We start from the raw sequence: 144,179 nt of genomic DNA, 5'->3' as shown, positions 1-144,179 counted from the left end.
ACAATTTGTTGAAATAAATTAGGCTCCTAAGCTGCTCTAATTTTTTATTCTATATAGACATAAGTTCTTTAAGCATTTATTTTAGGAGATAAAACCAGAAATTGGAGAAAAGTGGCTGTTTTAGTGTGCTATTAACTCATGGAGTGCATGTGATTGAAAGCTGTGGTAGACATGCTGAAGTGATGTTTATTTGACTTTCTCCAATTTCATCAGAGATATATCTAAATGTGCCAAGGTTGCATGACCAAGCAACTGGTAATTTCAGGCAATTAGCTACTTGTTTGGGCTTAAAGATAATCAACATTCATTTTGACTTTTTTTTCTCTAAAATGTTCAGTTGAAATTTCATTCAATTACTTACTTCACACAAAGTGAAGTGGAGAATTGAAGCAATTATCTACATGATTCAAACAAAAAAAATGACTTCTTTGACCTCAATTATAGTACCTGTATATTTTAAGCAAACTGTGAATTTTGCTTGAAAACTGGAAAAAATGTTAGTGTTAAATATTTACAAATATTACATTTATTCAGAAAACTGCTTAAATCTTCAAATTATCCTTTGGTTTATATGGTCTGAAACTAGTGATAACTAATGAAATGAGGGATTCACTGATTTTTGAGAAGATAGATATTGTTTGAAAATAAGTATGAATTTAAAGAATTTGTTTTGAGAACAAACTTATTAAGAAAAAGGGAAACATGACAGGTTCAAGATGTCTCTTTTTTTACTGTGAAGATTTTTTCTAAACGTGTTTGATAATGAAAATGAGACTCTAAAATTAGCATTTGCAGTGGAAGCAAGACAAACAATGTGTAGCCTATTAATAAGGAGCTACAAACAGGGTTGGTTGAATAATTAGATGACCCCTTCCACATTGCAAATATGCATTTTTATTCCAAAGTCAGTTAATTGAAACTATGAACAGAAATGAAGCAACGATATTCTTTTATAGCTAAAAGTGCTTGCAATAGAAAGTCCAACATAATGAAAGTTTTATCATTATTTAGAAAAGCAGGAATCCAGGAAGGCAAATCTACCCTGATAGTGGACTATGGCACAAGTTGTAGATTCAGTGAATTTTGAATTTTGGAATTGAACATGTATTTAAACCAGAAGAAACAGACCATAGGACTATTTGAATTTTGGCCACATGTGATCAAACAAACCAATGGTAAAATGGCTATCCATTGGAATAATTGGAATAATTAAGCATTTATAAAATACCCTTCATCATCAACTCCCTCCCCCACAAAGTAATGGTAGGTATTGTCTTTTATAATTCTCAAAAGTACTCTATACAATACATATAATTACTTAAATAAGTTTAGAAATTGAAAAAATGAAAGCTAAGACAACAAAAGTGACTAAAGTTATGCAGAATATGGTACAAAGCATCATTTTCATACAAGTCTCTCAGAAACAACATCATCCCACTACTTGCTTATGAGAAAAGGGGTATTGAGAAGTTTTATCAAAGGAATTATTAATTGGTGGATGCTACCATTTAAAAATAAATTTATTATTTTGTGATGGCTTATTTTGGAATCTGATTTGGCTCATTGGCAGTGGGAAAGTCTTTAAAGATTTTGGACTTAACTTTGTATAGTTATAGAAAAAATATGAAAATCCACAAATATTGTCCTTGATGTTTTCGTATTTTTATAGCTGTAATTGGATCAGTATCTTTTTGTTTTTAAGGTAGTAAAGGAAATAAACACATATAAAGACTTATGTAATCAATGAAAGTACATATATGATAAAAGGATCCTCTTTGATTAAAGTTATTTGGAGAGGAACTAAGATATTTTGTCACGTTGCATGATAGATACATACAACGGCAACAAAGAGTAGACATAGGTTTGTACTCATTTTAGATTTGTTTTTATGTGTATGAGTGTTTGCTTGCATGCATGCATATATTCATCTTGTGTGTTATTTGTGTCTGTGGTAGCCAGAGGAGGACTTCAGATCCCCTGAAACTGAAATTATGGAAGGTTGTGTGTCACTATGTGGGTAATGCAAGGAAAACTCAGGTCTTCTGTAAGAGTAACAAATGTTCTTAATTGTCGAGCCATCTCTTCTGCCCTGAGCCTTGCAATTTTGTAGTTTACACTTTACTTAGGTAATCAAATAACAGTCAAGTAATTTCATAGTAAATATATACAGACTAGAAGTGTTATGAAGAAATATATGTGATACTAAAGGAACAAAAAGGCAGACAAATTCTAGCTAGTTTGTCAGTATGAAGACTTAAGAGGCAAGTTGAAATAGCCTATCACAGAAACACAGGAGTTATTAGCAGTAGATACAGAATGAAAGAGTGAGATGGTAGTATTGGTGGAATAATACAAAATACCAAAGAAAATTATCAGAAGATAATTCTAGAATGGGATGCAGACAGCAGTTCCTACAAAAACTTGTATGATTCTGAGTTTAGATTTGGTCTTGAATGTGATAAATTACATTTGATTTTTTTAAGCTAGAAGGTAACATATCTATCTATATCCAACCAAATGTAAGTATTAAGAAAGCTATCTTACCCTTATTCAAAATCCAATCTAAAACTTTAATTCTAAAATCCTATCTTTAATATTCCTGTATTCTGCCAAAAATAGTTCATTCTCCATACTGACAGCATGTAGTCTGTTTTCTTTCAATATTACTAAAACATGAGTCTCTCATCTATATGAAACCGTGAACTTCTGAAAGTCAGGAAATATCTCAGTCTCCTTTCTAAACTATCTGGAAGAGTACAACATCTGTGAGAAACCAGAGAAATTAAAAGAGAAACACCTTAGCAAATTTGTAAGCTAGAATCACAGCTCAGATCAAGAAAGAAAAATCAAGAAGTCCACTTGGAAGCCCTCAAAATAGTCTAGGTGAGAAATGATGAATGAGTGAGCTAGCAGCAGTGGAGAGGAGACTAGAGCAAACAGTGGAGAAATTCATTCATTTGTGAATTTTCCTTTGCTAGTAGCCATTAATATTTCCTATGGGTCAGAGACCTATCTAAGTGCTGAAGGTACACAATCCAACAAGACAAATACTGTTTTTTTTTTTTTTCTCAAAGCACTTGGGAATGGTGTTACTTGTTGGTGCTAAGCACTGATTATGTAACTCCTACAATATGTGTTGTTTGTGTTAGTCATTATTGATAAGTGGTACAAATATAAAACTCAGGGTACCTTCCAAGTACTTAGTTAATCTAGATGAAGGGAAAGAATTAGGAAAGGTATTTGTAGGAAAAGAAGATTTCGTGTTGGACATCCATATATGAGAAAGAATTATCTGAACAAATTCTGAGACCATAGAAAAGGGGTAGTATGGATAAAAACATTAAATATAAAACACTGCAAACTGAGGATAAAGTTATATGCAAAGCCTCAGACCATTTAAAGCATTTGGATTTATATTTGAAATATTGAAGACCAACTGATTTTTTAAAAAAGAAAACTACAAATAAGTTGGCTTTATTTACACAGAACTGATGATTTAACTAATATATGTGAAAGTTGAAAAAGATGGAGGAATTAAAGACAACAGTGTTTCTAGTGCAAAGGATTATGACTAAGATGATGACATTAACAGAAGTGAGCACAAAGGCCAATACTGGAAAAAAATTTTTTTTGAGCTGAGGATCAAACCCAGGGCCTTGCGCTTGCTAGGCGAGTGATCTACCACTGAGCTAAATCCCCAACCCCCAATAGTGAAATTCTTATGACAGACAAATTGATTAATTTATTTTGTGACATATTGAATTAAGGTGAATGTGATGCTTCTAAGATGTTTAGCAGACATCCAGAAAGCATTCTTTTTTAAATGATATATTTATTTATTTATTTATTTATTTATTTATTTATAATTTAATTTTACCTATCAGCCATGGGTTCCCCTGTCCTCCCCCCTCCCACCCCTGCCCCAGCCTTTCCCCTCTCCCACCCCCATTCCCATCTCCTGCAAGGCAAAGATTCCCCTGGGGATTCAGCTCAACCTGATAGATTCAATCCAGGCAGGTCCAGTCCCCTCCTCCCTTCACCCAGGCTGAGCAAAGTGTCCCTGCATAAGCCCCAGGTTCCAAAGAGCCAGCTCCTGCACTAAGGACAGGTCCAGGTCCCACTGCCTGGGTGCCTCCCAAACAGTTCAAGCTATTCAATTGTCTCACTTATCCAGAGGGCCTGATCCAGTTGGGGGCTCCACAGCCATTGGTTCATAATTCATGTGTTTCCATTAGTTTGGCTATTTGTCCCTGTGCTTTTTCCAATCTTGGTCTGAACAATTCTCAATAACACAATCCCTCCTCTTTCTCGACAATTGGACTCCTGGAGCTCCACCTGGGGCATGGCCATGGATCTCTGTATCCACTTCCATCAGTCAATGGATGAGATTTCTAGCACAACAGTTAGGGTGTTTGGCCATCTGATCACCAGACTAGGTCAGTTCGGGCCTTCTCTCGACCATTACCAGTAGTCTATTGTGGAGGTATCAATGTGGATTTCTGGGGACCTCTCTAGCACTTTGCTTCTTCCTATTCTCATGTGGTCTTCAGAAAGCATTCTTAGAACTCAAGTGTGTGGTCTGACTGGGAGTACTGACAAGGATCATTGGTAGGAAAAAAGGCAGTTGAAGTTGTAGGGAGAAGATGACAGATACTAAGATACAGAGAAGGTGTGTGTGTGTGTGTGTGTGTGTGTGTGTGTGTGTGTGTGTGAAAGGAAGATAATGCCTATGTTTGAGAGCTGCTTGGAGAAAGAGTCATCATTAAAGACTTAGGATGGGTCAGAAAGTTAGGAAGGAGCATGAGGATGAAGGAATTACTGAACTAGAGACTAAGATTAAGTATAGCAAAATGTAACTGGTTTTAGTCTTTTGGATACAGTTTTAAATGGATTACCATGCTGCTGATGCATATTTTGTTTTGTTTTACATTTTGCGATGATTTCTTACTGTACATTCAGGGTGGCATCAAACTCATGGGTTTAAGTGATCTTCCAGCCTCACCTTTCTAAGAAGCTCTGATTATTTACTTAGGTATTACTGGGGGATTGAACCGAGGCTCTCATGCATGCTGCCTAAACGTTCTACCACCAAACTACATACTCAGACCCTATTTTTATTTATTTATTTCATTATTATTATGTGTTTTAATTTTATACATCAGCCATGGTTTCCCCTGTCCTCCCCCCTCCCGCCCCCACCCCCACCTTCCCTCAACCCCCTCCCCTCCATTCCCATGTCCTCCAGGACCAAGACACCCCTGGGGATTCATTTAAACCTGGTGGATTCAGTACAGGCAGGTCCTGCCCCTCCTTCCAGACTGAGCATGTGTCCCTGTGTAAGCCCAAGTTTCCAAACAGCCAGCTCATGCACCAAGGACAGATTCCGGTCCCACAGCCTGGATGCCTCCCAAACAGATCAAGCTATTCAGTTATCTCACTTATCCAGAGGACCTGATCCAGCTGGGGGCTCCACAGCCTTTGGTTCATAATTCACATGCTTTCATTCCATTGGCTATTTGTCCCTGTGCTTTTTGCAATCTTGGATTCAACAATTCACATTCTTGCAGTCCCTCCTCTTTCTCGACAGTTGGACACCTGGAGCTCCACCTGGGGCCTGGCTGAGGATCTCTGCATCCACTTCCATCATTTATTGGATGAGAGTTCCAAGACAACTGTTAGGGTGTTTAGTCATCTGATCACCAGACTAGGTCAGATCAGGCTTTCTCTCAACCATTGCCAGCAGTCTACAGAGGATATATCATTGTGCATTTCTGGGGACCTCTCAAGCTCAGACCCTATTTTTAATGCTTGGGTATTTAGCCCAGGTCCTGATGTTATCACTGAACACACCAACAAAAACATTTATAGTTTTTTTTTCTAATGAAATCTGTAATCATTGGTTATCTAAACTCTTTCTAAAGTCAGTTCACCTCTAGATTCATATTTAATTTATTTTGTTGAAAAATTATCTGACCATTCAGTCTTGATCAAGCAGATTATCTCAATTGAGCAACAAATATTGCTATTTTTTGAGACAGTCTCTCTATGTAGCCCTTTCTTTCCTGGAACTTTCTGTAAAGACTGGTCTGGCCTCAAACTCACAGAGATCTGCCTGGCTTTGCCTCCCAACTGCTGAGATTGAAGGCATGCACCACCATGCCAAGATTTAATACTGATAATTTTAATAATCTAATTATTTAAATAATTAAATGTGCTTAGAAAAACACAAGAATAACACAGAGCAGGTGATCTATCAAAATAAAATGGTCAAATTGCTGTACAAATGCAGAATTGATGGTATTTAAATCCATAGTTTTCAGAAACATTTTTTTAAGCATGCAACAGTACACATACTTTTTCCCCTTTCTCCAAGGCAAATAAATATTTTTACTCTATTTAAATTAGTCGACTTTATAACAACTGAGGACCTTCACATATGTCCTTTCCTTTTGCTAGGACATCCTTATCTTCGATTAGCTCTCATTTCTCTCCTCCACTGACACTTCAGAACAAACATGTTTCATGACAGCTACATTTTCTTTTCACTTTCAGCCCTTTATTCCCTCACTCAGACTGTCAATCACATTACATCCTGTTATGCTGTTTTCTTTATGTTGGTTTTTCTGTTTATTTATTACTTTCTTTTATTTTAATAAATTTCTCCCTTCACTTTTCTTCTTTCCAATCCTCCCACAACCCACCCTTGACTACTTTCCTTCAAATTGGTGGACCTTTTACCATTAATTGTTATTGTATGCATATATGTATGTGTTTGTATATGCATATATAATCTGCTCAGTCCATGTAATGTTGATTGTATGTGTATTTCAGGCCTGGCCATTTGGTACTGGACAACTAGTTAGTGTGGTTTTCCCTGGGGAAGGCTACCTCCCTGACTCCCAGATTTTGTCAGTTGCCTTTGTGTGGGCTTGAGGCCTCACGAGCTTTTTTCCTTGTCCTCTTTGCCATCACAGTCATTCATGACATCCTTCCCAGCCCACATTTGGACAGTCATGTTGGTATGATTTTATAGGTGTAGCTTCTGAGATCATCATGAAACAGGATATCACAGAAAACACTCCAATCCTTTGGCTCTTAAAAAAAATGTCCCCTGAGCCTTAGGTGTGTGAGTGTTTTGTAGATGTAACCATCGGCACTGGGATTTACAACTCTGAATTTTTATTGGTTATGGTTTTTTGTAGTTGTCTCCATCTGTTGCAAAGTAGAGTTTCCTTGATGAGAGCTGAAGACTACACTTATCTGTGGGCTCAAGTACATATATTTATAGATTGTTGTTAGAGATTATGCTGGTTTAGTACATTAGTGGTTGTGGATTCTCCTCTGAAAATTCTGAATTCACCAATATTGAGTAGTTATCTAGGTTTCTAGTACCAGACATGGTTTCCCTCTTGAACAGGTCTTTAGTCGAACCACCAAGTATGAGTTCCACCAACGCACCTTTGGGGTTACTGTGCCATGCTAGTCATGGATATGGTTCATAGGCATAATAGCTGGATAGGACTGTTGGTTGTCTCCTTCCTTTGGAAGCTTGCATGGTGCCTTCTTGTACCCTAAAAGCTAGTCCCCAGGGAGGGGATGGACATTCAAGTCAGTTTCAGCTCAGGGGTCTCTGAGCCCTATTTCTGAAATGCAATAGTGTTGTCAGCAATAGGCACTTATTTCTGGGAGTTTGGGGGAAAGGGCTGTAAACAAGCAGTAGGCTGTATGTTTTGGGAGTCTTTTGGATAGCCTAGCCAACAACTCAAATAAAGGCTTCTCCTGTCTGTTATTGGTGGTTTGGTTACGTGACCTCCACCTTGTGGAAGGAGCACTGTCAGCCCAGACGAGAAAGGGTCATTAAAACTATATATGCATATTTATGCATGGAATAACTTGTATTATAGGAGAAATGACAAGAAGGGAAAGCAAATGGATGCAGGATAAAATTTAACAAACGTATCTTCTTTTGACTTGTGGCTTCTATGGGAAGAACAGATGATTCTGGATCAAATGTTGCCATGTAAAATTTCCTGTATACACTAGTGATGCTGACATATATTTGTAGTCAAATATTGCTGGCAGGAGGGTAGCTAAGGACTTTCCTTAATATATTGTCAGCCTTTGGTAACAACAGTTCCAGCACTTGCCCTCATCACAAATATGGCATAGGAAAGAAAGCATTCCCAAGATTCTGAGAGAGAAGATTCAGAGCAGGGAAGAGAGATGCAGGATTGGGTGTTGTTAGTTTTGGCATGATCACACCAAGCTCTTTGCAGCACTGTTTTTTGCCCCATATTGATAACTCAGGCTCAATTGGGGAAAGTGCCAGAAATATAGAATAAGTTTTATATTCTTTATGTAAGCCATACTTGCTCTTTTTGTTTAGTTCTTGGGCAGACTAAAGCAAGAAACATTTGTAAATAGTTTAGCTAGAAATAATTCTTCTTGCCAATATTGAAAAAAATAAAACTTGCCAGAGTCTGTATTGGTGATGATACAAAGTTCATTTCTATAATGGTTATAAAGTCAGATTGATTAAATATTTTCTGGCACTTCAATTTTTATCTCAGAAAACAAGACAGGATTATTTATCATGATGAATGGATATTTCTAAAGCAGGATACTTATTCAAGAAAAGAAGATGCACCATATATAATAGACCTAATTATGCTTTACCTATTATACATGGAAGTATAAAATACAGATTATTTTAGAAATTCAAGCAGAAAAGCAAAACTAATCTGCTTTTAAAATTGGAGGCATATTAGCTTCTATGCTAGATGGAGATAATCTAATCTAAACAGAGTCTCTTGCCTCTAGTAAGTGTTCAAGTGTTGGTTCTAATCAAATTGAGATCAATAGTGCACTGTTCCTTTTCTATACAACACACTAAATAAATGTATGACAGTAATTCAGGTCTGAGTAAATAGCCATATTAGAGGAAGACAATTAGGATGGATAAGTATCATTATTTGAGATGTTAGCATGAATGCAAACACTGAATAGATAAATTTTGAAGGCTCCCCTCACCAATCTAGTCATTTGTGTATGGTTTATAAAATAACAAGAGCCTGAATCTGTCAGAATAAGAATGACAGAGCCTCAGTATTCTAGGAAGAAAAACTGTGGCTGAGTAAATGGATGAGCTTGTCGATTGCCTATAACAGATGGTAGTCAGGGGTGAGCTTATGTAGCCTAATACTCTGAAGACCCCTGCTTATTTTCTGATGATAGGCTTAATATTTTTACTGAATAAATGTGTTGTATTAACTGTTTTAGGCTACTGGACCTTATTATTGCCGCTCAAAATGATTTACTATAGATAATATGTTAGCCACCATACTTTCAGAGGCTTGCATGAATGTATCCTCAAATTTTATGTATTTTTATACATGCCCATCATTGCTATTCTTTCTGTAGCCTAGTTACTGCCCATTCTTCAATAAGTATAGAAGAATATTTGGACTCCATAGTACTATCATAGCCACATGATAGAAATTCTTTACTGTAGGACATTGGTAGAATAGGAAAATTATGATATGTAAGTAGGTAGTGTATCAGTTATTTGTTTATTGAAATCAAGATATCATATTTAAAACTCAAACCCCTATTCCTTTTACTAAATCATGCTCTTGGTCAACAAAGAAATGTTTTGCTATAAATTTTATGAACATTGTTTATCATATAATATGTTCTGAATACATTACATGCTTTATTAAGCACACTCATGCTATCACTCCCACTTAATACAATATTATAAGGAGAACAGCAGAGAATATGTTTATTACTTAAAAAAATCAGAATAGGAAGTCATTCAAAGCCCTGATATGCCAAAGGCCATGAGAGGTGAGTAGCTTGAGTTTCACAATTTCCAGTAAATTAGAGTGTCTACTCTGGAATAACTTTAACTTCAGAAATTAAAAAAAAAAGACACCCAGAAAAGGAGGTTGAAATGTATATGTGATAGTGCCAGTTAATATGTGGTAATTATTGATAGATGGCCCTTAAATCAGAGGAAGGACAGGGAACCAGAAAAGTGGTCAAGGTAATAAAGGGCAACAGAGACATAGAGTTGGGGACTGGGCCTGGTAAGGATACAGTTAGTAAGAAGATAATTCAAGGAATAAATAGAAAGGGGGAATTCTCGAGGGGCAGCAGGATATAAGTGTGTCAAGAAGGAGTATGAAAGGGCAGAACGAGCTGAAATCAAGAATATATATATATATATATATATATATATATTATGTGTGTGTAAATGTGTTAATAAATAATTCTACCACTTCTACTACTCATTTGCTTTCCAAAAAAACAGATGTAATTTAGAATAAGCAATTGGATAATCGGCAATGGCATGAAGCCACCTGGTTGGGAAGTGTGCTAGTTACTAAACAGACTAGTCTTATGGCTGTCATTTCTATTTGAAGATGTTTAAATAACTTCTATTTGAAGATGTTTGAAGTACTACTAATTTTGGAAAATACTTCCATCGCAAATTAGTGCTAATGTTACAGTGTAATTATGTGACAATAAAAAAGTTTATAGCAGACCCAAATGGTCATAAGAAACTATAAAAATCAGATTCGGCCGGCCCTGTGGGAAGGCTCCCCTTTTCCAAGACTGCGGGCAGACCTTGCAGTCACCATGCCCTGCCCCCACACCCATTTGCCCGTGACCCCAGCCACTTACTGAGACTCAGAGACCAGCCCCAAGCTTTCTTCCTGCCCTGGAACTCCCACCTGGACCAGAGGTGAGTGCCTGGAGTAACACCCAGAGAGGCCTGCACCTGGGTCACAGCCCAGGGCACCAGCCACTCCAGGGAAGACCTGCCCAAGTAGACCCTAAGTTCTGGCCATAGGGCAGGACCCCCCCTCCATCCCCACCTGGAAGGTTCCCCCTCTCCAAGACCCTCCAGTGGACCCCACAACCTCCACTCTCTGCCCCCATACCCATCTGCCGGAGACCCCAGCCACTTCCGGAGATTTAGAACTCAGCCCCCAGCTTCCATCTTGCCTCGGAACTCTCATCTGGACCAGAGATCCCCCAGTTACCATCCGGGACAGAACTCCTATCTGGACCAGAGCTTCCATCCTGCCCCAGAACTCCCATCTGGACAAGAGGAGCTCCCATCTGGACAAGATAAGGAGACCCCAGGGACTTCCTGAGACTTCGAGTCCAGCCCCCTGCTCCTATCCTGCCAGCTCTCTCATCTGGACCAAAGCTCCCATCTGGCCCAGAGCTTCCATCCGGACCAGAGAGAGGCTCCCTAAATTTGTCAGCTCTGTCTGGACCAAGTACACTGATAAGACCAAGAACCAACCCACGAGGACATGGGCAGATGTCAAGGCAGAAGTACATACAACAAAATAAAGAGCAATACAGCATCACCAGAACCTAGCCGTTCTCCAACAGCTAGGCCTGAACATCACAGAATGGAAGAAGCAGAAGAAAACAACCTTATAAGTAACATCATGAAGATGCTAGAGCCTTATATAGAAGAAATAAAAAATAAAGTGGAGGAACAGACAAACAAAAAATGGGAAGAACGCTATAAAAACCTAGAGGAAAGGACAAATAAAGCAGAAGAAAACAATAAGTCCCTGAAAGAAGATCATGATAAGGCAACAAAACAGATGAGGGAAACAGTCCAAGACCTGAAGAGGGAAATAGAAAAAAATGAAGAAGACACTAGCAGAAGGAATGCTGGAAATAGAAAATCTGAGTAAACGAACAGGAACTTCAGAGGCAAGTATAACCAACAGAATGCAAGAGATGGAAGAGAGGATCTCTGGGGTTGAAGATACAATAGAAGAAATAGATTCATTAGTCAAAGAAAACACTAAAACCAACAAAGTCATGACCCAAAATGTCCAAGATATTTGGGACACCATGAAAAGACCAATCCTATGAATAATAAGGATAGAGTAAGGAGAAGAATACCAACTCAAAGGTACAGAAAATATATTTAACAAGATCATAGAGAAAACCTTCCCAACTTAAAGAAGGATATGCCTATGAAAATACAAGAAGCCTATAGAACACCAAACAGACTAGACCCCCCAAAAAAGTACCCTCGCCACATAATAATTAAACAACTAAACGTACAGAATGAAGAAAGTATATTAAGGGCAGCAAAGGAAAAAGGCCAAGTGATTTATAAAGGCAAACCCATCAGAATAACACTCGATTTCTCAATGGACACTTTGAAAGCCAGAAGGACCTGGACAGATATAATGCAGACACTAAGAGACCACGGATGCCAGCCTAGACTAATATACCCAGCAAAACATTCAATCATCATAGATGGAGTGAACAAGACAAAACCAGATTTAAACAATACTTATCCACAAACCCAGCCCTACAGAAAGCACTGTACCTAAGGAAGGCAGATATACCCATGAAAACACAGGCAATAGATAACACCACAGCAGTAAAACCCAAAGAAGAGAAGTAAACACACACTACCACAAAAAATAAAAATAATAACAGGAACGAACAATCACTGGTCATTAATATCCCTTAATATAACTTCTTCTCAACAAGCCATGGCACTTTCTCTAAAATCAACCACATACTTGGCCACAAAACAAATCTCAACACATAGAAAACAATTGGAAAAACCTCCTGTGTTCCATCGGACCACCATGGTTTAAAGTTAGATGTCAACAACAACAACAAAAAAAACTACAGAAATCCTACAATCTCATGGAAACTTAATAATGCTCAACTGAATCACCAATGGGTTAAGGAAGAAATAAAGAAAGAACTTAAAGACTTCCTAGAGATCAACGAAATTGAATACAATATACCCAAACTTATGGGACACAATGAAAGCAGTGCTAAGAGGGAAATTCATAGCACTAAATGCCCAGGTAAAGAACTTGGAGAAATCTCACACTAGTGACTTGACAGCACACCTGAAAGCTCTTGGACAGGAAGATACAAAGTCTCCCAGGAGGAACAGACACCAGGAAATTATCAAATTGAGAGCTGAAATCAATAAAATAGAAATAAAGAGAACAATACAAAGGATTAATGAAACAAAGAGTTGGTTCTTTGAGAAGATCAACAAGATAGACAAGCCCATATTCAAACTAACGAAAAGACAGAGAGCATCCAAATTAACAAAATCAGAAATGAAAAGGGGGATATAACAACAGACATTGAGGAAATCCAGAGAATCATCAGGTCATACTTTAAAAACCTCTACTCCACAAAACTGGAAAATCTAAAAGAAATGGATAATTATCTGGATAGGTATCACATACCTAAGTTAAATCAAGACCAGATAAACCATTTAAATTGTCCAATAAACCCCTAAGGAAATAGAATCAGTCATTAAAAGTCTCTTAACCAAGAAAAGCCCAGGACCAGATGGTTTCACTGAAGAATTCTACCAGATCTTCAAAGAAGACTTAATACCAATACTCTTTAAATTGTTCCACACAATAGAAGCAGAAGGTATATTACCAAACTCCTATGAGGCTAGAATTACCCTGATTCCTAAACCAAACAATGATGTAACAAAGAAAGAGAACTACAGAACGATCTCTCTCATGAACACTGATGCAAAAATACTCAATAAAATACTGGCAAACAGACTCCAAGAACACATCAAAACAATTATCCACCATGATCAAGTAGGCTTCATCCCAGGGATGCAAGGGTGGTTCAACATACAAAAGTCCGTCAATGTAATACACCATATAAACAAACTCAAGGAAAAAAAACCACATGATCATCTTAGTAGACGTAGAAAAGGCATTTGACAAAATCCAACACCCCTTTATGATAAAGGTCTTGGAGCGATCAGGAATACAGGGAACATACCTAAACATAATAAAGGCAATCTACAGCAAGCAAATAGACAACATCAAATTAAATAGAGAGAAACTCAAAGCAATATCACTAAAATCAGGAACAAGGCAAGGCTGTCCCCTCTCCCCATACTTACTCAATATAGTATTTGAAGTTCTAGCCAGAGCTATAAGACAACATAAGGACATTAAGGGGATACAAATTGGAAAGGAAGAAGTCAAGCTTTCCCTATTTGCAGATATCATGAAAGTATATATGAGTGACCCCAAAAATTCAACCAAGGAACTGATACAGCTTATAAACACCTTCAGCAACATAGCAAGATACAAGGTCAACTAAAAAAAATCAGTAGCTCTCCAATATACAATAGAAAACAGGCTGGGAAGGAAATCAGAGATACATCACCTTTTACAATAGCCACAAATGATATAAAATACCTTGGGGTTACTGTAACTAAGTATGTGAAGGACCTATATGACAAGAACTTTAAGTCCCAGAAAAAAGAAATTGAAGAAGATGTCAGAAAATGGAAAGATCTCCCATGCTCATGGATAGGCATGATTAACATAGTAAAAATGGCGATCTTACCAAAAGCAATCTACAGATTCAACAAAATCCCCATCAAATTACCAACACAATTCTTCACAGATCTGGAAAGAATAATAGTCAACTTAATATGGAAAAACAAAAAACCAGGATAGCCAAAAGAATTCTGTACAATAAAACAACCTCTGGAGGCATCATGATCCCCAACCTAGCTCTTCTATAGAGCTACTGTAATAAAAACAGCTTGGTACTGGCATAAAAACCGACATGTGGACCAATGGAATCAAATTGAAGACCCTGACATTAACCCACACACCTATGAACTTATAATTTTTGACAAAGAAGTCAAAACTGTACAATGGAAAAAAGAAAGCATCTTCAACAAATGGTGCTGGCATAACTGGATGTCAATGTGTAGAAGGCTGCAAATAGATCCCTATGTTTCACTGTGCACAAAACTTAAGTCCAAGTGGATCAAAGACCTCAACATAAGTCCAGTTACTCTGAACCTGATAGAAGAGAAAGTAGGAAGTAGTCTTGAATGCATTGGCACCAGAGAGCACTTTCTTAATATAACACCAGTAGCACAGATACTGAGAGAAACAAACAATCAATGGGACCTGTTGAAACTGAGAAACTTTTGTAGAGCAAAGGACAGGGTCAACAAGACAAAGCAACAGCCTACAGAATGGGAAAAGTTCTTCACCAACCCCACAACTGACAGAGGGCTGATATCCAGAATATATAAAGAACTCAAGAAATTAGACATCAAAATGCCCAACAGTTAATTAAGAAATGGGCTATAGAACTAAAGAGAGAATTCTCAACAGAGGATGTTCAAATGGCTGAAAGACATTTAAGGAATTGCTCAACATCCCTAATTATCCAGGAAATGCAAATCAAAACGACTCTAAGATACCAACTTTCACCTGTTAGAATGGCTAAGATCAAAAACACAGAAGACAGCTTGTGCTGGAGAGGATGTGGAGCAAGGGGAACTCTCCTGCACTGCTGGTGGGAATGCAAGCTTGTACAGCCACTTTGGGAAATTGGGAATCCATCTCCCCCAAGACCCAGCTGTAGCACTCTTGGGCATATTCCCAAGGTATGCTCAATCATACCACAAGGGCATTTGCTCAGCTATGTCCATATCAGCATTGTTTGTAATAGCCAGAAGCTGGAAACAATGTAGATGCCCTTCAACTGAAGAATGGATGAAGAAAATATGGTACATATACACAATGGAGTACTACTCAGCAGAGAAAAACAATGACATCATGAGGTTTGCAGGCAAATGGATGGATCTAGAAAAAATCATCCTGAGTAAGGTAACCCAGACTCAGAAAGACAAACACGGTATGTACACACTCATAGGAGGATACTAGATGTAAAACAAAGATGACTAGACTGCTACACAACTCCAGGGAGGCTATCTAGAAAACAGGACCCTAGGGAAGACACAGGGATTGCCCAGTGACAAAGAAATGGATGATGTAATTAGAGTTTTCCTGCCTGGCCCACAGTCAGGACAAATCTCTCTCACTGCCAGGCCCATAGACGCTCAGAACCAACCAAGTAAACACACAAAAACTTATATTGCTTACAAACTGTATGGCCATGGCAGGCTCCTTGTTATCTTCTTCTTCTATCTTAAATTAACCCATTTCTGTTAGTCTATACTTTGCCACATGGCTTGTGGCTTACCGGTGTCTTTTCATGTTGCTTCTCATGGCAGCGGCTGGCAGTGTCTCTCCCCAGGCTTCCACTTCCCAGAATTCTCTTCTCTCTTGTCCCGCCTATACTTCCTGCCTGGCCACTGGCCAAACAGCATTTTATTCATACAGAGCGATATCCACAGCACTTCCCCTTTTCTTTTTTTTTTTTAAAGGAAGGTTTTAACTTTGCATAATAAAATTACATATAACAAAACAATTATCAAGCAAGAATTATAGTTACAATATCTAGTCTATTTGTTTTGGCATAATTAAACAAAATATTTTTTATCTATCCTATATTTGTGAGTCTAAGGTTTTTATATCTAAGTTATCTTTTATTATAACTGAGGAAATTACAACTATCTAGTCTTCAACCACATCAAAGACCTCAGAGAACTGGGAGAAGGATGCAAGTATCTTTCGGGAGTCTTGCAAGGTAGACAGAGACAGCTGGCAGCCTGGACAGTTACCTAATGTTCCTTTGTAATGTTGGGGCATTTGTCTTCAGCCCACAGGGCTAGAGTCTCTCAGTCATTTCTCTCAGTGTACTGTAGAATTTCTGGCAGTTTCTTCTGTGAAGCAGGTACCTGAAGGACCATTTTGTCAAACAAAGTTTAGTGGTCACCTTTCTATGGGTCCTGCATGTCCAGTTGATTAAGCAGTCCTGGCAAGAACAGTTTCTTGCCCAAATGGGTATTTTTGCCAAGGTGAAGATATGATATGTAGTGTCTTCAATGCCCATCCTCCTCTCTGAAGTAAATCAGTGTTGTCAGGAGCAGACATGTCTCACTGTCCAAAAAGTCTAAATTTTAAAAATATTTTAAATGCCATATTCTGTAGGTCTTTGAAGTATTTGAAGATTACCTATCTATCTGAAATATCTCTATGTATACCTAGAAGACTTAACTAACATGGCTACGAGTATGATTATCATAGATGATTTATTATTAATCTATTTTTAATTAGCCATTACAATTTTAAATGAGCTATATAAACATAATACCTTAAATATAATCACATAATACCTTAAATATAATCACAGTATAACAAAATTAACTTTAAGTATGTATCAATAGACTAAAATCTATACCAATGTAAAACATTTTAAACAAGTTGTTGCTCTTTAGAAGTAAGTTTCTCAATCTACCCTTTTTTCCTATTATATCTATATCATATCCCCTTTTCTTCTTTAGAAAGAGATTGCATTTATAATCAACTTGCTTTAAATAAAAATACTGTTTTTTTTCTGTCCCACACCAGAGTGCTCTTCTGATTTGGGACACAAAAATCTCCTAACCTTTTCTTTTAGCAATATGTTTGGGTTTAGAGAAGGAGTGAGCCAATTCCATCTCCGAATCCAGCTTGATAATTTTGGGAAATTGGGCATAGTTTCTCTTACTACTTCCTGCTGGAGGGGGGCACTGTATCTTATGGGGACACAAAGAAAATTTTAGGATTATGGAGTAGTCCATGAGGGTAAACCTCTGAGCCAGTTGCCTTGAAACCATTGTGGATGTTGGATCATCTGGGCCTCATTTCTGCCACACTGTAGGTCAGACACACATGCCAGGAACCCGTCATAGTAGTTCAAACCAGCAGGCTTCCTCTAACTTGAGAGAGACAACTAGGAAGCTGTTTTTAGCTCTGTTTTAGAATCTTTTTTCTTAGGTTTTAGTTGGAAACTCTTGTCAACATGTTGGCGCACCATTTGTAGTTAGAGTTTTCCTGCCTGGCCCACAGTCAGGACAAATCTCTCTCACCCTCCAGGCCCATAGACGCTCAGAGTCAACCAAGTAAACACACAGAAACTTATATTGCTTACAAACTGTATGGCCATGGCAGGCTTCTTGTTATCTACTTCTTCTATCTTAAATTAACCCATTTCTTTTAGTCTATACTTTGAGACATGGCTTGTGGCTTACTGGTGTCTTTTCATGTTGCTTCTCATGGCAGCAGCTGGCAGTGTCTCCCTCCAGCCTTCCACTTTCCAGAATTCTCTTCTCTTTTGTCCTGCTTATACTTCCTGCCTGGCTGCTGGCAAAACAGCATTTTATTTATACAGAGTGATATCCACAGCAGGATGAGATGTACATGAACAACCTGAATGACAGTGGGAGTAATGAAGGGCAAGGTTTGAGGGAAAGAAAGCATAGGGGAGCAGGAGATCCCAGCTGGATCAAGAACAGAAAGGTAGAACAAGGAATAACAGACCATGGTAAATGATGACCACATGAGAACAGGAATAGGCAGAGTGCTGGAGAGATCCCCAGAAATCCACAATGATATATCCTCTGTAGTCTGCTGGTAATGGTCGAGAGAAAGCCTGATCTGACCTAGTCTGGTCATCAGATAGCCAAACACCCTAATGGTCGTGCTGGAACTCTCATCCAATAACTGATGGAAGTGGATGCAGAGATCCTAGGCCAGGCCCCAGGTGGAGCTCCGTGTGTCCAATTGTAGAGAAAGAAGAGGGACTGTAAGAGTGTGAATTGCTGAGACCAAGATTGGAAAAGCACAGTGATAAATAGACAAACTAATGGAAACACATGAATTATGAACCAAAGTCTGTGGAACCCCCAACTGGATCAAGCCCTCTGGATAAGTGGGGCAATTGAATAGCTTGAACTGTTTGGGAGGCATCCAGGCTGTGGGACCAGGACCTGTCCTTAGTGCAGGAGCTGGCTGTTTGGAACCTTGGGCTTACACAGGGACATTTTGCTCAGCCTGGAAGGAGGGGACTGGACCTGCCTGTACTGAATCCACCAGATTTAAATGAATCCTCAGGGGAGTCTTGGCCCTGGAGGAGATGGGAATGGAGGGGAGGGGCTGGGGGAAGGTGGGGGCGGGAGGGGGGAGGACAGGGGAACCCATGGCTGATGTGTAAAATTAAAACACAAATATAATAAATAACAAAAAAAGAAACTAAAAATCAGTGCAGAAAAAGCAGTATTATCTTGTATATTTACCAGCATTAGTGCTAATTGTATTTACAAAATATTGTATATTGATATTGCATTTCAAAGAAATGGTTTTCACATATATATATATATATATATATATATATATATATATATGTACATATATTTGCCACATTTCTTTGAGTGCAAAGAAAATAAGTCTAAGGGAACTCAAAGACTCATTCTCATTTCTCTTACATAAAATTAAAGGAAAGCCAGTAAAGTGTTTAGGACGGTAAGTAATTCCTCTATTACTTATTAAAGCAGTTGAAAGAATAAGTGGGTACATCCAAATAAAATATATAGGTTAAAATATGTAAATTTGCATATATTTATTTATTCATTACTATATCTATCAAAATCTTTTAGGTGGAGTGGATATCTCCAGGAAATAGCATGTCAGAGCAGTCACTCCAGCCTTCGATTTTCAGGTGCTCTGTACAATTGCAGGGAGTATGTTGCTTGTGTTGTTGCATAGAAACTCTGGAAGGACAGTGACTCAGTATGCTAGTGGGAGGGAAAGATCAGGTGACAGAACAGGCTATTGCTAAAAAGGAGTGGAAGTGTGCTTATACAATGAGGACATAAACACCTCCGCCCATAGCTGTGGTTGCAAGAGCTAGTTTGGTTGCAAACATCTTCACCCATTGAAATCTTCTGCTTGGACTTCAGAATACTTTCTTGCAAACTCTTTTTCTTTTTACTCACTACTCCATCATCAACACTCTCCACATTACCTTCTAGTATTTTTTTGTTTTGAAACACAGCCTACTATGCAGTCTAGGCTAGCCTTGAATTCACAATCCTGTCTCAGCCTCCCAATTACTAGAATAACAGGTTTATGTCGCTACATCTGGCTTTTATTAAGTTATTAGTCATACTTTGTGTATCTGGGTGTGTATATCCTTTTTGTTTATGTACTAGAGAGTCTTATATGACAGGCTTATTAAAGAATACTTTTTATGTACTAAAATGCCTACAGTAATGTAACTAAAACATGTAATCGAACATGAAAATGAACATTTCATCACTCCACCAAACTTCAGGCCTTTGAGTAAGTACCTTCTCCTTTAGTTTCCAGCCACCACTTAGCCTCTTTCTTCTTCTGAATTTGCTCTTTTCCAAGACATCATCCATAATTTAGAGGGTGAAGCTTTTCCGGTGTGAATTTGTTTTTCATGTGAAAAGAACAAATTTGTAATTTGCCATTATTTGTTCCCATTTAGTTACAGCCTTTTAATTGTTGACTAGTATTCATTTGAATTAATGTTCCACACATTGTTGATCTGTTTTCCACTTAAAGGTCTCATTGGGGATTTCCAGTTTAGGGGATTATTGGAAAAGCTGCTAAACAAACAAACAAACAAACAAACAAACAAACAAAAACTTTCACATACACCCAAAGGTCATAATTTAAACCTGCAACCCAAGTTATTCTGGAGGCTAAGGCAGGAGGATCCTAAATTCAAGGTTGGTCTGGGCCCCACAGCATACTCATAATGGACTGGGAAATTTAGTGAGACGTTTAAAAATACTGAATGGGGCACAGATGCAGCTCAGTGATAGAGCACTGATCTAGCATGCATGGGACACCAAGTGCAATCTCCAGCACCAGAAAACAAAGTAAGACAAAAGCAAGTGAAAGCCTCTAAACACTCACATACTGCTTCCTGTGGGAACAGACATTTTAATTCCCCTGAGTGAATGTGCTGGAGTGGGCTGCTAAGTCATATAAGTGTATGTTTAACACTTTAGGAAATAGGCAGCCACATTTCCAAATTGGCCATGCCACTAACAGTTCCAGGAACACTTTAAGAGAATTCTGTTTATTCTCATACTCTTCAGAACTTTTTATTGCTAGAGTTCTCTTGGTGGTTTGGTTTTCAGTTACTCTAGAAAGTGTGTAGTGGTATCTTATTGTGGGTTTAATGAAGATTTCCATAATTGCTAATAACGTTTAATATTTCCTTATTTATTTTCCCCTTATCAGTGTATCATCTTCTGTAGAGGGATTGTCAAATGTTTAAACATAAAAATGGCATAAATTTCAAGTTATTTTCTCCTCCTGGGTCCGTCCTTTTCTTTCTCTTAATAATATTATAAAGTTTATTAAAGTCTAACTCTTCATGAATTCACTGCCAATTCTAATATTTTTGCTTAACCAAATATCATATTTTTCTCTGTACCATTTCTTCTAAAAAATTTATAGATATTAAATTGTACACATACATTTTTAATTTGTTTTAGTTATTCTTTGTATATTTGCAAATAATGGATCCAAGTTCTTTGTCTTCCACATGGATATCCAATTTTATAACATAATTTATCAAAATGTCTTCATTAAATTGCCATTTTCACTTTGTTTAATGTCACTGACTGTGTATGTATTCTGCTCCTTTACTCTATCATTAATATTTCTTGACCTAAATGGTACAATCTGGTGACTAATCCATCCTTACAAAATCTTGAAGTTTCACAGTACAAACCTTTCAACTTTTGATTTTTCTACATTTACATTAGTATGTGTCACTTATATAAAATAATATATTTTATTTCATCTCCATTTATATATATCCTATTGAGTCTGTATGTATTCTTATGTCTCTCTCTCTCTCTCTGCTCTTATGTCTCTCTCTGCTCACTTTTCCTACTCATACTATCCTGTTCTACTCAAATAGTCCTCTTACTAACTTAATGTCCTTTTCTAGGTTCCATATATGAGAGAAATTATACATACATGCATATATATATATATATATATATATATATATATATATTAGTAAGTTCCTTTATTATGAGTGCATAACTTGGCTATAATGAATAGTGCATAACAGACATGGATGCTGCAGGTATCACTAGTTTGATTCTTCAGAGACATAACCTGGAGTGGTAGAAAAGGATCACAATGTAGTTCTAATTTTATGAACCTGTTTAATGATTTCTATAGTGCTTATACTAATTTGTACTCATACAAGTAGTATATAGGGTCCACATTTTCAGCATCCTTGCCAGTATGTGTTATTTGATATTTTTATTATAACCATTCTAACTAAGGTGACATGGAATCTCAGTGTAGTTTTCATTCATTTTTCATAGATGTCTAGAAATGTTGGACATTTTTTAATGTATTTACTGGCTGTGAACTTCTTTTAAGAACTTTGGGTTCCTTTTATTATTATTTATTTTTTCCATTATTGATTGTATTAAATGTTCCTTTGGTGTTTACTTTTTTGAGTTCTTTACTTTTGATATGAATACTCTGGCAGATGAATAACTGGTAAAGATCTCCTCCCATTCAGTAGCCCTCATCCATTCATTCCCATTTGCTAGTTCTTGTTACTATTTCCCAAGAATCTATAGTCTCATTCACAAAGTCCCTGGCTACGTTTTTAGCTTGAAATATTTTTTTTTTGTTTTCTTTTCAAGTAGTTTCAAAGTCTATGGTTTCATATTAAGGACTTTATGATCCATTTTGAATTGACTTTTGTGCAAGTTGAGAGATGTGCATATGCAGTTTCCAGAACCATTTATTGAGGAGGCTTTCTTTTTTCCCCAGTGACTATTTCAGGAATCTTTGTCAAAAAGCAGGTGGCTGTAGCTGTATGGGTTTATTTCTCTATTCTCTATTCTATTTTATTGGACTGTGTGCCTCTTTTGTTCTACTACTTTAATGTTTTTATCATTTGACTATTCAGGACATTTTATATAAACAAAAATATACTATGTACTCTTTGTGTACATTTTATTTCACTTAGTATAATATTTTCAATTTTCTCTAATATTATGTCATGAGTTAGTAGATTATTTCTTTTATGGCTACATAATATCACACTAAATGTAAATCTAATCTTTAGTGCCATGTTTTGCTTGTTATAAGCTGTTGACTTTATAGGATGGAAGTTGTCTTTATATTCCCTTATTATTCTTTTCACATCTAAAAAATTTGTAATGATAGCCTCTATTTCACTTTTTGATATTTGCAATTTGTATCTTGTATTTTTTGGCAAAGATTTTTATTGTTCTCCTATTTGATTCATCTTTGCAAAGAGGTGAGAGTTTTATTAATATTCTTTGTTTTCTATTTTGAATTAAATTCATTGAGGGCCCAATTTTCTCTTTCCTGCTTTTTACTTCATTTTGAATTTCTTCTGTCTTTGCTTTTGTAAGGTAAAGTTTTCAATTGGTGACTTGAGATATTACTTCTCTAATCAAAGCATTTAATATTGTCAATTTCATTCCAAGGACTTCTTTTGATGAATTCCTCAAGTTGTAATGTATTTCTTTTCTATGTAAAAATGTATTGATTTTGAGGTAGTGAGGACTGAATTTCAATCTTGAACATTCTATGTAAGCAGTTTCCCACTGAATTATGTCCTTCATCGTACTCTCTTTTGTATTCAATTCAACTATTTTAAAAACACCGTTGTAACCTTCCTTTTAATTGATTGCTTAGTAAGAACTTTTTAACTTTCAATATGTGGGATTTTGCAGATATCTTTCAAGCACTGGTTTTAAATTTAATTCCACTGTTATTTTATAGCATACTTTATATTAGTTCAAACATTGAAAAGGCTAAAATTTGGTTTTGTGACCTAGGATTGTTTCTATATTTGTGAATGTCCCATGAACACTTGAACAGCACATGCATTCTTTTGGTTGAACTATTCCATAAATGTCAATCAGATCAAGTTGATTAAGAGAGTTATTTAGATCTGTATCCTTAATAATTTGGGGTCTTTTTCTTCACGTCAAGAGAGGAATGTTGAAGTCTATTTGGATTTGGAATGAAGTTAAGTAGTAGAATGGTTGTCTATCCATGAGATTTGATTCACATGGCCACCAAAAAAAAAAAAAAAGAATGCTATGATTTTGTTGCTTATTTATATTTTTATCTAAGTGGTTGTTGTTAGGAAGCAAAAACGTTTCCACTTTTCAGTACAGTAAAATAAATTGTAACTCTAATTTATATCTTCTAAAAAGTGAATTTGAAAAAAGATAGCTGAGGGAGTATTAATTTATTATGATACCATACTGGTATTCTTTCATATAAGGCTAGTTATCTATTCTAGCTGAAAATTATATTTCAATGTAAATATTTTACTTTGTAAAGAAAAAAGGCCACTTAATCTGTAAATTTAGTTTTATTTCTAATCTAGTTCATCATCTTATTTTCCTATGATAAACAATGAAGTGTTAAATGATAGGTATTAAATTCAATTTCAATAACTACTATAAGAAGACTTTTACTTAAATTATTTTCACCAAATGAATTAAAATTTATGAGACAAGAAATACTACTGTTGTAGTTTTGCTGTAGAGTAGGTTTTCATTTTTGTCCTATTAAATTTCTATTCAAATAGACAAGTTAAATGTGTGTACAGCAGAGAAATTAGACAGGAGCTCTGTTGCCTTTGTGTGTTTTCAAAATAGGGTACATTTTTTGAGGAATATTATAAGACTATATTTTGTAATATTAACCTTAAAGGCATCTCAGAATTGGAATTTAAGTCAACTCAAAGGTGCTAGGGATGTGGCTTAGTGGTATAGTATGTCCATATTTTATGAAAGGCTTTGGGGTTATGAAAGGCAGCACACACACACACACACACACACACACACACAGCCAAATGAGTGCAGAATTACTAAATATCCATGTGCCTCTGTATTCATAGTTCCTGTGCACAAATTCTTTACAAAATCTTGAAAATATATGTGCTTGTACTAAATATGTGGGATTTTTTTCTCTTTGTACTTACTAAGAAACACATAGCATATGTATTTATGTAGCATTTACATTGCATGAAGTTTTATAAATATTTCAGACATGATTTAAAGTACATAGATCATATATACATTTTGTGCAAATACAATACCATTTTATATAAGGAAGCTCAGTATGTATTTAAGGAAGGTCCCGCATTAAAACTACCATGGCTACTAAGAGACACATGTATTTGGTTTTATAAATTAAAAATTTAATTTTCATCTCTTTTTACTTACTTACTTATTTATTTGTTTATTTATTTATTTATTTATAGCACAAAATCTTGCTACATAGCCTAGGCTGACTTTAAACATGGGATCCTCTTCTTTCAGTTTACCAAATGCTAGGATTACAAGTATGCCCTCCCTGACCATACTTTTAAGACAAGGTCTCATTATATCCCTGGCTGGTCTTGAACTAGCTACAGTTATTCTGTCTTGGCTTTCCAAGTGCTGGAATTGTATGTATATGGCGCACTGATTAATTCAGTACTTAGTTTGAAAAGTCTTGTTTTGCCTAAAGACTCTCATAGGCCTTTTGGGGACTGTGAATACCTTTGTGTTGCTCAAGTTATGCTAACATATATTTTCCTTTCATTTGATATTCTAGATCAGTGGTTCTTAACCTGTGGGTCTTGACCATTGAAAAGCACATATTCCAAATGTTCTTAGCAACTGAGATACCACTCATTAGCAGAATTACTGTTATGAAGTATCAACAAAAATAATTTTATGGTTAGGGGTAACCACAACTACATGAGGAACTGTACTAAAGGGTCACAGCTTTAGGAAGGTTGAGAACCACAGTATAAAGCTTGGAAATGAAAACAACTTCTACCTTTGATTTCCCAGGAACTTGACATTATATCAATGTTAGGCCTCCTTTAACATATTCTGATAAGGAAAAAAAAGCGTGTGTGTGTGTGTGTGTGTGTGTGTGTGTGTGTGTGTGTGTGTGTGTGTGTGTATACTTAGTGAAGCAAGGCTTGGACTCAAAATTGAGTGCCTTTCAAGGAGCTATCCAGGGTGCTAAACTATATTTCCCTGAAGTTGTCCTAACACTGGCCAAAAAGAAAATCCCTCTAATCTTGCTCTATATTTCAACCTGCTATCTCTGACACATTGGCCATAAATAACCTATCTATTACCTACCCAGTCTGTTACTACTCTGAATATATACATATGTGTATGTTTGTATTTATCTTCTGTAGACACATTCAATTTTGCCCAATTTCCCAGTTGAGTTGCTAACCAGGCCATCAGGGAAAAAAGAGACACCTTTATTATGTTCAGTAACGTATAGTAATATAAGGTGCCAACAATTTATACAATGCAGTCTCAAAGTGCATCTATGGTGTTTGCTCTTATAAAATATTTTATTTATAACATCCTTTGTAGTTTAAATTTGCACTCATTTTACAAATTCCTATTAGTTTTAGCTCTGAGTTATAAAGACCTGAAATTTGATTGAATAATCTATGCTTTTGGGACCAAAATTTTTTCTAGAGTGTCTTTCTAACTTTGACTAATTATTACTTAGAACAACAGTTCTTAGATTCTACTCTATTTGCTGTATCAAAATCACCATATATATCTTGACAGAATTGAAAAATCTCAGTCCTCAACCTAGATTTTCTGAACCAGAAACACTGGGGATGTATTCAGTAATCTGTGTTTTGATGAGGTTTGCAAATGATCCTGACACATATTTACCAATCACTTAGAATAACATGTTAATAAGTCTGAAATTATATGGTTCAGTCTAATTTAAGTTTTATTTATAAACCTACTGAGCAGTGATTAGAATTCTCTTCAATTAAAAATGCTGATTTGTGTGTGTGTATGTGTGAATGCGTGTGTGTGCATGCACATGTGTGTCAAAAAGAGAGAGAGACAGAGACAGAGATACAGAGAGTGACTGAGATAGAGATAGAGAAAGGAAAGGAAAGGAGAGGAGAGGAGAGGAGACGAGGGGAGGGGAGAGGAAGGGAGGAGAGAAGAGAGAGAGACTGTGTAGCCCAGTTCGGTATGTAGCTCACAGTCCTTCTGCCCTTGTTTGTTGAGTGCTGAGATTTTAGGTAAGTGCTTCAACAATGAGCCTCAGTGATGAGAATTTTTTTCGTTCGAGACAGGGACTCACTTTGTAGGCTTGCAACTTTCTATGTAGACCAGGATGGCCTCAAACCTACAGAGATCTGGCTGCCTCTGCCTCCCAAGTGCTAGGATTAAAATAAAAGTGTGTATAACCAGGCTACTAGTGAGAATTCTAATAATGATATTTTTCTTTAGGTGATAATAATTTTGTAAATTGTATGTAAAAGACAATCAGAATTGGGATAAGTTGGTAGATATAAACGTTTATAATTTTCATTGTATTGTTACAGATTTAGGAGATATGCTTGCACAAGGTTACATAGTTACTCCCATATTCTTAATCAAAGAATGGTTAATGCTTAGAATTTTCCCCAGTAAAGGTCAAGATTTCGAAGAGACTTAAATTGCAAACAGTAAGTTTAGAAAGAGACACTGACTGAATAATCTGCCAGGTTTCTTTACTCAACTTCAGTAAACAATGCTGTAAAGGATATTGCATCCAGATTAGCTTTATATCTGATGTGATTGCATTGACTTATAAAAATGTATCTATTTTTTGAAATATGGCTTGCTATCATTTTCATTTATATCATACTAGAAATTCATTTCCTGTTCAGTAGATCAATCATTCTAACATTTGATCAACCTACTACCAGGAGACTTAGAAAATAACAATATAAACATATATTGTGTTCTGACTTAAAGAGATTTAGAAATAAAGAGAAAACAGATTATATATAATATAGAATTTCATTGTAAAAATACCACTATTAGAATGAAGTGAGGATGAATTTTTAGCTAAATCACATAATATAAGTACCTTTCTTAAAAGTCTTATGAGAATGAGGGTTACCATTCTGCTATTCTTCCCTGACTTCAGTAATGCAAATGAATTTCACTTTCTACATAATATGTCCTTTAGGAACTGTTGAAAGGTGAAATGTTATTAAATTGTTATCTTATTTATAACTTACTTATTGTTTAATGTCATTCATTCTATAATAAAGACAATAGTGAGCTTGCATTTTACTAGTAAGTGTGAGTCCCTTTCCTTTTTGCAATTTGATTTTTAGAGACCCAATATTAGCATATTTAAAGTAAAGGTTCTCAGCTGGGCAGTGGTGGCTCAAGCCTTTAATCCCAGCAGAGGCAGAGGCAGGTGGAGCTCCGTGAGTTTGAGGCCAGCCTGGTCTACAAAGCGAGTTCCAGGAAAGGCACAAAGCTACACAGAGAAACCCTGTCTCAAAAAACAAAAAAAACAAAAAAAAAAAAAAAAGGTTCTCTGAAACTGCTAAGGTACGATTTAAAGATAACTGAGTACTTAAAATTTCCATTTTTCTAGATACAAATCTCATGTGTTTATTTCTAAATATTTGTTTAGGATATTTCTAAAATAAGATATTTGAATATTTTCTACTATCATTTTAGTGATCTGTATATATATGCATTATTTTCTAATTATTTACATTAAAATCTTTGTAGAAATAGTCAGAGAATAATGCAAGGTTATGTGGCTCTTTCTATAATCAGTCACCAAATATTACCTTGTATATGTCAAAAGTTTAGAAATTAGAACCACAGTGATCTGTGGGTGGTCTGTGAGCTGGTGATCAAAGACCATCGCTTCATATTTCACACACACCCAGGAGTAAGGCCAAGATGGGTCAGTCAACCATTTTTTTTTTTTTTTCACTTAAATTACGTGACCACCCCCTTTCACCTCTGACCTAGGTCATCCAATGTATGCCATTTGTCGGAGTAGAAGAGTCGGTGTGGAGGTTTAAGTGTACCCTATCCCTAGTTTTGCAAATACTCTGAAAATGCACTAAAATGCTGGTAGAGCCTGTATTGTCAACTTTCAAGATAACAATTTTTAATTAAGAACTAGATATAGCGTATTAAAATCCTATAACCACTAAAATATTATCAATCATTTTTAAAATTCCAATGCTATACTAACTGAAAATCCAGAATGCAGACAAGTAGACAATTTCAGAATAAAAACTTCTTGAAGACTAAAAGTAACCCCCTCTTAAATATACTTTGCAGAAGACTGAACAGCTCAAGTCTTCACTGACACTTGCTTTTTTATGCTCAAATAAAATGCTTTATAATTTCACCAACATTTCAAATACCTTTTGTGCTAATAAAAATGAGGTTTCATGAGCCCTGTTTACTATTAATTAAAACCACACAACACATCTCTGCCATGGTCAGCACAGATCAAATAATTATTAAGCTTCAAGGAGTTAAGTCTTGATCAGTTTCATATCAGCCCAGTTTTAACACAATGTAAAGTTAGAGTACAGAAATGTTTCCATCAATCCATCACATTTATTGGATACCACTTATGTATCATGAATGTAAATCTTAATATATTAATTCACTGTACCAAAAAACTCAAGAGAGAGATTAAGGAGTAATTAAAGATATGGAAAATACAGAAGAAAGGTGACTAGATTTTCTGTAGGAGACAAGTACAAGGACTTTATGGACAGAGGAACTGAATAACAGATGTGATTTAGAGAGCATCAGAGTGGGCAAGATCAGACTTCAATTAGACCTGTTTTCATTTAAGGTTTCCCATTTTTAATACTGTGGTGATATTGTGTTTCCCAATATATTGTGCACCCTAATAAACTTATCTGGGGTCAGAGAACAGAACAGCCACTAGATAAACATAGAGGCCAGAAAATGGTGGCACAAACACCTTTAATCCTAGCATTCTGGAGGCAGAGATCCATCTGGATCTCTGTGAGTTCAAAGCCACACTGGAAACAGCCAGGCATGGTGTCACACACCTTTAATCCCAGGAAGTGATGGCAGAAAGCAGAAAGGTATATAAGGTGTGAGGACCAGGAATTAGAGCCAGGGCAAACTTTTAGGCTTCTAGCAGCAGTTCTGCTGAGATCCATTTGGATGAGGACACAGAGGCTTCAAGTTTGAGGAAATAGGATCGGCTGAGGAACTGGCGAGGTGAGGTTAGCTATGGCTGGTTCTGTTTCTCTGATCTTCCAGTGTTCACCCCAATACCTGGCTCTAGGTTTGTTTTTATTAATAAGATCTTCTAACAATTCATGCTACAAAATACCTGTGTTATCATACAGAAAAATTGTTGAACTTTTACAAGGCTCTGTTTTTTTTTTGTCAAAAATACAGAAAAAAGAAATTTTATTTGTTTGTTTAAGACCAGGTTTTGTTATGTAGGCCTCACTGCTCTGGCACTTGCTGGCCTTAAACTGAAGTGGTCCCCTCCCTCAGCCTCCTGAGTGCTACAAAATATATCTTTGAAAATTGTTATGAAACTGGGTGAACTTGTGAAAATATTATGCCTGTAGAATAGTAACTTTTAACAGATGGGAGTTGTTAGTATTGGTTGTTTTTAAAACTAAATTGCAGGAAGCTGAGGCAGGAGGATCATTGCCAATGGGAGGACAGCCTGTGTTATACTAAATTTAAGCTAGCCTAGGCTTCAGAGTGATTCTAAGACTTTTTTCAAAAGATAATAAAATAAAAATAAAGAAAGAAAATAAAATGTAAAAGAGGAAAGAAAAATACTAAACCACATAAGGATGTCCGAGAAAGGAAAGAGACAATACACAATACACATGCGTAGATTTTACTAGAGTATGTGACCATGAATAGTGAACTTTACTATGAAGGTGGAAAACGGAGGCTGATAACAAAGCATTTACATTCAGAGCTAAGAGGTTTGATAAGATGGAGAATCTTTCAAGAACTTTGATCACTGTATTGATATGCAAGAGCTAGCTTAAGCTTACATTCAGAAAGGTTAGTTAAGGAGTCAGGGACTGAGCACTGAAGTCTCAGTGGTTGGAGATTATAAAGATGAAGAACAAAACAGACAAGAAATCAGTATGTAGGAGGAAAATGTACACAATTTTTTTTTCTTTTTCTTTTTTTTGGAGGCCAAGGGGAGAAAATATTTAAAAGAATAGGGAAGGCATAAAATGAACCAAATGATAGTAAGTAGAAGTTGTTGAGGTTAGAAACTATGTTTTGCTGATGGGAATAATCCAGTAGAAAGGGAAAAATAGGTGACATGGAAGAGAGGAGAATTCTAGAACTGAGCTGGTAAGCAATAGGAAAATGAGACGCAGAGCTCAACGGAATTGGACTTCATTAAGAACACTTTTTGCCAACATAAATTGACACACATACACACAAACACACATTTTCAAGATTTGTAGCCTTATGAAATTCTTATTTTCAAAGGTATCACTTTTGCAGAGCGATATTCCTAAAGCTTTGGATTTTAACCATAGTTTAAGGGCATTATTAGTAGTTCTTATTTGAATTCACTGCCAACCTCTGTAACCTCTTTGCTTTCTTAGTACTCCACAGCAGATGGTAAAATAAATGGAACGCACAGTTCAGTATTCTTTAGTAGCACAGCACAACAGCTCTAAATGTAGAAGGGGCAAGGAGGTGGTGTGTGTATAAGCATCATGTTAGAAACCTCTCCAAGGTACCGAGCTGGTTTTGCTGCTACAGCAAACGCTTTCAAGACTCTAGGTGTCAAAAAGTGAAATAACTTTTTTTTTAACTCTAAGTATTAAAATGTTTTGCTGACGGTTTTGATCATCTACTCCATGTATAAGATGGAACTTAATTTATCTGTTAAATAACTAGAGCCAAGGACAGCACATAGAGTAGCAAAGGAGTAAAGCACAGCATGAAGATCGAAACATTCTTCTCTCTCTCTCTCTCTCTCTCTCTCTCTCTCTCTCTCTCTCCTTCTTTCCCTCTCTCCCTCTCTCTATCGCTGTGTGTCTCTCTGAGTCTGTCTCTCTATCTCTGGGTCTGTCTGTCTGTCTCTCTCTGTCACACACACACACACACACACACACACACACACACACACACACATTCTCAGGGAGGTGGGGAGGGGTTGGAGTTAGATACCTTGCCTTTGTTACTATGGGTAGAATCTGCTTAGTGGTGTGTATGTAAGCATTGTGTACTCACAAGAGACTGAACCATTGTGAGTTCATTCCTACTGGGAGGGCGACTCTCAGGAACATCTTAAGTGAGACAAACTGGGTGGAGTGGGAGGGTGGGGAGCACAGGTATACTGATTTCTTTCTTTTTCTTTCTTTCTTCCTTCCTTCCTTCCTTCCTTCCTTCCTTCCTTCCTTCCTTCCTTCCTTCCTTCCTTCCTTCTTTCTTTCTTTCTTTCTTTTTTAAATGCATTATTTGCTGCCTCTAGCTTCTAGGTGGCTGATCTAATAGTCTAAAATCCCCGCCCTAATAGTATTGGTTACTAGGTACTAAAATGGGCGTGGCTTAAACACCTGAGTTTTGCTGGGCCCAGCAAGCTGGCCCTGGGGCTGAGCCTGGACTCCTGAAGCTTTCTGCAGAGGCCCTGGGTTCCCCTCATCCTATCTGGGAATCCTCCGGCCGGCCAAGCTGTTCGGTAGTCTTAGGAGGGCCTGCTGAGCATGTGTAGGGAACACCGCGCATGCTCTGTGGGGTGGGCAGGTTTAGCAGGCGCGAGCTGTGGGCTTTACTACAGTTCGCCCGCCTCCCCCTCCCAGCATGCCCCCTCCCCTTCTTCCCGCCCCCAGCACGCGTTCCTCGCAACCACCCCGCCCCTCCTCCCCTACTCCCCTCCACTCCGGGCTGGGGAACCTCCATTGACGTGCCGGTGACGCTGCCGCGCGCGCGGGGGGTTCCAAGCGCCGCACAGGTAACGCGGCGACTGCCGCCATATTGGCGGCGTAGGGAGCGGGGAGGGGGCCCGGGAGCGAGGGGGGGGTGCGAGCGGCGCGGGCGGCGCACGCGGGAGTTGGGGGGGGGCGCGCGCGCGCGGCGGGAGTGGGGGGGGGGCGGCCCCGTGGAGCTTTGCTGGGCGGGCGGCGGGAGCCGTGCGGCTGCTCGAGGGGAGGCAGTCCAGAGTTGTCTTCTTTTTGGGCACACCAGCGGGCAGCGGATCCCCCACTCTCCCAGCTTCTGAGGTACCCGCCGCTGAAGAGGTCAGCGATCACGGAGTACGGGGCTCGGACTCTCGGACTCAGCAGTGAGCGAGGTCCACGGACGGGATGCATGGTGGTACTGGAGAGCGGCAGCTCGTGTTCGAGTGCTCCTGAAGTGGCGATGCTACCATTCGTTCCTCTGGAGGATCTCTGGGACCAAGAAATGGAGGTGTTCGGCAGCGGCAGCGAGAGCGGCAGTGCGAGCGGCACCGCGAGCGGCGGCCCCGAGGTTAGTGTGGTGGGCGGGACCGGCTGGAAGTCTGCAGCCCTGGGTCCCGGGAGATCCTGGCCGGGCGGGAGAGCGGGCGAGGTGGCGGGTGCCAAGCAAGCCCCCCCCCCCCTACCCCCTTCCCGGGGGCCCAGACCTCTAGGAGCATGAGGGCGGGAAAGGGGACGGGGCAGTGAGCTCCAGCATGCAGAGCTCCAGACTCCCAGAGCCGGCTTGGCCTCCCGAGCCCCGAGCTCCGAGCTCCGGAGGTGCAGCCACGCTAGAGAGTTCCTTGTAAGTTTCTTTACCACTTCCAACCCGAAGCGAAGCGGGACTGGGGACACGCGCCGTGCCTTAGTTGACTCCGCATTCCTCTCACACCATGCTGCCTCTGCTCTCTGAGAACTGGGGCTGAGGACCAGAGCTCGCTGTTGAACTCCAGTGCTTTATGAACTCAGGGAAACAAAAACACACCAAGGTGACTAACTCTGGGGACTTGAACCCCCGGGGACAAGTGTTCCTTGGTAACAGCATTCTTATTTCTTTGCGGACTGCTTTTTTTTTCTCCGTACCTTAAGAGAGGAACTGGTAGTCAGTATGTGCAGGTGATCTGCTGTTGCCTGTTCTCAGGTCCCATTATTCCTGCAGTTCTACTTCGACCCTTTACCTTTTTCCCAGGCTTCATACCTGACCCGTTGGTGGGTACCAGAGGCAAAGGGATCCCAAGACCTTGTAAGACCGATTTTGGTAAAGCTTAGCCAAGTTGCACCAAAATCCTTCCGTTCAATCCCCTTTCCCGCCGTTCTTCTGAAACTGTACTGGCTGTGTTTTGCACTTGGGCCCTGAGAACTTAGATGTGCACAGGTATTTTATTGTTTTCTTACAAAAAGCGAGCCACGTTACGTTTAAACACAAAAACCTACCTATTGTGACAGAAAGTTGGATCCTTTCCTAGTTGCTTAATCATAAGCATAGTATTCCAGTAGAGGCCACCATACACCTCCTAAAATAGTTGTTGAATACCAGTTCGATTCACAACAGAATATTTTGAGGTAAGACTCACTCAGAATCCTCGAAATCTCAAGGATGAGCCTTTGTCTTCAAATACTGTTCCAGCTTTAGAAAGACATACTTTGGATTATCTTATGGTTGCTTGTCCTTTTTCCCTTTACATTATTTTAATTTAAACTAGAGTTAGATTACATTGTGAGAATAACTTGCAAAAAGAGATTTTATGGAAATAAATTGAGAAGTACTGTGGAGTGGAGCCATTTATACAGATAAATATTTTTAAACTAAGTGATCCCAAAATGTTTTAATAGTCTACATCTCTTCAGAATTGGTTAAAAGTGAGATGAATGAAAAATGTTAATTTTTCTTTAAGTGTGGAAATTCTAACTGCATGCAGAAAATGTCCAGCCAGACTATGGGGGTAGGGGGATTTTGTTTCATACATGACTCACAAGTATTTAATTTATATAGGAGGTCGGGATCTTTCAAATGTCTACTATTTTATTTTTAGTTTTGGTTAACTTTGAATGCACTACCTTGTAAATTGCAATTAGCACACATATTTTTAAAATTTGCAGTATGTTGCAGGTAGTGTAGATATTTAACAATGGGTCTCTTTACCTCTGCTGTTTGGAGAACTACTCCAGTAGAGATTGGTAAACCTCTGAAGTAATACAAAAGGTGAAGGCAGTGTGCTGCTTTCTTCATCTAAAACCATTAGCATTGAACTTTATTAAAAATATTCGGGGTGAAATTTTAGTGCTACATGTTGGCAACCCCATTTTGTTTTTGTTTCTTGTACGAATGCTCTGTTCATAAGAAAAAAAAAACAGTTTTCCTTTATAAAATTGATATTTATTTTCATCACACTTTTTGATATTGACTCTAGAAATTTGAGCTTTTAAGTTTGAACTTTACATTCCTCAACTGTGATAGTTTTTAGACCAAAGGTATTTTCATTGTGTTGTATATGTGACTATATTATTTATTATATTATATATAATGGGGTATATTTAATGTGCTGGAATCCATAAGGAAAATGTAGGTATATATTTGTAAATTCTGATGTCAAAAGACATAATTTCTGTGTGTTGAATACTGGTAAGATTAAGTAAGAATTATTAAATTATAGCCACTCACATATTTCAGAATGTTTTTCAGTGTTTTTTACCTTTCTTGCTTATATGAGCAGTTGACAACTTTAGAATTACCTTTCAGCAGTGTGTAAATTGATTGTTTCAGAATCTTAACATGTTTTCCCACAAGAAAACCATGGGCAGTAACATTTGTAGATCAATGCACAATAGCGAGCCATACAGATGAAGAGCCTAATTACTGTTTGAAAATTTTTCCTATGGGAAAATGTGTCAAGGTTTCAATCAAAAACTAGTTAGGTTCCAGTGAATAGTAAGTAGAAAATGGGCCTGCAGAAAGGAAAAATGGGCTCCATTGGCTCCTGGGGAAAAATTCTTAGAAACAGGGACATAAGATAAGCAAGAAGCTCTGGTTGTAAGAGCCCTTGCAGGGACTGTCTCAATTAGGTCTGCTGGGAATAATAACTTCAAAGGGCATCACCCCTCAGGCAGCTGCAGTTTTAGCCCTTGCCTGGATTCTGTCAGGATCAGGGAAGAGGTGTTACTTGAGATGGTATTGGTTGTTTCTGGGCAAGGGTCATAAAGAACAGCTTGAGTGCCATGAATTCTTCATGAATTAGTTCTATGAACATTACAGTTTGTATAGTAGTTTGTGGGGTTTGTTTTTTGATTTTTGGTTTTGGTTTGTGTGTGTGTGTGTGGGGGGGGGATATTAGGTTCCTTATGGAAGAATTGATTGTACTAGAATTCTGGTATTTATATGTTATCAATATGTTTTTGTTTAAGGGAGTTAGTTTGGGGAGTAATTTAATTCATTGATGAAAGCAGTTTGAGCTTAAAGCTATAATCATTAAAATTTTAACCAGGGTAGATTGAGAAAACTTGCAAGTTTTGATTAATTTTTATGATACTCTGTAGTAATAAAAGAAAGAACATGAGCATTGAAAGCAGATGAATCTGTATTCCATCCCCCAAATAAATATGTAATATTACATGTTACCTTTAAAAATTGGAAGAAAAAAATATTTTCAAAAGTTTTATGTAAAAGAAATTCAGTGCTGGGTTTAATACACTTAGCAAGTTGATTTTCATATAGAATGTGTCTAATATATAATAGTTCCCTTTATTTTCCCATTAAATTCTTAGTATCATTTGCATAAAAAAACCCCGGGGGTTTAGATAGCTATAACCATAACCTTTCTACAATGATGTTTTTTTAAAGACCTCCCTAAATCTGATCATTTCATTCAAAGGTATTGAAGCTCTCACTTTGCATCTTTGTAATCACAGATAAGATGATACAGAACTAAATAGGAGCTCATATTTAGGAATACTTAGAGGGATACAAAGAGACAAATTTTATTCTTGCAAGTGGCTAATGAGGTATTTCATTGACATTCTGTTTTGTTAGATTTTTGTTGTTGTTGTGTTTGGAATTCTTATAGTGTGTATTGAGTACAGACAACGCAGTGCAATAATGTGAAATGCCTGAGGATGCATTCCTGAATTATATTCTCCCCTCATTTATTTAATGTAGGTGACACAGGACCATTAAAGAAGGAATGCTGTGATGGCAATGATGGTTTAGGGCTAGATCTGCTAAGGCCTTGTGAAGGAGGCTAGATTTCATCGAGGGTTTTACAGTGCTAATATTTCCAGAGTGGTGAAAGAAACAATTGAAATGGATGGAGACATTATAAGCAACACTGTACTCACTTTGGAAAGGAGAGATTTGGTATCTCTGGGATACGAGTCTGTGTTGCAGGAGTGGGCCTAGTTTGTGAAATTGCATGTGTCCAGATTGTATGGGTCTTTTAAAGCAAGTTTATAGCTAAAATTTTATTGTGTAAGTGTCAACTATTTTTAGGACAATATATAACATCACATTTATGCTTTGAAAAATGACCAGTGGCAATGTGGGGGCCAGATTGGAACAGGGAAAGCACTGGTGGTGCAGCGGCTATCAGTTAGGAGACCGATGTACTCCTAGAAAGAGAGTAAGATTTTTTTGGAGAAGAACTTACAGGGTATCAAGAAAACTAATCAGAGAGATCTTGCAGAAGAAGAACAGGTAGAGCATAGTAACTGATTAGAAAAAAGAGAGTAGACAGAAAAGCTGGCATTAGAAGTCTGATAGTAGGAATTAATTAATTCAGTTTAACAGGGATGGCGCAGTCTGGCAGTGTTCTCTGGAGAACTCTGTGCCGTCTACCTCCAGCGTCCAGGGTCCCGGAACCAAGAGAGACCTCCTCAACATCCTGGGTCTTCCGCTTCCTCCCTCCGCCCCGCCTTGTGGGCGTGACCATTACCGAAGCCTCAATGGGGGTTGGAACTTCCAGGCCAATGCTGGGATGGCTACCCACTACACTTAATGTGTGCTTGCTAATAAAAATCTATGCTAGCCAGCAGACTACTAGAGATAAATATATCTTTCAGGTAGCAAGAGAAAGTAAGGTGAATATCTGTCCTCTCTAGTATTGGCTTGAACAATAGCAGTCTGTTCCTATTTGGCCATCTTTGTTATGGTTTAAAATATTTAGTACTGATGTACTTATTATTAGCTAAATTTATTCATGCTTTTAAAATGATCCATCTGTACATTATTCTTGTTTCACCAATATTCGTTTGAAGTGGTGAATAGTCATGTATGCAGAATGCTTTTCTAGAATCTAGGAAAAAGAGGAGCATCTGCATTTCTTCTATACTTTTTGCCAAGTTTATATCAAATGCATCTCTCTCTCATGCAGGTCCCTTCCTAGTTCTTTCAAGTTTATCTTTAAGGCAGTCTGGTCTCGAAATATTCAGGTCAGTTCATTCTAGGGCAGGGCCTCTACATTTCCCTACCTTGATTAATTCATCATGAGAAGTAATCATTACCTTGATGTTCCATAATGGGGCCTACCAATGGTACAGCTGCTTTCTTGGACCACATTATTTAGAACTACCCACTCATAGTCTTCTCATTTCTACTTTAGAGAAGACAATCAAGATGTTTTTCTTCCTGAGATTATTTTCTTAGTTCGTGCTATCATTGTATTTAGTGATGGTTCTAAAGACTTAGCAAGCACACAAAGTTCAGTACTTTGTCAGCATTTGACATATGCTTACTTACGTTATTTCTAAGGATTATGTGCTGTTCTTGTTGATAGTTATTTTATATATGCATTTAAAATTTTTTTCTTTAGATGGGAAAAGAGTTACACAGGAAAGATATCTAAGAGATAAACTACTTAATCTGGCTTTTGCTTATCATAGAGATATGTTCTGAATTTTCCTGCAGGTATCTTGTGTAACTGATTTTACTGCTGTGTTTTAACTTGCACATTGAAGTAATCTGCCCCCTACAAACCCCCTGTGTGTGTGAGACAGAAAGCAAGCTTTCGGCTTAAGGTTTATTTCACAGGGTATTTGAGATGGTTTATAGGAAATATAATTAATAAATTTTGTGAGCTACTAAAATGGAAATAGCAAATATATGGAAAGGGTAGAGAGAGGATGGAAGTAGAGGGTGAAATAGAACACAGGTAAGCAAACTTTAGGGTGCTCTACATTTTAATAGAATTGAATTATAAAATTTGGCCTTCATTTTTTTTTTTTTTTCAATTCTGGTTGTATATCAGATTAACGCTGGGATTTTTTTTTTTTTAAGTTTCCTATGCCAGTGCTGTACTCTTAGATATGTTGATAGTTAACTGCTTTGGAAAGGACCTCAGCATCATTTTCCAGATGATAATGATATCCAGACATTGTAAAGAAAATGACTCTAGGACAAAGTAAAAACAAAAATGGTCCTGTAGTTCTTGTTAAGCAATAAGATAAAAAGTCAGTTCCTAAGATAGCAATTAGAGAAAATTTCTGTGAACTGTGATTTGCTTCTGAGTGTTTTTGTTCTGTTGTTTTAAAGATGTGACTGGGACTGAAGGAGATGTTTGAGCTGTTTTATAGGCTAGTGCTGTTTAGTTTAAAGTGGTTTACTTTTCCATCGCAGGAAAAACAAAATTGTAGATAGAGTTCTAGCTTATTTAGATATAGTGTGGCCATGTAATTAGAAAGTTGTATTAGTCATTCTTCTGTCACTTAATAAAATATCTGGGAAAATAACGTAAAAAGAGGAGAGATATTTTGCTTCACAGTTTCCATGAGTTCAGTTCACAATCATTTGGTCTCATTGTTGTGGGCTTGTGTCCAGGTAAAACATCATGGTGGGGAGGCCATGGTAGATGAAGGCTACTTTCTGTGTGGCTGCCAGAAAGCAAAGAAAGAGAGGGAGGAGGAAAGGAAAGGGGAATGAGAAAATAAGACTTAACTGTCAGGTGCACATTCAGCCACCTTCTTCCCCCTACTAGGTGTCACATCCTAAAGCTTACACCACCTTCATACCACACTCTGACGTGGCAACCAAGTCTCTAGCATATAGCTTTGGGGGCCATTTCAGATCCAAAGCACAGAATATTAGTTAAGTAAGGGAATTGTGGCCCATTTGATTAACACATATCTCATTTGTATTAGCTAGCTAAACAAGTAGAGTAATCAGTTGTTTTGACTCACACTGTCAGGATTTCAGTCTGTTATGGCAGGGAATACGTGCTAGAGCAGCTCAGCTCATTGCTTTTAGAGTGTGCAAATCAAAACTGCAAGAATAAATGAATGCTTGGAGAACCTTTTAGAGGAGACATAGATATTCAGAAAAGATAGGATCACTTAGTTGATCAGATCTTTAAACAGTATTAATTTGATTTCATTTGTTCCTTTTGTGTGATGCTATATGTGTCCAGATCTTTCTTTTCACTCTTTTACAGTGTTCTTTTATGTGGTCTTAGTAAGTTTGGCTTACCCATTATTCAGTTTAAAACATTTGGATTGTTATTAGTTTGTACTAATTACGACTAAAGTCATATAAAATTGTGTGGATATACTGATTTGAATGGAACTTCATTTTCATTTACCTTGGGCAAATACTTATGAATGAATGAAGTTGCCATGGGAAAGTTCCAGTTTCTTTGAATTTTTGTAAGTGCTTGATATTGCCAGTTAAAATATTTATTCATTCTGATAGGTGTATAATGGCATCCCATTATTTTTTGAGCTTCCATTTCTGTTATTAAAAATATTGTTGGGGATTTTTTGAAACACTTATTTGTCATGCACATGTTTTTCCCAGTGAATTGTGTTTTTCAAATTTTTGTTATTTTTAAATTGACTTGTTTGCTTTCTTACGAGTTTTGAGAATTTTGGAAATAGGTCCTTTATCAGGCTTTGATTTTTGACCTTTTCCTTCCATTATGTGGCATTTTATTTTTTTTAATGAAGAGTAGAGGGTTTTTTTTATTTTAATGAAGTTTGCTTTATGAATTTGTTCTTTTGTGAATCTTACTTTGCATATTATATAAGAAAAATTTGCCTGAATCCAAGGTCATGAAATTTCTCTGTTTTTTTCATTGGGGTTATGTTTGAAGTGTATGCTTTTCTTGGACTTTCGATCTGCTTGTGATTAAATTTTATAAATGATGGGTTCATTTTTTTTCCCATATTGATATCCAGTATTCTTATGCCATTATTAAAAATACTACCTGTTCTCCACTGAATGAATACTGCTCAAGAAGAATTTGATAATGTACATATCATTTTTTAGGAAAAAATAAAGTATTAGTTAGGCCTTCAGATTCTCTAGGAATTCAGGAACATATAATATTATTACAATTCTGAAGCTAGAATACCTGACTGTGGATTCCATCTTCTCTATTTCTAGACTTTGTGACCTTTGGTAAGTTGCTTGACTTAGTTGCTTTATATGTACAGTTGGGATTAATGATAAGACATAATACATATAACTACTTAGAAGGGTATTTTTTCCAATTATGGGCATTCTGTAAAATCATAATGCTTTTAGCTGTTTTTCATTTGCAGTCCAAATATTGAAGATTAATAGGTTTTCAAATTAAAAAATTAACTATTTGATGGCTTTTGTATAAGATGATTCTAAGTATCCTGTGTATGAAGTGATTGTAATTTTTCTTAAAAGGCATTTTATTCACAAATCAGTGTTTCTTTCATATTTGATTTTCTGTGTGGCTTAAATTTTAAAATATTTTATACCAGATTAGTTAGAGTAAGACTTCTTTTTTTTATTCTTTCTATAAGAGGATGGTGCTGCTTTTATAGAACATGTTTGTTATGTTACCTAAGCTACTATTTCCTATAGACTAGAATCATGATTTCTCCCAGTTAATATTTTGACGCAAAATTTTACTAATGAATGCCGGGTGGTGGTGGCGGTGTACGTCTTTAATCCCAGCACTTGGGAGTCAGAGCCAGGCGGATCTCTGTGAGTTTGAGGCCAGCCTGGTCTACAGAGTGAATTCCAGGAAAGGCGCGAAGCCACACAGAGAAACCCTGTCTCGAAAAACAAACAAATGAACAAAAATTTTACCAATGAAAACATTTTGGTTAAGACTTCATCTTAAGCTAATAGTTTGTAGTAGCTTTCTTCCTGCAGAAACTTATTTTATTTCTAAAATAGCTTTTATCCTTTTTTTTTTAACCATTTTTTTTCATGAGGTGAATAGACTATGGTATCATATGTTTACAGACTGTGACTTGGGTTGGAATTGGTTTGATGTGTGTTTTTAGGTGTTAGTTACTTGAAATTTTTCATTTATAAAATGGAAATTAGATTATTTATTATTTTGAGATAGAAATAGAGCAGTTGTACTTTATATATGTTTGATAAGAACAATATAGAGTTTTTGAACAAAATAAAAATGTTTGTCATAGCAAAATTCTTTAACCTTGAGAAAAAACAATGGACAATTTATACTCATTACATATTCTCAAGACATTATAATGTAATTATATGGACATTATATCTCTAAGAGCTTAATACAGTGAGAATTTTCTACAAAGAATACCAGGGATGTAGACAGGCTTTATGTATATATGTACTCATTTATGCCACATACCATACATGTGTTCTTTGCAAGGAAACTTTCCAAAAGTGTATGCCATAGCCCTTATGGGACTGGCATGATGGCATATGCCTTGGCTTTTGTAATACATTGATCGTATTCAAATGTGTTCAAATTATTAGCTCTGATGTCAGCTAAGCATAGTAAACAAATTTCTGCCCATATAGAAAGCAGATATTTTTTTTAATTGTGTGATTAAATGAATTACAAAACCCAGAAGATCTCCAAATACATTTGAATATATATTGTATGGATATACTTAGTATTATTCAGGAGCCACCTGCTATAAATAGTAGTATTTTTGAAAGCATAATGAGTTTTGGATTTGTTTTAATTAATTCTAAATGTTATTTGATATTCATTTATTTATCAAATGAGTGGTATCTATTTATGAGGCATAACGTAATGATAGTTGCTTTATAGGCTTCATTGGGTATTGTTCCAGATTCCTGCCTTTATAACTGAAGATGAGTGACGTGTTTGTGTATGTGTGTACATTCATTTATACTCACAAGGAAATGTCTAAATAGACAGTATATTATGTTATAAATACTAACAAATTTTGGCCTACAGAAAGCTTTAAAGTATTTTTCTGAGGCATTAATGTTTTAGTTTCTGTGCCATTACTCATAGACTAAGTGATGCATTTTACTCTTTTGCTTTAAAAAGTAGTAGCAGTTTCTCTTCCTACTTAAATAAGCTGTCAAGGAAGTAGAGCTTTAAAAGCTGAAAATGCAGCTTTGGTGTACATCTTTCAATTCAGTTTGTGCCTTATTACCTTACATTATTTCCATTATTCTTGAGAGGGCTTAGAAACATGCCCATCTTGATTTGTTTTTCAGTGTTCTAAAATTATTTCTGCCATAAATGAAAGAAAAGCTGTTTTGTTTTGTTTTTGTTTTTGTTTTGTTTTTTCGAGACAGGGTTTCTCTGTGTAACTTTGCGCCTTTTCTGGAACTCACAGAGATCCGCCTGGCTTTGCCTCCCGAGTGCTGGGATTAAAGGCATGTGCCGCCACCACCACTGGCAAGAAAAGTTAGTTTTACTAATGAATTTCTTTAAAATATTTGAGTTATTTGTGAATTTGGATCTTATATCAGTTGATTTTTTTGTTATTGTGACAAAAAATAACAGAAATAACATAAAGAGCAGAAAGACCTATTTTGCTTAAGGTTTCAGACAGTTGGTCTATTATGGTGATGGGTATGGGAGAGACACATAAGATTAAGTCACATGGGCCAGGAAGCAGAGGATGCTAGGTGTCATAAATCTGGTGTTCTCCTTTTCCCTTTTTTTATTCACCTGGGCCCTATTCTATGGTGCCACCCACTTTTCAGTTAATCCTGCCTGGAAACACCCTCACAGGCACACTTACAGATATGCCTCACCAGTCTCCTATGTGATTCTAAGTCTAGTCAGCTAACAGTGGAGATTGACTGTCACAGCTCTCATAGGTTCATTAGACTTTCTGTATTGGATATTAAAACAATAAAAAATCTAGAGGTTTGTTTTCTAAGTTAACAAGCTATTTTAGAATTAATGCTAGCTCTTTAATTTAGTCATGTTTGATTTTATACATACCATGTCAAATTGGAGAAGTATGTGCAGGAATTATGGCAGAAGACATAAATAGCTATTGTAGGAATAGCGGTAGATTTTAATATTTATGCTGATTCTCATAACTTTATAATGAAGTTTTTAAAATGAACAATGACTTTAAAGGGAGGGTTTAACTATGTTGGCAGAGTGATCTCATTATCCTTGTCTCAAGTGATCCTCCCAAATAGTTGAAAGAATGTTGTGTGACAGCTTGTCAGATTCTTTGCTGCATTTATTCATTTGTTTGTTTGTTTATTTATTTAGAAGCCCTAGGTATTGAACCCAAGGCCTTGAGAGATACCTGTAAGCAGTCCGTGGTAGATTTAGACATGACCTTGGTTAGATAACACAGATGACTTTGAACTATTAGGTGCTATGATTCAGGAAGATTGTTAAGACCACAGTAGCCATTTCATTTCTGTAAATTACAGCATCTCTGGCTCTGAACGTAGTGATTTGAATTGCTGTAGTGTTTTGGCAAGGTATCTAAATCAGATGAATGTTGCAACTTGATGACATCTGATAGAAAGTTAAGTATAATCATATTTTTAACTTTTATATTTTTAAGCTCTGCATTATTTGAAAGCAGTGTGTTTGACATTTTTTGGTGTTAAATCCTTTTGAAATTTATGCCGCAACTAAAATGTTGAAAGTGATTTGGCTGAATTAATGCTGGTTCCAACAATTGAACTAAATATTCTTAACCCATTAATCTGTTAATGGGATTAACAGCTCAAAAATTTAATGCACTGATTTTCCTACATTTGCAGTTTTCTGCAGTTAAAGTTATGATTGTCTGGCTAGCAGTTAAAGTTATGATTGTCAAGCTAGCATTTAAAATGCATTGAAACTTAAGAATCCATTTTGTTGGCCTTTTTTTGAGGTTTGGAATTTGTGATGCTCTTGTCTTAGTCTTCCAGGTGCTGGGATTACAAGTGTCTACCACAGTATTTGTCTCTTGTATATTTTTTATTTAAGAAACACTACAGAAAAGTATGTTCAAATTACAGGTTCAGCTAAATACAAGCCTTGAGAATCCAAGCTCTTGAGAAGCAGAGGCAGGAGCATCATGAATTCAATGCCAACATGGAGTACATAGAAAATTCTACACTGGCCTGAGTTACATAGTGAGATGTTATCTAAAAAAATAAAAGGAAATTTATTGGATATAGTTTGTGGTGGCACACATGTAATATTGGTATCTGAGAGCAGAGGCAGGAGGATTTCTTTGAGTCTGAGACAAGTCTGGGATACATATGGAGTACCAGGCCATTTATATTATATAACAAGGGCCTGTGGCACCATCACCACCACCCCCACACACAAAGGAAATGCAGGTGTATTTTTATGAAATTAGATGTATACTGTGCAAATTATAATCACATATAGTAGATATTTTTTATTCTTTTATTGGGAGGATACCTTACGGTTCCTATACATCCTTAAATTTATACTTATGATTTATAAATTATATTGACTGGGGATTGATAACTTTTTCTACAGGGGATCAGATAATAATAGGCCACATATAATATATGCCACATATTCTATACCTTTAGGGAGAGTTGTGAATGTAAAATTATACAAGTCTGTTGACCAGATGAAAATGGGCAAAATTTGACCCATGGGCCATAGTTTAGATGAAGGACTATGTAATGGGCTCCCTAACATTTATACTACTTTTGCTAACAAAAATTAGAGTTAAGAAACATTTTTTTTTTGTTTGTTTGTTTTTATTTTCGAGACAGGGTAGCTTTGCACCTTTCCTGGAGCTAACTCTGTAGCCCAGGCTGGCCTCGAACTCACAGAGATCCGCCTGACTCTGCCTCCCGAGCGCTGGGATTAAAGGTGTGCGCCACCACTGCCCAGCGAGACAAATTTAAAAAATTATCACATGTTAAAATAACTGCCATTCAAAGAATGATTTTAAGAATTATTTGATATTTTAAAAAGTCTTTTGGCTAACCTAAGCTATATTTCAAAAATATTTTGAATGAGCTGGACTCTCTTGGCTTTTAAAATAGAAAATTAGGGTTTATACAGGTGATTCTGGCTAAGAAACTGTTCTATTCTTATAGAAGACAGGGGTTTGATTCTCAGCACCTATGTCAGATGACTCATAAATGACTGTAACTCTAGCTCCAGGCGGTCTGATTGGATATTCTCTTCTGGACTCTGGACACCTAAAGTCAGACTTATACATATATCCCCGTATTTTAATATATGTATTAAATAAATCTTTCTAAGATTAAGAGTCAGAAATGATAGCAAAATGACTTGCTGGAAATTAATGTAGTTAGTTGCTAGAGAAACTTTTAGACGTTTCAAGTCAGAAATAATGGCAGTTATTATGGGACTAAGTTTATAAGCTGAATTCATTCAGTTTCCAAATATAGTCATTCCTTTTCACAAATATTTCCCAAATATAGTCATCCCTTTTCACAAATATTTATACAGAGCCTATTTCCAGGTAATGTCCTACATTGTGGAGTAATAGAGTAATAAGATGTGATATCTTTGCTCTAAAATTTATGAAATGAGGTATTTAACAAGATACCGTTTCTTTCCTTTATTTCTTTCCAGACAAGGTTTCATACTAGCCCAGGGCAGTTGGAACTTACTGTGTAGCCCAGGCTGGCATTGAATTCACAGTAAACTAGTCTCAGCATCAAGTGTGCTAAGCTTACTAGTGTGGGCCACCGTACCTGCTTAATTAGTGTTTCTTGATAGAAACCATGGCAGTTATTATGAGACTGATTTTAGTCTGTGTAGAGGGAAAAGGTGAAGGTGTGACTTTATGATTTGATACAGATGAGCTGTCATGCTAAGGGTAGGTGACTAAAGTAGTAAAGATTGTAAAGACCACATCTATCTTTAATTTTGTTTTTGTGCTTTGTGTATATTTGATCAGCTAATTCACTTAACAGCAAAGCCTCATAACTGCTTTTAAATACCTAACTAAGGAAATAGCTTGGAGGTTGTATGTATTTGTTTTGTGTCCTTAGATTCTATTTTCAGTTAAGTTTTTCAGATCTATTTGAAACAAAATAGCTCCTTTTAAAGCTCACCCCAAAGCGGTGGCCATGGCTAGATGGGCTGTGTATATTAAAGGACCAAGAATTTGGGATTGAAACCATATAGGAGTATAGTATCATTAGAAATATGGAAAGAATATAGGCAAGTTATTTAGGTGAGTATTTTAGGTACTATCTAGCTTCCTACAATAATCTTGACTATGGAATTCAGTCTAAAAGATTAAAGACATAAGTGTGGGCCAGCCATATAGTGCAGCATGCCTGATGACCTGATTTCTATCCCTGAGACCCATGTAGTAGAAGGAGAGAACTTCTTATAAGTTGTCCTAAGACAGGTTTTCTATTTTTGTAGGATCAGCTTTTAAAAACCTCTACATATGACCGAATTCATTCTTTTTTGCTTGTTTGGTTTTGAGACAGTGTCTTACTGTGTATCCCTGTCTGGCCTGGGTCTTTCTATGTGGACTAGGTTGGCTTTGAACTAATAGAGGGCCACCTGCCTATGCTGCTATTTTATCTTCTATCTATATGAATTTGGCTCGTTTTGACACTTCATGTAAGTAGAATTATAAAGTATTTGTCTTTTTGTTAGTCTTTTATTTCACTTAAAGTAATCTCTTTAGGGTTTATCCATTTTGTAGTATGTGTCAGGATTGTTTGCTTTTTTGGGGGGGCCTGTTTCGAGACAGGGTTTCTCTTGGGTAGCTTTGTGCCTTTCCTGGAACTCGCTTTGTACACCAGGCTGGCCTTGAACTCACAGAGATCCGCCTTCCTCTGCGTCCCGAGTGTTTGCTTTTTAAAGCTGAAGAGTTTTCTTTTGTATACATATACTCTACTGCTGTTCATGTAAATACTGAGATGCTTAGGTTGCTTCCGTCCTTTCCCATTGTGGATGTGCTTCTCTGATCATGCAGTACACAAACATGTCTTTGAGACTTTGCTTTCAGTTCCTTTGGTTTCACAACCAGAAGTACAATTATGTATAATATGCTAATTCTACTTTATTTTTTTTGAGGAACAGCTATATTTTTATGGCAGCTATGCTGTTTGACAATAGTTATCAGCACTATACAAATGTTCCAGTTTATTTACATCTGTAGCTATGGTGGAATTGTCCTTTTTTAAATACGTATATTTGTGTTTTAATTTTACCCATCAGCCATGGGTTCCCCTGTCCTCCCCCCTCCCGCCCCCCCCCCCACCTTCCCCCAGCCCCTCCCCTCCATTCCCATGTCCTCCAGGGCCAAGACTCCCCTGGGGATTCATTTAAACCTGGTGGATTCAGTACAGGCAGGTCCAGTCCCCTCCTTCCAGGCTGAGCAAAGTGTCCCTGTGTAAGCCCAAGGTTCCAAACAGCCAGCTCGGATTGTCTTTTTAAAAAGCAAATTCTAGGATGTGTTCTGCAGTCTGCTGTTAATTGAACTTATATTTTTGTGATTTTTATAATTTATCTTTCAATGACTAACTTATATATCTGAAGTAAGGATATAGTGAGAATGGTCTCACTTTGTAGACCCTTCTAGCCTGGAATTTGCTGTGCAGCACAGGCTGTCCTCAAAGCCATAGCAGTCCTCCTGCCTTAACTGTGAGTATGAGAGAAGTATGACATGTGTTCTGTAATGTACTTCTTAAGTAAGTAACTTATTTTTAAAACAGCATTAAAGGACAACATAACTTCTTAGTCTTAACTATCATGCAAATGTTTTGAAATTTTAGCTGTTTTTCCTAGGTTACTTAGTAAGATAGTAAGATGTAATTTACAATTTGTCTATAAAATGAGAACAAAGATATGGGTTTAATAAAGATACTTCTAAAATATTAAAGCTGTAAACATTTTCCCTAGAAAATCTTTTTAGAAGAGAACTTTTAATCCTGGGCACTTTTGAACAATAATATTGGTTATAAGAAATATCTCTTGCTACATAAGTCTTTACGGCCAATTTACAGATTATACAAAGATATATTTATCATCACTTCATTTGTATGGGCTGGGAATATGGGCATGACTCAATTAAGTCTTCTGCTTAGTCACACAAACCTGTAATCAAGGTTTCGGCTCTTCTGCATTCTTATCTGGAGGCTTCACTGGGGAAGGTCTACTTTTAAACTCTCAGAAGGTTTTTGGCACATTTCTTTTCTTTGTGCCTGTAAGGTCAAAAGTCTGGCCATTTTGATGAGTATTGACTGGAGGCTTCCCTTAAGTTGCTCAGTACTGCAACAAGATGGTTATAGTTCTTTGTCATATGGGTTCCAACGTGACCACTTAGTTCAATGAAGACAATAAGGAGAATCTCTAGACTTTTTTTTGGCATAATGTCAGCATACAAATGAAATCCCATCACCTTTGTAATTATTCTTTCTCTTTGGAATCCAGCCACAGGTTATGTTTGTTCCGAAGACGGAGACCGTACAAGAATATGAGCACGTAGAGGTGAGGATCATGGGGAGTATCTTAGAGTGTGTTTGCTGTATTGAATAACTTGGAAATTTCAGTTTTGTCAAGGTTTTGACTCAATATACAGACCTAGATTATTATTATTCTTGGTATTGTGAATGTACCTCTAAATTTAGCTCTAATTTGCTCTAGTTGTTTGAAGTGAAGAAGAAAGAGAAGGTAGAGGAGGAAGAGGAGGAGAAGGAACAACAACAACAATAATAATAATAATTGACATTTTCCAGAAGCCGTCAGTACCTAACATGTAGTCATGAAGGTTATTTGAGAACAAAATTTCTTTAGAATATCACATTCTTAAGTGTATTAACATTGTATACTATATGCATACAGTCATTTTCCTTGGTAGGTGTATTTTGGGGGATTCTGGAGACTATTAGTAAGTTAATAATACTATAATATTTGTTGTGAAAACCGATGACATATATGTTCTGTTAATGAAATTATTAATTTACATCATCTATTATTTCTTACCTTATCACTAGCTTCTTTTTTATTTGTATATCTTTATTTTTATGGTGTCTCCAGATTATTAGAAAGTGATAACATTCTTTTCTGAGAAAATTAAGTTAATTTAAAAATATTCTTTATTAGGCTGATGAGAGCTGGTCACTGAGGTTTTTGGCCATTTAATTCTTTTGTTGTTTTGAGAGAAGATCTTGTTATGTAAACCACAGTGGACTTGATCTCACAATTCTCCTCTCAGTCTCTCAAGTGCTTTGATTATAGGTACCAGGCTGGGGTTCCATTTTATACTTATTAGGGGCAAAATATTTTTCCATGAGTGAAAATGATTTGGGTTTTAGTAAACACCAGTGACTTCTGTGGTATTCTGTAGATGGATATTCTTATATTGAGAACCTGCTCTTTTAAGGTCGATGAAGTAGGAAAAGTTAGGTGTTCTGTTTGTGACTGGCATGATTCCCAGGATGCAGTGATATTTTTTGACTCATCCTGATTAATTTTCTTCCTAGTTCCTCCAGACTAACAGCTTCATGATAAATTAGTCATAAGATATGACTAGGATGTAACCAGTAGCTAGGTAACAGAGGCAAGTCAAAGTTGTAGTTTCCTTTTTGTGTAGATAATCCTTTTTGTAGACATAACTGTTTATGTATAGATAAATATGTGAATCACTTTATTGTAAAATTTTGACTATCAGGATACTATCTTCCTGGGTTTTGTATTGTTTATTGAAAGTTGATTGTTAATGACAAATTTATAGCTTGTGTTTTTAATACCACATTTCCCAGTCTGTTGAGGCAAGGTATAAGACAGTGAAGTCATATACAGAAATTTGGAACCCTGGGTAAAGAACTGATAGAGAATGGCTCCCTGATTAATTTTATATTGGTTATTTTTTTTTATTTATCCCCTACAGTTTGCTTGTTTTTCAACATTGCATTCTTAGAGCCATCCATTCAATAACGAACACTTAGGAACTGCCTTCTTTGAATTGGCCAAATGTGTCCAAGGAATCATCTGATCTGTCAGAAGTTTCAGTAGTTCTTACTTTTGGTTGATGTGTGATCTTTTATTGCTTGTCCAGGACTGCTTGAAGGACACACAGATTGTGTACAATTTATGGCATTAACTAATAAAGCTGCTCTGGTTTTTTTTGCATACACATTGGCTAACATGAGTCTTAGATCAATGTTCTTCCACTGTTTACTGGAATCTAATTTCTCACTCATGGTTAGTCTGAGTTTTTAGTATTGGTTAATATTGTAGTTTTCACAGATGTTCTTGTATTTTGATGTTGTAGTCCCTACACATACAGTTTGTTGTTGGAGCCAATACTTGCATTAGTTCAAACCTAGAATCAAGAAATAGCTCTATTGTAATTTCTTATAAATTATCCATTTTCCAGGGGCTTTAATCTGTTCCTCTGGCCAGAAATAGGATTTTCTTTCAAAGCCCTAGTTCACATAGCTTTGTACTGTTGGAATTGTTCCTTTAGTGACAAAGACAGTGAATAAAAAGGGATTACACCTGTACCTTTCTTAGTACAGGAACCTATTTTCCTGCTTCCTTTAATAAGAGAGTTTAAATAAACTCTGAGTTGTTTTTCAAATTTTGGTATTTTTTCCTATTGTTAGTGTTTACTTCCTAGAGTCCCAAGATGGTTTCTTTAGTATTCTAAATAGGATTTTTAGTTGATAATCAGGAGAGAGGTAGACTTATTGAGCTTATTCTATTTTTGGTGTCATTAGTAGCTTTATTTAATTCATCATTCTTTCTGTCCATCCATCTAGTTTTACTTTTCTGTGATCTCTTACAAATGGGCATTAGTTAAATTTCTTTTTACTTAGACCAACTTACTGTTATTTAATTTGCAAACTCCTTAGATCAGTGAGAACTTTTTATACATTTTCTGTAAAAGGCCGAACAATAAATATTTAACATTTTGTAGTTACAGTATCTCTGTCACAACTACTTAACTTTGCTCTTGTAATGTGAAAGCCATCTTAGATAATAGGGAAATAAATGAGGCTGACTGTATTTCTGTAACATTTATTCAGGACCAGGTAGCTAACTTGATTGGCCTGTGGGTCATAGTTATAGACCCTTGGTCAAAGCCTTCTGTATTTACTTTAAAAGAAAGTAATGCTTGAATATATGGCAGTATCCATAAAGCTTTGCATATGAAAATGTTTCCATAGCTGCTCAAATCTCCTGTAATTTAAGCTTTGTTCTGTATGGTATCTTATGAATTTAAAATTGAACCATATGAGATATCCCATTGTGCAATCATATGAAACTGTTCCTATTCTAACATTCTTTGAATGTATCTAACGTACATGTATGTGTAAGGTCATTGGTCATGGCATAGCCTTAAGAAACATGTAGTGAAACATAAAGCTCTGAAAAATTAAGGCTTTAAGGACAATGTGTGAACTATATGTATAAATTTCCTTTTCTAAATAATTTCTTTGTACCCTTGACCTTTTGTTTTTCAGTAAGTTTTTAGATTGTGAAAGGAAATACCTAGAGTTGTATTTTTCTTTGTTATTATTCTAGTTTTGATAGCACTGAACTTCACTTTTTGAAAACTTTCAGGTAAATGATCATAAAATGGTTGAGGAGCCAATGGAAGAGGGAGAACCGGCACCTGGCCTGGTAAGTACTCAGGTTAATTTAGTGAACATCATTGGTACCCTGGACTTTCACATTCACTTGATATCTTTTATCCAGTTAAAACAAGGAAAATTAAATAAAGTGTTTCTTAGATTCTCTAAATATCTAGTACATATAAAAGGTATCTGATATAACATTTTACCACCTAGACCTCTGCTTCTGACATTATTAAGGCTAAAAGTATAAGTATTTTGTTCTTCATTACTAGGTGGCTGACATGAATTAACTTTATACATGCAGTCACAATAAGCATAGTTATGTATTTGGTAGTTTGTGATTCATTTATGTTTATTTTTAAAAATAAGATATTTTATATTTTATGCATCTGAGTGTTTTGTCTGCATGCATGTGTATGGACTGTGTGCATACCCTTGGAAGTCAAAAGAGAGTGTTGGTTCCCTTGCATCTGTAGTTACAGATGGCTGTTAGCCACCATGTAGGTGCTAGGAATTGAACCCATGTACTATGCAAGAGCAAGTGTTCTTAATCACCAAGCCATCTCTCTAGCCCAATTTATGTGGCTTATGTTTACTTTTTACAGCTTCTTAAAATATTTATTTAGTGCTGCCAATACCTTAGGGAGTTTAAAGAATGTTTACTTTTAGATATCTTGTTGATGCCACTACTGTAAGATTATGTATTTATTTTTTATTAATCAGAAACATACATATCATATTTAACTAAAAATGTACTTGAAAGCCCCAATAAATTTCTCCATATTTTAATTCCAAATTTCGAAATTTAAAAACCATGCTTGAAATATGTCTCTCAGACAAATTCTTTCAAAAATAATCTTTAAGTATGTTTTACTTAAATTCACACAAAACATTAGATACAGAGTATTTCAAGCCTGTAATGGATGCTTAATATGCAGTAGATTTTGCTTGTCTTGTTTCATTTCTGTTCCTTTTGGGTAACACTGGATATTGAATCTAGGGCTTCATACCTGCTAAGTAGCTGTTAGTGTTCTACCACTGGGCTATAGACCTAGCTATACTTTTGCTTTTTATTTTGAGATAGGAGCTCACTAAATTCTTCAGGTTAGACTTGAACTCACTCTGTAGCCCAGGGTGGCTTTGATTTGCTTGTGGTTATCTTGGCTTTGCCTACTGTGTAGATGGGATTAATAGACTTATGCCTTTCTTTTTGATGGGTATTAAGCCTTACTGTGCTTCAGTATTTTGTTCTCTTACAGTGGTGGCAATCAATTTTCTTTCTATTCAGCTCCCTTTCTTTCAAAATCTTAAAAACTCTACAAATGTGCAAAACTCTCATGAATAATCACAACTCAATACTGTTGGACTGTTACTATTAGGTAGAATTTATGCTTCATAATAAAGTATACAAAGATGATACATATAAGTTCAGTAACTTATTTTTATAGATATTTTGTTTTTTTGTAAAGATCCTATGTGACTGAGATCTGAAATAGAGGTTTTATTTTCATTTTATAGATGAGGGAACCAAGACTGATGAAATTAGAATAAACCTAAGTAAGAATTAGTTTGCTGTCATCCTTTGGTCTCCAGTCATCGGTATAAAATTTTGCAGTATTAGTATTCTGTGATTATTTTCCAATGTGTTCATTATTTTGGTGTGTTTAGTTCAAGCTAGTAGCACTTTGTTATTTGCATTATTTATGTCATTATTATTATTGTTAGCCTTTGTTCAGAGGGCATTGATATTGGCACGGCTTTTAATGACACTGCAGTATTCTCTGCATGTTCTTCTGTGTCTCCACATGTGCTTTAACAAGTCCACAACAAAATGGCTTCTTTTTTAATTTTAGGTTTTGATTTTTAACTAAAATATCTTTTCTTCCTTGAAATAAAACAAATGCCTGAACAGATGGATGTTGCATTATTATATAAACCCCAATGTATTTAGTCTTTAAGTATCCCTCCATTATTTTGTTTAGCCTTTTGTTCTGGAGGCTAGTCTTTAGTCTTGTGAACCTTCTGTATTGGAGGTATAATAGGCTGCTACTAGATTGTCTTCTTCATCTCCTTTTCATCCTAAGAGTTGATCTCTTCCCCATAAGCAAATTGCTTGTCAAAGGAATGAAGCAATAGTGTATTTGATTAACTGTTTTGCGCTTATTAGTCCATTTTTCTAGTGTTACAGCATTCTTGGCTTTTATATAAAACAAAAATGATCAGAATATAGAAGTTGTTTTTCAGCGTTCTTAATTTTTTTTAAATTTTAAATATACTTTAGAATTTTGGAAAAGTACTTAACCCTGTAGACACTTGTGCCTCAGATTTGTCATTTAATGTGGAAAAAGTAGTGAACTCTGTTTGGGAGTTATTAAATTTTTATTTTACAGTAACAACCTCATTTTCACAGATCAACTAAGAATAGGCACTATATATATTTTCTAGGACTGCCCTAACAAAGGACCACAGACTGAGTGTCCTAAACAGCAGAAATTAATTTTCTCACAATTCTGATTTCTATTAAGTCTGACATCAAGGTGTTGGCAAAATTGATTTTTTTTCTGAGGACTTTCTCCTGAGTTTGTAGATGGTCTATGGCTTCACACCCCCTATGCTGTGTGTGTGTGTGTGTGTGTGTGTGTGTGTGTGTGTGTGTGTGTATGTGTTGTATGTTGTGTGTGTGCGCACATGCTTGCTTGCACAGGCTTTGTTGTGTGTAAGATTATTAGTCATTTGGGATTAGGGCACAGACATATAATGTTATTTTTTCTTAATTATCTTCGATATTAAATGTCCCTAATAGAGTAATACTCAATTTAACATACCACTCTTGAGAGTGTATATCTGACTTTCTGTGACATTGATATTATTTTAGCTGCCAAGACTAGCTCATTGCGACTATTCTCTTGTCCACTTTAGCCACAGCCACCATTAATTAGTCAGATAATCTAAGGGCCAATAAGTAAGGAACATTTGACCTGACATTGTAGAACTCAAGCTTTGAGTGTTTTAATTTTGTTTTCTAGACTGTGATAGGGTTGGATCAGAGGTTATACTTTCAGCTTTGCTATTTTGTGTTAGGGAATTCATGCAGATTAAAAAAAATGTTAGTTGCTGTGCTTTCTATAGGGACTAGAATTACAACTCATTAGAATATAGTCATAACACCTGAGAGGAGTCTTCTATTATGGGGCAGAAATATTTCCTGGGAGGATTTTGTTCTTTCTAACATAGATGGTAGGAAACTTGTATATCATTTATATTCACATTGTTAATAAAACCTCATGGCATGGGAACATTTTGAGTTTTGTAAATTCTATTTTTGTGAGTTTCCTTTGCATTGATCTAGGTATTAAAATACTTAAGATTATAGTAAATTACTATTCAAAAGGACTTTTGAGATTTTTATTTTTGCTTTCTCATGATTTGCAAGTTTTTATCTTTACTTTCTCTGTCTTCGTCTCTAAGTTGCACTTCAGTGAGGAGCTTAAACATCTTAGTTCCTCAACTGACTGTGGTGTGTTCCACCCCAGTTGGTACATCTGCAGCACAACTTCTACACCTAAGGTCAAAGAACATGGAAGGAAGAGTGGTTGGAAAGATCATAAGAGGCAGGGGCCATATTGGCTGATGCAGGATAGTGTTCTCTATATAGGACAGGGAAGCTGCACCCATGAAATCTCAACAGTAAGGTTGCATAAACAAGACCTAAACAATGATAACACTAGTTGACATGCCATCATAGATGGTAGAAATCTCACAAGGTCCCACCCCTAGATGAAGTGCTGTAGGCAATTAATGACTGCTGAGAGAGGAGAATAAGTTTCCCTCTCCCAGATGAGTTCACTAGTTGATTATCCAGTCACCAACCCTAACAACATATACATATGAGCAACACTAGATGGACTCAGCAGGTTTATTTATATATTTATATGTATATATGTATGATAATAATTTTAAAAAAGCTGGGCAGTGGTGGCGCATGGCTTTAATCCCAGAACTCGGGAGGTAGAGCCAGGCGGATCTCTGTGAGTTCGAGGCCAGCCTGGTCTCCAAAGCGAGTTCCAGAAAAGGCACAAAGCTACACAGAGAAACCCTGTCTCGAAAAAACCAAAAAAGAAAAAAACAAAACAGGATCTAATGTAGCTAAAGTTTTTCTCTTCGGGTCCCATCAAGCCCTGGCAGTCCCATAGCCCACTTATAAAATAAACACACAGATGCTTATATTATTTAAACTGCTTGGCCATTAGCTCAAGCCTACAATTGTCTAGCTCTTACACTTATACTCAGCTCATTTCTGTTCATCTATATGTCGCCTCCTGTTCCGTGGCTTTACCTGCTGCCTTTACATGCTGCTCCCTGGACAGCAGTCTGGTGTCTCTCCCAGCTTTCACCTCCCAGCCTCTCTTCTTTGTTTGTCCCGCCTATCCTATACTTTCTGCCTGGCTACTGGCCAATCAGTGGTTTATTTATCAATCAATCATAGCAACATATATTCACAACATGCAGGACATCCCATAGCAGTACAAGTTTGAGAGAGAGCATGGTAGGGAGTATATAGGAGTTGGAGAAAGGATGAGGGAATTATGTAAATACAGTAGTCATCTAAAAATCACAAATAAAAATTAAAATAAAAAATAAGTCCTAGTTCTTAATATTATTTTGTTATTGTTATCTACTTGTAAAGCTGTTGCATAAATTCATTTCACATGCTTTCATTTGCATGAAATTGTGTAGTAGGAGCTGGGCTTGGTGGCAGAAGGCAGAGGCAAGAGAATTGTCAAAAGTTTGAGGCCCATCTGATACCCATAGCAAGTTCCAGTCTAGCTAGGTATACATAGCAAGCCTGCCTCAAATGAATAACACCAACAACAAATCCCACTAACAAAAGAAATGAAATTATCTCTGTGTTATATCAGGAGATGGGAATTGCTAGACTGATAGGGCTTATTATTGTATAATTTATGGTGTGATTTTTTTTGAAATGGAACTAATCATAAGATGTTGGAACTGTACATCAGTATTATTATTATTATTATTATTATTATTATTATCATTTTGCAGAATGAAGATCTTAAAGAAATCCCTATTATACAGCATGTGAAAGAAGGATATGAGAAAGCAGATCCTGCACAGTTTGACTTGCTTAAGGTTCTTGGTCAGGGATCCTTTGGAAAGGTAATAAATACTTTTCCCTCCATTTGCTTTTCTTCTTGATATTTATCAAAAAATGTGTATGCATGCATAGAAATCATTTCTATGGCTCTCAAAGGATGCAAAAATGATTGTTTAGTTTTATATGTTGTATTTCTGTTTTTTATTCAGATTTCTTTTATGTTCTTTTATAGCAGTCAATGTTTTCTAATCCCCCGAGCTTATATTTCTCTAGGTAGAAAACATGGCATGTTCATTGCTGATTGTCTAAGTCACATACTTGATTTTTATGAAGATATTTTATATGTCCTTTTTTGTGTTCACTAACATAGATGGCTATCTCCTGGCAATATTATCTCTGTTTCTTAGCTCTGTATGGGAATTTAAAGTTTATGCTATAATTTATGTGTGGAATCAGGAGCTAACCCATCATTTCTTACAGTAAAGTAGAACTTGCATAGATGATTTGGAAATGATATGAAATTCTTGCTTTGAAGAATCTTTGAGAAAAATTAATTCATATACTCATTATTGTATTTGTTTAGTAAGTATTTAGTAATATGTTCTCAGAAAGGAAGTATGCGGATATGGATCCTGTAGCTTGTATACCTAAAATCTAAGACATGAAAATTATTGAATGCATACAATAAGTAATAACCTTTAGGAGACAGTTGCAATCACTATTTGTTGGGAGAAAGATGGAGAAACAAAATATCACAGTAGCTGAGAGTTCTTCTTTACAAGGAGGAAAATTAAGGCAATTTTCAAGAAAATATATTTACTGAGTACTTAGTGTGTACACAGTAGTTTTATGAAATATATTGGTGATTACAAACTAGACGTTAATTATTTGAATGTATTCTGGTATCTATATGGTGTAAAATATATGAAATACATAGAAATGTTTTTAGGATGCAAAAGACAAACTGAGATGGCTTATGGTTTGTCAATGAATGACAAAGTGATTGGTTATCAACTTAACACACCTGGAAAGAGGGAACCTCAGTTGAAACACTGCATCCATCAGTTTGGCCCATGGGCATGTTTGTCAGGTATTATCTTATTTGATGGTTGGTGTAGGATGGCCCTGCACACTGTGGGTGGTACCATCCCTGGATAGGTGAGTTTGGTCTGTATAAGGAAGGTGGCTGAGCAAGGCAGAGGAAGCATGCCAGTGAGCAACATTCCTCATGATCTCTGCTTCAGTTCCTGCCTTGAGAGCCTTCCCTGGCTTCTCTCTATGATGGACTGTAATGTATAAGCCAAATAAATCCTTTGACCCTCAAATTGTTCTTTTGTCATGGTGCCTATCACAGTAGCAGAAAACGAAGTCAGACAGGGATAAAAACGTAAAGAATAGCCTGTAAAGAAAAATTAGAAGGGCCTATTAATAGGTTGCTGGTGTTGGTAGAGGAGGTATGTAGCTGGAGAGTTTCTTTCCAGGTTCCACCAAGCCCCTGCAATCCCTCAGCCCACTTATAAAATAATCACTCAGATGCTTTTATATGTGTGTGTGTGTGTGTGTGTGTGTGTGTGTGTGTGTGTGTGTGTGTTGTATGCTATATAACTTCATTTTTCATGTTTCTGAGATATATATTACTTTAGAACAGATAATTTTTTTATATATCAAGGTCTAAATGCTTAAATATTTGACAAAATGATACCACAGAAACATTTCAAGTTATTAAAAAGTTTTGTTATTCAATATATAATATATATGTATAATATATATATATTCATTTGTGCATTTATTTCTTGCTTTGTTTCATAAAAGATTTAAGAATTCCATAGATAAACAACAATCAAAATGGAAAGCAAGTAGCACAAGTTGGATGTGGTATTTCTTGCCTATAACCCTGGCACTCAGGCGGCTGAGTAAATAGGCTGCTTCTGCAGTTAAAGCCAGCCTGGGAGGCTACCAAGAGGTTTGAGCCTGGCTTGGGTAAATAATGAGACCCATTTTCAAACAAATCCAAAAGTCAAAAGACAGAAAAAAAAAAACACAAACAAGACTGAAAACAAGTGACAATGTAGATGGAAAAAGAAAAATCAGAGTAGGAAAGATTAGATAAAGTCTGGACTATACACTGTTGTTTACAAATGTGTAACATATAAACATAAGGCCTGGAAGCCTTTCTTAAGCAGGCCAGAAATATGATTGGCAGCCATCATAAAAAAAAAGCTTCCATATTCACATGGATTGGTATTAACAATATCTTTAAGGTAGAACCATATTAAACAGACCAAATAAATTTTTTATTGCTCTTCATAAAAAATAATGTATAACAAAATGAGTCTTTCTCATATTATCTTCATGTTAAATTTAACAACATGCTAACAAATTGTCGGTGTAGTCCTTAAATTTAGGGAATACTTTGTGTAAAAAGGTTTGTTTAGCAAAGTCTTTGTTCAAACCCCTTTTAAATTCATAGTAATAAGATGCAGAATAGTGAGACTTATGCAGTTCATCAACCAAAGCTATTAAGAAGGTAGCTTTTATTTTGCTTCTAAGGATATGAACATACTTGCTTGTCAGTATTGCATCACTTATGTAGGCATTGTGTGGGTGTGACTTGTGTGAATATGCTGAACATATTCAAGAATTTGGCTAAGGCTGTGAATCAGATACATGTAGGCCCTATTCCAAGAAACCTGGCGCTGTACAATCTTAAGTTTTTCAGCGAAGGTTCCAATGTTAAAATACAATCTATTAGTTAGCCAAACTAACTAATAGAAATCTAGAGAAGACCCAAATGGATAAAGTAGACATATAAAGGGGACAACAAACTGCTGAAATTCACAAAATCATTAGGGTAGTGCTTTAAAAATTTGTACTCATAAATTGAAAAATCCAGAGTAAATGAATTAATTGATTGACATGTAACTTACCAGAATTAAACCAAAACTACACAAACAATGCAAATATACCTATACCAAGAATGAGAAGCAGTAATTACCAAGATAAATAAATAAAAAAGTCCAGTACCAGATGGACTCCATATGCATTCAGTCATATGTAGAACGTGTATGTGCTTGTATATATGGAGTGGAATAGGAGGGTAAAGAGGGATGAAGAAGTTCACAGAGAGTGAGAGTGTGTTGAAAAAGTGTGTGTAATAAAAGATATTAAATCAAATGAAGAGGACTGCTTGAATGGAGACAGGTCCACAAGAGGCAGTAGGGATGGGAAGAGTCAGAGTGGAAGTGAGTAAGAACGAGATATCATGCTGTGTATATATGACTATGTCATAATGAAACCTTTTTATATAAGTAAAATAGAGAAAAAGCAGTGTCCCCATGAAGAATGTATGGGGAATTCTGTAGTGTTCATATGAAATATAATTTTACTTATGGCCACTAATGAAAGGTAGTACACCTGAATATTACATTATTTTAAAATATAAACAAAACATTAAAATCTGGCATTGTCAGACTAGATTGTATAGCATGGGCCAAATCAATTATACAATAAATATATATACTCATGGATTATAAAATAATATTTCCTTTTATGATAAGCCTTTAAATATAGGACTTAATGAATTTTGAACATTGAACTGTTTTATTTTTATATCTGATCAATTATCAAGTAATAGTTTTTTTTTAAAAATACATAGTTGTGTCTTGAAATAGTCTATAGTTGGTCTTTTCTCCACAATCAACTTTTAAGTATATATGATCTAATTCATCTCCAAGTATTTATTCAGTACTTCTTAATGGAGAATATAAAAGTCCATGTGTTTGAAAAAAATACTTTGAGGTAAGTCACTCATTTCCCTCTGGACAGGTTCCCACCGTCTAATGTACCTAGAAAGATCATGATAGATACAATAGCTATATTTGTAATTGATTGTGAGAAGATAGAGCTAGGTTTTTCTTGTTGAAAATGACATATTATGGAATTAGGAAACAGTCACTTTTTCAGATTATGAATGATGATATCTTTTATTTGACATTTAGGAATAATAGGGAAGACTTGAAGAGCTATGAGAAATGACTACTTTGTACAGCATTTTCTTTCTTGAATCAGGGCCTCTTTTACCCTTCCTTAACTGCCTCTTCCTTTATATGCTGTTCTTTGCAATACTATTAAGGACTGTGTTCTACAACAGTAGTTCTCCAATCTGTGTGTCACTAGTCACCTCCAAACCCTTTCAAGAAGTCCTTAGGTCAAAATGATTTCATAATAATCCCAATATTTTTAGACCTGCTATACCATGGCACAATAAAGGAAAACACTGCAAATAGTACATTTTTCATTGGATTCTTTACTGCCTCACACTTAAATAATGTCCTTGATGAGATATAATCAGTTATTTCCTTTATTATATCTCAACAATTGAATTCACATCTTTTTTTTTTTTCCTTTGAGATAGGGTTTCTCTGTGTAGCTTTGCGCCTTTCCTGGATCTCGCTTGGTAGACCAGGCTGCCCTTGAACTCACAAAGATCCACCTGCCTCTGCCTCCCGAGTGCTGGGATTAAAGGCATGCACCACCACCGCCCAGCTGAATTCACATCTTTTTAATAGTCTATACTGAACAGAAAATACAATAAAACATTTTAGTTGTAGATCAAAGAACAAGTTTTTTCAAAGCATTATACAAGTGTAAATTTTTGAATTATGGGGTGAACTAGCCATTTTTTCATGGATCAGTATTTTATATTTCTGTATTAATTTTTTAAAATTCCATAAGAATTTATTTTGCTCATAATAACTATCCTACCCCAACTCCTCCCAAATCCACTCTCATTTTCTTACCCACTCAACCTCTGAGTTTTTCTTGCTTTTTTTTAAACCCATGGAATCCACCCCATGTACTCTTGAGAGTGGGGCGTGTCCTAGAGTGTGGTTAGCCTACTCGTGGATCACTCCACTAAAGAAAACTGACTATCCTTCTCCTAGCCATCAAAGGCCCAAAGGCTCCTAAAAGCCACTTTCTCATTTTCTGTGCGGGGATTTTATCCGGCTTGAGCTTACACCAGTCTTCTGCATTCTGTCACAATTGAGGGGACGTCATCTGTGCAACTGTCCTCTAGTGGATCTCTATTCTTACTAGAAAAACTGAGTTACAAACTATAGTTACTTAAATTTAAGTATTGATAGGTTTTTTTGTCATTTTTTTTTTTGTAAAAAAATGAATGGTTTGATTCTATTTAGTAGGAAAAAGGTACTGGCCATATTTTTGTCTGTTAAAAGTAGAAGTTTGAAGAAAAATAGATTATTAATTTTTTATTTTTTAATTTATAAATCTTTTTATATAAAGCTTGTAAATAAAAAATATTATACCGAAATTAGTCAGACTGGAAGTCTGTATAGCTAAATCAGTTATCTACAGTTCATTAAGTTCAAATTGGCATTTGAAATGGAAGCTGCAAAGCTTCACATTAAATTTTATACTTTCAGTATTAAATATATTTTATTAATGTATCCACCACTGAGACAAAAAATAAATCCATGACAAAATTAGGACTAGAACAACAATTAGCTTTACATACTTTTCCATAACTCGTGTCCATGAGTTTTTTCTTCCACAGAACCATACTATTTCAATAGCTTCTATCATTCTCTGATGAGATAGCTATGTCAGCATTTGGAAGGGGTTTGTAACTCAGTGAATCAGTGTTTCTCAGGTGACCTGTGCATCAAGTCAAATATGCGTACCAAATACATTCACAATGCAAGAAGGACCAGTATATGTTTGTGTAACAGGACATAGCTAGATGAAATAAATACCGGTTCAGATTCTTGTTCGCAAGGAAACATTTAAAGAAACTGCTAGTTGCCAATTTCTGATGTTTTATCAGAATAGTCACAGTTATAAGAAAAAATTATTGAAATTGTGTCTTTCCCAAATCATACTTGTGAACCCTGATTAAAAAAAAAAACAAAACGAGTAAAAAACTGTATTTGCTGCAAAACAACTTGATTTCAACATGTTGAATATAGAGGCAGATATATGAATCCAGTTGTCTTATTTTAAGCTAGATAATAGGTATTAGCAAAAATGTAGTTCAGTGTCACACTTCTCATTTACTTTCTTATTTTGGAAAATACAATTACCTTTAAAAAACATTGATGAACAGGGGTGGTGGTGGCACATGCCTTTAATCCCAGCTCTCCGGAGGCAGAGGCAGGTGGATAGCTTGTGTGTTTGAAACCAGCCTGGTATACAAAGCAAGTTCCAGGACAGCCAGAGCTGTTACACAGAGAAACCATGTCTCAAAAAAACAAAAAACAAATCATATATGATTACATATAACATGTTTAGTGTTATTCCATTAATAAATACATAGTCAATATTCTTTTCTAATTTTAATATGGTAAATATGAATAGATGCAACCACACAGTCAAAGTCTTTGGAGTCTTCAATAATTTAAAAATTTTTTAAAGATGTTTTTAAGCCCCAAAGATTGAGAAAACTGCTTTTCTATAAAAATGAAACATAATTTCATATGTGGTGGAGTCAAAACCTGTCAGATGAGTTGGCTTCTTTGTTTGGAATTTCCTCATCATATGATTTTGATTATATAACAGGAAACTTTTCCTGTACTTAGTAAAACTCTGAACCCTTTGAGCCTGGTACTCAGGGTTAATAACTTTTGCTTTGCTTTGCAGTTTATTTTTTTAGTTATGAAAATCCATTTTACTTATTGCTTTAAAGGTGATAAAGAGTGCCTCTTTAATCAGTTGTATAAATACATACCCATCTGTTCACTGACAGATAAAACTTGGCCAAAACATAGATGAGTAAATATACTTCTGGAATTGTAACTCTTTACCTTAAACAATATAGGGTTTATATGATATCCTGTCTTCATAACTGATCAAGTTATTTGGTCTATTCTGTATACCAGCTTTAAAAATAAATTTCTGTGATTAAAAGTACCAACTAAACACTAATAAATTATAAGACTTTAATTTTGATTTTGATTTTTGTTTTTGTTTTATTTTTTGATTTTTCAAGACAGGGTTTCTGTGTAGCTTTGGAGACTGTCCTGGATCTCGCTCTGTAGACCAGGCCGGCCTCAAACTCACAGAGGTCCACCTGCCTCTGCCTCCCGAGTGCTGGGATTACAGGCATGTGCCACCACTGCCCGTAATTTTGATTTTTAATGCTTCCATTAAAAATGGTACTGATGGTGGGTGATGGGTATGCTGACTTTGACACTATTTTCTTAAGTGCTTATTGTTTTTAAAGTAAAGGAAACAAATAGAACAGCCATTTTGAAATATCAGTGGTGCTAGCCACATTTTCTTAAGTTGTACATTATTTGGGAAAATTTGCTTGGAGTTCATTCAGATTAGTTTTTAAAAAAGAAAGTGACATACTATAGTAGTTTTAATCTGTTCATTTAATACACAAATATTGATCTGCAAAATGTGCGGTTTGGTTTAACTTTGAAGCTTCTCTGTTCAACAATATTTGTTCCATTTGTTAATGTGGGAACTCTTCATTGGTCTACTCCAAGTGTGGTTATCATCCCTTAATTAGTAGCTCATTACTGCAGATGGTTAAAAAGAGAGAGCCTGGCGGTGGTGGCGTACGCCTGTAATCCCAGCACTCCGGAGGCAGAGGCAGGCGGATCTCTGTGAGTTCAAGGCCAGCCTGGGCTACTAAGTGAGTTCCAGGAAAGGCACAAAGCTACACAGAAAAACCCTGTCTCGAAAAACAGGGGGAGAGAGAGAGAGAGAGAGAGAGAGAGAGAGAGAGAGAGAGAGAGAGAGAGAGAAATTTGGAGAGGATACTAGTGGGGTGCTATGGAATGATTTTTAAGGGAGTTGATGAGGGGTAAGTTTGATCCAAACACATTATATGCATGTAATGTTTGTACAAAATACTCAAACAATAACTTATAAAAGAAGTAGTCTATCTAATACCAAATGGTCAGTCCTGAAAACATCTGTACAAGAAACATTGTGTGAACTGAGGATATATTTTAAAAAGTGTGAGTGTATGCATGCAATAACAATTAATAAGAAAGAGGCCATGAATTTGAAAGAGAGCAGGGAGAGGTAATATGGAAGTATTTGGATGGAAGAAAGGGAAGGGAGAAGTGATGTAATTATATTGTAATCTCAAAAAAAAAGTGAATGATTTCATTCCATCTTTTAGGTTTTTGAGATGTACATTCCTTTATTATTTTCTGTCAACTACTAGTTTCTAATTCTTCTCTATGTAACATAGTATGGCCTGAGTAACGTCAACAAACAAATGATGTAAGAGCCAGAGGTTGGGGAGGACTATTATGAAACAGTTTTTTCTGGGTATGACAAGACTCTTTCACTCATGAACCCATGGGAACTGTGGTTGTCAGTAGGGGACTTGCACAGTGTCAAGCTGGTCAAAATTCCACAGGGATGTGGTTGGGAGGGTCAGTTTTGTTTGGTAAGTTGCTCATGTTCTTATAGTTGGCTCTAAACCTGTGCACATGCTAGAAGCACTATTTGGATTAAGTTCTATATAAAAAGAGAACTTAACATTGGGAGAGATGTAGGGGTGGGACAAATTGGGGAGCATAGTGGGTGGATGTAATCAGAATGCATTGTTTGATATGAATATATAAGAAAATATATTTAAAGTGATGAAGTGGCTTCAAGTGAAATTTCACTTAAAATATTTCCTCTATTAGGTTTTTCTTGTTAGAAAGAAGACTGGTCCTGATGCTGGGCAGCTCTATGCAATGAAGGTGTTAAGAAAAGCTTGTTTAAAAGGTATCAAATTAAAAAGAACATTAGAATATAATTAGGCAAAACTTGTTTTAAGAAATACACTGTGTATTGCTTGTAAGGAGAATAGTTAAGAGTTGCTTTTAGCATTGTTATTACAGTTTTCTAGTATAAATTTATACTTCTGGGGTCCTCTATTGTCATATAACTTAATTTGCTGAATGTGTACTTGAATAAAAGTTTAAAACCAGGACATGTGACATATTTCATTCAATTCAGTCTGAACTTCAACATTTTTTTAAATCTTTACTTTTTTCTTTCAACATTTTTATTTTTTACTGTTTTATCTGGGTGTTAAACGTTTAGAAAGCACAGCTACTCTATACATTTATATGCACTGTCTTCTAGTCTTCGAAAAGTAATACTGACCCTGATAGGATGATATGTACCTGTAATCCCAGCTTTAGAGAGGTGGGCTCAAGATCACCCTCTGCTATATAGCACATTGAAGACCAGTATGGACATTCTGAAACCAGTGAAAGAGAGAAGGAGGGAGCGAGGGGGGAAAGAGAGAGGGCAAAGTTTATTACTGATTTCAGTTTTATTTCACATGAAAACTTCAAGAAATACATATTAGCCAAATATGCTACTTTAGTCTCTCTGTAGATCTAACAGAATCTGCTGATTTCTGAAAATGGTTATTATTATCTAGTAATACACTTATTTAATTTCACTTAATTACATTGGTTACTTATGAAATTATTTATATATTTATATTTTGATTAGTAAATGGCAGGTCTTTACTGAGAATATGAATGAGTATAACATTTCAATCTTTGTGATTTTAGTTCGAGACCGGGTTCGCACAAAAATGGAGAGGGACATTCTGGTGGAAGTAAACCATCCATTTATTGTCAAATTACACTATGGTATGTAACACTTCTTTTATTATTAAATTAAAGAACTGCATTTTTTTCAGATACTACAACAACAAATAGTTCAAAGTTATTTAATGTATCAATATCTACCTTTTAGTTGTCTCAAGTTGATTTACTCATTTAAGGTAACATGATAATTTCTTCTAAAACCCCATCAAGTGTCATGGAGGGGGGTCATGAAGTTTCACCCCAAGTTGAGTAACTGTTGGCCGATGCTGACTACTGGTAGAGTCAGTTTTCTTCAGCTATGCAGCATATACTAGTAACTCTGTGTGGACTATCAATTTAAAATGAGCCAATGAAATTGGGAGGTAATAGTGTTGGGAGGCTATGGGAACAATTAGAGAGAAGGAAATGGGGGTAAGTTTGTATATATGAAAACACATTATATGTATATATGAAATTCCCAAGCAATGAAAAATGAAAATATCTTCAACTTGTTTGACTAGCAGTATTTCTAGATGAGATGAGATAGTACCTCCAGTGATCATAGGCTACTGTGATAATTTATGTAAAGCATTCAGATGTTTATTTATAAGTGTAATACTATTTTTATTTTCCAGTTGTAATCAAGGTGGCTATGTGGATATGTTAGTTTGAACTGTTTTGTAAGAGGCAGCACAAATAATTGGGGGATGAGTTTTGGAGTAAGACATTTATGAATTTGAATTATGTCTCCATTCTTAATATATGAAAGAGATTGTAGATATGATTTTATTGAGGAATACATAGACCAAAATAAAGCATTAATGTCATTTACAATTCCATTTCATTCTGCACATTTAAAACGTAGCACATATTGATTTTATTCTTACTGCAAGTTTTGACAAAAATTATTTTAAATATTTACCCAATTTATACAAACAGTACAAGAAATTTTGACCCTTTAACTCCTTTTTAATGTAATGGAATAAAAATAGTATTATAGAGTGTTTTTGAGTCTCTCACATGTCATGAGATTAATAGTAAACCCCTATTGTCGCAAAATACTATATAAAATGAAGTGGGATAATGAAGTGAAATAATCTCTAATTTCTAGTAATGTAAAAAGTGAAACTGTGCAAATGAAAATGGAATAAATACCACAAAAGAGGTGTGAAGTACAATTAAATATCAAAAGTATTAGTAGATAATTTTGATGGAGATTAAAGATGCCATAGGGAAATGTGAAAAGTTGGGAGGCTTATTAGAAGAGGTGACCTTCTTTTTTGTGCTTTGTAGAGTGCAATAGATGGGATTGGGAGACCAATTTTAAGCAACTGCACTAGAACAAAAATCTTCCTTAACAGGAAAATTCTAGTGATAGGAGATTTTGTAAAGCCACATGCAACATTGAATATGTTCTGGAAAGGAGTTTATAGCTATTTTAATACTCGATTAAACAGTGGATTTAATTTTGATACGTTATCTACCAATGGCCCATGTTAATATGTAGTTGTTTTATAATGTTTGATAATAAAATTGTAAAGATGTTAATATAAAAGCATGGTAAATTTTTCAGTCTTTAGGGTTAGTCTGCTATAACATTATGCTTTCTAATTAGCCTTTCAGACTGAAGGAAAGCTGTATTTAATCTTGGATTTCCTCAGGGGGGGAGATGTCTTCACAAGATTATCCAAAGAGGTGAGAATTTCCTTATAAATTTGTTAGTATATCTTATTCCAACAAAGCTAAAAAGTCATTATTTTTTTCTGTAGAAATTTTAAATCACTGTATATAGTATTTAGTTTGTGTGTCTTTTAGATAATTGCAGTGTTCTTTTTCCTTTTCACTGAGACAAAAGGTCATTATGAATAACTTAATGAAGTAGATAGGAACAAGCTCTAGGACTTTGGCTCCTCAAGCTATCTAACTGCTTCTTGGTGGAGTGTTTAATTTTTTATTTAAAGTGGATATATTGAGTTATAATAGACATACAATAAATGGTACAACGAATTACACTATTTGATACCTTTTGCCTTTTCATGTAACTATGCAATCATTATTAAAATAAAATAATGTTATTGCCGAAAGTTTAATGTATTCTTCCTACTCTACCCCTACTGAATCTGCTGTTTGCCACTGTTTGTGTTTTCTAAGAGATTATAAATGCAAAATCATTACACACACACACACACACACACACACACACACACACACACTAACACTCTTTTTGTCTGGTTTAAATCATTTTAATTATTTTGATTTATCCATGTTGTTGTGTGTATCAGTTCATTCACTTTTATTGGTGAGTAGTACCCATTATTTGAATGTGCCATATTTTGTTTATTTACTTGATGAATGTTTGAGTTATTGCAGTTTTTGGATATTACCAATTAAGCTGCTGTAAACATTCATGTACAGATGGTTGTATTGACATATGTTTTCATTTCTCATTGAATAAATATCTAGGAGTTTAATGGCTGGGTCACATGGTAGGTGTATGTTTTAACTTTAAAGACATTGCCAAACTGTGTTCCAAAGTGCTTGTATAATTTTTAAAATCCCAACAGCAGCAAATAAGAATTTCAATTGCTTCACATCCTTGCCAACACTTGGTATGATGAGTTCTTTTTTTTTTTTCTTTTTTAAATAGTTTGAACATCTGTTAAGTATATGTTACTTAATTGTGGTTCTGAATTTCATCACATTAAAGACGAATGATGTTGTGCATCTTTTCCTGCATTTATTTGCTGTCTATCTTCTTTGATAAAATGTTTAAACATTTGCCCATTTTGAAGTGAATTATTTCTTTTCTTATGGAGGTTCCAGAGTTTCTCATATAGTTTAGATGGAAGTCTCTTACCATACATGTTGTTTTTAAATATTTTCTTCTGGTTTGTAGGTTGCTCTGAATTTCATATCTCTTGAAAGCAGAATTTCTTAATTTTGGTGAAATCTGTTTTATAATTTACCCATTAAATTAATGGTTTTTAATAATTCTATTTAAGAAATGTTTACCTAATTCTAGGTGATGATTTTTCCTGTGTATTTTAGAGGAGTCTGTAGTTTATATTTATATTTGTATTCTTAATTCATTTTGGGTTATTTTACTATGTGGCTACTTAGGTATGTGCTGAAATCTTTTTAAAATTCATAAAGGGATCCACTTCTAGCATCACGGTTGGGATTAATGATCTTTTCTTCACTGAATTATCTTGTAATTTCATTTAAAATCAGATTTTCATATATGTGAAGGCAGGCCTCTCTCTGGATACTCTGTTCTGTTCCCTGATTCATTTGTCTATCTTCATGACAGTCTTGATTACTGAATCTTTATAATATATCTTGAAGTCAATGATTACAATCCATGAGTTTTGCTTTTCTTGTGAAAATTGTTTAGGTTCTTATAGGTCATTTGCATTTCTTTATTAATTTTAAAGTCAACTTTTACTTTCTAAAAAAAAAAAGCCTACTTTGATTTTGATTGGCATTTCATCCAACCTGTAGCTCAGTTTGCACAAAATGGATATTTAAAAAATATTGACTTCTGGCTTCTCTTTCCACTCCATTAGATGTTGCCTAAGTTTAGCAATGATTATTTTCAGCATTTATGTCTTGCACAACTTTCGTCAGATTTATCTTTTAGTGCTTCCTGTTTCAATGATGGAAGTGAAATTGTTCTTTTAATTTCAGTTTCAGTAGGAAAAACAATAGAGTTTTTCTATATTGAGCTTGTGTCTCATAATCTAGTAGAATTACATATTTTGGCTGATTCTTGTATAGATTCAAAAGCTTTCATATTAATTAGTCTTGACAAAGTGCTTTACTTCTTTCCGCTTTGGATATCATGTATTTATTTATTTTTTATTCATAAACTTGTTAACACTAGCCTGAATTTTCATTCTGATGTTGAACAAATTTGATGGGAAGCAGACATTTTTGTCTTCTTAGTGATTCAAAACAGAGGGAAGCTTAATTTCATTCTAAAACTTAAAGCTGTATATTTATGTGTACATTGTTGGGTTGAGTTACCATCTCTTATTAAGTTGTGGAAAGATGTTACAAACAGTCACATGCATTTAATTGATGTGGTCAGTTAAATGAAGCATATTAATTTGAAATTAAAAGAAAGTGAAATGGTAACCCAGTCTTGCATTTGTGAAGGAACCCCCTAGACATCCAGAGTAATTATTTTAAAATATTATTGGATGATCTGTGCAAATTTATTTTCTTTTTAACTTTTTTTCTTCAGTTTTTAATGGGTGTTTTGCCTGAATGTATGTCTAGGCATCACACTCAAGTAGTGCCAGTGGAGGCTGGAAGAGGATATTAGATTTCCCATGGGGGTGCTGGGAACTGAACATGACTCCTTTGAAAGAACAGCCAGTGCTCTTTTTTCCCTCTCCTTTTTAAAAATTTATTATATTTGTGTTTTAAATTTACACATCAGCCATGGGTTCCCCTGCCCTTCCCCCCCCCCCCCCCCCCCCCCACCTTCCCCCAGCCCCTCCCCTCCATTCCCATCTCCTCCAGGGCCAAGACTCCCCTGGGGATTCATTTAAACCTGGTGGATTCAGTGCAGGCAGGTCCAGTCCCTGTGTAAGCCCAAGGTTCCAAACAGCCAGCTCATGCACTAAGGACAGGTCCCGGTCCCACAGCCTGGGTGCCTCCCAAACAGATCAAGCTATTCAATTGTCTCACTTATCCAGAGGGCCTGATCCAGCTGGGGGCTCTACAGCCTTTGTTTCATAATTCATGTGTTTCCATTTGTTTGGCTCTTTGTCCCTGTGCTTTTCCAATCTTGGTCTCAACAATTCTCACTCTTACACTGCTGAACCATCTCTCCATATTTGCAATTATTTTCATAAGGAATATTTATTTTCTTGTTTTACGTTTTCTTCATTTATTAGTTTGTTCTATAAGGAGTAATTCTTGCTTCCTAAGTTGGATAGTTTCTTTTTCTTCAACTTTCCAGTAGAACTTACTTAGATTAAGTATTAATTGTTAATAATGAATGGTAGAATTCATGTGTGAAGGCAGTTTGGTCGGGTAAGGTGTTTGGCTAAAAGAAGTTCTTTTTGGCAAGGTGATTAACCAAAAAGTCAATTTATATAATAGACTTAAGACTATCATTTCTTTTTTATTGAGTTTGTCTGCTAGCTTGTATCTTTCAAGGAGTTTATTAGTTTCATCAAATTTGTAGCTTTAGGTTTTTTTTTTGTTTTTTTTTTGTTTTTTGTTTTTTGTTTTTTGTTTTTGTTTTTGTTTTTTTTTTTTTTTTTTTTGGGTTTTCGAGACAAGGTTTCTCTGTAGCTTTGCACCTTTCCTGGAACTCGCTTTGGAGACCCGGCTGGCCTCGAACTCACAGAGATCCACCTGCCTCTGCCTCCCGAGTGCTGGGATTAAAGGCGTGTGTCACCACTGCCTGGCTTAGCTATTGGTTTTTATATTAGTTATTTTGTTGTTGCTTTTGCTGTATTAAAATGCCATGACCAAGAGGAACTTCTAATAGAGTTTATTTTAGCTTGCAGTTCCAGATGAGAGCCCATAATGATGGGGGAGAGGCGCATGACAGCAGAGTAAGAAGCTGAACGATACCATCTCACTAGCACTTAAGAAGCAGGCAGAATGCTTTGGAAGTGGGGCAAGGCTTTAAATGCTCAAAGCCTGCCCTCAGTGGTAGACTTGCTCCAGCGATATTTCTTGTCCTAAATGGTTCATAACCTCTTCAAACAGTGCCAACAGCTGGGGACTAAGTGACAACTACATGAGCCACAGCTGTCCATTCTATTGCACTCTTACCTTTTCTCGAAGCTGTAGAATCCTTGTTTATGGATGGCTCTCACTCCTGAGGGTGGTAGTTTGTCTTTGTCTTCTCTAGTCCTGCTGGACATTGCTTGAGGTTTATCAGTTTTCTTTTTTTTTATACAAGCTTTTGGCTTGATTGATTTTTGTTGTATTTCCGTATCTTTAATCTTTATTACTATTTTGTAGTTACTAGCTTTTTCTTTTTCTAGTTCCTAGATGGAAACAGGTTACTGATTTGTAGCTATTTAGTGTTACAAATTTTTGAAATACTGTTTTCACTTTGTTCCTGATATATTGTAATGTGGCACTTTTGCTTTGTTTAATATACTTTCTAATTTCCTTTATTTGACTCATTGGGTATTTGAAAACATGTTATCTAATTTATGCATATTTGGTTACTTTCCAGATATCTTTCTAATATTGTTTCATAACCCAATATTACTGTAATCATAAAGGATACCTTTCATGAACTGAATCCTCTTAAATCTGTTTATATTTACTGTTTTCCTTTGGACATGATAGATGTTTGTAAATGTGTAATCTCCTGTTGGGTGGTGGAAGGTTCATTAAATGTCTGTTAGATCAGGTTTGTTAATTGAGACCTTGATACATGTCTGTACATGTTTTTATATTTGGGAAACACCTGAAATATTCTATTATAATTATGGATTTGTATGTTTCTTGAATTTTCCCAAAGTTTTAAAGGAACTTTTTATGGGTGGTATTTTTTCTTGATAAGGAAACGGTATCATTATTAAATGATTTACTTGAATGCATTAATATTAGCTTGTGACTCTCTTAAAATAGCTGTATGAGCTCAGTATACCTTCTTCTGAGTCTTCACTTGAAACTACTTGTACTTTTCCATGTAGCAGTTAAGTACATATGACATCCTTGATTTTTATCCAGTCTTAAAATCAATGATTTTTAAAGTGCGGTATTAGACTTACTACATTTAATATGTAATTTAATATCTTGATATAGTAGTATTTAAATCTTCCATCTCACTTATTAGATTGTAAGTATCATTTACTCTTGGTGTTTTTAACTCTTTCATGTATGAATTATAATCAGTTATTCTGTTACAATTACGTTTTTAATCTGCTAGCTTAGCAATATTAACTAACATTGCTTTGTAATTTTGTATGTTCTATTAGGTTTTATAATATGAATTTTTAACTTGGGATCAAGGATATATTATCTTCAGACCACTTGCTTTTCTTTATAAGTTAAAGTTTTATAGAAACAAAGCTACAAACATTTAAGTATTTTCTGTGACTTCTTTCATAGCTCAATAACAACATACTTGCAAAGTTTTTTCTTTTTTTTTCTTTTCTCTCTGTCTCTCTCTCTCTCATTCTTTCTTTCCCTCCATCCCTCCCTTCATTTATTTTAAGACTTGTAGGTATAATTGTGTAGCCCAAACTGGACATGAATCCAAATCTTTCCTCTTTAGCCTTCAATATGTTGGGATTACAGGTGTGCACCAACACACATATTTATGACTATTTGTATTAGATGATAGATACTGTGAATTTAATTTGCTTACATACTAACTGTTTTGTCATTTTTATCATTTAGGATCTTACTTTTTTTATCTTTAGTGCTGGAGAATCAAACATTGAGCTTCTCATGGTAGGGATCCACTCTATACTTTAGCTGTACCCCCAACTCTAGGTGTTGCATTTAAGTTTCTTTCATTTAAGACTAAGACAGCATTTAGTATGGAGTTAATTTTCCTCACTAGTCAAATGACATTTCTTAATTACTCTAACCAACATCTTTGACTTACAATGATTTATTATCTTGCTTTCCAAATGAGGCATCACTTTCATCTTTTTGAGCTTGGTGAGTTCTTTTAATCCTTTAAAACTATATTTTCCCTTGATGGCAGGTAGATCCCTTTGATCCATGATTAGAAATTTCTTGTTTCTTGGAAATCTTTGTGAAAGTTAAGTTATTAGATGATGAGTATTTTTGTGCTTCTAGAAATACACTGATGTTTGCTTGAAAATGTAGAACTAGTTTCATTGTTTCATATCTTCCTGAAATTTAAAATTTGCTAGAATGGACATGAACATCATTTATTCAGGATTAATTTTGATCTACTATTGAAACAAAGTCCTTCTGGTTATTCTGATTCTGTGTGTGTGATGTTTCCTGCTCTGCCTAAATATAAGAGGAACTGTCACTTGCCCATTATGAGTGGCATGGATTATTTCTGGTTCAGCATAGTGTCCTCATTCTTATATACTATGCATCCGCAGCTGTATACTTGGGAATCATTACTGATCTTGAGAGGTTGTTTTGTAATTTCCTTTGCTTCAGTACTCTGTGAATTATTTTCTTCTTCAAGACTCTAACTCATTACTTAGAAAATCTCTGAGGTCTACTTGAGTTAGACCTCTCTACTCTACCACTTGGAAACTTTCCAGGTAGTAAGCTAGGAAAATTACATGGCATACCACATTTGTTACCCATATCTCAGTATTCACTGTCTTTTGTTGCTAGATGTCCAGTGTCTTAAGAAATATCATTTCATACATTTTGTCCTGTGTTTTGGATGTTTTGGCAGGAGAATAGCTTTTGTCCTTGTCCATTTCATTTTGTCTTGAAATGGTAGTCTGGTAGCAGAGTTTTAATTGGATGACTGTATTTCAACATCTAACTTACAAAATTTATGATGTTAAGTGTAGGAGAGCTTTGGAACTTGTGATAAAGGAAAAATGTACTTAGAGATATTAGTCAGTGCTTAAGTGACTGAGGTCTCTGGCTTTTATCTGTCTTAATTCCAGTGCAGAACTTGGCATGCATGTGCGTTTATTTTGTAGTCTAGGAGAGAATTTAGTATGTAATAGGATCTGTCTATGAATCTCATCCAAAGAAAGTCTTTAAAAAAGTGTAGAAGGACAATGGTATCTCAAGGCTCCAGCATTCATTATTTTTTGTGTTAGATTATAGAAGTGTCACAAATGTTTTTGAAAAATTCTTACCTGTAGTCATTTCTAATTTTCTTTTAAACTCTTCAGACCTCCATTCTCGATGTGGGACTATCTAAACTCATTCTAGCACAGAGATGCAGTCAGTAAGTTTTGATTCCTAAGTCTGGAATATTAGGTAAGAGCAAGCATTTTAAATGCATTTCCCAAAAAGACAATAAATTAGTTTATTCATTGAATAGACTTTTAAAAAACTGATTCAGTGATTAATTATAAAGGCAGCGTATTATAAGTAGTTGATTGTTGGTTATATTTCACTTGTGAATAAAAAATTGAGTAATCCAAACTGAAGAAGTATTTGTGCCTTAGAAATGGAATTTTAGTATGTATTAAGAAATTTTATAACGCTTGTTCCTTACATTTTAAAAGAAAAAGTACCTCCCAAATTTTTCTCTCTAAAAGTGTACATAACTCAAATAAATCCATATAAACACATAAAATTAAGTCACGTCTTTCTTTTTTGCTAATATCAAGAAAATATCATGTATTCATTATTGTAAAGCTAACAGTGCTTTTAAAATTCATTTATTAGTTTAATAAAATTTCAGACAGATCCTCAATAGAAATTTATGTGTTTAAAATTTACAGCGTAGTTTCAGTTTATGCCGGAAAAAAGGTCATTTGATAAAGCTTCCTTAAAATTTACTTTTGGTTCATTTGGATTTTGAGAAGGAGTCTAGCTATGAGAACCAACTGGCCTTGAACAAAGACTTTCCTATTGCAGCCTCTTAAGTGCTAGGATGACAGGTGTGCTCTACTATACCTGCTTGTTTTTATACACGTGAGTATATTTTAAAGTTTCTGTAAGCCAAATATCATAGTTTCAACACAGGATCAGGAACATATTGTATAATCCATGAATCTTATTATATATTATTTATCATACAATTATGACTAAAGGACAAATAATATATTATGTTAAAAATAATGGCCTGGCGGTGGTGGCGCACGCCTTTAATCCCAGCACTCGGGAGGCAGAGCCAGGTGGATCTCTGTGAGTTCAAGGCCAGGCTGGTCTACAGAGCGAGTTCCAGGAAAGGTGCAAAGCTACACAGAGAAACCCTGTCTTGAAAAACAAACAAACAAACAAAAAATATTGATTGTTCAATAAGTCAGTATATGAGAATTTGGATACATATTTCAAAACTAATGAAAACACCATCTCTATCGCACACCAAATAAATTTTATCTATATGATATAACTGTATCTTAAAAGTAATCACTGTATCCTAAAGGAAAATTCAGTTGAGTAGTTAATCGCTGAATAGACATTTGGTACCCTTTAAAATAACAAAGGGAAAAACACAGGATAAAATAAATTTGACTATAAAATTAATAACTACTCATCAAAACCAGCACATATTTGAAAAAATTTGTATTTAGTATGATAAAGACATAACGTTATTTTGTTTTTTTGTTTTTGTTTTTGGCTTTTTTGTTTTTTTTTTTTTTTTTTTTTTGAGTTGAGGATCAAACCCAGGACCTTCGCTGACTAGGCAAGCGCTCTACTGCTGAGCTAAATCCCCAACCCAAGACATGACGTTTTTAATACTTGAAGGGCTTATACCAACTGAACAAAATAGTAGGTTAATAATGGAAAATAGACAACAAATTTCTTGTAGTTCAAGAAAACGGGAAAGGCCACAGGACATGAAAAACTGTTTGGCCTATGAATAAATTTAATCAAATCAAATTTTATACTCTTTTTATATATTAAATTTAAAATTTCATTAAAAGATAATTTGGTTCTGACATAGATGTAGTAAGGCTAATGTATTCAAAAAATTGCTGATGGGCACAGAAACTGTTATAACCTTATTGGAAAATAATTTTATTGTATATGTCAGGAATCCAGACTATGTTCCTTAACCCAGTAAATACCTGTTTTATTACTTAAGCACCCATTCTGGCAAAATACAAAGAATTATGCATATTTAATAATATATTTATAATATAGCATGTTATAATATTTATAGGAGTGTATTTTAGAAATAGTCTAATTGTCCAGAGTGATGACATTTAGGTAAATCATGGTGAATTAATATGATTGATATGTATTTATTTCATAATATTCATAAAATAGCTTGAAATGTATGGGAGTATGCTTATGATATAATATTAAGTAGGAATAAAGGAAATATCTATATAATTTATGTAGTAAGGATTCAAGTATCTTAACATACATAGTCCCGTACACACATTAATAAGCCCCAGGTTAAAGATGCTTTTCCTTGTACTGGAATCTTAGAGGACTTTTGAGTGGGGGTTATGAGGGGGATAATGACCAAATATGAAAGCATTATTGGTTGTGAACTGAAACATAGGGAAAAATATACTATAAGTAAGATAAAAGTAGTTTCTGGGGAAAAGTCATTTTATGGACAAGTATTCCTGAATTCAGATATTAGGATTCCTATTTACTAGTTACTTTGGACAAGTTAGTCACCCTGAGTCTTGTTCTTCACATATGTAAGATGTTAATAATAGTATAGTAAAGAGTTGTTTGGAAGAGTGTAATAACAGAAAGAATATGTAGTGCTCACACATAATTGCGTCTGGTGCATAATTCCCTTTTAGCAAGTTTATCTTTTATTTCCATCATGAGGCTTTCTACCATGACAATGTCAGGATAAGATTGTTTGACATAATGTGTAAGTAATCTAGGCAGTGTTTCTTCCTTGAAATTATAAGTAGTATTTAGAGTTTGTCATGTGTTAGGTTTTAGTGAACATTTGGATTGTTCTTCCACACAAGTACAAGTAACAAGTACTTTTATTCATAATAAGAAGTTGAAAATGATGTTCTTATACTTTTACCATTAGAGTACTCAAGGAAATGTCCCTGAAACTTAGACAATGGATAATATTAACACTTGGTTTTCTTCAGTTTTAGTAGTAGCATTGATCTGCATTGTGAAATACAGTGACTATAATTTAAATGGGCAAGTCGATTTTTAACTATGTGGTATTTTGTTCAAATTTGAGCCTTTCAAATAAGCCAGATTTCTTCAATGAAAATAATGTATTTCCAGAAAAAAAGTATTTTGGCCGATCTGAAAAGCCTTGATAACTCTAATGTGTAGTTATTGAGTAGTTACAAATGTATGTAAAGATTAAATACTCAGTTATGAATGAAGATATATATATATACCTGTACTAATAACACCATACAGTTGCACATTTAAGTATGTTTAAATGAAGTTGATTCTTCGAACAATGTTCTTAGTTAAATACAGTAGATACTGTTTTATTTTAAAAATTTAAAGACTCAGGTCCAGAATGTTAAATGACATGACAGATGCTGAACCTCTATTCTGACTTCAAGTTCAATATGCTTTTCACTTTGTCTTATCATCTTTATTTCCTAACACACAAAGATTGAGAAATCCTTTGTCATTAAATTCATAAAATTTACTTACAGGTGAGAAGAGGTGGATCCTTTTTAGGTCAAATGTAAGCTTAACATTTTGATATAAGGTCTATTAAATTTACAACATGTCGTGTAGATTTAGAAGTAAATGTGTGATTACTGAGAATAGGTGGCAACAGCGAGAATAGGAGGAAGAATGAAAGTACCAGTGTTCGAACAAAATAGCCAGTGCAGTGGACCAAATAAAACGACTCATTAAAACCCCCGGCTTTTTGAAGTGCATTATAGTAAGATGATATGTAAACAGCATGTGTTTCAGAAAGAATTAATATATAAATTGCTAATATTTTTAAGGAGAAGAATTTTTAAAGACGTATCATTTATCTAGAAAATTTTTCTGGTATATTTAATGGCTGTACCAATCAAATAAGATTTAACTATGTCTATTTTCTTACTATATGCCCAGATTTTTCTGTCTACTTGTTTTTAAAGAAGTAAATTAAAAAGTACATAATATTAGAAGAAATATCAAATGATGAATTATTCTTTTATCTTAGGTTCTTTTTACAGAAGAAGATGTGAAATTCTACCTTGCAGAGTTGGCCCTGGCTTTGGATCATCTGCATCGATTGGGAATTGTGTATAGAGACCTGAAGCCGGAGAAGTAAAGTTCTATTTCCCATTTGTATCTATGCTTTCTATATTGCTTTGAAGATTTTTTATTCCATTGACTTATTGTGTGTGTTTGTATGTGTACATGGATATGCTATAGTGTATGTATATGGAGAGCCAGATATCATTTTATCAATCTTGGTTGCAAGTGCCTTCCTGTTTTCCCATCCTTATACATGTATATGGTACAGTTTTTAACTCAAATATATTTTGTCATATTTTATTAAGCTTTTACAAATTATCTGAAATTTTGATGCATGGTATAGTTACATAAAATTTACTTGTTCAAAATAATCTCCATAATATACTTTTATTTTTAAATTAATAATTGAAAATTTCCCAGTATATCAAATAGTGAGTAATTTTATATTTATCACTTTTATGGATTTTGTTTCAGAATGCTGAATGTGAAAATAGTGACCAACTTTATATTTATGTATTTTGTTTTTATCATATTTAATACGAATTTTTATTTACAGCATCTTGCTTGATGAAATAGGACATATCAAGTTAACAGGTATGCATATTTTGTTATATACTATTAAGCCTATTATTTAATTTTCATCATTCTGGTACATATTTTTCTAAACTTACAATATGTTTTGACTTTTCTTTAAGTTGTATTTTGTGTCTTTAGTTTGTTAAGATTCATTTAAAGGTTACATAATTTCAGTGTATTCTGAATACATTTCAAAATTCTACAGTGGAGGTACTGTACTAATTAAAATTATTTTAGATTAAAATAGTAGATTTTAGTTTTATTCTATACTGAAGGAATTAAGTACTTGTCACATCTGAAAAAATAGTGATAAACTCCTATATATGCCTAACTTTTCAGTAAATTTTCTGTTCTATATCTCTATGATTTTTGTTATTTAGAGAGTGTTATATAACACAGTTTTCTGGAATCATTTGATATTTGCACTTCTCAGTTCATCTGTTTACAATAGGTCAAGTCTGGGAGTGACCTTAATGTTTTTTTGTTGTTGTTGTTTGTTTGTTTGTTTGGTTTATTTTATTTATTATTATTATTATTTTTTGTTTTGTTTTTTTGAGACTGGGTTTCTCTGTGTAGCCTTGCGCCTTTCCTGGAACTCGCTTGGTAGCCCAGATCCACCTGGCTCTGCCTCCCGAGTGCTGGGATTAAAGGCATATGCCACCACTGCCTGGAAACCTTAATGTTTTTAAAGGGTTTTTTAAACAACCCATGTGTTATTTCCTTGTGATGGGCTACTGAGCAATTAAAGGCTGGAACCATTGATTTCCCAATAATTTAGGTAGATGACAAAGGCATTATATTGAGTGAGTTAATCTCAAAAAGTTACATATGTTTTCAGTACATAGTAAATTCTATATTTAAGTTTTGGAAAGCTATAACCAAGAAAATGAAGATGCATTTTGTATAAAGAAGTTTGAATTGGTAATATTTTAAAGTTAAGTCACTCTAAATTTTGGAATGTAATGTCAATGTAAAAATAAAGGATCAAGCTGTTACTTTGTAGAGTGAGGTAAACGTAAACGGGAGAGTACGCACCTCCAAGTACTTCACCTGTATCCTGTTCCCTCTCTTTTATCTGTATGTTTTGAGACAGGAACTTGTAGAGCTCCTGCCTTTGCACCTTCATTATGTCTGAAATGAAGAGAGTGGAGACAGTTTAATAAGAACACCAACTTATACAAGTGATTGTCTACATGAAAGTATTCAACATGGCTTGGAAATCAGTTTTGAGAGCCTGAATTCATTAACTGAAAAGAATAACAGGATTATATTTTTTTTTTTCATTTTGGAAATTGGGAATAGTTTGCATATAGTAAAACTCATTGTTTTGATCCTTCTGGTGATGGATCCTTATTCTATTTTCCTTTTTTAGAGGGGAGAAAGTAATTTTAATTTTCTATACCATTCAATTAAGTATACATTTCAAAATAACCACAGGAGATTTAGAAGATTCTCACACATTTAACATATTTGAGGAAATGAAAATGATAATTACTGTACTTTAATAATTCTTTACTATATACTATCAATTTAAGACCATAACCTGTCAATAAATATTTTATGTCAATTAAAAATTTAAAGGAAATGAAATTTTAAAGGGAAATTCAATATGACATGATTACTGTGCATGGAGGAACATTGAACACCTGTTGCTACATTGAAAGAAGCAGCTATGGTAAAATGGTCACACACTATGCATCCACCATGGTACACTAGTGAAGTGGAGCTTTGAGGGGTAGTAAGAAAGATGAATGTTCTCCAGGGAAGGAGGAGTAGAGAGGGATGACTAGGTGAAGCATGGAGGACTTCTAGGACTTCTAACTCTAGCTTTTGTCTTAGGGTTGATAGTGCATTGGAAATTCATCCATCAGTGGTTTTGCTTTCTTTAAAATTATTTACTAATGTTTTAAAAACTAGAATTTATGATGGTGTTTTGGTGTTTCCCATTTGAGGGACACTTGTTTCATATTTTGAGCAATTATAAATAAAGCTATAATTAATTAATTGGATAAGCATTAATGAACAGTTTTATTTAAGTAAATTGCTAAGAACACCATTACTTACTTTTATGGTAAGTATATATTTAATAAGAAACTTCCAGATTCTTTTCCAGACTGGTTGTACATTTTCCAAACCTTTTGAATGTGTGATAGTTATTTTAGTTATTCTAAAAGGCACACCTCTCCACAGGTTTTTCTTTTGCTAATAACTAATGATACTGTCATTTTTCATGTATTTATGTCTTTACAAAAATGTTCAGATCTTTTGACCGTTTGTAAAAACTGGATTGTTTTCTTGCTAATGTTTTATTTTTTTTTAATGGTCCAAATACAAATTGGTAGATAATGCTATATACAAATATGTCTCTATAGTCTTGTTCTTTATTTTTTAATGTATCTTTTAAAATTATTAGTTCTCAGAATTTCATATAGTTTTTTTTTTTAAATCATATTCAACCTTCTCCCCGAACTTTCCCAGATCCATGCACCCATTCCTACCTACTCAAGTTTGTGCCCTTCTTTTTAAAAATTTTGTACCCCTTTTAAAAAACTCCTTCAAGACCAATTTGTGCTGCCAAAATATTCTTGGATGTGTGGTTTTCCCCTGGAGGGCGGTCAGCCTACCAAGGCTGCCCTCTTAGAGCCAGCTGTCTTCCTCACTCTCACCAGCTCACAAGTGCAAATATCTCCACACTTATTTTTAAGCACATTTTTTTTTATTTTGATGACATGGTGTGCGTTAATTTTTTCTTGTTCTGTGGATTATACTTTTGATGTTATGCCCAAGAAATCTTTGTCTAACACAGAATCAGAAAGATTTTATTCCCTATTTTCTTTTTGTAGTTTAAACTTTTGTATTTAATTCTGTGGTGCATTTTCAGTTAAGGTTCTTTTATTATATAAATACAATGTGTTTTTTATATTTATATACAAATTTGTTCTGGCACTGTTTGTTTAAATGGCTGCTCTTCCTCAATGGGATTGCTTTTCATTTTCACCAGAAATCAAGCCAATTTTGTTATATGATAGATATTTGTGACCCTAATCACTTCATTTTCCAAAATCACATAAAACAAAACAAAACAAAACAAAACTACAGGACTTAGGGAAAAAACAAGAGCCACCAATGAAATATTTACTCAGATCCACAGGATAAAAAAGTAGAAAGTAAATGTAAAAACACAATTTTGCATATTCAGATAATTCAGTATATAATGACTGTATTATACATTGTGCCTTACCTTAAAAAATACCTAAAGTTTGCTTGTAGGTGTAGATACAAGGACCATTTCATTTGTGAGTTATAATGAAGAACTGGTGAGAACTTTTTTTTTTTCCTGAAGTTCGAAGGAAAGTTGTTACAGAAGTGGTTCATAACAAACATCATGAGCTGAAGTGGCTGGCAGATGTTTGTACTTTCTGTCTTCTACTAGTCTTCTGTCATACAATTAGCCAAAGTGAAATCCATGTTGTGCTCAAGTTGTTTTCTAATAATCATACTGCATTGGAAGTGATTTGCATTTTGAAACAAGATCCTAGAAGAACTAACTGTATTTCAGTACATTAAATGAAACATTATTCCATTGAAATATGTGTGTATGTGTGCAGCTTTCTTCTATATTTGATTATGTTTATTATTATAGCTGTCTAGTGAATATTTAAGTTAGGTAGTATAATAATAATAATTCAATATTTATACTTTTCAAAATTTATTTACAGTATTGTTTTCATGGCTTTTCATATACATTTTAGATTCAGGTTTATGATTCTCCCAAAGAAATCTTACTAGAAATTTTATTGACATTTCATTGATTCTGTTGGTCTGTGTTAGAAGAATTAAAAAATTAACAATATTGGATCACCAGTGTATAAACACACTATATCTTCGCCTTTATTTAGAATGACATTTCTTTCATCAATGTTTCTAGTTTTCAGTATAAATATCTTACATATATAAGCTATTTACAAGTTCTTTAGTGGTACTGTAATACTCCTTTCTAAATTCAAATTTCCAGTTTCCTATTACGTTCACAGAGAATATTGATTTCACATTGACACCATTGGTTCTGTGAAGGCTTTAGACACAAATGCAAGTTTGTCCATATGATCTGTGCTTTTGTAATATTTTTAAAGTAAAAATTACTATATTAGTTTATACATAGGATAATATGACAGCCTTGGTTAAACTTTTCATCTCTGAAAATTATAGACCTGATAAAATGTATTTTGAGGGAGAGATTTGCCTCAACAATCTTTAAATGTTCTTAAAGAACTTCAACATTAAGTATAGACTGATTTCTGGTATTTGTTTCAAATTATCTCTCTCAAGGGTAATTTAGGCCAAAGTAAATTGTTTGAATATTTAATTCATTATTTTTTCTTTTGGTATTTCCTATTTCCTGAACTTTTCCAACCTCTATTTTTGGTAACACATAGATTTTGGGCTTAGCAAAGAGTCAGTGGATCAAGAAAAGAAGGCATACTCATTTTGTGGTACTGTAGAGTACATGGCTCCTGAAGTGGTAAATAGACGAGGCCATTCTCAGAGTGCTGATTGGTGGTCATATGGTGTACTTATGGTAAGCTGTATTATTTTCCTTCATTATGTCAATATATGGTTAATACTATTTAGGATTTTCAGTTAAATTTTTGTGTCAGCTCAGAAAAGGTTTCTTCTGATCATTCATGACTAATGTTTATAGTGTTGTGATTGGCAAGCAATAAGATCTGGGTTTTAAAGACTTTTAATGTTGCTATTGAAAAGGAAAATGACAAAATTCCTATATAAACTATTTGCATCTGAAATTTAGAAAAGTTCTAGGTGACTCTAGATCTTACCAACACTTATATGCTCTTTTATTAGGTACCACAGAATTTATCACCATCTTATTTGTCCAATTGTTTCACACCTGTCCTAGAAATACTTAGTTGTATCCTATAATATTTTCTTTAATTACTCAGAAACTAATATAGGGGCATTTATATAAATTCTAAATACAGGGGATACTATATTAGTTTATACTTAAATCACAGCAGTTTTCTTATGAAGTCTAATTATTGATTTATCATGGGGGAATACAGGGAATACATGACATGTCACGACACTGCCATATACTAAATATCTGATAAAAGGAGGCATTTAAGGAAAACAGTAGTGTAGAAACTAGTTGAATTACAACATTTTTTTCGATTTATAGAACACACAAAATCTGGCTGGAAAAACAATTCAAATAGCTAAGGAAACTAAAAGTATCTTAAAGTTTGAGGAAGACTTGATTTAAAAGTTGATATAGATGAAAGAGATGGGATTTAAGCCTTGAAGGATAGATAAAATTTCATAATTGCCTGTTAAGAAAAACCAACGATTGTGATCGTATTGATTAGCCAATCTTCAGGAAACCAGTTTGACGAGAGAAGTCAAGAATAAGGGTGAAAGTATAAACCTATACACTTTCCATGTGATTCTTTGGTAGTTGTAAACTATTTATAGTCTGAATCAGGATGGTGAAGAAAATTTATATTTTAGGAAGATCAACCTTGGCAGTATTATATAAATAGATTGGAAATGGGAGGGAAAAATCCCCAGAAACAGGAAAATTAGACTTTATGAAAAAGTAAATTTTGATGGCATTTCAGATAACATATAACTAACTTTAGTAGCTGACTGAATGACACAGATAAAATGGAGGTGATCCAAAGATAATGATACCTCTAAAATATACTTCTAAATGTGAATTTAGAGATATGAAAGAATAGTGGGTTAATAAAAGAGCTATACTGTTCGAAATAACTAATGGCAACTAATAGGGAAGTAATGCATTGATATGTAGCACAGGTTAACTGTTAGTAAAGAGGGACACTGAAGAAAAATCTGGAAGACTGAAAAGATAATACAACACTGAGAGGAGGTAGAATTCTTAGATGACATCTCTCCCATTTTGTATGTATATCATCATATTAACTATTGCTATAGATTTGGGTGAGAAAAGTAGTTCTTGAGAGAGGATGAGGTTGGAGCAGCCAATTTAATGTTGTCATGATATAAGAGAGATTAATGCATAAAGTAATTAAGGTTAATGAGGTCAGCTTAAATGATGCCAAAACCATTAGTTTAATTTTAGTTTGAAATATAATTGCTAGTGCTATAATTTTTGTGTGAATATTCATGTGTTTTTGTGTGTGTGTGTGTGTGTATGTGTGTCTGTCTGTCTGTGTCTGTGTCTGTGTCTGGGGACAGAGCAGAAGTTGACAACATGTGTCTTCCTCAGTTGAACTTCACTTTATTATTGAGAGAGGGCCTCTTATTGGACCTGTATCTCATCAGTTTAGCTCCAGCGGTACAATTGGAGATTCACTTGTTTCTGTTCTCACAGTACTGAGGTTAAGGATTCATGCCTGCCACACCCAGATTTTATTTGGGTACTGGGGATCCAAACTATGTGGCAAATGTCTACTTTTTTTTTTAATGTATTACACAGACATATATGTGTATGTGCCTCTTATGTTCTAGTTTTTTTCCTATCTTACTTTTGGGGTACTGGATTTAATCCCAAGGTCTTCCTTATGCTAACAAGTACTCTACCACTGACTTGTGCCCCAAGACCTTTTTAAAAAAATTGGTGTGAGGTAAGACTGTACTAAAGGTATCCAGGATGGCCTTAAACTGACAGTGTAGCTCAGGCAGGCATTGAACATGTAATTCTTTGGCTTCATACTCCAGAATAAATGACATTATAGGAATACACCACCACCTCTGGCCTTACCTCTAATTTTGGAATTCTGTTTCTTAATTTTTATATTTTTGTTTTGAGATTAAAAGGAATTTAGAATGGTTAATAGTTAAAATTTTTCTTGGCCTTAGTAAATCCCAGATCCTTTGGTGCATGTTTTATTTTTCCATTATTATTTGCTTAATTAATACCTTTGTTTATAAAACAACTTATTTTCAGGTTGCATTTAGTTTGAGAACTTAGACATGTTAGAAGTCAAATAAAAGTGGTTGGTTTCATCTGCTGCAGCTCAACTCTGTTGAACTCTAAATAGAGATATACATAGCAGGCTTGTTTTTTGTTTTTTTTTTTTTTGTTGTTGTTGTTGTTGTTATTGTTTGAAACAGGGTTTCTTTGTGTAGCTTTGGAACTTTTCTTGGAACTCACTCTGTAGCCCAGGCTGACTTCAAACTCCCAGAGATCCGCCTGCCTCTGCCTCCCATGTGCTGGGATTAAAGGCGTGCGCCACAACCGTTCGGCTAGCAGGTGTGTTCTTTAAGTCTAATTTCTGATTGTGTCTTGAGCCACTGTCATCTGAATCCTGCATGACTTAATAATCATGTACCATAAGTCTTGTGTTTTAAAACAAATGTGAATTAGGTATTCTAAGTTGCAATAAATTCTGGTTATTTTATTTTCTAGTTTGAAATGCTTACTGGCACTTTACCATTTCAAGGTAAAGACAGAAATGAGACCATGAATATGATACTGAAGTAAGTAGAAACACTATTTTATTCAGGGGAAAAATTCTTGCCTCTTGTATTAAAAGTTAATGTGGTTTTCAGCAAATATTTAAGCTATTTTTGTGTTTTTCTCTTATTCTAACATATTGGGGACTCATTAAAATTTTTAAAATTAATTTTGAGATTTATTGACTTATTGTGTATAGATTTAAGTAAAATTTTCCATAATGTTTTTCAGAGCAAAACTTGGAATGCCTCAATTTCTTAGTGCTGAAGCACAAAGTCTTTTAAGGATGTTATTCAAAAGGAATCCAGCGAATAGATTAGGTATTATTAATCTTCTTTAACCTTTATAACAATGTACTATATATACTAAACAAGTAACTGTAGTTTTATATGTTCTAGATTAACTTCATTTATATTTACTGTATATTTATGTCTGAATTGTGGACTTTTAGTAATTTATATAGAATAAAAAATTTGCTTATGACTGAAACATGAAATAGTCTAGTTAATGAAAAGTTTTGTTCAACATGTAATGTCATGTACTTCATAGAGGTTGTCTTTTGAAAAAAATAGTTTACTGTGTATTGATAATCCCTTTAGATGTTTGAAAGTGAATATTTTGCCTTTTAAGAAACTTCAAAGTTACATTGCCTTTTCCTAGATCCAGATATCTATGTCCTTGTGTTAAAATTACAGTGCTATTTTCTCTTTAGTAGAGTTTAACATAGTATATGAATCTGAGACATAAGTTGAATTGTGAATAACAGTTACTTAGTTTAATATTATAGTTAAACAAATTGTAGTTGTTAGGAAACATTTTAGTACTTAATATTTCGTCTTGACTTATACAGTTCACTGTGTGCATCAGTTTTCTTTTTTATGAATAGTAGATAAAGGACAAATTAAAACAAGACAAGAAATCATATATATATTTCATTATAAGGAATTTAGGGAAAATGTAGAGTCTTGTTTATGTCTAATAGCATAGAAGCCAATTAGATTTAAAAAGATGCCATTAAAATTATTTCCATATTATAGGATCAGAAGGAGTTGAAGAAGTCAAAAAACATGGTTTTTTTGCATCTATTGACTGGAATGTAAGTTGAATATAATTTTGTTAGTAAATAAGTTATATTAAAATGAGCAAACTTAAGAATCAGTGGCAAAATAGAGAGTGTGGATAAACATAATCCATTTACTTTATATTGAGTCTGATATTTTTGTTTATAGTTATCACATAGCATGGCAATACCTTCAAGTAGTAGATGTATGGAAATAGTAATTTTTGTTTGTCTTTTGTTGTAACTGTTACAATGTGATTAATATTATACTTCCACTCCAGATGAGAAGAGGATAAGATAGGGAAAAATGAGTGAAGCTGTGACAGATTCTTATAAGTAATAATAATAAAGCCATGTACTCTTTAATTTCACATTGTTCATTGTAACGCATTAGAACAAATTAAATTTAAAGAAAAACTTACTATAGATACTTAAGTTTGTGGATGATATGAAATAAAAACATTGAGAAATTCTGCTAAATTATCCATATTTTAATTTATAGGCCAAGACTGATAATCTTGTTTTACAAAAACTTACTTTTCTAGTTCCTTGAAATAGAGTAATAAGGTATTTGTTTGAAAATTCTTTGATTTTTAAATATAGACATTATAGGTAGTGTTTTTGTTACTCGTTTCTGCTATTAGTTTCAGATTTTCCCAATTGTTGGATTTTCTCTTTCAGTTCATTAATTGTTTAAATGTAAAATATTCGATTACTTTGTATTTACAAAATTTTCAAAATTCATATTGTTACTGGTTTCTAGTTTTATTGTACTATTATGAAAAAGATACTTTATGTGATTCAAGTGCTTCCAAATTCATTGAGAATTGTTTTTATGGCCTGTCCTGTGGTCTGTCCTGGAGAAAGTCCACTGTGCTTATTTGAAGCTATTCCGTGGAATTTTTGGTAGATAGATGTTTAGTCCATTTGTTACAGGGAAAGTTTTAACATGGTTGTGTCTTGTTGGTTGAGTGGAATGGTAAACTTCCTGACTGTTATTCCAGGTGAGCCTTGGTCTCTCTTTAGATCTATTATTATTTATATATTTGTTTAATTTTAGTAACAATGTACCTTTAATTGTGTCAATTTTCTTGCTGACTTGACCTCTTTCCCATTATATGAAGACCTTGTTTGTCTGTCTTTAGTACTTAGGACTTTAACTCTATTTTATCTAATGTATAGCCACTCAGAATTTGTTTTATCAGTTCAATTGATAAGAACTGTTATACTCCATGACTTCACTTTCACTCTCTGCATGTTGTTAATGGTGAAATGGATTTGTTGTAAACAGCATGCAGTTTTCTTTCCTGCCTTTATCCTTGAATGAGTCCTTATTTTGCATTATGATCACTAGCTTCATTTCCTTATCTCTGTTGAAGCTGGTTTGGTAAGTGAATGGCAGTTCCACTTGGTGTGTTTATGGACAAGAGATTGTCAGAGCATCTTATTCAGCTGCGATCTTGTTTACCCATCTGTGTTTTGAAAACATACACAGTTTAGGGAATGTAGACTATTAAGTAAGAAGAGAGTATTTAATCTTATATTGAAACAAACTATTTTAGATGAAATATTTATATTGATTTTGTTAATTATCTTAAAATTTTTGCATTGTGATATTCTTTGTATGGCTATAGCTCTAGGGACAATTTCTTTTGATATACAGAAGTGAACATTTTTAATTGTTTACATTACAAGCTGTTACCTCACTATAATGTCATATATGTTCTCTGGCTTGATTAGATTTTGGACATTATATCTCAATTGTTATAGAATTTGGTTAACAGTTATCTGATTGAGGCTTCTGATTGTCAGTATCGTGATGTTTTCTCAAACTGAGTCTAAGTTGCATATCCCAAAATGTTGAAGTTTTTCTGTTTTGCATGTGTGTGTGTATAGTGCGTTTGTTTTTATGTGTGCCTACATATAAAAGGAAGTGAATGAATTTGAAATTAGAACCCAAGTAATATGAAATTATTTTGTGTTTAATATATACCTCATTCATACAACTTGAAGATAATTTCATACCATATTTTAGTGTATATGTTTTAGCTATCGTTTGTCTACTTATGCTATCGTGTTAACATTCAAAATCTTTTAGACATTAGAGTATTTGAATTTTAGGTGTTGTATTAGGAATGCCCACCAAGTGTTAATGAATTTTAAAATGTTAAATGTTTTCTCATTACTACATTACCTTTAGAAATTATATAGAAGAGAAGTGCAGCCTCCTTTCAGACCTGCTTCTGGAAAACCAGATGATACTTTTTGTTTTGATCCTGAATTTACTGCCAAAACACCTAAAGGTAATACATTTTTGTTCAGAACCGAGGTTTTGTTCTAGTAATTATTAAATAAATTAACTTTTTCAGTAAAAAATATGTTTGTAGAAAATTAGTTTGGTGTTTGTGGAAATGTAGGTCTTATATCCAGCATTGCTACAGTTTGATTGGGAAATATCACAGAAGTATGGAGAAGGAGAAAATATGGAAGGTTTATTTTCTTTCTTTTTTTAAAAAAGTTCCTTCAGCTAATATTTTTCTAGATAATGGTAGGAGGTAAAACATGAGCTATGCATTGGTTCGGTTTAGAATTTGATCTAATTTACTTTTAGGTACATCTGTTTCATGTACTTAGTCAAGAAATATTGAATCCCTACTATGTGTTTTTTATTGAACACATAAAACGTCTCTCTACAAAGAATGAAGAGAAAGCATGAGTCATATTTATAGTGTCAGATTGTGACATTTAGTGTTTCCTTTTTTAAAAAAAAACTCTTGATATTGTAATCATAAAATTCTGCATAATTCTAGTAAAATATAAACTTTTTAAATATTAGATTCTCCTGGTTTGCCAGCCAGTGCAAATGCTCATCAACTCTTCAAAGGATTCAGCTTTGTGGCAACTTCCATTGCAGAAGAACATAAAATCACTCCTGTTACAAGTGCAAATGTATTACCAATCATCCAGGTAAATTCTGTATCATCATCACAATGTTTAGTTTCAGGATAAGTATTTCCTACACTTCTTAATAATGGCTGTTTCATAGTTATTAAAAGATAATTGTTAAAGACTTCATTTTGTCAGTGTAACTGAGTTAAAGGTGTTTCTGTATGGTTGGGAGGAGAGCAGATAGTAATTACTTTTAATTATATTTATATGTCTGTTTTGGCAAGAAAATGTCAGAGTCATTTATAAACTAGTCAATTCATCACATTGTTTTGGGATTTTAGAAAGCCTGTAATATAGAGTCGTTTCAGAATTTATATTGGCAATTTTTAAATATTGGTAAAAATTCTAGAAATTTTTAATTTTTTTTAACCTTTAAGATATGTGATTATTAGGACAAAATGAAGCAAATGTGAAATTCATTTTCCTTAGTGTTTGTTTTTTTTAAAAAACAGATAAATGGAAACGCTGCTCAATTTAGTGAAGTCTATGAATTGCAAGAGGATATTGGTATTGGGTCTTACTCTGTTTGCAAGCGATGCATACATTCAGCTTCCAACATGGAGTTTGCAGTGAAGGTACTGTTTCTGAGCCCAGTTTATTGTTTGCTGTATGTAATTTGTACAGATTAGTTCGTACCCAGTTTTACTGGAACAAGGGGAGATGAATCATATGATGAGAAAACAGTTTGTGATTTTAAGTTTTCATTTTTAATTTTTTTTGCAAAGCTTCATTTTGAAGAAAGAGCATTATTTTGTTTTCTGACTAATCTGTAGCATTTTATGTTAAGACTGAGCAACTGTAGAAATTACATACTGTTTTAGGATAATCTTAGTTAAAGGCAATATGCTTGATCTAGCTTAGTTTTTTTTCTGTCAAATTTCCATTGTATGGAATTTTTTAATGTTGAAATAATTAGAGAATGATGTACAAAATTCTTAAGTATTTTTTAATAATATAATTCAATTGAAAGTTGGCATTGTGATCCATAAGTATAATTCCAGCACTGGAGAGGGCAGGGATTATCATAAGTTTAAGGCCAGTCTGGGTTATATATTGAGTCCCAGTACACCTTGGGCACCATAGCACAATCCATCTCAAAAGAATAACAATAAAATTATAGATAGATAGATAGATAGATAGATAGATAGATAGCACAATCCACCTCAAAAGAATAACAATAAAATTATAGATAGATAGATAGATAGGTAGGTAGGTAGGTAGGTAGGTAGAAAGAAAGAGTATTTCTTTTTTTTTTTTTTTTTTTTTTTTTTTTGGTGTTTTCGAGATAGGGTTTCTCTATGTAACAGGTCTGGCTGTCCTGGAACTTGATTTGTAGACCAGGCTGGCCTTGAACTCACAGAGATCTGCCTGGCTCTGCCTCTTGAGTGCTAGGATTATAGGCATGCACCACTGCAACCCAGCCAGAAAATATTTCTTTCTATTTGATAAAGGAAATCGTTTGACTTGTTTTGGAGAATTTTCTCTGATCTGTTTCTTAGATCATTGACAAAAATAAACGAGACCCCTCAGAAGAAATTGAAATTCTGATGCGCTATGGACAACACCCCAACATTATCACTTTAAAGGATGTAAGTATTTTAAAATCTAAGTGTCACCTAAGTTAATAAAGTTATAGAGTAGAACTGTGATACTTTCAATGCTATGCCGCCAAATCACAATTTCCTACTTTCATTCTTCTGTGATTCAATACATGTGTTCTCTTTTAAAAGATTTTAGTAAAGAACTATGATTGTTGATGAAAGAATATCCTAACAATCTGAATATATTCTGAATAGTTAACTCAGTAATAATGCAACTAAAAACATCATTCTCATCCCTATAAGTATAAAGGAAATTGATTCTGGAAATTTTACTTTCTGGATTATAGATTAATTGGCTATAGAATTATGGATTATTCCTTGAAGGAAATAGTATCAGTCTGCAGTTTTGTAAAATAAACATGCAACACACATATTGAAGTATATCTCTAAATTATGACTTTTACATTAGAAAATAGGTTCTTTTTTGTGAATATGCAAAACTATTAGCCATCATCTTGATCAGTTTCAGATAATATGATATATAGTTTGATTTGTTCTATGTAAACAGTAGTTTGTGTATATACATATCGCATACCAAATAAAAATGTTTTTCTCATCCATTTCTTTTAATGCACTATTCACATTCAACATTTCTTTATAATACCATGCTAATCAATTAACTAATAAATGCTATGTTTACTATCACAAAGATGATTACTTTTGAAAAAGTATTTGTAATATAATTTAAAAAAGTATATACATGTTATGTGAAAAGATCTCCTTTATTTATGTGATTTGATGAACTCTCTAACCTCCAACTTCAAAACTCCATGTTATCAAACTCCATGTGTGATGTTATCTTACAGAACTGCACAGGGGATTAGTTTTCCAATTCTTTCTTCAATGCAGCCTGTACTACATTAAGAAGAAAGAAATGATGTGTGTACTTTGCTTTTAGAGTTGTGCTAACAAAGCAAAGTGAATATAATTTTTAAAAAAAATAGAATAATGATTACAAGTAATAAAACCTTAAAACGTTCCTTTTTAGGTCTTTGATGATGGGAAATATGTTTACCTTGTTACGGATTTGATGAAAGGAGGAGAATTACTGGATCGCATTCTTAAGAAAAAGTGTTTCTCAGAACAGGAAGCTAGTGAAGTACTGTATGTGATAACAAAGACGGTTGAATATCTTCATTGTCAAGGAGTAAGTTATCATTGAATTCTTCCTTCAATTATGGGACCTATCTTGTGTTTCTTGTATATTTTCATACAGGATAGCCTAATAAATCTGTGTTATAGTGAAGTTTATAGAAACTGGTTTGAAATATATATTTCGTGTGTGTGTGTGTGTGTGTGTGTGTGTGTGTGTGTGTGTATGTATTAGGCTTAAAAGAAATAGACTCAAGATCATGAAAAAAAAGTAAATGTTTTCTTTTATGTTCAAGGTTGTTCATCGTGATCTTAAGCCCAGCAATATTTTGTATATGGATGAGTCAGCGAACGCTGATTCCATTAAGATCTGCGATTTTGGGTTTGCAAAACAGCTTCGAGGAGAAGATGGACTTCTGTTAACTCCCTGCTACACTGCAAACTTCGTAGCACCTGAGGTATTCTTTAAGTTTTACTATTTCGTGCTCATTGTTTTCCTTAAATTGAGTCTGTATGATGACAAGTATGTTTGGTGAAGACAGGTAGAAGCAGACTTACCTTTTATCACAACTAGAAAACTCTTAAAATTTGAATTATAATAATTCATAATATAAAGTCAGGTAGTTACTAGCATCTAAAACAAACATATATTGTATAATTAGAGTAGTCTGTTCTATTAGGCTATATCCTAGTATAGAAATCATGATTTCACAATAGGGTTTCACTATATAGCTGTTACTCACTGTAGCTGTAATGCACAGCAAGTCTCTTCTCTTTGTCTTCTGATGGCTAGGATTACAGGCATGTGTCACCATGGCTTGCTGAGAACCATGCATTTTACAGCTGAGATACAGCTTTAGATTGCCTTTTGATTTGTTTTAAATAGAAACATTATTTTTTTTTCCTGGTAAATCATCGTTGTTCCTGGGGAATGAAGATGAGTAAGGAAGATTAGGCTGGAAAAGTTGAGGGGTACACATTGAACATTTGGGAAGCTCTCTGAAGCAGGAAAGCCAAGATTGGTGAAAAATCAGTCAGGGACTGCATTGGCTATATAAAGTTCTTTGTCACATTTGTTTATGACTCAGGAATTGTTATTAACATGTTATAGATGTTGATAACCAATGGCAATTATTACATACTAATCCACATATCTAAAACTTGAAAAATTGGATTTGCCAAATCAGAAAAGTGTAATAAGATGATCTGAAAGTGAATTCTTATCTCATATATTTTTTTATATTTTGTATCAAATAATTGATAATTTTAAGCAAATACTATATTTACTACCTATAAATCTATATTTTAATTTAGCTGTTAGGACAATAATTTTCCTAAAATGAAAATACAGAAAAGTAACTTTATTAATGAACAATTTTTCTTAAATTTTGCTTAAGATGTTATTGGGGTACAGATACAATGTTCGCTTTTATAAGATCTTTAAGCTATGATTTGGCCTGTATCAAATTATACAAGTGGTTTATTCTGTACTTTAATGAAACTCATAATATAATGAATGTACAATTTTTTTTTTACCAAATTATACTGGGTAGAAACTATGCTTTTCAAAATTAAATCTGGGGCATGTATTACCAAAGAGGTTATTTTATTTGGACTGCCCTCACATGTATGAGATAATACCTTACACATAAAAAAAAAAAGTTTAGTTTTTCTAGACTTTGTTTTTAATAGTATAGGAGAACAGAATATTTGAAATGTGGTATCTTCTGTTAAATATAAGGGACATAGTCACCATAGATATTCTAAATAGATTCTTCAATGCAAATAATAATGTATTGACTACTTATATCAATGGGCCAAATTGTTAATCTTGTCTTAATTTTGTATAGTTCTATTTTTTGTATTTTATAGAAACTTACAAGAAAAAGTTTAGGAATGAATGTGTCCCCCCAAAAAATTAAAATGAATAAACTCACAGTGTATGCATGTTTAGGTTAATGGTTATGTAAACATTTTAAGATTAATGGTTAGGCATTCATTTTACATGACTATATGTACACAGTACGATACAGTACACTGCTGCTTTTTAATTCCAGCAGACTTCCATTGCTGTAAGAAGACACTCTGTTTATTATAATAGTGGGAATTTTCAGGTGGGCATGTGGAGATCGCTTCTCCACAACTGGCACTTGAACTACCTTTGGCTCATACTTGTGTGTTTTGAGAGCTTTGAAATATTTTATCAAGTCCTAAATACCGTGCCAAAAGTTAGTAAATATTTCTAAATTGTTATAAATGAAATACATTAGTCTTTTTAAATTCAGATTCTGTCAAAATATAGTATCACATTAATTTTAAGAAATAATAAAATTTATAGGGCTGTACTTTCATAATTTCATCACAGTACATAAAGATCCTGGTTTTCTAAGAAAAATCACTGGTTATTGCAATTTTAACATAACAATAAAGAAATAATATTCACTCAGTTTTGGGATATGTATCACTTCAATCAACCTCTTATTTTTTACTTCATAGATGTGCATTGCTTTATACTTGCCTCACTAAAATTAAAATATTCTCCATTATTTACTTTTATAAAAGCAAAAACATGAATACTATATTATCTGACTGATATTAAATGTGTAATGAAGTCTTAGAATGGTCATGAATTAATCAAACTTAAAACAAATTTGAAGAATGATATATTCATAGCTTCTGATAATATAGTATTGAAATTACCTTACTTTCCTCTGGCCTGTGCTGTGATATGTTTTGTCTAGAATATGAATTAAACTCAGTGCAAAGGGAATGAGAATGTCTGTATATTACCTGTTGCAGAGTTGCAAAGCCAAATGAAAGAGAGGCTTATGGAATTGACTACTTTAATTGTGACTTTTATTTTTCTCAGTTTATCTTAATCCAAGTAAAGAGATATAAAATGCTATCCTCATTCATTAATTCTGCCTCCATGGCTTGTTTATTTCTTGGTTTCATTATTGTAGGACATTGAAGACTAATCATAGAACAAAAAATATTGTCTCTTGTTGTCTCTTTTTACCCATACAGAATATATTTAAGTATGTAGGAAATCAAAAATGAGATTTGGATGATAAGCTATAACATTGTAACATCTACTGCCCAGTTGTGCTCTTCTCATAACTTAAAAAAGATATAGAAATACTGGACCATTTTTTTAAAGCCTCAGGCTTCTGGATTTAAGCAGTCTTTTTACCTCAGCCTCCCAAGTATCTAGGACTACTACTGTTGCTGTGGCATGAATATGGGCAAGCAGAGCCTAAAATGAGACAGGCTGAAATCTCATGCAATAGCCAATTTTATTCAAAGCATCAGACAACTTATATTGTAAGGTTTAAACAAGGTCAAATGAGCTAAGGTCACATGAGTTTAGGCTGTGTACAGTCACAGGATAACCTGTGTTTGGAAACATCATTTTAATAATAATGGGTAAGATATGGGTAATATGAAGCAAACACACTTCTATTTACTATACCTGGGAGGGGCAGGAAAGCATATGCTACAGAGAAACAGAGGTTACAAGACTTTTGCCTTGTTTCCTTGGAGTTTCCTCACAAGCTCTCAGAATCTTCCTCATGAAGTTTCATTCATGGATTGTGTTATGACAAACCACTGCTTCCAGTAAGACTGTGAAAGCATAAAATACAAATATGAGCAGGGCAAAGTGAGTAAACATGGGATGCCTAGAACTATAAGGCAATGAAAAATGAGAAAGACTACAAGAATAAAAACAGAGCATTCATTAGGCTTTTATAGTCCATAGCATATCAGTTTTGTACATGTGTCCTTTATTTCTTCTAAGAAAATGTCACATTTAGCCAAGACTGGCCTTGAACTCTACCTGATTTTGCCTCTACCTTATAGCTATGATTAAAAAAGCATGCATCCCCATGCATAACCACATGTGTGTTCTTATATAAATAAATGTATTCATTGGAATTGTAAATGTATTTTAAGCAAGTTACTTATTGTTTATGTCTGATAATTGTGAAAGACAAAACTACAGTATTTTTAGCCTTTTCTAGATGAAAAGTTCATGCTGATGGTTATGTAGCCTTTGGTGTTAATGAATTAATAATCTTTAAATTTTATTTTCTTATACCATAGGCTTTAGCAGTGTATTTAATTTTTTAATTTAAAAATGCCCTCATTTAATCTTTCTCTTTCATTTTTAAAAACATTACATTGATTTGTTTATTCTGTGTGCTCGTGTGGATAAGGAGAATGTGCTCACCATGGCATACTTGTGGAGGTTGGAAGAGTTAGGATCAAACTCAAGTTATCAGATGGGGCAGCAAGCACCTTTGCTCACTGAGCCATCTTACTATCCCCTCATCCCTTTATTTTTCTACCAAATGCTGTTAAGGTTCATAGAGAGATCTTACATTAATTTATAGTAAAAATAATTTTGGTTTTTATTAATACTGGCCCTCAAACAAAAGTAGTTACACAAATTATTGTATAAATAGTAGTAAAGCTGCTGGGAATTTACCAGAAATATTCTGCTTTTTTCAAGATACCAGCCTTGTGTCTCAGACTATCTCAGAAGATCACAACTTTTCTTATCTTGTTTTATTATTTTTATTACAAATTTATACCCACATTACATAGATACAAATCATAATTAGAGTTGTTGTATAATGTATAGTCCTTTTACAAAATATTCACACACACACACACACACACATACACCCCACTAGCAAAGAGTGATCAAGCCAGATGTGATGACTTATATCTGATGTAATAATCCCAACACTTGGCATCTTGAAGCAAGATGATTGCCACACACTTAAGAGCAGCATGAACTATAATGAGTTCTCAGTCATTCTGGGCTAGAGAAGAAAACCCTATCTCAAAAAAAAAAAAAAAAAAAAGAAGCAGTTTTCATTGGTATTGAAAGCACTGCCTTTTGGTAAGAATGCCTGTTCTACAGTACTGACCAGTTTTATGGTGTTTGGCCAGTTACTTAACATTTCCCTCAGGCTCATCTTTAGAATTAGAATAATATCTAACTCACAGAGTCAGTATCATAATTTAATACCTCAGTACTATTTGTAGTTCCATCAAACCCCTGTACATATTAGTTTTAAGTTTAGGTGTCTGTATATCCAATTTAAAATGAGAAGAATGAAAGCTTGTTGAGGTCAGGTTTTATGTCTTACAGGGTTGTTGTTTCTTGTGTGTAGTTCATATAAATTTACCAGCTTATAGTAACCCCAGTTTATGCAGTGTTTGCTGATTAGAGAATATTTTACCTTTATCCTTAAAGGGTATAAAATAACATAAAAAATTAAGATTTTTAAAATTTTTATATTGTTAATACTTATGAAGAAATTATTAGAATCCAGACAATGTTCCAGTGTATGAAGAAATCTTAGGTTATACTAGTAATATTTCATACTTTGTGTATTTTTTCATAGGTTCTCACTCAACAGGGATATGATGCTGCTTGTGATATCTGGAGCTTAGGAGTCCTTTTGTACACTATGTTGGCTGGGTAAGATATTTATAAACTCTTGTTATTTGAACTTTACTGGATATATTCATCTAGAAGAGTACAGAATAAAATGTTAGATGTCCTATTAATATTTTCAAATCTATAGTTTTTACTTGTAAAATAAGATACAGAAATAGAAATGTTTTCATATAGAATACATGCTTTAGAATAAACCTTTTATTTTTTATATCAAGTGCTTTACTTTTTAATAGACTTACTAGACTATAAAATAGATGTGTCTTATAATAGGAGCATGTCCACTGGACTTGTTAATATTAAGTAAATAATTTTACTTAAAAATTCTGGCCGGGCAGTGGTTGCGCACACCTGTAATCCCAGCACTTAGGAGGCAGAGGCAGGTGGATCTCTGTGTGTTCGAGGCCAGCCTGGTCTACAGAGCTAGTCCAGGACAGGCTCCAAAGCTACAGAGAAACCCTGTCTCAAAAACCAAAAAAATAAAAATGGTCTGGGCAACAAAGATTTATTAAAATGATTGATAAAAATATAATACTTAACAATATTAACCTAGAGAAGCATGCAATATCATTAATAGGATGAGGATAAGCTCAAAACAGTTGTAATAATAATTAGACTATGTTAATGTTTATAATTTATAGTTAATGAAAATGGTAGTTTATTCTTAATTGAGAGCAGCACTTTTATTTAAAAGTGGGTATTTATTATTCTGATTTTTTTTTAAAAAAGGAATGTTTAACTTGTAACTCAGCTAGGTGTGACATTTAAAATATTCAGCTGCTATATAAAAGCATAACATATTAGTAACATGTTAAACAGTTAATTGGCTGTGCATAATTGCATATATCAGGATTTTAAATATTATAAGCTCTTTATAGAATGGTATACCTTGTCATATATAGTCAATATTGTAGGTTTTAGACCATGGGATATAATTGCTTGCTGCTTTTAAATATTTGCTTTATGACTAAACAAGAAATTATTTTATATAAACATGTTTGATGTTATCTAAAACTAATCGTTAGATGAAGGAATGAAAAAAATTACTGCATAAAGCTATCTCCTAATACTTTCAACCATAAATCAGGTTTCCTGTTCCCAAGTATAAATAGAATATTTGTGTTTTATCATGGTCTCATTATATTACTGTATGTTTACTTAAAAGTCCACCCTTATTTAGCATTTATTAGCTGATCAAAGGAAGCAAAGAAGTAATCAGCAAGATTCTGTACTTAATTAAATAATTAATTAGGATTAAATTCATTGTTTGAGATACATGGTTTCATACTAACAGTAAAGGGAAATATTAGGTAATGCTCTTGGCTTCTTTTTATCTTTGCATATAGACTTATAGCCATCACTTTTAATTATGTATAAAATGTACCTTTGCTTCTCATATTTATTAAAATCTATTTTATTAACAGCTATACTCCATTTTCCAATGGACCCAATGATACTCCTGAAGAAATACTCCTGCGTATAGGCAATGGGAACTTCTCTTTGAGTGGTGGAAACTGGGACAATATTTCAGATGGAGCTAAGGTATAAATCATAAATATGTTCAGTTATACGGTGTTCATATTAAATTATTAAAATCCAGAAACTATATCCCAATGTCTATTTGTTGTATAGTTTTCTTATGTTGTCATGCCAATATTCAATTTTTTTTATTTGTTGAGATTATAATTACTTGACTTTCCCTTCTCTTTCTTATGTCCAACATGGTAGTTGTAAGTTTTCCTGTGTCCCACCCAGTCCTGTAGCCACTCAGACCCAAGTAAACACATAGAGGCTTATATCAATTACAAATTGGATGGCATATCATTCAAGCTTCTTACTAGCTAGCTCATATATATATATATATATATTTGGTTTTTCGAGACAAGGTTTCTCTGTGTAGCTTTGCACCTTTCCTGGAACTCGCTTTGTAGACCAGGCTGGCCTCGAACTCACAGAGATCCGCCTGCCTCTGCCTCCTGAGTGCTGGGATTAAAGGCGTGCACCACCACTGCCTGGCTAGCTTTTATATCTTAAATTAACCCATTTTTATTCATCTATGTTTTGCCACATGTTCTGGTCTGCTGGCATGTTATTCCTGGGGCAACAGGCTGACTTCTCTCCTGCCTCTCCTGTCTCCTTGCACTGTCTCTTTTGGATCTTCCTGCCTTACTCCATCCTGCCTTGCCATAGGCCAATGTAGCTTTATTTATCAACCAATCAGAGCAATACATATTCACAGCATACAGAAAGACATCCTAGAGCACAACACCTTCCATTTAACCCACTTTTCTGTTTGAAATTCATGGCCTCTTTTTCTTTATATAATTTAATTTTACATATCAGTCACAGATTCCCGTCCTCCCTCCTCCCAACCCACCCCCCATTTCCATCTCTTCCAGGGCAAGGACTTGCCTGGAGATTCAGCTCAGCCTGGTAGATTCAGTCAAGGCTGGTCCAGTTCCCTCCCACCTTTGCCCAGGCTGAGTAACATGTCCCTGCATAGACCCCAGGCTCCAAACAGCCAGCTCATACACTAAGGACAGGTCCCTGTCCCATTGCCTGGGAGCCTCCCAAACAGTTCAAGCTAATCAACTGTCTCACTTATCTAGAGGGCCTGATCCAGTTGGGGGCTACTTAGTTATTGGTTCATAGTTCATGTGTTTCCCCTAGTTTAGCTATTTGTCCTTTTGCTTTTTCCAATCATGATCTCAACACCTCTCACTCATACAATCCCTCCTCTTTCTCACTGATTGGACTCCTCGAGATCCACCTGGGGCTGGGCCGTGAATCTCTGCATCTGCTTCCATTAGGATGAGAGTTCTACCACGACAGTTAGGGTGTTTGGCCATCTGATCACAAGACTAGGTCAGTTCGGGCTTTCTCTCAACCATTGCCAGTAGTCTACAGAGGATGTATCTTTGTGGATTTCTGGAGAACTCTCTAGCACTTTGCTTCTTCCTATTCCCATGGGGTCTTCATTTATCATGGTCTCTCTTTCCTTGTTCTCCCTCTCTGTTCTTGATCCAGCTGGTATCTCCCGCTCCCCTAAGTTCTCTTTCCCTTGACCCTTGCCCTTCATTATGCCCCACCACGTCCAGTTTGCTCTTGTAGATCTCATCCATTTCTCTGTCATTGGGTGATCCCTGTGTCTTTCCTAGGGTCCTGTTTTCTAGGTAGCCTCCCTGGAGTTGTGAGTAGCAGTCTAGTCATCCTTTGTTTTACATCTGGTATCCACCTATGAGTGAGTACATACCATGTTTGTCCTTTTGAGTCTGGGTTACATCACTCAGGATGATTTTTTTTCTAGATCCATTTGCCTGCAAACCTCATGATGTCATTGTTTTTCCTCTGCTGAGTAGTACTCCATTGTGTATATGAACCACATTTTCTTTATCCTTCTTCAGTTGAAGGGCATCTAGGTTGTTTCCAGGTTTTGGCTATTACAAACAATGCTGATATGAACATAGCTGAGCATGTGCCCTTGTGGTATGATTGAGCATTCATTGGGAATATGCACTAGAGTGGTATAGCTGGGTCTTGGGGGAGATGGATTCCCAATTTTCTAAGGAAGTGCCATATTGATTTCCAAAGTGGCTGTACAAGCTTGCATTCCCACCAGCAGTGGAGGAGAGTTGCCCTTGCTCCACATCCTCTCCAGCATAAGCTGTCTTCTGTGTTTTTGATCTTAGCCATTCTGACAGGTGTAAGGTGGTATCTCAGAGTCCTTTTGATTTGCATTTCCCAGATAATTAGGGATGTTGAGTAATTCCTTAAATGTCTTTCAGCCATTTGAACTTCCTCTGTGGAGAATTCTCTGTTTAGCTCTGTAGCCCATTTCTTAATTGGACTGTTGGGCATTTTGATGTCTAATTTCTTGAGTTCTTTATATATTCTAGATATCAGCATTCTGTGAGATGTAGGGTTGGTGAAGATCTCTTCTCATTCTGTAGGCTTTTGCTTTGTCTTGTTGACTGTGTCCTTTGCTCTACAAAAAGCTTCTCAGTTTCAACAGGTCCCATTGATTGATTGGTTCTCTCAGTGTCTGTGCTACTGGTGTTATATTTAGAAAGTGATCTCCTGTGCCAATGCGTTCAAGAGTACTTCCTACTTTCTCTTCTATCAGGTTCAGAGTAACTGGATTTATGTTGAGGTCTTTGATCCACTTGGATTTAAGTTTTGTGCATGGTGACAGATAAGGATCTATTTGTGACCCGATGATTCTCTGGATTTCCTTAGTGTTAGTTGTAATGTCTCTCTTTTCATTTCTGATTTTGTTAATTTGGATGCTCCCTCTCTGCGTTTTGATTAGTTTGGATAAGGGCTTATCTATCATGTTGATTTTCTCAAAGAACCAACTCTTTATTTCGTTAATTTTTTTTTGTATTCTCCTTGTTTCTATTTTATTGATTTCAGCTCTCAATTTGGTTATTTTCTGGCATCTATTCCTCCTGGGTGACTTTGCTTCTTCTTGTTCTAGAGCTTTCAGGTGTGCTGTTAAGTCACTAGTGTGAGATTTCTCCAACTTCTTTATGTGGGCATTTAGTGCTATGAATTTCCCTCTTAGCACTGCTTTCATAGTGTCCCATAAGTTTGGGTATGTGGTGTATTCATTTTCATTGATCTCTAAGAAGTCTTTAATTTTTTCTTTATTTCTTCCTTAACCCATTGGTGATTCAGTTGAGCATTATTCAATTTCCATGAGATTGTAGGCTTTCTTTAGTTTTTGTTGTTGTTATTCCAATTGTTTTGTATCTGTTGAGATTTTCTTTGTGGCCAAGTATGTGGTTGATTTTAGCGAAGGTTCCATGGGGTGCTGCTAAAAAGGTATATTCTTTTTTGTTTGGGTGGAATGTTCTATAGATATCAATTAAGACCATTTGAGTCATAACATCAGTTAAGTCCTTTATTTCTCTGTAGTTGGAGAGCTCTCCTGGTGCCACCAAGCCCCTGCGGTCCCACAACCCATGTATAAAATAATCATTCAGACATTCATATTATTTAAACTGCTTGGCCATTAGCTCAGGCCTACCATTGTCTAGCTCTTACTCTTATATTTAGCCCATTTCTGTTAGTCTATACTTTGTCACATGGCTTGTGGCTTACCGGTGTCTTTACATGTTGCTTCTCATGGCAACGGCTGGCAGTGTCTCCTCTAAGCCTTTTTGTTCCCAGCTTTCTCCTCTTCCTTGTCCCGCCTACCTTATCCTTCCTGCCTGGCTACTGGCCAATCAGTACTTTATTTATTTTAACCAATCAGAGCAACACATTTAACTTACAAAACATCCCACAACACTCTGTTAAGTTTCGATTTGGCAGATCTATCCAATGGTGAGGGGGTTTATATGTGATTTAAGCTTTAGTAATGTTTCTTTTACATATGTGGGTGCCCTTGTAGTTCTTGGATAGGGTTAATTTCTTGTGAGTTTCTCCTCTTCCATGTTATCATGTCTATGTGTCATTCAGTTAAGGACATATTTGGGGAGCCATGCTGGTGAGATTTTCATGGTTTTAGCTTCTGTTCCACATCACATATACCACATGAATTTGAATGGAAATACTGGATCAAAACTGAAAGCTTATAAATTGTTACTATGTACAGCTGGTGAGTTTGCCATCTGAGTACTGTGAAGTGAATAGAAAATCTGCTGTGCTTTTGTTTTAATATTGGTTATAAAGCTTACTAAAAGTGTATATAAATGATAAGAAATTTCAGGGCTTCAGTTTAGATGAATTTATTAATTTTGCTGATCATATTTTCAATATGTTATCTTAAGTATAAATACCCAGCTGATTATACATGATTATTCTTTTTTATAGTTTAGTATAATTTTTCAAAAACTGGCCAATAATATCATGAAAGTATTGTCCTGTGTGACAGCTAAGCCTAGTACATGCAGTTGAGGCAGGATTAAGCCCCTATCCCCTTCCATCAAGGCTGAGCAATGTGTCCAACCATAGGTAATAGGATCCAGAAAGCGAGATCATCCACCAGGGAGAGATCCCAATCGTCACTGCCAGAGACCCCTCAAACAGACCCAACTATGCAACTATGCAGAAGGCCTGGTCCAGTCCTCTGCAGGCTCCATAGCTGTTGGTCTAAAGGCTAGAAAGATGGCTCAGCCATTAAGGGCTAGGCTCACAACCAAAATTATAAGAGATTTTACTTTATTCATAATTGCTATAACTTAATGCTACCAATATTGAATGCTTGCTATATTTATGTGATTGGTTTGCTCCCCAATACCACATGAAACTGAATATGGTGGCACATGCCTCCGTTCCTTTCAGTAGGTAGGTAGAAGAAACAAGAGAGAAGTTCCAGGTCATTCCTGAAACAGGATGACATGGGTGTATGAGAATCTGTTTCAAAAATGAAAGCAGAGAAACAAAAAATAAAGTTGTAGTAATTATTTAAATTCAAGCATCAGTTTTTTAGTATAATAGGGGAAGGATGAAAAGTCGTCCAGACTAGCAATTAAGACTTAGGATGGTACTTAGATTGCATTGCCTGACTATGGCTTAGTAAGTTTGTGACTTTGAGACTGTTGTCGAATCTATTTGTATGTCAGTTACCATATCAAAAAGTGATGTTAGTATTGCCTACCTCAGGGTTATTGGAAAGATTAAATACCTTATATATTTTATATCAGTATTGTGTGTATTTCAAAACAGGTTGCATATGTGACACTTAGCAAATGCTCAAGTATTTAATGAGAATATGATTGTAGGATGCTGTATGGCAGATAATCAGCAACTGAGACCCTTCTGAGTAAAATTTACGACAGTACATTTCAATATTTGCAGACATGCCCCTCCTGAAATTATTCTTCATTGCTTTATTTTTGTCACTATCTGTACCATTCAAAAATCCTTCAAAATCCCTGGGCAAGTAGAAAAGTTCAGATCAGCTTTAATGAGCAGATGAAGGTTTTGTTTTGTTTTTCCTTGTGAAGTTTGAAGTCTGTGTAGGCGATTTGTGTGTTGAGGTATACTTTGGTGATTAAAAGTAAAGAGACACATCCGTTAAAGGTCAAGAATGTTTTCTTTTCATTGCTTAGTATTTTCATTATAATATAAGATGGAAAAGTTCTTTCTGATCATATGCATTGGGGTTTTAAATGTTTCTTGTATTGGATTATATATATATTTCCCACTATTTAAATTTTCTGCTGTAGTTTTATTTAATAGACTTTCAGTCTTTTTAGTTTGGATATCTTTTCCTTCCTTTCTCTACGTCATGGATTGATTCTCAGGTTCAGTCTCTTGAAAGTATGGCATGGATACCTCTTTCTGTTCTGTTAATAGATCCTCTTAATAAATAGCCTTCTATCTCCTTTTACACAATGTCTCACTATGTAGCTCTAGGAAGCCTTGAACTCACATTGATGCTCCTTCTTCTACCTCCTAAGTGCTGAAATTAAGGCCGAACAGCCTTCTCTTCAAAACCCAATCCCCATTACCTCTCAGAGGAGAGAAAACAGACAATAGTAATTCAAAAGCAAACCAAGTGTTGAAAATGTAGAAAAACAATTAGAAGTATCAATTCCGATATAAAAGGTTAGACAGAGAAGAAAGGAGCTAGTATAGTTAGGGTTCTTAAAGAAAAATAAAACCTAGGAACTTCACATTGACTGAAGTTGAAAGTGTGAGTAATTAAGTAGTGAAAAGGAAGTGGATGAAGAAAGGATACAAGAGTGAAGAAGGAAGACAGGGAAGAGAAGAAGCATATGTGGGATGAAAGCATAAGAAATACTAGTGATGTGAAACAAAGTGCAAGAAAAAAACAAGAAAAATTGCCAACATTTCTTACTTCCTGAAGATACATAGTGTGGAGGTCTCAGTCTTATGTTTTGATTTTTTTGGTATTGGAGGCATTTGGGCATTTAATTGTTTTCTCTCTGGATGGGCAAAAAAATGTTGGTAGCAGATTGATACAATCCCTACCTTTTCCAGCACTCGGGAGGCAGAGGCAGGTGGATCTCTGTAAGTTCGAGGCGAGCCTGGGATACCAAGTGAGTTCCAGGAAAGGCAGAAAGCTACACAGAGAAACCCTGTCTCGAAAAAAACAAAACAAAACAAAACAAAAAAACCCCTGCCTTTTCCAATAGACAGTAATATATGATTGACCCTGACTGAACTAAATTCCCGAAAGTGGTTTCCTCATCGAGGCCAGGCAATACAGGTGTATAGGACCTGCCTTTAAACTGCTTCTGCTAGATGAGCCCAGGGATATCCTAATAGTTGGATGTCCCTTCATATCAGGCATGCTTTGCCAGTGTATGTGTGAGCAGGAAAAATGCCTGAGGCCGGCTATGTTTCCACCAAATGTTTCCAGTGCTCTGAGAGTATATTAATCCGTCAGACCAAAGTAATATGTACTTTACAGCGTCAAGCACATAACATTGACTGGTCCTGCATGATCTAGCTATACTGGTCTCTGCTAGTATTCTCCCACAGCTGGTCTTCCCAGATGTCCAGTTGAAGGCCTCCAGATTTAATCAGCTTTCTTCTGTAGTCATACCTATATTTTTCAGCTAAGCAGACCAGTGTTTGTGAGCTGCATCTAGATTACAACAAGTATCCTGGGCTCATACTGATTCTTGGGATATTTACTTGCCCAGTTATTGAAGAAGGGGAACTTTTTTGGGTTTGACGGTAATAAAAATCCATGCTTTCTGCCCTCTCTGGTCAAAATGTTTTGACTGTAAAACCTCAAAATGATTACCCTCTCAGCACCAGTGAGCATGTAGTATAGCAGGAGGTCTGTAGTTCAATGCCTATTTGCTATCAAGCCTGTAGTTAAATGCCTGGCTGCAAGTCTCTTATTTTTATTTATTTATTTGTTTGTTTGTTTTACAGAGATCCATATTGTACCTATGGAACTCACAGACTTTGTTTTTTTCTCTTTGGCTTAAAGCTCTGCTGGGGGAGATGCTCTCCCTCTTCTGCTGTTTTAGTGTCTATTTCGTTTAGAAATCTAAAGTTGAACATTCCTGGATTCTACCTCATCTCTGTCTAATGGTTGCTAGTACCCTCCCTTACTTTTTCTTGTCAGCCTTTTTTGCTTGTAGCCACTACAATTAATGCTCGATTGTAGTGGAGACACAGGATATCTTTCTTCCCCCATCTTCTTGTTTGGGTGTGAAAGATATGGCTATATAATAAAACATCAGGAGGTTGGCATTGTTTCTCCGTTTCCTGCTTCTGCCTTCCTAGTGCTGGTGTTGCAGGTATGTGACACTTCACCAGGCTTATTTTATAATTGTATTTAACTTATATATAAACCATAAAACTTGATCATATTAATGATACAACTTTTCCTGCATTAATTCATGTATACATTGTGCAATTTTTAAGGGAGGTTGACATATCTGTCTCCTGAAACACCTGTCATTTCTTTGAAATGAAACATTGAAAAGTTCTCTGTTCTAGGTGTTTGTTGTGATCTGTAGTCATACTTCCCTGTAGTAGCATACCAGAAATTCTTGATACTCTCCAACTGTACCTGATCAAAATTACCTGTCTCTCCTCCCACTATACTGCATCATGTCTGCTAACCCACATTTTACTCTCACCTCTATGAGACTGACTGCCTTAGCATTCCACATACTGAGTGAAATCATATCATAATTATGTTGCTATGCCTGCCTCGCTTCACTAATATAATGATCTCCAGTTCCATCCATGTTGTCACCAATTACAGGATTTTATTCTATTGTGACTGAATAGTATTCCATCTTGTACATATATAAATTCATGTACATACATATACATAATATTCACTCTTGGATACATACATGCACTACCATGTATTATATGCATGACATTTCTTTATGCATTTAACAGTTGATGGAAAGATGAGTTGTTTTCATTTTGTGGCTGTTGTCAGTAGTGCTCCTGTTAATATTGTAGTACAGATACCTTGTTGACATACTGATTTTAATTCCTTTGGTTATATGTGTAATAATGGGCTTGATGAATAAAATAAGACTGACTTATTAATTCTTATGATTCACTAAGTATATTTTATTAAAGTATTCATTATGTTTTATTTTCATATACTCATTTTATGTGTTTTTATAAGGAGATTTCATGCAAATATATAATATACATATACCCCTAACCCCGCTCTCCCTTTATCATCCTTCCCCTTCCCATTACTCTCTTTGTCTCATTGTTAATATTAAATGATTCCAAGTTGGTTATTTTGATTATCAAGAGCCCTGAAATCTTGTTAACATATATTTTTTCCTCACCTTTTTGGAAAAACAGGGTCAAACAGTGCTGGTGCTAAACTTACCATGTAGCCTAGTCTGGCCTTAACTTACTGTGATTCTCCTAGCTCCGCCTATTGAGTTGTGAGAATACAGGAATATTATTCCTTTATCTGTTGTTATTACCTATCATCTTTAGTTTCATTATTCTGGGTAATGAAAGATTGCACAAATAATGTCTTTATCTATTAGGGGATTCTTGTTGAGGGGATTTTACTTGTTCTCCTAAAAGTAGTAAAGATAGTTTACTCAAAGTGTTACATACATGCTTTGGTGTATTTAAACTTGTATGTTTCTATGAAATTATGTTCTGTAATAGTTATAATTTTAACAAAATCAAATATTCAAAGTTAATTTGCTGAAGACTTATGATGACTGGACCATTATCATAACAGTAGTTGCTGACATTGAATTTATATTTTGCTGTTCTCAGTATGTAATACAGAAAGCCCTTATTGAGTGGATTAGCTAACTACATTACGACTTCTCCTGTGTATTCTATTTGTATATACAAACCATAACATCTTGGGGTCTAAGTTTCTCACGAAGTTCTATAGCTGTCTTTATGCCCATTTAAAACATTCCAGGGAAACTCCTGGTATCTTGAGTGGTTTTTCCCTCTTTCATTCCTAACCCAATCCCAGTTCTAGAAATTTGATACACACTGATTTACAAAATAAAAACTTTACTATACAATGAAAAATCCAAGATTATCTTTTTTCTATAGCTTTTTTTTGAGAATTTCATACATGAGCACCACATCTTCATCTCTTTTGTCCCTTCCTTCAGTCTCTCCAACTTTACGCTTTCAAATTTGTGAATACACACACACACACACACACACACACACACACACAGAGTTAGTTGTACAGAGTATTGAGAAAACAAAACATTAAAGTTATTGATACGTTTATATTTTTGAGGAAATGTGAATTCTATATTTTCATATGAATTTCTGTATCCATTTAGGATTTGCTTTCTCATATGCTTCACATGGACCCACATCAGCGTTATACTGCAGAACAAGTATTAAAGCACTCTTGGATAACTCACAGAGAACAGTTGCCGAGGGATGAGCCAAAGACCGATGATATACCATATATTGTTACGGTAAAGCAAACACACACTTAATATACATCTCATGTTACCCACTGATGATTATTTAAGTATCTTTATTTCTTGAAGATTTTTTTGTAAACATTCATGAGCTATTATTTTTTTACTATGTCTTTTATGATAAAATTATCTTTTAGCTTATATGAATCAACTCAAATAGTGGGATTGATGGTGACATTTTCTTATATACATATGATGTACTTTGATCATACTTACTTTCTAGTGCCCTCTGATATCCCTTTCTCTCATCCCCCTTATCTTGCTCTACATTGGTTATAGTAATAGTACCTTTGTCTTTTTAAAGCATAGATGCCATATGAGAAAATGTGCAGTATTTATTTTTAGATTGTAGTTATTTTGTTTAACATGACTATTATCAGTTCTACCCATTTTTCTGCAAATGACATAATTTTTCCCTTTTTATGACTAAATAAAACTACTAATGTGCAAGTGTTCCAAACTCTGTGTGTTTGTGTGTGTAAGTACGTACATGTGAACACTGTGAACACAACTTATGTCCTTGCTATATCAGCTATATAAAAGGGCAAATTTCATAGGCAGAGGTCTTGCTGTGTATTATTAAATACTTCTTTCCTACAGAGATTGTTACTGAACTTCTAATGTTTTGTCATTATTTTAGGAAGCAATGGTTGCAACATACACTGCCTTGACTCACCAGACTTTCCAACCAGTCCTAGAGCCTGTTGCTGCTTCAAGTTTAGCTCAGAGACGGAGCATGAAAAAGCGAACATCAACTGCCTTGTAAGATTCATACTATTCCTCAGCTAACTGGATGAAGAGAAAATTAAATGTGCTGTGGGTTGGTTTGGTTTGGTTTTTGCCTAATCTTATATCAAAGGTATTTTTTTTTCCTTTCACATTACTTGAATATTCTATTTAAGCCTCTCTTTTTGGGAGGTTGGAATTTTAAACAAACATACATAGGTCCATAATATTCATACTATGTCATTTTGCAGTAGTATCCAAATGTTTAACTATATAATTGATGCCCACAAGGTCTTAACAACTTCTCTGCACATTAACTCTCCAAATTCCTCTCAAACAAAGTTATCCTATTATTATTTTACACAAAACTGGTTTAGGGAGTCGTTAATAGTAATCAAGATGCTTTTCATATGTTATAAATATTATAATGCCAACCAATGTTTTTTAACATTATGTCCTGAAGAAAAACTTTTTTGTTTTTAAAAGAAAAACAGAAGTATTCTAGTAGTTTGTGCATAGCCAAAACACTCCATTCATTTGAGTCTGTTTAGATACTAAATGTAGCAAAATAGTTTGGTGCCAGAGTAAAATCCATTTGTGCTAATACATGAAGTCCTGATAAGGTTGGTGCCAAAGTTTTGATAGAATAATTAAATCACTAATAATGTGTGCAGACAGGTTTGTATATTATCTGTAAGTGGCTTCATCTAGACAAAGTTTTCATAAATCTTCTAATGTTTTACAGCTAATCGACTTGTAGTAAAAGTGAAGAAATTTTTATTCAAAGGTTTCATGTTGGTCGTTAATCTCATAAATATGTCATAGTTAAGTCTTTGAAAATGAAGTACATGGTGTTGATGTGACCTTGGTGTTACATAAACTGACTTTGAAGTTAATCAGTTCAATTTCATGATCATCTTTCCCCTTTATAAATGGAGCTACACTATTTTATTTCTGATTTCCATGTGATTTGAGCTACAGAGTAGCGTATTGATTGATCTCCCTTGAATCCTATGGTGATGTAGTTGAAGTTGTATTATAGTGGACTTGTGCACTTAGCACATATGAAACCATATAATGCATTTCAGTAAGTGTGAGACAATTCTACATAATAGTTGTACTTCAAGAAGATAATCTAAGATTTTTAAATAGGAAAACAACATTAATGATTCACACAGAAATTTGAGCACATTTAAAAATCATATTTATAGTAATCCAGCTAAATTGTTTTTTATTAAATTTATGATTCAGAACCACTGTATAATAATATATTGTTTTCTTTGAATGCTGAAATTTAAAAAAAATCATTTTATGTTGTCCAGGAAAATACCGTTAACTACTACTACTGACAGAAATAACTCATGAATGTAAACTGGAGGATGTCAGTTTTGTTTAGTGAATAGAAATGTATACTTGTTTGTGCTAGGTGTACTATTTTCTGTGCATTTTACTTTGCTTAATTCAGAAAGAACGGATTACTGAGTATATGATTTAGGCTAGGAGACATGCAATGTTGGTATTTAAGAAAACAAACTATATGTATTATCATTAAAATGTAAGAGATCTGTATTCCTGCACAAATCTGTTTCCTACACTTGATATATAAAAGGATGTATTCTTACTTTGAGGTGTCTTTTAAAATAATTGAAAAATATTAAGTAACAGCTGATCTGATGCCACATAATAGCATTACTTAGTCTTAGTGTCCCATTTTGTAAATTTTGTGTTCCAATGTGGTTCATTTCCCCCATTTTTGCTTTCTTACTTTTAAAAATCTTTCCATTTACTTTGACTTATTGTGGTCCTGTCATTGTCCCATTTGTGTAGCTACACATTTTATCAGGTTTTTTTGTCAAACTCAAAGATGTGATTTTGCTATTGAATATTTAGGACACATACTGTTTCCATATGTATTTTCCAGCTAATAAAATTAGAGAAAATGAAACTGGAAAATGAAAAATCATTATAAAATACCCTTCAGCTTTTGTATAATGAATGGGTTAAAAAGATTGCCATGATTTTCACTTGTTTGCTTAGAGGGTTGTGTTGTACAGCCTGATATGAAAGGAACACTAAGGAATAAGCAATGAATATCATACTTCCTTATCCCCCAGTGAGTATTTACTGTGCAGAAGACCAGGCATGCTAGAGCATTTGCCTAATTGTGAGAAACTTGCTGTTAAAAATTTCAAAGGTACTAGCTTAATTAACAAAAGTAGTAGAGAGATAACATTATTATATAAGAAAGACATTATAATATCCTTGTTTTGTAGAAGTGGAATGTCTAATCATGTCCTTTTTGGCTAGAATAAATCCTAATAGAATGAGTGAAGGTTCAAATACTCAAAAAAAAAAAAAAAAAAGACTTCTATATATGAGTGACCGGTTAAACTTTCTATAAGGCTTTAGCATACTATAGCTCCTAATGGGTTCATGAAGAATTATTTTGCATTATTTGGTAGTATTTAGCAGCAGCACATTTTGAGCTAAAACTTTGAGGTGTTTTACTCTTCTGGAAAGGAGAAGATACCAAATTTATTTTTCTTGAAGAGAAAACATTAGGTCAATAAGGTAGACTAAGAATCCATTGTCTGAAAGCACACAGTACCATGAGTGAATATTCAGGAAACCATTTCCAAGAAAATTAGAAAGCAGTGTTGGTAACTGATTTTCTGGTATCAAATTTTTGTTTTGTTTTTCGAGACAGAGTTTCTCTGTGTAGCTTTGCACCTTTCCTGGAACTCACTTTGTAGCCCAGGCTGGCCTCGAACTCACAGAGATCCGCCTAGCTCTGACTCCCGAGTGCTGGGATTAAAGGTGTGTCCCACCACCACCCGGCTTCCTCAAACTTTTAACCTATTTTGTTAGGAATGCCTGAATATTGTTTTTTATTATTATTTTTTTTTCTGATTTTTAAATAGAATCTCTGGTTAGTGATTGAATTTGTTTGGCAACCCACGAAGTTAACAATGTTTGGTATTGATATTTTGCCACTGAAACATGATAAAATAATATTGCTCATAGAAACTCATATCACTTGATTATTAGTATCCTAACTAGAACAAGGCCCTTCATATATAAAGAAGAAAAAAGAAAGACAACAACTTAAGGCACACTGAAAAAATATACTTTACACTAGGCAGTTTATCCATTTCATACATTACTACTATTTATATCTACTCCTTTCTTTTTTCCGCAAATCAAGACTTCCATTTTAAGGACAGTGGAGTTCAGCTAACAAAATGGCAGGAAAGCTGCATCACTAAATTAATGCATATTTTCTTCTTAGTGGCTAGTAGAGAATTAGCATTTTCCAATGAAGAAGGCGACTGGGCAAATGTGTTTCTAGTTGCAGGAATTTCAAGGAATCTCATCAAATGAGAATAATTTTAAATTCTGTTATTGTTGAAGTTTGGGGGTTAGGGAACATGCTCAGAAGTTCCCAGGATTAAGTCATTCAATAAAATGTTTCATATTTGTAGACTTCCTACCTTTCCAGGCATTCTTTATTTTGTCTTAAAATATTCCAAGCTTTTTCATATACTGAACTAGTCTAGAACAAAGTGGTATATAGAGAGAAAGGTATTGGTAGTCATTTCTTTACATGTTGTTAAACTCATATTTTTCTGTATTTTAATTTCTCACAATGCATATTTAGTAACATAAGGACATTTATTCAACCCATAATTGTATTAACAGAAAAAAGCACAGAAATTCAAATGAAAATTATTTTTCTTTTCCTTTTTTTTTGTTTTTGTTTTTGGAGACAGGGTTTCTCTGTGTAGCTTTGGAGCCTGTTCTTGAACTTGCTTTGTAGACCAGGCTGGCCTTGAACTCACAGAGATCGGCCTGGCTCTGCCTCCCAAGTGCTGGGATTAAAGGCATGCACCACCACCGCCCAGCAAAAATTATTTTTAAATAGATTCCTTTTCTAGACTCTTTGTCTAGATTTTAGGACCCAGAGATGAATTGTATTACATTGTTTTGCAACAATAATTCAAGCCATAGTAAATCCAGATGGACCAGTTACGTTTAAATTTATTTAATGTCCCTTTTTTCATTTCAGTGCTTGTTAAGGAGTTTTTCTTCTTTATACTGAGACCAGTGATTGCTGAGATGATGATTAAGTATTGTGTTAGTTTTTATTTACAATACCCATTACACTCATGGAGTCATTTTTCCTGCTTTTAGTCTTACAATCTAATGGAGTCTATTCTATAATTTCTGTAAAATAATCTTGCTTTATCACCTAAAATTCAACTTAACTGCTAATATGTAGAAGACCTACACCTGGATATACCGTAAATCTTAGATTGCAAGCATATGGTTCTTTGGAATATTAAGAAAATTACAAAAAGAAAAGTACTTTTAAAACAAAGAAATTCAAAATTGCTTACATTGTATTAGAAAATATATATATTTTAGTAATTGATTAGGAAAAACACCTTGAGCTAAATGTTTAGTATATGTCTCTGAACATATACCAAGTAAAGGTTTGTTCTATATTCCTATTTCTAAACCATGGACACCTCTGGGAAATGACTGTTTTGCTTTTACTTTGATTAGTTATAACTATTAATTATTCTTGAAAATGGTTATTAAATATCCAATGTGCATTATTTTTATTAATAATTGATATTATTTGACTAACTTGTTGCCTTTTTCTTTTACTGAACTAATATTGCTCAGATAGCATTTTACTTCTCCCTTAAAATTTGTTGTTTCTACAACTGATATCAGCCAGGTGGTGGTGGTGCACTTGGGAGGCAGAGCCAGGCGGATCTCTGTGAGTTCGAGGCCAGCCTGGGCTACCAAGTGAGTTCCAGGAAAGGCGCAAAGCTACACAGAGAAACCCTGTCTCGAAAAAAATCCAAATAAATAAATAAATAGATAGATAGATAGATAGATAGATAGAACTGATACCACTTATATCAAAAGTATAAACTTTTCTTAGTACAGTAAGCGAGATCCAGGAAAAGTGCAAAGCTACACAGAGAAACCCTATCTCGAAAAACCAAATAAATGAATGAATGAATAAATAAATAAATAAATAATAAGTAAATAGATCTGATACCACTTATATCAAAAGTACAAACTTTTCTTAGTACAGTTATTTTCACTATCAGGAAAGCAATCTAGGAAGAAACCATCACATTTAAAAGTTGTACACGAACTTTTAATTAAATATTCAAGTTCTAGCATGGTTTGTGTGTGTGAGAATTTATCTTGCATTATCATCCATAATATAAAGGGGAAAAAAGTATGCAGCAAAATGGAAGTGCTATCGCTAGTCTTGAGTTGGTCAGGATTTATGCAAAAATAGCATAGTTTGCTGCTGCCAGATCTTTAAAAGTTTCATTTTTCTGACACTTCCCAAACACTTAGCAATTCACGTACCTATTGTTTTGATAGAGGCATTTATATTCACTAGAGTTTCATTGCACGTTTCAGCAGAAATGGTGTTAAATAGAAATTGTATATAGATTTACTTCCCAGGAACTTAATAATCTAAAAGCTGAGATTAAAGAAAAAGTCCCCAGGTTGCTATAAACTGATTTTTTTTCTAAACTAGTATAGGTTTTATACCATCATTTATTTCGTAAATATTTTTCTTTAAGACACTTTCTTTTGACGTTGATGTTTTCATTCATTGTACATTTTTCATCTTGTAAGATTAGATTTAGTAGTGTGTTCTACAGTATCTTTTACCTCACAGTGCTGCTAAAGAAATGGCTATCCTTTTGAATTTTCAACATGCCAAAGATGACATAAAGTTATATTTATTTTTGTTCTTGTTAAAACTGTGAGCAACAATTATCAAGAAATTATGTTAAATTACTGGCATTCTCTGGGTACTAAATAAAAAGGCTGTAACTTTCTAACATTTTATACTTGACCTTGCTTGATCATTTATGGATGTAAAACTGTCTGCTTTTATTGAATACATAGCTAAATTACACAATTCATTGAGTGGGGAGAGGGAGATAGAAAGAGAGAGAACATGAATGTGTATGTATACACAAGATTCTGGAGCCAAATGTAATAGTTGTTTAAAAATATTGCTTGGTTATACATATTCCTTGATATTTCCAGATCTATAATATCTTTTCCTTTAAGATTCTTACTCTAGTATCCTTATAAGATAAAATAATTCAAGAAAATATGCATGCAGATATACTATACTTTAGATCTTATCAGGAGAATGCATTTATCTGCAAGTTAAAGTGACAGGCTTTTCTGTAGTAGGAGCATTAATATATTTGTCTCCAAGTGCTGACCAATTGTTGTATGCTTAGAATAAATACAAAAATTTAACTGAAAAAGAAGCAATGGCATGTTACATTGTAACAACTGTGTACACCTGTAAAACATAAGTTCCTATGCAGTGGTCAAAATCTTCATGTACCTCTTACTTTCTCAGCTTCTTAGTGGTAATCAAGGTATATCCCAGGTCAGTTTTGGGGGGTGGTTCTGTAGAATTTGCTTTCCCACTGGCTACCTTTAAAAAATCTGCTCTTCATTTGCTCCTCTCACGTAAAATAAGGGAGTGTAGTTTTAGTCAGTGGATCTTGGGGAAGTTTTAGGCCTCGCAGCCTGAGTGAAAAGGATAAAAGAAGCAGACTGGAGTTTGTTGTTCCTTTGGCTCCTGTAGTGTTCTCCCTTTTACTTGAAGCAACAGGTTGAAAATACTGTGGACCTGTTTTTGAAGATACAATTTATATCTTTCATAGGATTTTTGTGGATCCTTGAACCTTCTCTACCCAAGCACAAGGCAGCCTTCTACTGTGAAGCCCTGCCTTTCCTTCCTGCATTTGCCAGATCTCCCTGCTTTTGTGTAGATTAGACACTGTACTTTTGCTTCCTTCTGTTTCAGGGTTCTAAGATACAGTTGATATAGTTTCTGAATATGGCTATTTTAGATTATCTTGTTTATAAAGTTTTAAATAAGCTACCATACTTGATAACAGATTACTCAGTTTCTGAACAAAATGAATTCTTTGTTAATAGATACAATTTTACTCAACAAATGTATCATGTATTTTTGTGCTAGATACTGTTGCTGATTTTCTTTTAAACAAAGATTTAAGTTTTTTTGAATAATGACAAGGCTTTTAAAAATGAAACACTAAAACAAGCTATGAAAATGAGAGGTATGCCAATATCTACAACTATCAGATCATTAATTTTGAGCGTTGAATTTAGATCTGAGCTTCTAATAGGAGAGACAAGAAAAGAACAACAAATTAAATACTTATGTAGCAAGCACCCTAAGTTTTCAAGAGATACTTTTGACTACTTATTTAAAAAAGAATGCAGTAGCAACTTTATGGTGGACCACTGAAGAAAATAATGATTTAACACATTGTGTTACAGCATGTGTTTGAAGATCTTTTTGGTTATAGGTGCTAATATCTAACTCATGAGTTGAACATACAAAGGGAATTCATTGTTTGGCTTCATGTCTTGATCACTGTTGTGGAACTGTTGTTTCCTCAATCTTTCAAACATACTTTCAAAACTAACCCATAGTCAGACTCAGCATGATTCCAAGATGGAAATAACAGGTCTAACCCTCAGTTCCTCTCATGCCTAGCTCCTAGGAGTAGAGTTAACTAAGGAATACTTGACTGAAATTGGAAAGAGATAGAGCATTTCTAATGGAATGGAATGCACTATATAAGGGCAAAAAGAGTGGTAGTGGCTATTCTCTTTTTGCCTACCCAATATCTTTCCTGTATCATGGTAGCTTAGATGAGAAATGTCCTCCATAGGTTCAGGCAGTTTAAGAATTGTTCCCTGGGTGGGTACTGTTTGAGGTGGTTATGGGGAGGTGCAGCCTTGCTGGAAGAAGGTATCTCCTACCACTTGCTTCCATGTTTCCTCACACGATGGACTTCTCCCTCTGGAACTGTAAGTCAAAATAAATTCTTCCATAAATCATTTTTAATCATTATATTTAATGACATCAATAGAAATTAAATAATAAACATGTATGCATGCCCATTTTAAATATGTATGCTTTCATAAAATGCATATACTATCCCACTGTTCCCAAGAGAATAGCTAAAGTTGCATCTATTTCTATAACGTAACTTCAGGGCCAAGAACTCTAGGTGATACATAGTCCCTTGATTAACTTTTCTGATTGTGTCTTTTGTATGTTTTTTAGTTTTTAATTTTTAGTTAATTTCTATTTTAAAATTTCTATATTAACCTTCTTTTCCTATTAATTCTAATTGTTTGTTTGTTTACTATATAGAAAATGACATAGTTCTGAAGGCTATCACTACATAGATAAGTATACTAAACATGCCATCATTATCATCTGTACTGTATCCTTGCACCATTGTAACCAAAACCTCTGATAGAAAGAACTGAAAGAGGAAAAGCTCACAGCTGCATAGTCTATGACAAGGCAGCTCAATTTGGGCCAATGAAAATATATGCCAAACTCCTCACATCCTGGTGGACTGGGAACCAGAAGCTAATAGGACATTCAGAGGCCCACTCCTGCTTCTGTCTGCCAGGCCCTGCCTCTCTACAGTCTCAAGTAGGGCCAGAATCTGGAAATAAAGCACTAAACCCCTGAGCCTATAGGGAACATTGCAGATTCAAACCATAACAGTAACTAACATCAATGGTTTTTGATTCATGTTCTTTATATAAAGTTAAGCACTCCCACAGTTTCCTTTCTTCATTAGCAAAGGCCTCAGACTTGGTACTTTCCTGCACTTTGCTTTTTCACTTAATGTATTTTGAAAATTATTAGCTTATAGGTATCCTTCATATTCTTGTTTTCAGGTTCATATTTCTTCATTGTATATATTTCTTGTATTTTATTTAAGCTCCTATGCTTTGACAAATAGTTTCCAATGTTTTGCAATCACAAATAATGTTACAATAAAGTTCATACATACATTTTATGTTGTTGATATATCCCTAACTTGTATATTATTTACCCCAATATAAAAATTTAGAGCCCAGATTTCTTGATTTAATAAGTCATGTCTTAGTTGCTTTTCCTGTTACTGTAATAAAAATACCCCAGTAAAAGCAACTTAAGAGATAAAGGACATGGCTTGGCTTATCATGGTAAAGCTAAGGCAGCAGGGACTGAAGGCAGCTGGCCACATGCATCCACAGTCAAGCAGAGTAATGAATATTTATTCTCAGCTCAGTGTCTCCCTTTTATATAGTACAGGATCCCAGGCCAGGAAATGGAGCTACCCACAGTAGATCTCCTTACCTTCATTATTAACCTAGTCAAAATAATCTTCCATAGGCATGTTCAGAGGCCGTTGTCTCCCAGGTAGTTCAAGCTCTCAAAAAAGTCACTTTTTTAAAGATTAACCATCAGAACTAATTGTTTTTAAGATATAGCCAAAATAGCTTCCATTGATATCAGGCTATTTTGCATTCTTCAAGAAATGCCAGAAAGCATTTATTTTTAGACAGTAGTTGTCAAGAGCAGTAATTTCATCTGAGAACTTACTAGAAGTGGAGGCTGGGATCCAGCAACCTGTGATTTAACAAGGTGATTATTCAGCTGAGTTTAGTGTATGCTCAAGCTGCCAAACCCAGAATTTGCTAAATCATATTTGATCATAGAATATAGCCTAGGGATTACGTGTTGCATTTTATTTTCTTTTTGATGCCTCAATTTTTATTCCCTTCACCTTTCCAGTATGAAGCTGGTTATTTTTGGTAAACAAAATATAGACAAGATGTTAGTCAGAAAATCCATGTGTCTAATAGTCCTTACATATTTCCAAACAAGTGCTAAAGCACAAGAGCACCAACACTTCCCCCAGTTCCTCTCCACCACCACCCCAACATGTTTCCCACCTGGGTCCAAACTTCATGACTTGAAAATAATAACCCAGTAAGTCTAATTAGTGGTGCCAGTATATGCATATGTATGGGGTCACCCACTAGGGCACGAGAAACTTAGCAGTTACCACCACCACCAAAGAAAAATGACTCTTCAGAAGCCATCAACTGTCAATAACTCCTTAAGTAGTAGGGGGTGGGACCTCAGGAACATACACACACACACACACACACACACACACACACACACACACACACTCCATGTTGAAATTTTGAACTCTTGATCTTGTGTGTAACCGCTCTGTCATTCCAGAGGCCAGTGTTTCACAGTGCTCCTCACCGTCCAGCCCTACTTTATCCTACCCTGGCCAAACAAAATCTCTCTCTATTGCATTTCAGCAGGAGAGTGCAAAAGATGGAAGAAAAAAGTTAAAAAAATGAATTCATTATAAGTATGAAACTCAAATGAGGTCTATAGCTAAAAATGTAATCTTTACTTTTTAGTTTTTAATCATATCATTTTGTTTATATACATGAGTTCATCAGAATTTCCCTTTCAATCATTCTTTTTTAATTTCGGATTTTAGCTGACTCTCCTATAATATTCATTGCATTTTTCTTCTATACTTTATATATTTTGATGAAGTTATCTGTGAATTTTTCTAAGATAACTTCTTACATCTAAAATAATGTGCATGACTATCTCCCAGTATTTTCTTCATTCAATATCACAAATGTCAACCTGATATGAAACCTGGTTTTCAACGTTTGTACCACTTTCATCTGACTGACTAGTTTTCCCCTGGTGATCAAAATTTAATTTAGAGTGTCAGATTTCTTGTGTTTCTGTCTCCTGAAAGGTGAAATTTTCACCTGGGCAAGTAATGAGTTTTTAGGAGCACAGTTTTTAATGAAATGAGACTTCACATTTGACATCTTCATAAGAGGTGACATTCTCTGTCAAAATTACACTACTCCTTTGTATCTCCTTGTAATCTCAGGAAACCAACACAAATGCTTTAGTTAGGTTGGCTATTCTATAGGATATTGTAGCATTGCTTAAGAATTAGCTTTATCATCCACATATTTAATCACAGGACTGCCACAGCTTTTCGTTGTATAGGTATATACACCTGCTCATGCATAGAGAAGACTCACTCATGAGATGAGTATTCTGTTACTATCGATATTCAAAGAAAACTTGATTACCAGTTTTTAATTTTATAGAGAGGATGACACGAAGAACTGTATTTTAGATTGGTTCTTAAGACTGTTCAAAGCTGTATGAGGCTGAGCACAAATGTATCTATCACATTTGATTAGATTGGGTTTGAATACGTTATTAACTTTTGGTTCTATATGAGGTTCTTTGTTTCCTAAGTATAATTAATATAGATAGAATTAGTGTTATGTAAGTACATTTGAATCTATAACCTATAAATTATGTAAATTTTGAAACATCTAAATATTGTTCTAAAACTAACAGTCTTTTCCGTAAAATGCCATAGAATTTACTTGTGGTATCTTTTATTTTGTTTTTTCATATTGTTGTTCCAAGTTTAGTTTAAAGGAATCTTGACATGATTTATTGTCTTCTTCCCACAAGATTATATAATGCTTTTAGTCCATGATTCTTCTATGAGTTATTGCAGATTTGGTAACTGAAATTAAGTTTAGAGAACTTTCAGTAATTCCAGTTGTGTTGGCTAGTTTTATGTCAACTTGACACAAGTTAGAGTCCTTTTAGAAGGAACTTCAGTTGAGAAAATGCTCCCACCAGGCTGACCTGTAGGCAAGTTGTGATTCATTTGCTTGATTGATGTTGTAGGAGGACCAAGAATACTGTGGGCAGTGCTACCCCTGGACAGTCGCTTCTGGGTGGTATAAGAAAGTAGGCTAAGAAAGCCACAAGGGGCAAGCCATTAAGCAGCATTCCTCCCTGACCCCATAACAGTTCCTGCCCTGATTCCCTTCAGTGATGGACTGTGATGTGAAAGTGAGATTAAACCCTTTCTTCCTGAGGTGCTTTTAAGAAATACTAGCAAAGACAGAAATTTAGTCTTACTCCAATTCCTGCTTCCATGTTCCTGCCCTTAGTTCCTTCCATGTCTTCCCTGGTTGATGGATAACACGCTATAAAATGAAATAAACCCCTTTTCCCCCCAATTTGCTTTTGGTCATGTTTTATCAAAGCAATAGAAACCCTAAGACATCAGTTGATACTGTATCAAATCTTTATGTTCTAACATTAATGTTTTTAACTGAAAGAATGCATAAAAAACAATACTCTAGTACTCCCTTCCCAAGATGCTCAATTTGTTTATTCAGTTATTCAAAGTAAACTAAGAAAAAAGTCATAAAATTGCAATACATATCCAAAAAGATACTGCAAATATAAATTTTAGATGAAAAGCGCTTAACTGGTAGTTGACTTTTCATTAACATCTGTGGGTTGATAGTAGATTAAAATAGTCTTACCAGAGAAGAATTAGTCTTTCTGGAAATATAAAACATAAACCCGAAAATTAATATTTCTTCTTATTCAGCTTTGTAAGGGGAGCATGATGATACATCATTTAAATAAAGTGTCAGAGTCTTCTGCCAAACTAAATATGAAAAAAAGACAGTCAAGTGTCTGTGGAAAACAATTCCCATATTAAAAGGGATGAAGGATATTTTATTTTGGAGACAAATATGAGTGACCATGGCCTGGGAACACAAACTGAGGTTAGCTCACATCTGTTCCAGGGTAATAACAAATTGATGGAAGTTTTATACTAACAGAACAAAGAAAATCATAAGTCAAGTTATTTTAAATACATTGGAGGTGATAATCAAGTTGATAGACTCCATAACAAAAGCCTGTTTGTATCAGGAAAGGGGGAGTTAATAGACTAGAAAACCTTGGACCCTAAGATCTGTTGGGGCCAATCCAACCTTATGCCACCAAGAATCATGTAGAAAGTCTACATTTTCTCCTTTGCTGTGCTGTGAGAGATTGCAGAACTTCTGTCCTTTTCAGCACAGGTGGAATGGAGAGACCAGGCTTGCAGTTTCTGCTAATTTGTAATAACAATTCACTGTCCACTGGGTGATGGAAATCTATATTACCACTTAAATCCTTTATCCATGAGGCAGCCTCATACCCATTGTTTGGGTAAAGTTAGAGAAGACATAGTTTCCAACATCGAACAGCAGTGTGCTGAGGCAATCCCGCCTCCCTTTTAGGCGTTAGTGAATGTTATGTGTGGACTATTCATAACCCATTGTTTCTCTAGCCAGTGTGTTAGTTATGAAGGGTTGGAAGATCTGTGTTTTTTTAGTTTGTTTTTTACATTTATGTCTTTACTTTGTATGCCTTTGTGTGTGTACATATATGGGGTGTACACATGCCATAGCATGTTTGTGGAGGTCAGCTTGCAGTAGTTGGTTCCTTCCTTTCTCTACACAGATTCCAGGCATTTAACTGGGGTTGTGAGGTTTCCTGACAAGTGCCTTTATCCTCCAAGACATCTAACCAGCCCAAGAGCTGTAATTCTTACTTGTAACCAGTACTATTGAGGATTACTATTTCCTTGGATCTCATGAGAGGCTAAGGGGGAACCAGGATTTTGCCTTAACCTGGCACTGAAGGGGGGCATCTTTACTTTCTGTTTTGGAGTGGTGTCAGAAATCCAATGAAAACAAATGGTTTCAGTCAAATCCAGAGTCTCACAACACAAAACATCCAGGTTTCAATAAAAATGATATTAAAAAAGATCGCAGTGTATGGAAAAAGACAGTAGATTAGTAGATGATGACAGCAGGAAAGCAGTGCTGTGAGACCTATTTGACCCATCTAAACAGCCATGATTAGAGCAAAAGGACGCATGAAGCAGTGATAAGCACAACTGAAGGAATCTTGAATGAGTATTAGGAAGGAAGGAAGAGCACAGTAAGAAAAAAAAAAGAACAGGCAGGAGTACAATCGACTTAAACTCTATAAATTATGCGTTATTTTTGAAGCAAAATATAACATTGTCAGATGTGGTTAGTAGAAAAATACTGAAGGAAATTGTGGAGAGAATAAATTGGTATTATGTGAGATTAATTTTCTAAACTTCATGATATCTGCTAAAATGACATTAGCTTAATCTTAAGTTATATAAATATAATGCATAGAGCTACTACTAAAATCCATACAGGTAAACTCAGTAATACTATAGATAAATTGGAATTATTAAAAGTATATACATGGGGTTGGGGATTTAGCTCAGTGGTAGAACGCTTGCCTTGTGGTCCTCAGCTCAAAAAAAAAAAAAGTATATACAATCCTAGAACGTAGGAAGAACACAGATAGCCGTGCTATAATTGATAGACCCAGGGAAGCTCCGTAACAAGGAGGTTTCAAGGGAGAACACTTGGATCTCCCTGGGAAGGGGAAATTGAATCAACATCGAGGGTGAGGAGAGGGTGTCGGGGGATAGTAACAGGAGGGACCAGGTGAGGGAAAGGATGGAGAGAGTACTGGGAGAGACAACTGGAATTGGGGGGCATCTTGGGGATGAGCAATGGAAATTACCAGGAATCTATGAGGGTGACCCTAGTTAAGACTTACAGCAATGGAGGATATGGAGCCTGAACTGGTCATCTCCTGTAACCAAGCAAGGCTTCCAGTGGTAGGATTGGGACAACAACCCAGCCATGAAAACTTCTACTTATAATTTGTCCTGCCTATAAGCTGTGCTGGGATATAGGCAGCTCAGAAATTGTGGAAGTGTAGGAGTATCCAACCAATGACTAGTCCAGCCTGAGACCCATGCCATCAGAGGGAGCCCACCCCTGATATGCCTGGAGGGCCAGGACCCAGAGAACTAGGACAGAACCAAACATGACTGCCAAAAATAAATAAATGAATAAAATCAATGAAATGATTCCTAATGATATTCTGCTATACTTATAGATCGGTGCCTAGTCCAACTGTCACCAGAGACTCTTCATCCAGCAACTGAAGGAAAGAGATGCAGAGAGACCCACAGCCAAACATTAGGCGGACCTCGGGGAGTCCTGCAGAAGGGGAGGAAGGATTCTAGAGGCCAGAGGTGTCAAGGACACCACAAGAATATCCAGAGAATCAACTAACCTGTTCTTATAGGAGCTCACAGAGACAGAACCAACAATCAGGGAGCCTACATGAGACTCACCTGGGCCCTCTGCATATATGTAAAAATTGTTGTAGCTTGGTCTTCTTGTGGGGCTCCTAACACTGGGATCAGGGACTGTCTTTGACTCTTTTGCTGGCCTTTAGGACCCTTACCTTCATACTGGATTTCCTTGTCCAGCCTTAATGGGAAGGGAGGTGGTTAGTCTTTCTGCAACTTGATCTGCCATGTTTGGTTGATATCCATGGGGGAGGCAGAGGGGAGATGGGGGGAGGGACTGGGAAGAGAGGAATGAGGAGAAACAGCATTCTGTTTGTGAAAAATAAAGAAATAAAATACCTATTAAAAGAAAAAAATAATCGTAAATTCTAATAGTGTTTAACATTTTAAGAATCTTAAAGGTAAATCAAATGTGCCAATTAGCATATTGTCAATGTTGATTTAGAAACATCACTCAACCATATACACTGTCTTTACTATAAAGAATTTACTTAAGATATGGTATATGTTAGCTTAAGTTGCAAATAAAAGATTGGAAGTACATGTGTGTATATTCATATATATATATATATATATATATTAGATATTGAATATGCTATAATGAAAGAGGCAATCTATACATGGAGAAATAAAAATCTTAAATATGTATGCATCAAATAGTAAAAGTGCAAAACACAGAAATAAAAGCTAAGGAAACTTAAAAAGAATTATAGAAAATCCCCAAATATATTTGCAACTCTCAGCAAACCTCATAGTATTTAAAAGAACAAGAAAAGATAAAATTAGCAAGGATAGAAGCAAACTCAACAATGTCATCAGTCAACAAGATTTACATTTCTATAACAGTCCATCCTCAGACTGAAGAATACACATTGCTTTCAAGTATCACCAGAGCATATATAGAAATTAGACCATTTGTTCCATCTATGAAACAAACCTCAAAACATTTAAAACCATTAAAATTATTGAAAATATGTCAACTATCAACCAACAATGAAATAACAATAGAAATTAAGGAAATTATGACCGAAAGGTTTGGAAAAAGACTTGTAAACAACAGAACACATGGGGTAATCACTGATAAAAACTATGTACTATATATTTTCAAAAGAAAAGATTGAACATTTTCACAGTAAAAAGTGAAATGATTGCTATGTGTTGATTTGAACTTTACACAATACATGAATTGATTGAAGCAATAATAATACCCTATAAATACATGCAATTTTTATGTGCCAGTTTAAATTAAGGGTAAACAATACACGGGCTAAAGAATTCTGGAAGGAAACTGAAAATAAATCATTGCAGTGAGTATAAATGTAAAAAATAAAATCTACTGTACCGAGAAAAATGAGCACTGTATACGTATATTAGAAAAAAGATCCTAGAATAATTTATGTTTTCATTTCAGTAATTTGACAAAAGAATAATAAACACGAGTAGAAGGAAAAAATAATTAAATATGGGTGCAAATCAATAAAACTGAACCAAAGAACAAATATCAATAAAAATATTTCTTTGAAAAGGTTGATAAAATGTGTATATCTCTAGCAAGGTAACCAAAGAAAAGATAAATTAACAATATCAGAAATGGGGTTGGGGATTTAGCTCAGTGGTAGAGCGCTTGCCTAGCAAGCACAAGGCCCTGGGTTCGATCCCCAGCTCAAAAAAAATATATCAGCAATAATAGAGGTCATGTAAGTACACATATCCTGTTAGCAACTGACCGTTACAGACACCTCTATACTAAAACATTTGACAACATTTATGAAATAGTTCAAGCCCTTAAAAAGAAACAGAAACTACAATATAGAACAGGTAATATAAACAGTCTTGTAACTATTTAGAGAATTAAATGCATAATTTAAAACACTTGCCAATTTATGAAGGCTGTGGGGTCAGGAGGAAGGAGGAGGATGGGAATATGTGGTTGGTATGTAAAATGAATAGAAAATCTCTTAATAAAAAACATAGAAGAGGGAACACAGTAAAAACATCAATTCTCTTCAAGTTTATCTGTGTATTTAATGACACCACTATGAAATTCCCCACAACATCTTTATAGTAGGATTTTCTCTTTCCCTACATCCTCACCAGAATTTTTAATGAAAAGGAAAGTAACTAGACTGTATTGCATTGGTTGAAGAGCACCAACACAGATGAATGGAGGGAGGGGGCACAGAGAGAGAGAGGGAGGGAGGGAGGGAGGGAGGGAGGGAGGGAGGGAGGGAGGGAAAATGAGAATCTAGAAGCAGAGACACAAATGTGCCACACTGACTTGCCAAAAGTAGAAAATCATTTCATAGAGAAAAGGAAACCTTTTCTTAAATAGGGAAACAAAGCAATTAAATATCCACTGTCTAGAACAATGACAACAACGAGATAAGAGAGAGAGAGAAAGCCTTCTCCTCATACATTATATAAAATCAACTCTATTAACTCAAAGCATGGATGTTGTTTTAGTCAAGGTTTCTATTGCTATGATAAAATACTGCTGACCAAGGGCTGCTTGGGGAGAGAGGTTTATTTCATTTTACAACTCTCAAGTCACACTACATCACTGAATGAAATCAGGAGGAACACGAGGCAGGAGCTGGTACACAGGTCAAGGGGAATGCTGCTTACAGGCTCTTTCCTTTACGCTTGTTCAGCCTGATTGCTTTCTTTAAAATTATTTCATTTATTTTTGATATATAATATAATCACATCAATCCCCTTTCCCCTTTGCCCCTCCAGATCCTCACATATAACCCTAAAGAATCCTGAGAGTAGGAGAAATAGTCTTCCTCAGGGAAGACTACCAATTAGTTACTCATTACCAATTGGCCAGTCCTGAAAACGTATACAAACAACATTATACAGTTTGATTAGGTTGTACTTATGTTGTTTGTTTTCTTATAGCACCCAGGACCTCCTGCACAAGCACAAATGATCAATCATGAAAATGTACCACAGGCTTACTCAGAGTCCAGTCTGTGGGAGGAGAGGAGACACATTTTCTCAAAGGAGGTCCTCTTTCCAGAGGATTCCTCCTTGTGTTAAGTTAACACCAAACTAGCCAACACAAATGTAAATTCAAAATATAAAGTATAATATTGCTTTAAAAAATATAGGAGAAAATCTTTAGATTCTATGCCTAGGCAATGATTTAGAATTTTTAGAAAAAGAAAGTCTCATCAACAAGGAAAAAAACAACAACTTTGATTTGGTTGACCCTCCCTCTCCATACTTCATCTTCCTGTCTTCCATGACACTCCCTACTTAAAACTATCCAAGCTCAGTATTTTCCCCTCTATATTTTTATATCACCTATATTCTACTTCGCTGTCCTCTTTATGCATCCCCATAATGGCTTCCTTCTATTTGCCTGTATTTCACAAGTATACCAGGATGAACACACAAAAATAGACTGTAAGCTAGGATCCACATGAAGGAGGACATGGATCATTTTGTCTTTTTGTGCCTATGTTCAGTATAGTTTTTTCCTCATCAATCTATTTTCCTGCAAATTCCATAATTTTGTTTCCCTTTATAGCTAAATAATATCCAATTGTATAAATTGCATTGTGCAAGAAGCATGTGTACCATGCTTTCATTATTCATTCATCATCTGTTGGGTATAGAGGCTGATTGCATTTCCTATCTATTATGAATAGAGCAGAAATGAACACCGTTGAGCAAGTATCTCTGTAGTAGAATATAGAGTCCTTTGGGTATATATCAAGAAGTGGTAAAAACTGCTTCATATTGTAGTTTCATTTCAATTGCATTTGAATCCTCCTTACTGGTTTCCATAACGGCTAAACAAAGCAATTTGCACTCACAACACTGAGTACAGGTGCCTCCCCACATCCTCACTAGTATTGTTGTCCTTTGACTTATTTATGATAGCTATGCTGATTAGGGTAAGATGGACTCTCAATGTAGTTTTTATTTGCATTTCTTGGATAATGATGTTGAACACTTTTATAATCTGCTATTTTATAGTTGAATTAATTATAAAATGTAACTTTAAAAACATTTATAGAGAGATACCTTGCAAGGCTAGATAATGCTACTCTTGGAAACTGTGGGTTATTAAATAAAAGTCCCAATGCCAAGTGTGGGATACCTCCTTAAGTATTTATTGTAGATTCTCTCCCAAGATCTATTACTTCACTATCCTGAGGTAATTGTTTAGGTTTCCAGTACCAAGTATGATTTCCCCCTTATGAATAAGCCCTGCATTCAATTAGAAAGCTGTTGGTTACCAACAAAGGCCCCTAAATAATACTGGCAGCTTCCTCCGATGGCTGTCTTTCATAGTGACAGAAAGTGCTTTCCAGGCTTCAGGGGTAGGAGTGGAGAAAATGTATCAACAGTATACCACAACTATGGAATTCTACCAACAACTCTCATGTAAGATGTGTACACTTGTTCAGTATTGTAACAACAATTATTGGATTCAAGGGTCACTCCACAGGAGGGAATCAATACCTGGTCAGAACTCTGTAAACCAGGTTTACAAAAACCCATGACTGTGGAAGTCATACCACCCCTGCCAAGGAAGTAAGAATTAATATTGTCATTCAGCTAAATTGGTATATCAAATTACCTACTAAATATGTACACTTATATTCTGAGAAATGCTATTACCATTCTTGATCCAAAAAACCCCTCCAGTGAATACAGAGACTCATGGCTTCTTGAGGTTCCAAGAGTAAATGACAAATAAGGAGTGCTCACCTTTAAACATGACATTTATGCAATATCATCTATGGCTTAGAAAACATTGTGAAGGACTGAAATGAAAGAATGTAAGAGATTAAAGAGAAAGGCCAGGAAATACCAGCTCTGGGTAAGAAAAGACATGATGATTACACAATCATGAACTCACATCACAGCACCTGTGTTCGCTGGTGCTGGGACTGAACAAGAATGAGTTTGTCAACAGTCAAGCAGGGATGGGATGGGGCACGGGTTCAGGGAGTAAAACCCCTCAGTGCTAAACTACTGGTTACTGATTAATTCAGGGGGAGCTAGAGTCATTTTCATCAGTTGAGTATCCATTGGTTAGCCCACCAGGCACCAATTGATTGTTCAAAATCCATGGTCACACAGATGGCCTTGTTTAAACAGAGTGGTCACAAAACAAATAGAAAAATGTGGGATAGGGTCATGTGTGTCTGAAATTATTAAAGAAGGAATTAATTTGAAAACCTACAAAACTTTTGTTCTATGATAGACTTCATCAACCGGATGAAAATAATAACTACATGTTGGCTCAAGTAATTATAAGCCACATATCTGGCCAAGGTCTAATGTCTAAAATACACAAAGACCTCTTAAAATACAATCAAGTCAATCTAATAGATAGGAAAAAGGCATGAAGAAACAGCTCACTAAAGTGGATATAGAGATGGAAGGTAAGGATATACAAAAATTCAAAAATTATTAACCATAAGCAAAATGCAAGTTGAAGTCACAAGATACACCACTGCACATACCTATAAGTACAGCACTAATAAAAAGATGTCACGCAAAGAAAGTATTGCTAACACATTGCTGATAGAAATGTAAAAATGCACAGGCACTCAAAGTTTGCAGATTCTTTTTTTATCCCTTTTTATTTATTATATTTGTGTTTTAATTTTACACATAAGCCATGGGTTCCCCTGTCCTCCCCACTCCCGCACCCACCCCCACCTTCCCCCCAGCCCCTCCTCTCCATTCCCATCTCCTCTGGGGCCAAGACTCCTCTGGGGATTCAATTCAACCTGGTGGATTCAGTACAGGCAGGTCCTGTCCCCTCCTTCCAGGCTGACCAAAGTGTCCCTGTATAAGCCCAAGGTTCCAAACAGCCAGCTCATGCACTAAGGATAGGTCCGGGTCCCACTGCCTGGGTGCCTCCCAAACAGTTCAAGCTATTCAATTGTCTCACTTATCCAGAGGGCCTGATCCAGTTGGGGGCTCCACAGCTTTTGGTTCATAATTCATGTGTTTCCATTAGTTTGGCTATTTATCCCTATGCTTTTCCAATCTTGGTCTCAACAATTCACACTCTTACAGTCCCTCCTCTTTCTTGACAATTGGACTCGTGGAGCTCCACCTGGGGCCTGGCCAATGATCTCTGCATCCACTTCCATCAGTTATTGGATAAGAGTTCCAGCACGACTGTTAGGGTGTTTAGTCATCTGATCACCAGACTAGGTCAGATCAGGCTTTCTATCGACCATTGCCAGCAGTCTACAGAGGATGTATCATTGTGGATTTCTGGGGACCTCTCTAGCACTTTGATTCTTCCTGTTCTCATTTGGTCTTCATTTATCATGGTCTGTTATTCCTTGTTCTCCCTTTCTGTTCTTGATCCAGCTGGGATCTCCTGCTCCCCTAAGCTCTCTTTCCCTCGAACCTTGCCCTTCATTACTCCCACTGTTGTCCAGGTTGTTCATGTAGATCTCAACTATTTCTCTGTCATTGGGTGATCCCTGTGTCTTTCCTAGGATCCCATTTTCTAGGTAGCCTTCTTGGAGTTGTGTATCAGTCTAGTCATCTTTGTTTTACATCTAGTACCCTACTATGAGTGAGTACATACCATGTTTGTCTTTCTGAGTCTGGGTTACCTCACACAGAATGATTTTTTCTAGATCCATCCATTTGCCTGCAAACCTCATGATGTCATTGATTTTCTCTGCTGAGTAGTACTCCACTGTGTATATGTACCACATTTTCTTTATCCATTCTTCAGTTGAAGGACATCTAGGTTGTTTCCAGATTCTGGCTATTACAAACAATGCTGCTATGAACATAGCTGAGCATGTGCCCTTGTGGTATGATTGAGCATTCCTTGGGTATATGCCCACTCCCATCTGGCCCAGAGCTTCCATCTGGACCAGAGAGAGGCTCCCTAAATCTGTCAACTCTGTCTGGACCAAGTGCACTGATAAGACCAAGAGCAAATCCACAAGCAAATTTTGCAGATTCTTAAAGATCAAACCTACCATGTGATCCAGCTATTTCACTACTGGAGACTTAATCCACTGAAATGAAAACATACACAAAGAATCTATACACAAGCCGGGTGGTGGTGATGCATGCCTTTAATCTCAGCACTTGGAAGGCAGAGCTAGGCAGATCTCTGTGAGTTGAAGGCCAGCCTGGACTACAGAGTGAGTTCCAGGACAGGCTCCAAAACTACACAGAGAAACTCTGTCTTGAAAAAAACAAACAAACAAAAAATCTATACAGGAATACTTATAGCTACCTTTTTCATAGTAGTTGGATATTGGAAACAAATTTAATGTCATTGAATGAGTGAACTGTTAAACCATTTTTTATTAGTTAAACATTCATATCATGGAATACTACTTAGCAATAAAAAATAAATTAAATGATACATACAATTGTAGTGAATTTCCAGAGAATTATGCTGAGAGCAGAAGCCAATTACAAAAGGCTCTACATTGTATGATTGTATTAATAAAACATTTTTGAAATGATACATTTATAGAGATGTGGAATTCTGGGTTTTGAGAGGAAAGTAGCAGTAAAGAAGTTGGTCCAGTTGTAAAAGAACAACATGATTGATGTTGCTTTAGCCCAAGTACTCTGTTGCTTGAGTGTATCAGTATCAGTAGCTTGGCTATGATAATATCTTCCAGTATACAAGCTGTTACCCTTAGGAGAATGTGTTGAGTGCATTTCATATCTCTATACACATAAAATGCCATTCTATAATTATCTCAAAGCAGTTAATTAAAAACTTTTGAACTGGCAGTACCATGAAATTTTATAGCTTATCAAATCAGGATCAGAGATGATGTTTGCAGGTTATATAGTCCTCACCAGTTGGTACTAGTTAAGTCATGCACTAGTTCATCATAATTGTTAATGAAAAAGGGCCTTCATATTTCTGCTTCTGAAAGAATAGCCTTACAGGCCTGGCAATGGTGGTGCATGCATTTAATACCAGCAATTGTGAGGCAGAGACAGGTGGATCTCTGTAAGTTCAAGGCCAGCCCTGGGCTACTACAGAGTGAATTTCAGGGCAGGCTCAGAAAGCTACAGAGAGAGACCCTGTCTCATTAAAAAAACTAGCCTTACAGTTCACTGGAACGTGGAAAGGTCACTATGGAAGAAAGATTAATGGCCATCATCTTGTTTTCTTGACTGTATTGCTCTTTCTTCCTCAACAGGAAAAACAAGCAATGAAAAAATACCACAAAATTAGATAAAGAGAGCTGAATGCATGTGCCATTATAAATGGAGTTCTTTTTTCAGTAAATAAAAATCTCCTTTAAATGTGGAGGTTGAGAGTGTATTCAGCTCTGATTGAGAAGCAAAATTCATTGCTATGCACAATTAAAATTAGAAGGTCCTCACCCCTTCAAATCCATTGCCCTGGCTTCTAAGATCAGCTTTCTCAGGAATCCATTTTATCTCCCTAATTCCTCATTCAAGCTAACACTTAATCTCTTCCTATTTCTCTGACTAAATCATCAGTCCCCTGTTCTAGTCTCATTAAACAGCTGATTAACTTGATAAATGTACCCCTGCAATTTGTTTCTCTCTAGCACTCAATTCTACTTCAGCCTTAATAACATTTGCATTTCAAGCACCTTGTGTGGCCACTAGAAGAATTTTTTTTTCTTTTCATTAAGGAGCAGACTTTTCCTTTTCCCTCTGTCATTCCATTGCATAACTTATGCAGCCATTGTTTATGAGTAAGACTGTCTGAAAATCATTATCTAAAGCTTCCAGGTACCACGGAAAGTAGCTGAGGTACATTTGCCTTTAGCAAACTTCAGTATTCAAGATGTATACCAGATCATTATTCTATAGGTCCTTTCCTCTGCCTGCTTGCTCCCTAGGATGCTTGCAAAGTTTGAGATGTTAAACCCTTAATGAGGTAAGGATATATGGCAAGTCAATAGAATTTTTTATTTCAGGACAAGATACACACACAAACTCTGAGCTTATTTTGCTTATGGCTTTGCTCAGAGTCTGTGGAGGCCAGAGCTCAGATTGTCTTTGGTGAATACCTTTAAAGCAGTAGGAGCACCATGATGTCACTCTGTTATCACCAATATTTAGTGTTTCCCCCAGAAGATTTCATAATATAAGATATATACTGTATAAAGAAATCTATCCAAAATGTTCTCATTAGATAGAGGCTCAAAATGTCAATTTATATTTTCTTGGATGCCTCAGAACTAAAAAACATATGACAACTTCATTCATGTTAAAATTAATTGAATACTGTATTGAATGTAGGAAATATGAGACAGAAAATGTTCAAATAAATTGCCATTGAAAAACTATAAACAATAGTCTTGGATGAGAAGGAAGTTCCAAACAAAAACATCAGATAATAGTAATGATGGCTTTGTAAGTGATTTTTATGTGCTAGACACTGACATAAGGCCTTTATGTTATAATTTTTTAAAATATCATGACAGCCTTGTAAACTAGAAACTCTTGTTACCCATGTTTTTCTAATACGGAGATGAAATTTTAGAAAGGCCAAGTAAATTATCTTGGGTCACACAGTCTAATATCTAAACTCAGCTTTCTCTCATATCAATGTTTTTATATGCAACTCATCTTATGACTGCCCTCATTTGGACCTATGACATATTATCAAAGATATGGAAGCATTTTCCAAACAGAGAAAATATAAATAATTTGTTAAAAGCATAAAGAACCTGTGTGTGTGTGTTTGCTCATGTGTGTGTGCATGTGTGTGCGTGTGTGCGTGCATGTGTGTGCATGTGTGTGTGTGTGTGTGTGTGTGTGTGTGTGTGTGTGTGAATGTGTGTGTAGTGAAGGAGTGAAGAATCTCAGATTGAGTGCAATGGATGTTGGTTCTATAGCAGGCTCTGCATAGTCTGCTTTTTCATCATTTTTTCCACAAAGAGAGAGTAAGGCAAATGGAAAGCCTAATAAAGTAGTAGGGATTATCTTATAAGCTGAGATTTTATAGTTAAAAGAACCTAAATTCCAAGTGAGCAAGGAATATAGTTCAGTGATAAGAGTACTGACCTAGTATATGTGAATTTAAGATTCAATTTGTTGTCATGAAAAAAAAGCAGCTTAAGTTCTTACTTTCAACTCTGTTCATAGCTGACTTTTAACAAGGCAGTTTTCATTTATGGTACAAGGAATTTGTTATAAATCAACAAGGGCCCTCTCTCATGTATTTACTCGACTTATTTACTAGTGTAATTTAAAATCAATTTCACATTTCCATTTAATAAGATGCATTTTATTCACTAACCTACATGAGGACCAGAAACTTAGGAAGGCTCTTTTGCCTTGGTTCCCTGAAGAGCTAGCCTTGTTACTACTGGAGAAGGAAAAGGTGATCAAGGAGAGGGGGGATGTGAAAGGATAATAGGATACTGGTGGATGGTTATGATCAAAGTAATTGGCATGCTTGGAGAAAGAAGTCAGAATGAAATCTGTTACTGTATGCAATTTACTGTGTAAGCACAAGAGGTACCTCTCCTCACTGAAATGGTCTGAAGAAAGTACCTTCTTTTTAAAGGTTAAACTGCTTTTTTTGATTTTGGTCTAGAGCAGACTCTAGGTCTAGCATTTTCTATCTCAGCTTTTTTTTCTTCAGTTTAGCTTTAGAAAGGATTGTCTTCTTAGTAATAAAAGTGTGTAACAACCTCATTGCAGCAACTACATTTAGTAAATTAGATGAAATGTAATGTCTTTTCCACATTAAAGTTCAGAAATGCTTTTAAATGACTATAATTGGCTGTTAAAAAACTATCACCCTTCACAAAAAATCAACTCTAAATGAATGAGGCCAAGACATGAAACCTGAGACTCTGACACTATTAAAAGAAAACATTGGCAACACCTTGCAAAATATAGGTGTAGGAAAGACCTTTCAGGATAGGACTCCATTTCCTCAGGAATTAAGGCCAGTAATTGACAAATTGAACCTCATTAAGCTAAAAAGCTTCTGCACAGCTAAAGGAATAATCAACTGAATGAAGAGAAAGCCCACAGAACAGGAGAGAATCTTTGCCATCTATACATTCAACAGAGGACTAATATCCAGAATATACAGAGAACTTAGAACTAAGAATCAAGAAACAAATGTCTTTTGGCCTACAGTAAAAAGACTTTGGTCCTTGTTTAGGTTTGAATTCTCTACCAAATAAAGAAATTAAGCAGATCTTCTATGTTGTCAGTTGAAAGTAGAATCATCTATAACTAAGAGATATTCTATAAAACATACCAGGACACTGTACTCAATGCCTTGAATTTTTTAAAATAAACCCAAGATGTATTTATCTTTCACAGTAATAGAAGCATCTCTGCAGGCACAGAAGGTAGGCTTCAGGCAGATAAGGTATCAATGGTCTAACCTAACTATGAACCCTATCAACTACAATACTGTTATACCGAATGTTCCTCCAAATTGTGCCATTCCCTGCAAATTGAAACATTTCCTCCAGGAGGAAAGAGAGGCTAATAAGCCTCAAGTGGTAAACAAAAGATCACAAACATCACATGAAAGGGAGAACAAAAACTTGGAAGATTCTTGAGGGACCCTACTCAACAGTATAAAACGAAGTTGCTCTGGAGGAAGACTGATCAGCAAAGCTTCCAAAAGAAAAAGATGTTTGGACAGCTCCACGGTTGTAATCTTCTGGAGTCATCCCACATGTTGGGTTTGGCATTTTTTGTGATGCAACTGCTCCTTGTATATATCCTCTCATTCATCTGTTAGCAACCCCTATTTAAAAAATGCATTGGCTCACCAAGTTAGACATTGAAAAGGTAGTGACTTTCTTCTGTTGCTGATTTCTTTTCTGTATAGAGTGGATATGTGTATGTTGACTCTACCCAGGAAAAGTTTCTAATACAATAAGTGTCACCCTGCCAGGCATGATGTGCCGGTAGCATGAATCTTAAAGAGTCTTATTAATAAAACAAATCTGAGGCCAGTTATTGGGGTGAATGCTGGAAGATCAGAGAAGCAGAACAAGCCATAGCCACCTCACCTTGCAAATTCCTCAGCTGATCCTGTTTCCTCAGACTGGAACCTTCTGATTCCTCATCCAAATGGACCTCAGCTGAACTGTGCTGCTCAAAGCTTAAAAGCTTAACCAGCTCTAGTTCCTGGTCCTCATGCCTTATATACCTTTCTGCTTTCGGCTATCCATGTGCCCATTGATACAATAGTGGCATTACCTTCATGGGATAACAAGCCTTTTTCTGATTGTATTTGAGGTCTGTGTTATAGGACAGACTCTATACCTGGTACTTTAAACCCAGTCCCAGACCCATTGCGGGGAATTCTAGAATAGACCCAAAGGGGTACCTCACTGTCATGTAAGTACTTATATGTATGCCCATAGACAAATACTACTCTTTTCCTTGACCAGAGAAGCTTCTCTTTGCAGTGACTGGCAGTGAATGTCATGAATCATTGTTACTCAGATGCTTAGAATAAATGATTGGTTGAGTGCTCAGACCGACACAAGACATTCACGCCACCTCCTCTGATGTTCAGAGAACACTGTATAAATAGGAAAAGGCAGAAAGAATGTAAGAGTCAGGGAGGATAGGGAGAAGAAAAGGTAATGCTCTCTTCAGGGTATGACATAGATATTACAATCATGATTGTATAGCATGCAGTTGTGTTTGTCTGCAGCAAGTGTGTACACAAGACTTTAAACAACCAATCACTGATCAAGAATAGGCTCATGGGTCCCTATTCTGCCCTGATGGATGCTGGGGGTGGGAAAGTTGTTGCCTTTAGTTGGAAAGCCAACCAGGCTGCAATGGCTAGTTACAAACTTGTGGTCACACTGATGGTCCAGGAAAAAATTAAGTGGGTCACAAAAGCAAAGAAAGGCAGGTATGGGGATAATGGAGGCAGAACCAGGCAGATCTCTGTGAGTTAGAGGCCAGGACAAAGCAAGATCCAGAACAGGCACCAAAACACCAGAGAAACCCTGTCTTGGAAAAGAGAGAGGAAAGGAAATAGGAAGGAAATAAAAATAAAAAAGGGTAAGAGTGACAGTAAACAGAATGCACTATAGATACATTCAGGAAATAGTTGGATTATTTTAGTCAATTGAAATAAGGTTAAAATATTTATAACAAGTGTCCTTAATGTTTTTCTAAAGAAGACAAACAGGAAAAGGGTATATTAAAAAATGTTCAACACCATAAGTAACTATTAGAATACAAATCGAACTGTAATGAGACACCACATACTAGAATGAGTCAACAAAATAAGCATTGGCGAAGATGTGGAAAAACTGTGACCATTGCTCACCCCTAGTGGAAATGTAAATTGTCATATTTGCAGAGACACTATGTGTACTGGCTGGTTTTGTGTGTCAACTTGATACATACTAAAGACATCAGAGAGGAAGGAACCTCAGTTGAGGAAATGCCTCCAGGAGATCCAGCTATAAGGCGGTTTCTCAATTAGTGATCAATGTGAGAGGGCCCATCCCATTGCGGGTGGTGCAATCCCTAGGCTGCTATTCTACTCTTGTGTTCTATAAGAAAGCAGGCTGAACAAGAGAAGGGAAGCAAATCAATAAGCAGCTCTCCTACATGGCCTCTGCATTAGCTCTTGCCTCCGGGATCCTGCCCTGTTTGAGATCCTGTCCTGACTTCCTTCATTGATGAACAGCTGTAAGATGAATCTTAAAAGTTCTCATTAATAAAAATAAACAGCAACAACAACAAAAACAAAAACAGAGCCAGGTATTGGGGTGAACGCTAAAAGATCAGAGAAACAGAACAAGCCACAGCTAACCTCAACTCACCAACTTCTTAGCCGATCCTGTTTCCTCAAACTGGAAGCCTCTGAATCCTCATCCAGAATGGGTCTCAGCTGAACTACTGCTAAAAGCCTAAAACCTTAAAAGCCTCTAGTTCCTGGTCCTCACACCTTATACACCTTTCTGCTTCCTGCCATCACTTCCTGGGATTAAAGACGTGTGTCTTTCCCAAGTAAAACATGATCTCAAGTGCTGGGATTAAAGGTGTATGTCACCATGCTTGGCTGTTTCCAGTGTGGCCTTGAACTCACAGAGATCTGGATGGATCTCTCCCTCTGGAATGCTAGGATTAAAGGTGTGTGCTACCACTGCCTAACCTCTATGTTTAATATAGTGGCTGTTCTGTTCTCTGACTCCCAGATAAGTTTATTGGGGTGCCCAATATATCAACCACAAACAGAAATGTGGAAGTGTAAGTCAAATATATCCTATCCTCCCAAACTTCTCTCTCTCTCTCTCTCTCTCTGAGACAGGATCTCTCTATGTAGTTCTGGTTATCCTGGAACTCAGAGTTGAGTGCTGGCCTGGAAGTTTTAACTTGTATCGTATATTCTTTTGAGCTGTTTGATAGAAAAGCAATGTAACTTTTACTATATGTGTATGTTTTCTGGAAATACTTATAATATCAATCTAATTGTCCTATGACATTCATCAGCATTAGCACATGTGGATTCAGATTCCGAGTCCATTAAAATGCAGTTCTTTACAACCAAGACTAGCATGGCATGGCAACCGGCAGAGTGCAATGGTGGTCTGCGTATATTCACAGTAACCCACAGCTCTTTGTTTGGACTTAAGTCTTACCCAATTAAGGGGAAGTCATGTCAAGTACTGGAAACGTAGCCAATTGTTCAGGCCCACTAAAGTTATGAATCTTGAAGGGGACTCTACAACCACTACCTTATTAAACCAGTGCAATTTATAACTAAATGGTAAATAATTATTCTTATACCTACAAATAAGGGTAGTTCTCATACCCTTATTGAATAAATTTATCTTTGCGACAGACAAAGGCCATTATAGAAAACTGTAACTGAGGAAAATGCAGAGAAGAATTTATAGTGTGCTTTCCAGTCCCAAACCGATACATCCACAACACAACTGCTGCATCCACAGTGCAGGGATCATTGAGAAAGAGAGAGCAGAAACATTGTAAGAGCCAGAGGAATAGAATATTTGCCACGAGATTTCATCTCCTAGAAGACCCAGAGAAACTATAGCCATGAATTCTCACCATCACAGCTGCCGAAACAAAATCTAAATAAAGATGCCACCAATAGGGCATGGCAACATGGAAAGAGGAAATCTCATGGAGGCTTCAATCCTAGACAAAGAACTATAAGCAAGTGAGCAATGTTGAGAATGGGAGAGAGTCTTGCCAAAGTGAGAACCTCCAAATGTTTATCCAAAACAAGTGATCAGCCCTGAAATCATACAAATACATGTAACATTGTACATAATTGGCAGTTTTGACATATATGTTTACATATATAACAATAATAAAGAACAAAGAGGTCATTAATTTAACAAATAGCGAGGGGATACATGTGAGGGGTTGGAAGGAAGAAAGGTAATATGAAAATGTTATATTTATGATTTAATTTCCAAAAATAAATATATTAAAATTACATCTAAAAACTGTGGTTCTGGCTGGAAAGAAGAGTAAGTAGGTAAAGTGTTTGCTGTAAATGTTGCATACCCTGAGTTTAATCATGAAGCCTTCATAATAAAGCCAAATATGGTGGCTGGCACCTGCAGTCTGAATACCCTTAGAATTTGGTGGAAGCAGAGACAGCAGAGTAGCCCAGAATCTCCTGGTTATGCTGGGGCTCTAATTTCATAGATCTGTCTGTGATACTGACCTTCCAACACGTTTATATTTTCTCAGTGGTATCATGCAATTGGTTCTAAGAGTACACTTTGAAAGAAACTTGGTACCCAGACTATTCACTGGGAGCGGAGGAAAAACATCATAAGGCAGGGATTTTCCTAAATAATTCGATTTTTATGTAAATCTGATTTCTATTGAGCTGTATTTTTTTATACTTTTGAATTTTCTTTCCATTTTCACAAAGGAAAAAAAAACATACTTGGTATAGCTTCTGAAATTCCAAACAGTTACCAATGGTTGAATCAATACAGTGGATTATTTTTCTTTAATTTTCAGAATGTGGTACTATCCCTTCTGCAAAAGGAATACAATAATAAGAAAAAGGAACACATGTACACATATGCGAGTGTGGTACATTGAGGAACACACATCTAATTATTTTGCCCTGTCCCATAGAGAAAGGAAAAATGGCCTGAAATACGCTGTTCCAAGAAATGAAATATTTTAAGTAGTGGACTGACCTTTCAGGCTCTAACATATGTGATAGATAATTACATGTAATCTACGCGCATGCGTGGAGTACCCAGAGGAGTCCCTGTACGCATGCGCGGCCCAACCTTTAAAAAGCCGGCGCCACCTTGCGTGACTCTCTCAGGCTCTCAGTCTCTCTCCTCCTCTTCCCCCCATTCTCCCCCCCTTCTCTCCTCACCCACGTGTGTTTCACCTAGGCCTGTCACCTCTATCCACTTTAATAAAACTCTTCTGTGGTCTTGTCGTGTTCGGGACGTGTTCCTAGGGCCGCTTAAATACTAACATTGGTGCTGTGCAGAAACGGGCGCTTCCGGGCACTCTGTGCCTGGAAACCCGGGAACCGGGACGAAAACTGCGCCACACACACCGGGAACTCTGCTCCGTTCGCGACAGACCACTCTCCACTAGCCTGGTCGCACAAATCCGCATGCAACACCGCTACTGATTGGTGAGTTTTCCCCTTTTCTTTACTGGCTACGGCTGGCCCCCATCGCGGGCCTGATTTCCAGCCACTTCCCACATCTGCAGCTTGAGATATTTCTTAAAGGGACCACCACCATCAGGTGCGTTCCGGGGGTCGTGTGAAGTCGGCACGACGGGGTGGCTGACCGTGAGGGGCTCCTGGGGAGACCTTCCTTCACACGACGGGGGCCCCCGCTTATCAGCTGATGAGCTGATAAGGTGGCTTGTGCCAGAGATCTGTCCAGACCTCCGGGAGGTCTTGGCTCCGGATCATGTTTATTTTTTGTTTTTGTCTCTCTGCTGCGGACATGGGAAATAAGTCTTCCAACTCGATCAGCCCTACTTAAAGATTCCTAAGCTTATCCATCTCTGTACTGAGAGATGGCCCAAGTATGCTTAAAAAATAACAAAAAATCCCAATCTTTTACGGGAGTTATCTAATTCTGACCAGCGAACAGGCAAATGGAAAGAGTTGTTC

At 35.3% G+C, this 144,179-nt stretch overlaps 1 protein-coding gene across 1 annotated transcript; it reads left to right on the top strand.

Moving 5' to 3' along the window:
- The first annotated feature begins 32,486 nt into the window (after positions 1 to 32,486).
- Rps6ka6 (ribosomal protein S6 kinase A6) lies at positions 32,487 to 126,958 on the top strand. The gene is made up of 25 exons (XM_036175090.1): positions 32,487 to 32,600; positions 32,834 to 33,115; positions 49,173 to 49,229; positions 52,311 to 52,370; positions 57,389 to 57,502; positions 66,113 to 66,194; positions 66,998 to 67,078; positions 68,631 to 68,710; positions 79,743 to 79,849; positions 80,337 to 80,374; positions 84,793 to 84,935; positions 87,768 to 87,838; positions 88,047 to 88,135; positions 88,853 to 88,911; positions 91,076 to 91,178; positions 91,712 to 91,842; positions 92,277 to 92,399; positions 93,324 to 93,413; positions 94,414 to 94,572; positions 94,814 to 94,975; positions 99,935 to 100,011; positions 101,412 to 101,529; positions 111,231 to 111,371; positions 112,018 to 112,139; positions 126,877 to 126,958. Exons 2-25 carry the CDS (start codon positions 32,957 to 32,959, stop codon positions 126,923 to 126,925), a joined length of 2,415 nt encoding a protein of 804 aa, XP_036030983.1. The 5' UTR covers positions 32,487 to 32,600; positions 32,834 to 32,956; the 3' UTR covers positions 126,926 to 126,958.
- Positions 126,959 to 144,179: the final 17,221 nt, after the last annotated feature.

The sequence above is a fragment of the Onychomys torridus genome, chromosome X (assembly GCF_903995425.1).
Source record: "Onychomys torridus chromosome X, mOncTor1.1, whole genome shotgun sequence".
In the NCBI taxonomy this organism is placed as follows: domain Eukaryota; kingdom Metazoa; phylum Chordata; class Mammalia; order Rodentia; family Cricetidae; genus Onychomys; species Onychomys torridus.
This window is presented reverse-complemented; position numbering and strand designations above follow the sequence as displayed.

What these genes read in the sequence shown, in the direction of transcription:
- Rps6ka6 (XM_036175090.1), top strand. Translation starts at nt 32,957, where the DNA reads ATGGTGGTACTGGAGAGCGGCAGCTCGTGTTCGAGTGCTCCTGAAGTG. An exon ending in TATTGTCAAATTACACTATG is followed by an intron (nt 67,079 to 68,630) that starts GTATGTAACACT and finishes CTTTCTAATTAG; the next exon opens with CCTTTCAGACTGAAGGAAAG. An exon ending in TTGTACACTATGTTGGCTGG is followed by an intron (nt 100,012 to 101,411) that starts GTAAGATATTTA and finishes TTTTATTAACAG; the next exon opens with CTATACTCCATTTTCCAATG.